The 109,991-nt window shown below is 38.3% G+C and overlaps 4 protein-coding genes across 9 annotated transcripts; 1 reads left to right on the forward strand and 3 right to left on the reverse strand.

Annotated features, from left to right (window-relative positions):
- Positions 1-1,169: 1,169 nt before the first annotated feature.
- On the reverse strand, positions 1,170-13,402 carry ABCG8 (ATP binding cassette subfamily G member 8). Its single transcript, XM_066180408.1, has 13 exons — positions 13,350-13,402; positions 11,861-11,965; positions 10,973-11,129; positions 8,877-9,115; positions 8,336-8,468; positions 7,016-7,285; positions 5,000-5,165; positions 4,826-4,909; positions 4,303-4,502; positions 4,112-4,188; positions 2,544-2,811; positions 1,888-2,015; positions 1,170-1,409 (listed from the first exon to the last, which is right to left on the reverse strand). The coding sequence occupies exons 1-13, from the start codon at positions 13,395-13,397 to the stop codon at positions 1,272-1,274; spliced, it is 2,013 nt and encodes a 670-aa protein (XP_066036505.1). The 5' UTR covers positions 13,398-13,402; the 3' UTR covers positions 1,170-1,271.
- Positions 13,403-13,861: 459 nt separating this feature from the next.
- On the forward strand, positions 13,862-30,028 carry ABCG5 (ATP binding cassette subfamily G member 5). Its single transcript, XM_066178503.1, has 13 exons — positions 13,862-13,983; positions 14,598-14,719; positions 15,172-15,308; positions 15,523-15,621; positions 16,582-16,714; positions 18,069-18,208; positions 19,470-19,599; positions 22,164-22,377; positions 22,643-22,848; positions 23,662-23,800; positions 26,750-26,935; positions 28,574-28,686; positions 29,812-30,028. Exons 1-13 carry the CDS (start codon positions 13,862-13,864, stop codon positions 30,006-30,008), a joined length of 1,938 nt encoding a protein of 645 aa, XP_066034600.1. The 3' UTR covers positions 30,009-30,028.
- Positions 30,029-30,747: 719 nt separating this feature from the next.
- Positions 30,748-50,525, reverse strand: DYNC2LI1 (dynein cytoplasmic 2 light intermediate chain 1). Of its 5 annotated transcripts, none has more exons than XM_066178509.1 (13): positions 50,440-50,525; positions 49,453-49,582; positions 49,026-49,060; positions 48,590-48,659; positions 48,423-48,511; positions 46,045-46,231; positions 43,768-43,836; positions 42,336-42,413; positions 40,765-40,841; positions 40,347-40,417; positions 39,822-39,919; positions 38,511-38,603; positions 30,748-32,158 (listed from the first exon to the last, which is right to left on the reverse strand). In XM_066178509.1, the coding sequence occupies exons 1-13, from the start codon at positions 50,451-50,453 to the stop codon at positions 32,093-32,095; spliced, it is 1,077 nt and encodes a 358-aa protein (XP_066034606.1). In that variant the 5' UTR covers positions 50,454-50,525; the 3' UTR covers positions 30,748-32,092. The 5 variants fall into 5 exon arrangements, with proteins under 5 accessions (XP_066034606.1, XP_066034601.1, XP_066034603.1 ...); XM_066178504.1 differs by lacking the exon at positions 50,440-50,525 and adding an exon at positions 49,701-49,805; XM_066178505.1 differs by lacking the exons at positions 30,748-32,158; positions 50,440-50,525 and adding exons at positions 36,694-38,039; positions 49,701-49,807.
- Positions 50,526-53,324: 2,799 nt separating this feature from the next.
- PLEKHH2 (pleckstrin homology, MyTH4 and FERM domain containing H2) lies at positions 53,325-109,564 on the reverse strand. Of its 2 annotated transcripts, none has more exons than XM_066178510.1 (30): positions 109,461-109,564; positions 104,999-105,128; positions 90,629-90,691; positions 89,448-89,597; positions 88,928-89,011; positions 87,320-87,401; positions 85,630-85,812; positions 83,289-84,277; positions 82,185-82,260; positions 81,624-81,718; positions 80,850-80,994; positions 78,650-78,786; positions 77,462-77,572; positions 77,114-77,200; positions 76,444-76,602; positions 76,098-76,178; positions 73,682-73,861; positions 72,804-72,912; positions 72,588-72,700; positions 70,257-70,436; positions 68,199-68,296; positions 67,553-67,730; positions 65,754-65,909; positions 64,293-64,390; positions 63,774-63,915; positions 62,892-63,037; positions 61,196-61,325; positions 60,236-60,322; positions 58,406-58,543; positions 53,325-57,101 (listed from the first exon to the last, which is right to left on the reverse strand). In XM_066178510.1, the coding sequence occupies exons 1-30, from the start codon at positions 109,538-109,540 to the stop codon at positions 56,919-56,921; spliced, it is 4,590 nt and encodes a 1,529-aa protein (XP_066034607.1). In that variant the 5' UTR covers positions 109,541-109,564; the 3' UTR covers positions 53,325-56,918. The 2 variants fall into 2 exon arrangements, with proteins under 2 accessions (XP_066034607.1, XP_066034608.1); XM_066178511.1 differs by lacking the exon at positions 109,461-109,564 and adding an exon at positions 109,013-109,270.
- Positions 109,565-109,991: the final 427 nt, after the last annotated feature.

The raw sequence follows: 109,991 nt of genomic DNA on the forward strand, positions 1-109,991 counted from the left end.
GCAGTCCTAACTGCCAAGCAGAACAATAAAAGACAGTTGTTCTTTCATTCCTATTTCTTAAGAAAAAAAAAAAAAAAAAAAAAAAAAAAAAAGCAAAACCAAAACAAAACCACCAAAACCAACCAAACCTCACAATTCCCTTAACAGTATCTGGGACATTAACTGCTGATGACACTAGGAGTTTTCCACTGTGTGGAACTTGCAAATGAAAGTCAAGTAGACAATCTGCTTTGGGTTTCTCTATGTGAGAACAGAGATCTGCATCTAAACGTTTAGCAAGCAAGCTAATCTTACAAAACGCTCACAGCAACTGTACACCTAATTTGCACATGCACTTACCAGGACTCTGTGAATTGCAGCCATTTATTTACTGATACTCATTTTCTGAGCAGAACTAGGTGCACCATGACCAGCATTAACGTGTTGCATCATTAGATTTTTAATTACTCCGGGGCAGGTTGGTGTTTTCTACCAGAGAACCTTAGGAAGCAAACTTGGCAAATTGCTATGATGTGCATTACAATGGAGAAAGATGTCATTAATAACAATCAGTTGCTATGCATTTATATTGTAAAAATAAATCCAAGAAGGTGAGATTATTTTATTTGCTACAAGATCTCATCTCTACGGTGAGCAAATACCTGTTTTGGGCATCATCAGCATATTACTGGAACACAAAGGGGAAACTTTAAAACACAGAACTGAAGCTTTAAAACACATAAGCAATTAGAACACAGAGTAGTTAACAGTTGTGTTGTCCATCCTTGCATGTTCTCCTGAAGCACTTGTGAAATCTTCTGTGTTGCTTTCCTCTGTGCTGTTCCTAATATATGTCATACATGCCACAGAAAGTGTTTTGATCCTGTTCTCTTGTAGCCCTCTGAATTAAGTGCTCATCGTATGTTCAAACGTGGACTAAAACATCAGCTATTATTAGAGTGCAGTGGGTCCTTTTATATCGGCGGCCCATAGTTCAGATTATTTCCAGAAGTGCAGGACTCACAAGCGCCTTGTCGCTCGTTCAGACCATACGTGAAGCAAACAAAAAGCCCAAAGCCCACCCCCGACCCAAACCCCAGGCTGCAGCCGCGGTCCTCGGCAGGCTCCCGCCCGCGTCCCGACTCCTGGGCTTCTGCTGCCATCCTGTGGCAGTCGTGCTGCCGGCGCCCGCCGCTCCCTGCCTCCTGCGCGGCTGCCGGGGCTCCCACACCGGGAGCCTTCCTCCCCTGCCTTCCTGCTAGGGAGGCCGTCACCTGCTGCCTCCGCTGCTCTTACCAGTCTTGGGTTGATTTCTGCTTGATAAAGCGCAGAGATAAATAGTATAAAAGCAGGAAGCTGCAAATTATGCCAGTGAGGACGACGTAGCTCACATAGAGAGGGTGGGAGTCCAGGTCCATAGCCTGAATGATCTGCAATGACCAATAACACAAAATTAGGAAAAGATACAAACTTTTCATGCTGGATCTGTGAAGTGTGTTTTATGTGTAAGCTTCCCTGACCCCTGGTACCTCCCCCTGTTTTCCACCTTGGGTGTAGCTTCCAGGGTGGTTTGATAGAGAGTTGCAGCTACACTATTCCTCTTTCAGAAGAACACAGTTCAGCTTCTAAACAGTTCCAGCAAAGTGCATATTTGAGGCTGGTGTAGGAAAGAGTTGCCCTTTATTGTTTTGTTTTTTTCTCTTCAACTAAAAGAAAGGCAGAGAAGGAGTGACTGCCCTAGGGCCATCTTTAGGAACAAATTGACAACCAAGCATGACACAGCTTCATGTGCTCATTTGGCGACTGCCCGAATTTGAGGCCTACACCATCTATTTAAATATGACAGGCATACAAATAGCATTCCAATTTCTTATCAAACGTGTGCAACAATTTTTCCTACTGACTTACAAGTTTCCCTGGTATTTGAAAAGTAATGTTTCGATCAGTCATTTCATATGTGGTGTCAGTGAACTGAACTTGCATCATTCCTTGAAAATTCCATCTGACGAAAGAGATTTTTGAAACCCAGAAAGGAACTGGAAAAAAAAAAATGACAGAAATTGATACACACACACAAAACTTGAGACCTCGAATACTGCCGTGCTGCTGCCAAATACAGCAGGTTTGTCTCACTTCTTGACAGCCAGAGGCTGTAAACATGTGACAGTTTATTATTGGACAAAATGGCAGATATACTTTACATAGTTACATGGAGATGGGAAATCAGGAGTTAGCTAATATCCATATCCATCAAACTCCCCCTGTCAACTAAGTCTTCCTGGAGCTCCATCTTCATCTTTTGAATACAATTCTTTTTACTGAAGAATTTAGCAACCACGTTAAGAAGCTAGCCTTTCACTAGTGCTTTTTTGACCAAACTTCTTGTTCCTTGATTTTCAGATGGAGAAACTGATGTAAAGTAGATGACCTGACTGCACTTTCACCATCCAAGAAGATAATTGCAAAGGTAAGAATAAAGTAGAGATTTCCTGCACAGGACACGCTGTCACTGATGAAAGCCATTGATGTTTCAGTTTGGAGGGAGGGTGGGAGCTTTGTCTTACCTGTCCAGAGGCTGTTCAGGCTTATCACAAAACCACCACTCAGGTAGAAGGACGTGAAGAGGACGTTGCCAAGGAAGGCCGATAGCTGTAACGTCGGCAGCAGAGCTGCCACCCAAAGTGCCATGGCACGGGCACTGTAAACAGCCAACCACAATAACAGGAAGTTCAGCAGGAAGTGTTCTGGCTCAGGAACAAGGTTTGCCAGCCAGTAGATGGGAAAACCATAAATTATAACAAAAACGCAGTGTTCTGGGAGCTCCCCCAGGATCTGTTTGGGAAGATGAAAAAGAAAATAAAAAAAAAAAAGGTGACTGATACTAAAATACATGAGATGTGTCTTAACATACTTTTGGACGGTTTATAAAAGCTGTAGGAAAAACTCCCTTAGAATGCAATCATCTCCCTGTTTGGGCTTGCCAGTGACATGCAAAACCAATCCACAACAGAAACAAATCCTTGCTAATTTTTTCTCCAGTTGTGTCAATGCCTAAAACTAATGGTTACCAATTATTTTGTTAAGAGTTTTGGGTGCTTCTAAGATCATAATATACTTCTGCTGCGAGCTGATGTGCTTGATAACATTAATACTGTTACTGACTCATGGCACTGAATGTTTTGTCCCAGTTTGGTTGAAACTAATGTGAGATGGAATTTGAGACAAATTTGGCTGTTGGTCCCTTCACCACCTTGTCCCAAAGCCAGTCCAGTTAGCAACTTGATTCATTGTAAAACCAAAGCATAACTGGAATTTTCTCAAATACTTAAAGAGGTACATAGGCAGAATTAGTTCTTCCCAAGAGGGTTGCTACTATCCTCTAATACTAAGGTTGTAACAAATTACATCGATTTCTCTGTGAATAATGTGCAATCTTTGTGACACAATGCAAAGAATATTTTTCTCTGGCAACCACTAATAAGCATTTAAAATCTTGTGCAGAAATGGAAACCTAAATTACAGATGCCATGGCAGGCAGAACTCATCTAACATCACAAAAGAGGGATTATTCAAAACCCTTGTGAAAAACAGAATGTAGTTTTTAAAAAGTTCTGAATTTAATTCTAGAAACTCTGGCTCTTTGTGCACGTAATACATTTTTTAGCTCAGACCAATAGAGGCCCAAACAACTACTGGAAATATCGTAGCATTTTGTCATTTCTGTTTTACCTCTGCTTTAGCATTTGATACGAATGTTTTGTTTTACAGATCAAGATACATAAGCAAACTTTCAAAGATGCTGCAGTGAATTAAATATGCAGGTATGTAAAATTGTCTAAACTTGGAGATTTGAGTCTGAGATTTCTCACATTTTGGCCAAAGGGCCCAGTGAAAAGTTCTTCTTTGGCTTTTCTGGTGTGGCATCTCAGCCATGACTTATGGCAAAGTTCTAAACTAGTGTGAAGCTTGATCTATTGATACTAAGGAAGCGAGACTGATGACCTTAGCTGGCAGACACAAAAGAAAAAAGTCTGATATGAATGTGATTATTTATACAACAAGGCTTTGGTTTGCTTGTGGTTTTTAATGTTCAAGGCAGCTGTTTGTATTTCCTGGCAATAAAACCAATTACCTTAGCAAAGAAGTATGGGCTGACAGAGTACATTCCACCTTCCAAGTCATGATAAAGCATTGCTCTTTCCGAATGACCTGCAGGGTGGGAACAAACACATTGGGTTGTGACAATAGGTTTATTTTTTTAATAGATTTAAGAATTTTTTAATTTTGATTCCTTATAGTGTTTACAAGAAGACCGACACTTACATTTGGCAATAACATCCAAAATTATTGTGAATGGGATTAGGGCACCTATCATGTACAGCAGGGCCGTTGTGTCACGAATAGAGAGTCCATTTTTCTCATGGCCATAGTACAAAAATCCAATTAGTAATGACATAAGAAGGGCTTCAAATCCATGGATTAATAATGTTGAAAGATCCCTGAAGTCATTGGAGACCTGACGACTAGGAAAACAGCAATATTTACCGTAAGATTTAATGCTTACTAATGCCACTTATATTCAGACATAAAGCCCCAAACAGTGTTGAAATCAGTTCCTGGAATTTGCTGCCTTTGGCTAGGACAGGAGTTGGGCTCCCTGTTTCTGTAAGGGATTTTACCTAATCAAACCCATGAAGCACCTGTAGCCATCAAGTATTTCAGGTCTAAAATGCTGAAAGCCTGAAGGAAGGAATTGGTATGTGACGTTCTGTGCTGTGCCTCTTTCTGATGATTTTAAATACGAATGGGCATGTTACAAAATTGTTTATGCCGAGGATAAGGTTACCTTAATAATATAGTGAACTGCTTTAAGGCTCCTGGTAATTGGTTACTTGAATGGTGAGGCATATTGAGAACCTCTTCTGAATTCCTACCCAAAAAAAAAAAAGAGAAAAAAAAATTTAATTAGCACAAGGTGTAGCTATTATTCCAGACCTTCTGTATGACACTTTTTCTTTACCTCTGCTTGATGACTGTGGTCTCAGCATTGTCTCCTTCAGTAGCCTTCCATAAGGAATCATCAAATTGTTTGACCTTTTCTACAAACAAGTTGGCAAGAGCATTTGCTCTTTTTCGGCTCTCCACCTCCTTTTCTGCAGTCTGTTTGTCAATACTGGTCAAGTCAACTGCAAGACATTACTTGATGTGAGTCCATGTGCCATAGAAGAAATAACTTTCTGATGTGTTTAGAATCAGGGATTTCATTGGGAGCAAACGGTCCAACCCGTGTACATGCATTAACTAACAACTGTTAAAACTACCAGTTACTTTAGGTAATCAGAGATGAGCAGATTGTTAATGTGTATGTTTCTTACCTAGTCACTCAATGAATCACTGAGAGATTACACAATTGCTTACTATAGTATTATAAACTACTATTTCAGATTTTTATAAATTTCATAGCGCCTGGAGAGCAGTGCTGAGAAAATATATCTTGAATTTCCTTCCTGGCATGTAGGCATTCACAGTCTTCTATGTGACTTTGACTTAAATCATGTTTTTTTCTTAATCTGAAAAATTATAGTTACTGTCTTAGTTGTATCTCACAGAGCCGCCATAAACTTTACCTGATACTGAGAAGGCCCAAAGGGAATATTATCTAAGGACAATACAGTCATACCAATAATAGTTGATTCAGCTTTTTTTTTTTTTTTTAATCTAAACTTACAGTAATATTTTCCCATGCTGACCTTGGGTGTAGATTGACAATATCTGATGTTTTACAGATGTTTTCTGAGAGAACTATCACTGCACATTTCCTAAGACCTTGCTCTGGGCTGATCATGTCTGTTCAGCCACTCTTCGGAGGAGTCCATCAGAAATTCTGTGCCTTCTTTGCTGCCCTGGTCACCTGTTTCTCTGTCAGACACAAAGCCAGCATTTGTGTGTTTCCATCAGGTGCTCCCTCTTGCTATGGATGCTCTTCCATCCTGTCCTATTTCCACCTTCCTGTTGCTCATATTTCCTTTACTTTCCTGTGGATACTGACTCCGTGCATACCATTTAATGATCTTCCACCTGCCTCTCCGCCCTCCTACCTCCATGTCACAGGGGTTTGTCTCTGTGACCACTGGCTGTAGCTACAGGCTTCCCCAGGACTGCCTCTCATTCTCCATTCCCATACAGGGGTGCTGCAAGCCTTCACCAGGGCTGTGCCTGGCTGAGGACTGCTCTGAACCCTGAGGGTGACAAAGGTCTTTTACGTGGAGCTTGACACCAAGGTTAACTTCTGTTTATCTCTGCACAGCTGGCACTGCCTGTCACACAGGCACAGCTGAAGAGATTACTCCAGAACATTATGGTTGTCTGAGGTCTATACCAGGTTTTCTGGCCAACTTGAGTGCAAAGACCTGAGGGCTGGAATTGAGCCAGCCTGTGTAAAGAGATTTCTGCCATTAGATTAACAGGGACAGATTCCCCTTTCACGTTGCAAAAAAAACCCCCAGAAGATTAACAGATTTGAAACCATGTAACCTTTCTTCGGGGAGTAAAAAGGTTGCTGATTTGCTTTAGGATTTTCTCCCTTCCAGCATAGGGCAGCACTCCTTTTTCCCATTACTTGTTCTAGGTTTGTCTCAGACCAGGAGCTAGCTTCTGGGAAACAAACTTCTACATTTTCTTAATTGAGAAATCTGTCTACAGAAAACAGTTGATCAGTTTATCTGTGTCTTTCCCAGAGAAGCTTCAACCAGCTAAGACATGGGGATAAGTACGCTAAACATGTTGACGAGTTACTGCATCTGGCACAGTTAGAAGGAGCATTTTTAAAATTAGTTTTGTCTGTACCTCTTGTTTTTGCTGCATTTCCTGTACAGACAAATAAGGATCCTATTAAAAACTGAACTTGCTGCAATATTGATTTGAGTTAGTTAGAAGAAATTTCCAAGAGAGTCATGGTCAATAAAAATCAACATTACCACTTAGGAAAGCAAATATTTCCAGTAACCCTTTTTTTATGACAGTGCTTGATACTGACCATAGAAATCTGCAGGATTGCTGTACTTTGGACAGGGATAGCCGAGTTCTGTGAAATACTGGACCATGTCTTTAGCTGTTCCACAGTAGACAGTGAGTCCAGAAGTCATCAGAAGAACCAAATCAAACAGCTGGAAGATATCTGACCGGGGCTGATGAAGTGAAAGAAGAACCAATCTGTTTCCTCTGGCCAGTCTGGATAATGTTATCACAAGGTTATGTGCAGTAAAACTGTCCAGTCCAGACGTGGGTTCATCAAGTATGAGTATTCCTGCCAAAGACAGTAAGTTTAGCTGTGGAAAGCAGCATGTTTGGTTTGGAAAATATGTTCTAAGTGAAATGGTGCTAATGCATGAAATTTCACTCATTGATTTTAAGTTTAAAGAAAATATTTTTTTTTTTACTTTAGTACATCTATTCCTGAGCACCACTTCTTACAAAAGCAAAAATCTGCTTTCCCCATAACTATAGAAGTTTAACTTTATACAAACAAAAAGTTTTCAAATCAATTTCCTAGGGAAAAAAGCTGATGGGGAATCTTATTCAACAAGAGGCAAAGTCAAGGTTAGTAGTGCTTTTGATATATATACAATCAGAGAGGGGATTCAATCCAGCAAAATCAGCTGTGGATTTAGCGTCATGTTTTGCTTCTGCTGAAGCCAATGGAAGTTACTAGTTCACCTGCAGCATGAAGCCATGTCAGTGAGTTGCACAAGACTACAACGACTGACTTTACAGCGAAGAAAATGACCTTTTCCTGTTAATACTGCACATGTGAATGGGGGCAGTGTCAAAGGAAAACAATCTCCACGTTAAAGTCAAAGTGACCTGTGGCATGTGGTTGGATAAAACCCAAACCTTATACTGATATGCACAAACCAGGGCCCTGCTGTGAGAGAAACTTCAGGCAACTTTGAGTAATCTTTGTGGTGGTGGTTTTAGAGTGGTGGGTGAAGGCTCCTGGCGGCTCTGCCTTGGTCTGTCTCCACTCTTCCACTGGCAAAGGTGACTGAAGCAAAAGTGTGTCAGCTGCTGAAAAACTCTGTCCACAGAATTATTCCTGTAATGATTACAGTAATATCTGTGATCAGCACTGATTGCAGTTGAAGCAAATGGACCAGCAGCAGTCACTAACTGTGCTGTGGTGAGGCAGCCTCTGGAAGAGGGTGGTGCAAGGCCTGTTAAGTGTCCCAATTATGAACTCCTCCAGCTGCCCTAGGGGCAAGTGAGTGTGTGGCTCTTCCCTGAAAGCTTCCATCGTCATGCAGTTATGCCCAAGTGGTGTGTGGTGGGCCCCAGGGAAGGTGTGAGTTGTGCTCACCCGGGTTCCAGAGCAGCTGCACGCCGATGCTCACCCTGCGCCTCTCTCCCCCGGAGACGCCCCGCAGGTACTCATTCCCCACCCTGGTGTTGGCGCACTGCCGCAGGCGGAGCTCTGCGATCACATCTTCCACCTGCGGGCATCCAAGGGTGACAGGAGTCAAGCAAGAGTTCATTTGCACATTCGTGCAGAGATAAAACTGAAAATAGGATTAATGTGGTTAAAATTCATCTGGATATTTCAGTGCTAGAGACACTTGAAAACAAATCTTGATTTTAGAGGTAACATTAAAAAAGACTCAGCGATCAAAAATTTAGTTCGTCTTTCAGCCTCTCTAATGCTTTCTCTAGATTGTCATTTTTTATGAGCTTTGGAACAATTGCTGGTTTCTATCTTGAAAGATGAAAAAGGTTTATAATTCATAATCTACATAAAAAAATGCCAGATTAGCTGTTCTGACTCCAAACACACAGGATCTCTTGGATAATTCCTGTCAGACACATTTTTGACAACTTTATTTTTTTCCCAACAGCTTAATTACCCTTTTTTTCCTCTGTGAGTCTGAAAAAAACTTTGGAAGGCGCAGTTTGGCAACGAACAATAGTGTTTCTCTGACAGTCAGGTGGGGGAGCAGTCGGTCATCCTGCCTCACGTGTGCTATGCATTTCCTAACAAGCTGGGGAGTGCAGGGTTTGTTGTTGATCATGACTTGACCAGACTTGATTTTGCCTCCATGATCCCGGCAGGTTATCACGTCAAGCAGGGATGTCTTTCCACCGGCTAGAAAAATAAAAATTGAGAATTGATTTCCAAGGGATGGTTTTGAAAAGTGATCTTGTCATAGACAGAGATGTTAAGGAAAAAGAATTCTTCGCCAACCCCTCCCGAGCTTTTCCCAAAGTCACAGAGACAGGGTGATCTTCAAAGAAAATACTGACTACAAGTTCCTGTCCAGGAAATCTCTGTCCTCTGGAATGGTGGTTTGAACCCTTATCATTTCTCAGCAGAATAGGGTAGTTGGGCTTTGAGGACAGCTTCACGAACACAAGATGTCACTTATCTCTTTGGTAAACTCTCTTTCACTTTTGAAACAGAGGTGAAAGACGGTCCCGCCCTTGCTGCAGGGCTGGCACTCAAATGTTCAGCAAGAGCTTTCTTTGTGGAGGGATTTGTGAATTCAGAACCAGCAGCAGGATCAGCTGAATGACTAAGGCATTGAATGATTAAACAGACAATAAGAAGATTAATCACGATTGAAACAAAAATTATGATTACTTAAATAAGACAAAAAGTCATTTAAATAATTAAGAAAAGCTGGCTCATACCCAGAGGTAAGAAAAATGAAACAATGAAAACAAAACCTGATTTGGAGTTAAACAGCAAATGAATTTTTCCTTTTTGTTGTATGATTCTGTATGTAAACACACAGAACTCTCTTATGATTAGATGTCATTTATTTCTAGTCTCCCTGTTGAAAGATTAACTCCACACTTGCTTCTTAATACATACATCTTGAAAAAGAAACCCATCCATCTGTAAACCACGTATTGCTCTGTTTAAGAGTGACATATTGATTGCCATTGACAATGTGAAACCCATCAGCAGTTTAATCCATTTTACTAAGGCATTTGATGAAATAGATGATAAACAGCGTTTGAAAATAGTTTGACTAGTTTGCAGAAAGGGGTTTGTGCTCAATGTATGTTGCCTTACAAAGGTGCTATATCTATAACTCAGTATGTTATTTCATCACAAAGCTTTTCCTTCTATTATCAGGAGAATCTCTGAGGCAAGCTTCACTTACATTAGGAATATGTGCTAAGGAAAAATTCCCATGGCAATAGGGAAGAAAACTCTCATTTTTTAAGGAATAAAAACTTCTTTGGCAAATATGCCTTGCCTTTGAGAGAGCATCTTCACTGTATCACTGAGCTGAACTGATGTAAGGCTCTAGTGGAGACACACCATGGGGGTTTTTACCTCCCAAGTATGGCACTTTTAACTTCAGTTTAAAGGTCCTGTGTCTACTTGTCCCCCTTGATCAGTCCCACCAGAAAATGGAAGGAAAATCCAAACCCCAGTGTAATAAAGCAGTAACACCAGACAGAAGAGGAACTGTCTTTTCTTCTCTCTAAGTTTCTATTAATTAATGCAAATGCAATACTTTATCCTGTTAGAACTGTTTCAGTCCAAATGGAATTCCTGCTTATGGTTATGCAAATTGACACTGATCTTTCTTACGGGGTCTGGCCTCATTTGTTTGCTATCTGAGTACGGTCTGCAATTGGCCTGTTTTGAATCTGAGCCATGAAACTGATTCAGGTCCAGCAGATCCGGGGCTGCAAGGCCACACTTGTAACAATACCCCACTACACCTCAGGAAACAGAATGTAAATGTGTGCAGGGCATAACAAAAATCGTGTTTCAAAACAAAGTTTAGTTCCCCCCTCCCTCCCCCCCCCAGTATCTTTCTTTGTTCCCTTGTTCATCATGTCACTTAAAGAATGTATTTTAGTGACGCATCCAACAGTTTTTTCTCAGCTAGATTTTGACATTAAAAAGACTGCAGAGTGTTGCCCTTGATGGTGTACATTTCATCTGAGAGCTGCTCATATAATGACATGTGGTTGCTCTTACCAGTGCTTCCTATAATTGCAAGCATCTGACCACTTCGCACTTTTAGATTCAGATTTTGGATGACTGACAGGTGGGAATGGGGATCCGATTTCCAGGTCCAGGGCATTTTCATCTGAGCAAGGTTCTCATACCAGGGAATTTGGGATGCTGTGTTAACCTATCAGAGAAGGAAACAAGTTCAAGCAATAAACTATTTAACAACAAATACCTTCAAAGTTACAATGTTACAAGCAAAGCATATATTAAAACATTATTGTTCATCTTCAGAAATACATCGAAGGTAGCTCTTTTGCAGCCACCTAATGCTTTCATGCCTTTCTTCTTGTTCTGTTAATCACGAAAACTCTCTGTCCTTTGTTACTTTGGTAATTTATTACTATTGCAAATTTTAAATGTTTCAGACTTTAAATATAATTAGAAATTCCATGAAGCTGAAAATTGTGAAATCTTATTCAGATGCCATGGTGAGAAGGAGATTAAATATTTCACTGGTTCATCGAAATCCTCCTTGTTAGTCATCTTCTCTTTATCCCCTTCCACATACTTGTTCTTGCCAGCAAGGGCTCCTTTCATTCCTAGCTGAACAGAAAGTCCCTCTGCTCCAGCCCTCAGAGGAATAATTTTGCTCAAGACTGAAACAAAGCAGGGGCTAGAAATAGATCTCTCTTCCTGTGTTATGTCTTAACTTTACTGGATGTATTTACAATACAAGGGCTAGTCTGCTGTCAGTATTGCAGCCAAGAGTGTGATTCTGCTCACAAACTGACCGTGCAGCAGTTGTGTGAACTTTTTCAACTTTATCTGGCTTTTAAAATGGCCTGGGTATAGAAACAAGCATTCCTGGATATGCTTCCTACTGAAGAGAGATGTATAAATGACAATTTTTACCTGGTAGTTGAGTTCTTTGACCTCCAGAACGTTTGATTTTCCACTGTATGTGAAATAAAGACCGTTATCTTCTTCAGAGTGAAAAATCGTATCCTGGGTCTCGGTCTGGAAAAGTTGTTAGGTGGATTACAACAGTTAATTACAGTAACCAAAGCGCTGCTAAAGTCTGAGTTCAGAAAAGATGAAGCACAAAGGGAAATTTATTTATGGGATGTAACAGTATTATTGATGAGTTACTGTAGTGCAAAAGTCTGAAGGGTTGAAATGAGTTATCAGTTATCTGTTAATCAGTGTGAAACACTTTGTTCTAGTGACGTGTGAGGGCCAAACATGCTGTGTTGTGCATTTCTAGTTACTTTCAGATTGAAAGGGAAAACTTTCAAAATGGAAATAAATGTCATGCCACGACAAAGAGATTAGACTTTTTTTTTTCCTGAAGAAAAAAAATGTACTATTTCAGCAGTATTAATCTACTGAATCAAAATGGTGCATATTGTAATTGACGCTTTTTGGCAGCTAAAACTGAAGGTTCAATGGAAGTATGTCCATTATTGAATTCCACACATAAACTTGGAGGCTGTGTGAACAAATAGGTTTGCAGCCACTAGTGCAGTCTCTTTCTTCTCTTTTGTTTTTAAAATTCACCATTTATCAGCTGGGACTTAACGTTCTGAGATATCAGTTAAAATAACAAGAGTCTACTTGGCCCTTTTGCATACAGCTGCAGTTACGAAGTCCTAGCCGAGGCAGCTTTCTGGCTTTGCGTTCAGCTCTGTGTGCATGCCTGCAGTTTTCCTTCCAGCCATCTCCCCCACAGCTCTGTGCTTTTCCCCCTTGCCAGACTCATGCCCTAGCCAAGGCAAATGTACCTGTTCCCTGTGTACCAGACCCTACCCGTGCCTGTGGTATCTTTGGCGGAGAATGACCGTGATCTTTGCGTGCACCTCCTGCCGTCCTCGCAGCAAACAAGGCTGATTAATTTTTTCAGTCTAGATACACAGCAGAAAGCGACATCACACCAAGCAGCCTGAAAAGCCACAGGAAAGCCCTCCAAACTAGCCCTGCTGCCAAAGCACTCTGAGCCCTTCCTTATGCTGAACCTAATTTTTAAAAACAGGTGCTCCCCACAAATGTAGGGATCCAATCTGAAGGCATTTCCTGGGAAAGCCAGTCCAGGATATGCTCAGGGGCTTTCTCCTCCATCCACACATTTGGAGACCCTCTCTCAGCTCCACCGTGGTGGCACCTGAGCAGGGCTTGCATGGCACCAGCCTCACGCCCAGCGTGCTCCGGTGGGGGACGTGGATGCTTTCTGCCCCCCGTTTCAGAGCGGGACGAGCTCAGGGCAGGCTGACGGGGACAGCCGTCCGGGCAGGATGGCTGCCCGCCTCTCCCAGCTCCCGGCCGGCGCTGCAGCTGCGGGATTGCTGAGCCCTCGGGCCGCACACTCCACGCGGGGCTCTCTCACAGCCAAGCCCTCGCACATCACCTGGCCACGGATGGCGTCGTCCAGAGAGACACTGTCAGTTTCCTTCATGGCGGCGGTGGTGGAAGGTCTCGCTCCCTGCAGTGGTTTGACTATCGTCTCTGTGAAAGCTGTAGAAATCCTTCTCCGCTTGGTTTGGAACGCAGTCCTTTCCAAGGCACCCTCACCGCATGTCTCCTGGCGCGCTGCGTCTCTGCAGCTGGCATGACCCCGTGGACAGGGAGATATTCCCCTCCTCTGGGACGCTAATAGCTCAGGCTAAAGGTACATCAGATAGCGGCTTCAGCTTAATCACTGATCAGTTGTCCTCTGGAAAAAGAAAGAACAGGGAGCCCTTCTGTTTTCTTTGAGGTGGCAAGTGCCGGGGGCAGCGACCTGCTCTGACCCGGGGCAGCGGGAGCTGCCCCTGCGTGCGGCCGGGGGAGGCATGGTGGTGGTGGCGGCCGCGGCAGTGCCAGGCACCCGGCCAGCAGCGTGAGGGACGCAGGGAGGCTGCGGAGCCCCGGCACCCGAGGATGTCGGGCACAGCGTCTCCCACCCTGGAGAAGAGCGGCAGCATCGGGCACGCAGGCGAGGGGAAGGCCGTGGGGCAGCTCCCCCACAGCATCAGCGTCCAGGGTGTCTCCTACACCATCAGGTAGGGCTGGGAGGGCGGCGTGGAGGGTCCCTGCCCCGGCGCCAGGGGCTGCGGGAGCGGGGCTGGCACCGCGGGCTGGGGGTTTGGCCGCAGCCCAGCACGGCGGCAGCGGTGGCCTCGGGCCCCCTCATGGCGCCGGGCCCTCCGCCCCAGGACAGAGCCCTCCGGAGCCCCACCGCATCTCCTGCACGCCTCGCTGGAGGACGTGCTTGAGAGGAGATTCCCAAACGTTGTGCCCTTTCCCACTGCCTTTCTTGCGGCTGCCACAGGGATAACACGAGGCCCCAAGGAAAGGGACAGGTGGATTGATGGCTGGCAAACATCACGAGCAAATAAAGCCACAGTTCACATTTGCCCTTTTGGTTGTAGACTGAAAGCCTCTTAGCGGTCATTGTGGAAAATGTGCTCAGACCTCATTTTATCTTCCAGATAATGCCAAAGTTACAAGCTTTAGGAGGGGAAAGGGTAAGGGGGAAAATACTTGTATTTTTCCATATTTTTAAATCCTTGCAGCTCCCATCCCACATACAAGTAGCTATGAACCATTGACTTGCTTTATGCAAAATGTTTACATATTCTCTGTCTAATTTTTTTATTGATGTTTGTTTTCCAAGAGAGCGTGTTGGCCCGTGGTGGAACTTTTCTTTATATTGTAAAAAATGGACCCGACAAATACTTAAGGATGTTTCATTTCACATAGAAAGTGGCCAGATTATGGGGATTTTAGGAAATTCTGGTAAGTTGTTCCAGTAAATTAAAAGAAATAAGACCACAGTTAATACTGGTGACTTCCACAGCGACATGAATGTGACTGAGGTCTGTGTTTTAAATAATGAAATTGTGGCTGATTTTAACTTCTGCTTTGTAAAACTGGTGCTTGGTTTTCAGAGTTCAGTCTTCTGTCATCTAACTAACAATTACAACTTCAGTAACAGACAAGGTTACTTCAAAACTCAAATGTTTCACTGCAAAGTGTGATTTTTTTAATGGATTAAATGCTAATTTGCATTCTGGTTTTCCCATTTACTTTCCCTTAATTAGCTGCATTTTCAGAGCCTATTATTTTAAAGTTATTGAGAAAAAAATATCCAACTTTGTACTTTTCATATGGGTCCATCCAAGTCAGGCTGCCACTCTTGGAATCATAAAATTTTTCTCAGCAAATGATTAATTTCTTTTGTTTGAAAGGATCTGGGAAAACAACACTTCTGGATGCAATATCAGGAAGACTGGCACATAAAGACAACTTCTTTGGTGAAGTGTACGTGAATGGACATCAGCTGAAGAGGGAACAGTTCAGAGATTGCTTCTCTTATGTGCCACAGGTTGATGTCTACATTTATTTTTTGTGTACTGTGCTTCCTTTTATGTAAAAAAAGTTGGTAGTGTAATGGAGTAGTGTCATGTGAATATCATTTTACTAGTAAATTTGGGACAAATAAATTCATAAGCTGTAAGAATTATTAAGCTTGCATAAAGTGGGACAAAATTTTAATTACTGCAGGACTGACTGCTTCTTCCTCTTCACTTTTTTTTCAGAGTGACACTTTGTTAAGCTTTCTCACCATCCAGGAGTCTTTGACCTACACAGCTTTGCTAACTCTTAAGAAATGCTCCAACAACTCCATCAAAAAGAAGGTCTGTGTTTTGCAGTCTTCCATCAGAAAGTCATACAGGATGTCATGTAATGTTTTCACCAGCAGCACTTTCCATCCATGGCTGTGTTTATGAGGTTTTGTAATCCTCATGCTACAAATGGGGAGAGATCCTCCTGCTGAGGAGTAGGACACAAGCTCTCTGGTGGTCCCACCTCTTCGCGGGGCTTGTGCTGGTGCCCCAGGGCATTGCCATTGTGCTGGGACAAAGCCCTCTAGCCTGAAGCTGAAGCAGTTACTACTGCAGGACTTGCTGGTCTTGGTATTGAGGTCAGCTCCCCTTCCCCAGAGGGGGACCCTCAGTTCACTGGGGTCTTTAGGGCCATGTGTGCTGGCAGGTCGCATGGACTGAGATTCTGACGCCACTCTGTCTCCTGTAGGACATCTCTCACTAACCACAACAGCTCAAAGAAGCACTGGTCTACTAAGCTTCCTACAATCTACTTTCTTGATAAAATTGGTGTGTTTCAGATTTATTTAAAGGGCTCCTTTTGGATTCTATTGAAAGTAAAATTGGATATTCCTGACCAAAGGGTCTTGCTTTCTTCTCTCTTCCCCAGTCTTCCACTCAGTACTTTACACTTTCCCAGAATTGATGTGCCTTCCTGCTCCCTGATTTTGGAAGCCAGAGCAGCACATTATGCTCCATACCTTAACTTCTAGTCCAATCTTTGAACTCTTATCTCTTAATGTCAAGTGAAGCTAAAATTCACTCATTTCAAAACACATCAAAATAATTTTTTAAAAAAAATAATTTAAATAATGTATTAAAAATAATCAAATAGAAATTAGGCCAGATACCATCCAACTAGAATGGATGCAAACAGGATATTGGTAAAGCTATAACTTAAAATTATGTCCTTTTTTCACTGTTTTTTGCCATTGCACACAGGTGTCTGAGTTGGACTGTATTTAGTCTTTTGAAATTGTAATTATTTTTCAGGTGGATGCAGTTATGGCTGAGCTGAGTCTCAGCCACATTGCTGACAAAATAATTGGAAGCCGGAATGTTGTAGGAATTTCTGGAGGTGAGAGGCGCCGGGTATCAGTTGCAGCCCAGCTTTTACAAGATCCCAGTAAGTACCACTGCATGGGTTTTCAAAATAAAACAAGGCTGAGTCACTTTGTGCTCCTACCACAAGCCTCTGTAAACCCCTTTAAAATAAAAAAGCATTTGCATTCTTTAATTCAGCAGAAGCCAGTCCGGTGATGTCAGAAAAGAGTAAGCAGTAACTGAGGTCTGCCATTGATCCGTTAGTTGATCTTGGAAAGCAGACAATTTAAAAATCTTAGGAACTGAGCATAGGTTTAGACTTGGATTTATCAATTTTAAGTCTTTCTGGGTTCACTCTTCCCAAATATTGGTTGTGGCACATTAATTTATCATTTTTGAGTACATTAGAGCCATACATGCGCAAGCGCTGAGCCTTGTTGGTGGAGGCTTGATCTATGATACTTGATCTGTGTATGTGTGAGTGCCATGTATATTCCAGAGCCAAAAAAAAAATCCAACGAAAGGAAATCAAAGCTGAGTAACTATGGAACGATTATCCATGGGAAAAATTTTGTCAGTTTTGAGAAAGTTTCTTGAAGGTGCCAGGATCTCACAGAGTGAATGTACATATTTATTGGATGCTGGAGTCCTTGCAGCCATGTACATGTGCTACAACTGCATATTATGCAGGAAGGAGATTAAATAGCATAGTGAGGTACATCCCTGCTACTGGTGACTCCTGGGGTGTAGCTGCTGCTCAGGACCTCACTAACCTCTATAGTAAACACTATAGTAATTCTGTGTAGATAAACCTATAGTGAAAACTCTGCTCCCCTCTTACCCTGATCAAGGTTGGACTGCCCTTTTCTGTGATATATCTCATCTCTATAAAAAGAATGGATTCAATTACAAGTTTTTCCCTTTCACGTGCAAAAAAATAGCGAAGAAAAGGCAGTAACAGCTGCTTCAATCTATGGAATTGCATCTGCTGTATTTTAACAATTCTTGCTTTGTTCATAACAAATTCTGTGTGTATGTATACATTTAATTCAGAATTTATAACTCCTGCCTTATTTTGTCACTTACCTTTACAGTTTTGTACATGCTGAAATTTATCATTATTGTTCTTAGAAGCAGAAGTATGCATCAAAACTATTTTGGTAATTTTCAGATTTCACATGAATTTAGAAAAAAAAGTATTATGCTCTGAAGTATTTTTAATGTCCTTATTTCTAGTCATTGAAACTGAACCACTGAAAGTAACTAAAACTGAAAGATCACGTAATGGCAATACCTGTGCATACCCTGTTTTATGTGTTGAACTTCACCTGTAAAGCCATTTCTATGTTATTTGTCAAATTGGCTTTAATGGCAGAAGCTATGCCATTTGCTCCTCATTTACCTGACTTTTAAAGCTATTCCTTATCATTTGACAGAGGTCATGCTACTTGATGAACCAACGACAGGGCTGGACTGCCTGACTGCAAACCAGCTTGTCTTGCTTCTCTCCGAGCTGGCACACAGAGACAGGATTGTGATTCTTACAATCCATCAGCCTCGCTCAGAACTTTTCAAGGTAGATGTTACCTACTCACTATTGACTTTTCCACCAGACCTTTCAGTACTTAGGTTTTTTTCAGGATGGAAGTATAAGATCCAGTGTAGCTGCCTCTTTTCCTTTCCTTTGCATGATTAGAGGCTTCTCTTGAACTTTGCAACACTGGCCTCATGCCAGTCACAGAGCACTTTGGGACACACATTGCCTTGTGAAGATAGTATGGACTCTGACTGTGTGCCTAACACTTGTGTTACGTAACTACCCAAATCAAAACCAGTGGGAGGGGCCATGACAAGGCATGGGGGTACACCTTGGTCATGTGGTGGGGCAGTCCTGCCTTGCTTGCAGGGCTTGTGCTGGGGAGAGCTTTTCCCCCTTCCCATTGCTGTTTCTCACCTTGCTCTCATCCACCACCTGCCACATGAGTGCAAAACTCCTCTTCCCTGGCTGACTGAATGGAGTGTAAGGGATTGTGGAGCCAGAGGGGAGCAACAGTGCTTTTCTGGGCTGAAAGCACCCTGGTGTCTTGAGAACATGGGTTGATCATGGCTGGTGGGAACCTTGGCCTGACGAATGTTCACCTGAAGAGCAGTGCTGTTAGAGTCCTTGAGCACTTCAGGATAATCTTGCCAGCAGTTTGGAGGGTTTTACAGACTGGGGCTATTAAGCACCAAAGGAGGTCAGTCAGTAAGTGAAGGTGCATTCGAAGTGAAGTTAGAAAGCCACATTTCTTTTTGTGGATTACCTCTGTATGCTGTTGTCATTGACAGTTTTGAGAACCACTAGAGCTTAAAGATGTGTCATTTTGCATAACCACCAATGAGAGGAGTGAAAGAAAGAACAAACCTCTTTTGGAAGAAATATAGTAAGGAAGTTTGAATGTGTCAAAACTATTTTTCCCATCAAAGCATTTCTACTACCAAGACAGTAGCTGTGCTCAAGAATGAATGCACTCGTGATCTGATCCTTGTGGTGACCAGTGACAGGACCTGAGGGAATGGCCTGAAGTGTGACAGGGGAGGTTTAAGCTGGCTCTTCAAGAAAGATTTTTCACACAGAGGGTGGTTGGCAACAGGTTCTCCAGGGAAGTGGCCACAACACCAAGTCTGACAGAGTTCAAGAAGCTCTTGGACAATGCTGTCAGGCTCATGGTGTGATTCTTGGGATGTCTTATGCAGGGCCAGGAGTTGGACTTGATGATCCTGATGGATTCCTTCCAAGTCAGCATGTTCTGTGATTCTTAGTACATACTGCTAACATATTAATTTTCCCCCAACAGTTATTTGATAAAATAGCCATCATGAGCTTTGGAGAAATGGTTTTCTGTGGGAACCCTATGGAAATGATCACATTTTTCAGTGACTGTGGCTATTCTTGTCCTGAACAATCAAATCCTTTTGACTTCTATGGTAAGTTGGTCTAAGTTGTTTTGGTAAAACAATTTGTTTTCATCCCCAAGTTAAAGTTTTTCCAGAGCTAGAAATGTATTCAAATTCTGCTCCAGCATTTTAAATTATTTTCAGCTCAGAGAGAGGGCTGGCCCCATGTCATTCCTAATGACTCCATAAAATAGCCATATTTGCAGTAAAGGAGTAAGCTATCACTAAAAAGAAGAATCTCAGCATCATGAAACCTGTGGATTCCTGAGGGCATTTCCCTATGGCTGTGCTCTGGATGTTGGAAAATCAATTTGATTCCAAAACTGTGGAGAATCCCATGCTCTTACGGACTCTGTGATGCCAAGCAAGTGAAAAGAGCTGTTGCATGGAGGGAAGGATGTAGAATAAATATGGGATGACTCGAGGCATCGATTTCCAGGAACTCTGAGTTTGAGGTTTCTGAAAGTTTGAGGAGTTACTAATAACCAGGGTGAACTACTGGAACAGAATGGATGCTTCAGGAGATGATGATAGCAAGCTGTTGGCATAAGCTGGAGAGTATTGTTTTACCAATTCAGGATGAAAGAAAAAGGGTCAGCAGGAGACTTTGGAAAGGAGGCTTGTTTTTGCTGCAGGACATCCATGTCCCTGATCCATACAGGCACAGGTTTGAAGAGAACGTGTATGTGTTTGTATGTGTACAGATATGCAGCCCATGTATACAACTCTATTTAAATCCAACAGTTTAATTCCTGGCAATACTAGCTGAGCACTAACCAGGGAATTTGACCAATCCAAAAAGCTGCATTGAGAGCAGGCAGTGTTTTCCTATTGTCTACATGGCATTCTAAACTCAGTTAGAAGAGAGGATGGTTGTTGACATGAATCTGGAATGGGATAAAGCTGAAAATACTGGTATGACAGTGAGGATAATTTTGCCTTCATGAATTTGAATAGTCTTGAAAAGCATAGATGATTTGAGATTTAGACCCACTTTTAAAAAAGCTCGATAAAGAGAGTACTGCATTCTTCAAATGTCAACCTTTGAATGTGACAAGAAAGGGAAAAAATACAGATTAGAGCAAAGAATCATCAGAATATTTAGTCTTTCGAAAATTGGTAGTTTATATTTTTTGTGTGATTTGATGTGAATGAAGGGACAGATTCTGATATCATTTACACCAGCAGCAGAGGAAAATGGATCCTATGTATTGAGTGTGGATTATATTGTTAAATTGTCACATGTTTATAAAAAGTACTAATGCATGGTGGTCTTTAGCTAGTTGTTCTAGTTAGTCTAGCTGGTCTACTTAGTAGTCAGTGTTACAGTTCTTTTAAAGCACACCCAGTTGCCATTTATTTCCCACGTGACTTCCAGCAAGTCACACTGGCCAAGCTTTAAAAAGTTTTTCTTTGTTTTGGATGTTCATGTTTGTAAAAGTGAAGGCTTCATTCTGGATATGTTTACCATTAAAGACAATTCTGATGAATTCCAGCTTCTAGAACACCAGGGAACTATTCATATACCTAATTCAGGTTTTGAGGACAAATTAAGGATCTTGCACAAGGCCTTCTTCTGTTGAATTTGTATTTTGAAGTTGAACAGAGCATTGCAAAACTGAAATCTAAGGATGAGAGAAACCTTAGGAATAAATAACTGATGAAGACATCTTACCAGATGTAGAAGAGTAATATAAACTTGGGTAAGAACAAATATTGCTGAGAACAACAATCCAGTTTTCAAAACCTTGGCTAATTCATTGCCATTAGGGAAAAGGGATATTTCTAAGGGGCTTTAGCACTATTACTGAATCTGTATGGCTGTAAAAATGGAACACACAAATTTCCCATCTGCCAGCAAAAGAATTACTGGTGTCAGGAGTATGTTTAGGTGCACGTATGAGAAAGGACCATTAACTCTGTGAAGTAGTTACCTTCCCTGAGCTCCACAACAGTGAGTAATATTTCCTTCAGCTTGGGCTGAGCCTGCTAGGAGAATTTGGCCAGCTGAACATCCCCTGACTTCACATTAAAATAGAAGTATATCTGCAAAGGTGGTAGGTAAAACCCAGTGCAGCAATGCATTAACAGCTCAAGTAGAGAAGAGCAGTGTCTCTACAGTGTGAGTTCACACTAACCAAAAAATAAAGCTCCATAGTTATGGAGGAGCAGGCAGAGGACAAGGGGGAGCCGTGAAGCCGTGTCTGAGCATTTGCCTGAAAACCTGAGAAATACATGACCAGATAAGTCATCTCTTCATCATCTTAAAAGTTTGTCCTCTGGTGCTTTGTCTTGCTCTCTACGGCCCTGTGTTGTGCAAGAAGAATGCTAAAGGTCTTACCAGCTCAGTGCTCAGGCCTTGCATTTCCAGATCAAGGACCTCAACTGCAGGGTCCTACACAGATTTCTTGTGGCTGCACAGTTAATTCATTCATGCTGCATCTAATGGAAAGGAGAAAGAAGCCTTGAACACTTTCAACGACCTTTTTATCTTTGCACATTTTAGAATGGAGAGAAGAAGTTAGTTGCAAGGGGGAAAAAGATATGAAGGGAAAGTGATGTGTATAGAGAGTAAAAACTTTGTCATTTTACAGTGGATCTGACATCTGTGGACACCCGAAGCAAGGAACACGAACTCAAAACCTACAGTAGGGTTCAGGAATTTGTATCAGCCTATAGAAACTCAGAGATCTTTAGCAAAGTACTGGCAGCCATTGAAAAAACCAAGTGTATGAAGGAGCTGCCACCCATACCACTCAAAAACAAAGACTCACCCAGTGGCTTTTACCAAATATTGATTCTTTTACGGTAAGACATCCCCCCCCCCCCCCCCCCCCCCCCATTTTTAAAGCAATATTTTTTCCTCTCCACTAATCTTTCAGGTTTCCCCTCCATGTATAAATGTACTTCCTTGGTTATTTGACCTCCCACTGTTCTCATCCCTTGTCTCTTTTAATATATTAGCTTTTTGTGGACACGATGTGTCTAAGATTTGTTCAAAGCTTAATACCCTACCAAGATGTGTTCAGTGGTAGCTAACAAGTCTTTTGCTGTTGTTTTGTTTCACTATCAGGAGAGCAACAAGAAACTTCTCCAGAGATAAGATAGGCATCATCATGCGTCTCCTCCAGAATCTGTTATTTGGCTTGTTCATAGCCTTTTTCCTCCTTAGACTAAGGAATGACCTGGCCCATGGAGCCCTGCAGGACCGCGTGGGGCTTATCTACCAGTGCGTGAGTGCCCCCCCCTACACAGGGATGCTCAATGCTCTGGCCCTGTGTGAGTTTCTGTCCTGTCTTACATGCAGCAGTGGGTGTTGCCGCCAATCTCTCTTAAATAAGAAAAAGTATTTATTGAAGGTAGTAATTTAAAGGATCTTCACTGTTCTAGGAAATGTCAGAGTTGATACAGAAGCACAGAATTCAGTGGAATTTAAGGGAATATGCCCTGATCCCTGCCTTTCTTTTTTACAGCTGATCTGTCTATGAAGGCTTTATTCTAAACTGTGCGAAAGATATGCCTGTGTGTAGCATTTTACAGGCAAGACAAAGTCTAGGACTAGTTGATGTCTAAGTGAGCTCAAAACCAGACACGTGGAAAGGATGGAAATACAAAACAGCTTTGACAGCAATTAAGCAAAATTTGATTTATCAGTATTACATGATGATTACATTTTTTTAAAGGATTTTTCTCTTACAGGTGCCATACTGAAAGCAACAATAGTTTCTCTTTGTAGTCCTAAAAACTGTTCTGCTCATGTAGGGAACATACATTGCTGTCATCAGCATGAAATCAGAGCACTTCAATAAATTAGCCAGTGACAGAGGTTTTCTCATGTCTTTAATTTGTATATGCAAAAAGAGAAGGCTGTCCTGCATGCTGATAAGTTAGGCCTCTTTCATTAAGCCTACCAATGCCTGCAATCTGCAGGGAGCATGCTTTGCTTTTATGGGGGGGGGAAGTGATCAGAGTGGTTTAGGCAGAATGTTTGTGATGTATTCTCAAAGTTGTCTCTGTGCTTAAGATCATTTCTGCTAACAAGTTTTACTCTCTCTGTTTAATGGTAATTTATTTCTTCTATATTTAATTCAGTCCCACCTCTACGTGCTATCAGTGATCAAGAAAGTAAAGATGGCTTGTATAAGAAATGGCAAATGCTTGTAGCTTATATAGTCCATTTCCTGCCCTTCAGTGTCATCAGTGTGGCCATTTTCAGCACCTTCATCTACTGGTAAGCATTTGGACCATCTCTTGGTTTGTCATTCTCTTTTTGTTACCAGTGTCAGTTAACATGTCAGCAAAAGGCCTCCTGGCATGGCTTCCTGCTGTTGTCTCTCAAAATGATTACGATTTATGATTAGAAAGCATAAGGAAAGATGACACAAATGTAGCCCTTCTCTTTCAGGCAGAGCTGAAAACACTTCCCCAGTAAGTAAATTACCAGTTCTCTACGTAACTTGGAAAGTTTTGATGGAACTGGGACAGTTATCATCCTTGTGTCATATTGAAAGCAGGAAGTGTCATTTTACATTGCATTTAGAAAGACAGGAAATTTAAAAAAAAACAAAACAAAACAAACCCAAAGTGAGGAAGTCACCTGTAGGTACATGACAGTAACAAAACTTTTATTTCCTGGGACATTGAGGTTTACCTGCAGCATATGAAAGTGATGAAATCGGGATCCTTTTCTTACACCGTCCAGAGAAAAGGGCAAATTTCTGTCCTTCAGCCTTTCCTAATGTAGAGAGATGTCTAGAGCACCAAAGTTAATTTTAGTTTTCCTGGGACAGTTGCAATCAGTTGGCAGTCCATAGTAAAAATGTGTAGAAGCAATGAGCAGGCTTGGTTTGTGTCGTGGATGCATGGTGTCTGATGAGCTGCTTAAAAATGGTAAGTGGATACACCCTCATAAAAGAGCTGAAGTGCAGAAGCCATTCTGCTGTAGCAGTGCATGTCAGTGCTCTTACTTTCCAGTGAGATGAATGGAAAATGGCTTAAGTAGAGCTACACAAAATTGCTTGGACTTCTGAATCAGAATTTCTGCACAGAGAATTTTGTAGTAGCATTTTACCCCCATCTGGAAAAACTAAGGAAAAAAGGATGACTATTCTTCCTTCTGGTCTATAGTAGGCAATGAGGGGAAGTGCTCAGCATTTACCTAATTTTTTCCCTTTGAAATCTCAATGTGAAGAGAAGATCCCTGAGAGGAAGATTTCTGCTCTTCCAGGTGTGAGTACTTGCATGCATGGGCAGGTTTTTTTGTAGTTTGGTGTTGATATGAAAAGTAGCCACCTTTGTCCCCTTAGCTACCTGGGCTTTTACTTCTGCAAGGTGTCAGTGCTGCCTGCTTCAGGCAGGGCTCCCTGAGAAGCCTTATTTTCACAGACAGAAATTACTCTTCCTGCCACTAAGTGCTGTGCTGACCTTCTGTATGTGACTGGTGCTGAGAAAACAGCCATTTGGAAAGCAGCTTTCCAGGCTCGATGACACTTTCAGCTCCTTAACAAACAGGGAATGCACATGGGCACAGACTTTGTGCCTGGGCTTTGCTTGGCTCAAATGCAATCAACAATAAGTAGTGAGGCTCCAGTTAATGGATAATATTTACAGATATTATCTTTCCAATATTGCGGTTGTTTGGAAGCCATCGGGGATGTGTCGGAGTGATTTCACAATGCTCTTAGACCTCTCAGGGCAAGCAGCTTCTGGGTGAAATTTTGGCAGTTGTTATGCAGGAGCGAACTTTCCTGGATGGACTTTTTGAGAGGCTTTGACAGCCTCTGGCATGTGTTCTTACAAGCCATTTCTCATTGAGTTTGTGTTCGTGGGGTCAGGCAGACCCAAACTCTGACCTGATCAGACACAAGGCAGGTCTGGCCAAGCTCAAAGAGAGCCGCTTTTGCAATCAATTAAATGTCCTATCTGTGCAGATTTTCCTAGCTGAAGATACCTCTGTGAAATCTTCTGACAGTTCACATCACGTTGTTATTCTATTGCTGTAATATTCTCTCTTTGGGATTTTTTTTTCTTTTTTAAGGCTTTCTTCTGTTCTATTCATACCCCGGATTTACTAGCCTGTATCTCCATATCTCTGTGTAAAGTATTAGAGCAGCTCAGAGGTGATAATTTTCTGCCAGGACTTTGGAAGGCTGTTTCTTCTGCACCAATCTGTACTTAGAAGTTGTTAAATACCTGCTGGCTTGCTGAGTGTTTAATACTGGAAGAGTCAGTGTTCATCCATCTATTTATAAATTATTCTGATGTTACAAAAAACGCCACAGGAAAGCCTGTGAGAACTTTGATATTTCTGTTTTAAGACCATATTCGAATGTGGTGATTTAAAAAAAAAAAGACATAGGGTCTTGCACTGAGCAACAACAACAAAAGAAGAAAATTCAATGTCGAATTGCTGCTTGTTAGCTAAGCTAAGCATGCAGTGTGCGCCAATTTTGGTATGAGGTATTTTGGAAAAAGAGTAACGTGTCACAATGTAATAAAGGGTTTTGTCATCTGTCACATACACTATAAGGCTGAATTAAGTTTGTCAAGCAATTGCTGGCTTTTCTTAACTTTTTAATCTTGAGTACAGATTGAGAGGACTCTTTCCCTTGGGTTAGCTAGAGGAAAACTGGGAACAGCATGTTGCATTAAAGAATGCAGGAGTATGGGGGAAATTGCATTGGTATGAATTACATGGGTGGTGAATTCAATTAGTTTTTAATTTAATTGATTATATCCATACTTATGTTTGCTTGCACGTTATCAGAAGTGCAAAATCCCATCTGTTAATTACCTGCATAAAGATGTTCTTCAAATATGTGATTTGTGTGAATGACTCCCACTGCAAAGACTCTACAAGAAGCAGCAGGTTAGTTTAAGGAATTGAAAAGCCGTGGTGATTGTCTTGAAACAGCCTGGGTTTCTACAAGAATTACATCTTAGCATAACCCTCTTCAATGTAGATGGAGAAAACCTCATGTATCTGCACTTACATCATGATAGTAAGTGGATGTCCTTTGTGTTAAGACTCCTAACAATATACTAAGGACTAAGGCATAAACTCTTCACTTAATGAGCTATAACTGCAAAAATCCCAGATAGAAACAAAAGTCAAAGCTGCTTTCCAAGTTTATTACCCAAACATTTTTTTTTAACTGTTCTTCTGCTCGTCTTTGTCCAGGACTACAGGATTGTATCCTGATGCTTCCAGATTTGGAATTTTCTTTGCTGTTGTCCTAGCATCTCACATGATTGGTGAACTACTAACGCTTGTTATGCTTGGCATGGTTCAGGACCCAAATATAGTCCAAAGTGTCGTGGTGCTACTTAATTCAGCTGGTGTGATAGTGGGAACAGGACTAGTAAGGTAGGAAAAAAATCTTACTTTGTTAGTGTTGCTGTTAAAATAATCCAACTGTGGAAGAAGTTGTATTGCAGAAATCCAGTAATGCACAGGTAGCAGTGGAAAAGCAAGAGCAGCTGTGCTCTTCAGTGGCAGAACTCCCTAATCTTGTTGGGCCTTGTACTAAACACAAAAACAGACACTATCTTCAGATATCAACAAAGATACTGAAGATTTCCCCCTGTTTTTGTAAGTACATTGAAAATAAAACTGAACAATTAATATCTATCAGCTCATCTGAATTCATTTACTGATGCTGACATCATGATGTGAAATGCTATCCTCATTAAAGGCACCTATCAAAAATCCCTGTTCCTACATCTTTTAGTAACTGCTGGAATTTATCAGACATAAAACACTGGTAATGCTGGTTTAAAAAAGTGGTTGCTCTCTACTATTTTACTAGGATTATTATCCAGTTTAGCCAGTAAACTTTTCAGTCACTTTTTCTACCCATACAGACTGAAATCTATAAAAGTTATTAAGTAGTGTATTAAATATGTGGGAAATTTGTGATCCACTTCCTCTGTTACTGTGCAAATAAATGGTTTTGTGTTTTAATTGCATGAAGTTTGAACAGTTTTCCCCTTGTGTTTGTCAATACTGAAATCACTGGGTTTTTTGAGGGACGTACCAGAATAAATGTGTAATTGTTAACAAAAGCAGTTTTCCTAAGATGTTAAGCAAGTAGGATACGCTTACCTGAGACCCTCTCAATGGAAATGAAGTAAGCCTGACAAAAAATGGGGTTGTCCTCAAGAAAATCATGTAAATCTTCCTGAAGTTGATGATGCTTTGTCTCTTTAAAGTAGATCTCAGCTCATACTTTTGATATAAAGCTAGTGTAATGTCTAATTATTTGGTCCCTGCCTTATTTCAGGAACATGTGTTTATAGTGACATTTATTCCTGATACCGTAGTCTAATGCCTTAATGATAACTAAAAAGCATTAGAGTGGTTTCTAACCTTATTTTACAGCACAGACATTGCTCATTAATATTATGAATCCTTTTTATTAATCTTCATAAGCAATGAAGGACATTAAAAATAGCATTGAGGCTGAGGTTGCTGGGGTTTTTTCCTGTTAATCCTTTTGTTGTTGCTGAATCTTGAGTCTTGAAGTATTTTAGATGTTGAAATTGCCCAGTCTTGTTGAATGTTTCTTCTCGTTATTTTTGCATCATTTTTGTTTTGTTATTATTGCAGCAATGAATTGCTATTCAGTCTTTCTTGGTTTTGATGATGGAGGGAGGGGTGGTGGTTTCTTACTTGAAAGCAACACATTTTGGCAAGTAAGGGTCTTTATATTGGGTCTTGTCATTTTCAGTTTATCACTGCCATGTGAATAGCAAACAACCATAGAATTCTTTGTGACTGTCCATAAACAAGTCAGGGCTGAATGTTGTGACAGTGTACCAAAGTCGGGGACAGCCTTCATGGTTGTCTCATCATTTAGCCCTAAAATTGGACTTCATGTTTGAAAACCCTACAGGTAGAGACAAGAGCTGTTTCTGTCACAAGTTACAAACGAGGAGAGCTTGTTTTAATTTGGGGGCTCTTAGTAGGTAGCAAAAGCCAGCTGAACTTCTCTGTTTCTTTAAGGACCATTGAAGAAATGCCAACACCTTTCAAACTACTCAGTTTTCTGACGTTTCAAAAATACAGTAGCGAAGTCCTTGTAGTCAATGAATTTTATGGCTTAAATTTTACATGTGGTAAGTGTTAAAAAAAAGTCCATTATAAATAATTTTAATGAGATGTTGATGCTTCTATGTTCATGTATCCTGATAAAATAAAGGTAACTTTTGAGTTGGTAAAATGAACTTAATAAAAACTATAATGCCACATCAGCAAGCTAGAGCAGAATTTGGTTCTTTTGTTCCAGCCATTTTTCATTCTTCCACTCCTTCCATCTCTTTCTTTTTCACCTGTTCTTTTATCCCGTCTTTGGAGGAATTTTGGAAGCTAAGTTTATTACAGGCTGGAATTTTTTTTTTGAGCAATGTTACACAAATAGAGCATCAAGAGAATTGCACAATCTAAGATCAAACACCAGTGGAGGGAGTATTGAGAGGTAGCAAACAGCTGACCAGGTATCTTCTCTATTACTGGAGGCTTCTGTTCAAATGTGTTTTCATGGTATTTATTGAGCAGCTTGGGTCTGTCAGGCTGTGCTTTGCTGGTTGTGAGCAAGATAACCTGCAAAACAAGAGAATCAATCAGGGTGGCAGGGTTAGTAGCTAATATACATTAAGTGGGGTAAAACTTACAGCTTTGGACCTACCCTGAGATATACAGTGTGTAGCAGCCAGGTGTCTGTGCTCCTCTCCAAAGATATATATTTTTTATCTAATAATGTCTCCTACACCTCTTTATTACAAGATCAACAACTGTTAGAAAATGAATCCATGACTCTATCAGTACAATAAACACCTAATTTTTAATGTGTCCTTCAGACAGTCACCATTTCTTGCATTTTGGAACCCTTAACACATATGAACACTGTAAGTCTACCACATGGAGCAACTTGCTTCTTGATGCCACTTGAGATAATGTATCTGAAAAGCCACAGATCTTTGTTTGGCATGAACAAAAGAGGGATCTCCTAGTGACCCTTTGTTCTTCCCTTCAAAAAGTATGGATTGTTTCATGGATTAACCACAGAAACATAGGGCTTGTCTGGTTTTATTCCACAGTGATGAGAAATACTGCTGTGGGTATGGTTCTTCATGGACGTGATGTCAGGGAGAGGTGTATTCAAGGCATGAGCTACAGACTGGAGTCTGAGTTTTAATTTCACTGGTTGCCCTACTAAAGAAATTGTTTGTTCCGTTTGACAGGTGGAGTCAACAGTTCCACTGCAGGTAACACTGCGTGTGTTTTCTCGCAAGGCATCCGGTTCATTGAACAGAACTATCCCAGGGCACTGTCCCGGTTCACAGCTGATTTCCTCGTACTCTATGCTTTTATACCAGTACTTGCCATTATTGCAGTTCTGAGCTTCATATTAAGAGAGAGAATTACTGACAGAAAATGAAAAAGCAGCAATTCAACAGTCTCTAATACTACGCTTGTATTTATATTATGGTCTAAGGCTTATATGGTTGGATTTTAGATAGAATTTAAGTGATTAGACATATAAAAACACTTTCATCTTCTCATGTTTGCTTTCATCTTGAAAACCAATGTTCTCTTAAGAGTGTGAATGAGTTCTGATACTGGTATTCCCCACCCCCCTCCTCTGGCTGATTTCCAGATCAGCCATAATCAAGAGTATTTCATGTTTTAAAGGGCTTTCTGATTTAATTTAGTCAGCTATTGCTGACAATTTTTAACAACGTAGCAAGGGTGCTGTAATTTTTTTCCCCACTATTTTGTTTTTTAACCACTACCAATAAGCAGAGGGGTCCAACTGCTAGTAAATCTCATTTCTAGAATTGTATTTTCAGTCTAATGCCTTATTTTGGTACCATTGGAGGACTCTGTAGCAAGAAAACAAACCAAATAGTGTGAAAACAGAATCAAGAACTCACTCCACTTTAATCTCATACATACTATACAGCGGATGAGTACAGGATCTTCAAGCAGTATCAAAGTTACCCAACTTGGTTTTGCCTTGTAAATGATGGTAAATCAGTGAAGACAGTTAGGTTATTTATATCAATTCTTTCTTTTCACTGTCAAGTACTAATCTTGGTTTGGAAGCAGTTTATGAATTACAAGGGAAAAAAAATGTTTGTTTAATAATGTTTTGGTTTTATTTAATAAAATGTCATTTTAACCAGGGAAAAAGTGTAAAAGTTGTTTGTTGGAAGCAATGCCATTTTCATCTTTGGAAATTATTCTCATGGGCCTTTCAAAGTTGAAAACTTAACAGACATAGAATTCCTAAATTTTGTATCTTATTTTCATTTCTGTGAAGAAAATAGTTTTTGCAGGTAGATAGATTTCTCCAAGGAGGTAAGTATATTTGTATCTTAAAATTATGTAATTATATAACTAGTTTAATATGATAGTTTTGAGATGAGGCAGTTCATAACAAGGAATTTTAAATGCAATCCTCAAGGTAACAGTATTTCCACTTAAATGTATTTTTCTAATATCTTTATGTAAAATATTCTGAGATACAAATGTTGTTATCAGAAAAACATCTGGTGAATATGTTAAAAATAACAAATAGCTTTAAATAGCTGGAAAGATACCAGATTAGTCTGTCTCTCCCATGTTTATGAGCATGTAGGGTTGATCTGGTTTGCCAAGTGATTGTTCAGACATTCACTCTCTGACAAGTCTGAGCTCTCAGAAGACACCTCTGGCTTTGACCTGGATTGTCTTGTGTATTCTCCACTCACTCAGTGCATCTTACACTAGTGAGGTGTGCATGGACAAAACCCCATTCCTAGTTTAGGCAGAATGTGGATCAATAATATTGTCAGCACTAACCAAGTATCTGTTAAATTAATTAGACTGACTTCCTAGCACATGAATATATGACAGAAACATCCATCTTCTAAACTCTGTGTGACATTATGCATTGCAAGAAATAGGTCCTGTATTAAACTATGATTTTGTGACAGAGAGAAAGCACACTTCTGAATTCAGGTCAAAGATGGTTTTAACTACACTTTATTCTGCCAGTTTTAGCTTTGTTTATTTATTCAAATATATCAAACAATTATGCAAGTATTTCTTAAGCTTTGGTTTTGAACTACAAAAAGATGTCTAGTACACTACACAGTTTCATATTTTGGGTGTGAAAACTTGTTTAAATATATGCTTAGGCTAGAAGTATTCAAAAGTAAATCAAATCATGTGTTGTAACTTCTAAAATAGGTAGAACTGACTAATTCCAGTCTACATAAACAAACCCATCTGAGAGCAATCTAGAATTCCTTTCTTCCCACTTTTTAAAACTCATTGCCAGTGCCAATATAAACAAATTTGAACTCAGTGAATAAACAGCTCCTTTTATGAAAAATAACATCAGGGATGCTTAATAAATCCTAACATTGTAGTCTGGTATTATATATTTTTAACTGCATGAAATGAAATTGCTAATGTAATGTAAAAATGATAAAAATAATTTTGTAAATGGTGTTTAACTGAAGACAGAACAGTTCATCAATCAGAGTCAAAATCCATTTCTTTCCACGATTTAGAGGCATTTCTTTTGTACTGCTCAAGTTCCTAAAAAAGAAACATAAATACATATTAAGCTAATTTTCTCATTACTAAAAGTCTCCAGAAACTTCACGTATATATTTGGCAAATGTATGTATGTACAAACACTTTTTACTGTAGAAAAAATCTACTATATTTTTATATTTAACAAAATTATCCTAAAAGTGGTATGAATTTTGCCACATTTGCTGTCATGTAGGGAGCTACATTTTGCTGTACTTTAGAACAGTAGAGTGCTAGCAAGGTAGACAAATTGATCTCATCTCAGTCAACTGGGAGCACTGAAGCCTAGAATAAAAAGGTTCTAGCACCATTACCAACAACAGTTTCCTCTGCTGAATTTTATGTAGGATGTGTACTGTCAGAAGTAAGTAATTTCTAAAGATTTTTTTCAGAACAAAAAAAATTAGGAAGCATTACAATGGCTTTTCATTTATTTCAGAGTAAGGCTTCCAGTAAATTTACAGAAGGATGGTGCTCTAATGAGGTACCTAACCCTGTACTGGCTTGCAAGACAAAAAACTCACCATATCTTACTTAGATCAGGAAAGAGGTGGACACAAAGCAGTGCTTAGGATAAATGTAGCAAAGTCCTTCAAAAGTGGACATGTGTTTTACAACTGTATTTTGGTTTTAATAGAATAGACTTCAGAGGGTAAGACAGGTTTTGCTGTAGGCATGCAAATATCAGCATGACAAAAATAACCAAATTCCCACCTGGTGAATTTAACAGAAGTATCAACTATCAGTCCAGAGCACAGAGGGAAGAAATTAAAGGACAGAACAACAAAGCAATTATATTAAGATTGTATAGAAATAATAAATGGAATTTTCCCTCAGGAAATAACTTCAGCAGCATTGTCAGAGGTGCAAAGTTTTCAGAAAGCACCCCAGCTGTATGAGCAGAGAGATTTTCAGTTAGTGCACATTCCTCCTGATGCTTGTAGGAGTCTACTGGTAGGGTTATGCAACTCCATGGGTGACGGACACACAACATATTGTGTCTAGGCTAAAGCCAGTAAGTTGCATTATTATCTACAACTCCAGTACTATAGAAATGTTCTATCTCTAAGCTGGTCTTTATTCAGTATTTTCACTCCCTCATTATTAATATAAAGTAATTATGATCTTGGAACATACTGAACTGTTGGAAACCTGCCAGCAGTTAGGAGTAGAAAGAATACTATGGTATTTTAAGGAGCACATGGAACCTGCTTTATGATAAGTAATTTCATTTAAAAACTTTATCGAAGGCTTTCAGGAAGGGAAAAATTAGATAGCCAGGTTTTACATATGACAATACCGTCTTGGGGTCATGTCTACAGGTGTTGGCTAAATAATTACCCTTGCAGATTTATCATCTGATTAGACTCCTTCAAGAAAGAGGCAGATAATTTAGAAGTATTAATTTAGCTGTAAGTTTAGCTAGCCTAGAAAGCAATTCAGTGTGAAGGCAATTCAAAACAATACAAACGTGCAAACTGTCAAACCACAGCATATCTTAAAGCTGCATAGCTATTGCACCACACACAGAAGTACAGAAAAAAATTATAAGTATTTATTTTGGACGTGTATCTAGGTAAGGGTAACATTTAAACAATGAGAAATGGAAAAAAAAAAAAGAAAAACAATAAATGGGAGGATATTTAGGAAAAAAATCTTTTAACAAATATCAGTGATTCAGGAGGTAAATGTCAGCAAAGTGCACTTACCTAGTTTCTATGCAAAATAGAAAGTAAAATACATCCCCTGAAGTCAGAAGTGTAATGCAAAATTCTTTCAGACACTACTTAAAGATCATTCCAGACACCCTCTTGTAAAAGGGCCCCTTCCTGCTCATTAAGTTCCATCCTCCAAACATGAGCAAAATTCTAGAATAGACTGATGACAGAGTCAGCTAAGAGATTATCTTTCCAAAGTGAAAGAAGATCCTATAAAAGAATATATCTCAAAGTACACCAAAATCGTCATGCTAGCATTATGCTATGCTTTTTTGTGGGTGTGAGTATAGGGGGCTGAAATTAGATTTCCAAAAAAAAAAAAAATTGCAATTACAATGTGCTCTGAGTGCTTTAAATGTAATTAGTGCTAGCAACTTATCACAGATGTCTCAACATTGGCATAAAGTGGGCTTAATTTTTTTTTTTTTAAACCTTAATGCTTCTGTACTTCTGTGTTTTGTAAATTCTTCATCCGTCAAATGGGGAAGATCACACCTAATCTCATAAAGGCATTGGGAAGAAAGACTTAACTGATGTTTGTGAGGCACTCAGATAAGATAACATTACCACACACTCTCAGAGAAAAAAAAATTAATACTTTTGTGTTCATTGAAGTGTCTGAATGGCAGGTTGAAAAATAAGGTACATAAAGAATAAAGATGATGAAAAGAAATACTGAACAATTGAACTGAGACTTCAGCAAAATAGTATATGATCATGTAATTAAAGACAATACTACAATGTCTACAAACAAGGAGGAAAAATTAAGATTGTAGGAAAAGCCTTAATTGTTGCATTTCCCTCTGTTCTGTGTGACTGATATGGCTTCTTTTCATGCAGTTTCTCACTGGAAGTGCCCTCAGTCTGGAACATGGTGAAAGCAACCAAGTACTGAAACACTGATTAAAGGTCTTAAGCACACAAACTTTAGTAAAAAATTTAGTAACAGTGCTCTAATAATGCTCTTCAATTTGATTCAAAAATGAAATCTTTTCTACCCATTTGGACATGCTTTCATGTGAAAACAAGAAAGCTTGTTCTTGGCAGCTGAGTAAATATCCTAAATAACTTTTTCTCTTATGAAGACTAGCACATGCCCTCCTGTGGAGAAAATGAAAGGTGGTATTGCTCTCTTATGCAGGTTAAGGTAGGGGACTATTATATTTCTCTGCCCAGTAACACTGGTGTGACCGAGGGTTTATGGCACAGAATGAAATCTTCTGTTTTGTGGAATAAGACTGAAATGGTCTCCTGAAGATCAGCAATATGTTCATGTCAGCAAAGTTCGCTGAAAAAAATATGGCTCTCGGTCTGCTGGCCAACACAGTCCCCATGTCAGCTGCTGATCTGACATGGAGGTGACATTTGGTTGTGACTGCCATGGTTGATTAGGCTGCTGCAATATTAGGGGAAATGCAACTATTCTTCCTCATGAGATGTGGAATCTTCTTGTGTTTATGACTTCTTCAAGTCTTAACAGTTACATCTCTGTCTGTTAAGACTGGCTTCCATGCCTTGTTAGCTGACATCAAATGGCACCAGGCATCCACTTTTTTGACTTCATGGCATGAGGCTTCAGCTAGAACTGGCACCAATCCCTGAAGTAATAGCTCTGAGTAACAAGGATCAGTCACTGTGAACTTTGGCACTGCATGACTCCTGAAGCACCTGAGTAGGAGGCTCTCCAGTTCTTTGAGCTCAAGGCTGAGCTTTATCTGTTGCATTAATGAATGAAGCTGCAGTCACATGCTCAGATCAAAAGGTCCAAGCACCTATTTTGAGTATTAGCAGTGAAGGCATAACAGCAAACAAAGAAAAACCTTCAAAAAGACACCTTAGAGTACTTACATCTGTGGCAGAGCGCATTTCTAAAGGACAGAGATTCCCATGTGCGAGGCTCTCACTGCCACAAACATTTAAAAGAAACTAAGGAACAAGACTTTCATGCTCCCCATAGGTGCTCACAGATGTAGGTGTATATATGTAGCTCTAATCAGAAATATTAGTGTAAAAGATCTCACTCTAATTCAAGTTATGTGTGTACCAAAACCCAAAGTAAGGTGACCTGTAAGCATCAAAAGGATGACAAGTTTGCCACGTGGTGTACGTATGAATAATTAACCAAAACCCAGACATTTAAAACGTAATAACTATGCAGAATGATTTTTTTTTTTAATCTTGAAAGCCTTGCAGAAAAACCAAAATTCCAGTAATTCCTGGAGAAAATCTGCTAGTTAAGAATTACATTAGAAATTTAAATTTCAAAAGGTCCCTGGTGCTGTATTCTCTCTCAGAGCTTAACTACAGGGAATGAAAAGTAGTAAGCAATTCCAACAGCACTATTTGATATAAACCTGTGCTATGTATGTCTGTGGGGCAAGAACTGGGAAAAGAATTCTGAAAAGACATAGTTGAGAAAGAAAGACGTGCTCCGTCTTGAAGAAAGGCACAGTGAGGAAAAGACAGCCTCGGGGAGCTTTCCATAGCAAAAATGTTCAGAAAGAAAGTGTTAACATCTCATTGTTAACTCTGAAAATATTAAGGAGACAAAATAGTCTGGTCTAAAAGAAAAGTTATGTCAGAATGCTGATGAGCTGAACTCTAAACTTCTATAGCCAAAGAGCATCTCAGATAAATGCTGGCCGACAGTACCTCAGAGTCAGCCAGGGACTTTCTTGATTTTTTTAAACTGTTTTCTTATTTTATACTCAAGAATTAGAATTCAATCTTTTACTCTGCTAGGATGCAGGCAAATCCTTCAATCAAAATCACCAAGTTGGAAATTATTTATTTAAACTTTGTATGACCACAGTTATCTCTATATCTACTACAGTATTATCAAGCAGTCCTGACCTGCGTCAGTCAGGTATTGCTGGTTCTTCTATCAGATGCAGTGACAGGGGCTCTGTTTTGCTTCCCTTGCTGGTTTTGTGTTTATTTATCTTTTAAAGCTTATCTTTGAGATAAATAAGCAAATAGGCTATCACCTGGAGTCCAAAGTAACACCAATTAACCGAAAGTAACCGAGAAAAATGATAACATGAAAACATTCACTGTCATCACGTGATACTTTCAATTTTGTATCAGGTCCCATGATTTAATTAGCAACACGTTGCATATTGACCATCTTGATATACTAGTCCTTCCACACAACAGATACCATGAGACTCTATAAAGAAGGTCAGACACATGATTAATTTAAAAAGTTGCTTTAAAAATACAGTTTTGTGCTGCTTGCTTTCCATTGAACTGGAAAACAGAAGGACACTTCAAAAAACACTGCAACTAGAGAGTTCTTTTAGATGTATATTTCTAGCTTAGTGCACTTCAAATTCCTGGTATAAAACATTTTAATAACGTGCGAATAATCTTGTAAAAATTAAACTTTGTGATAGAAACTTAGGAAATAACTGCAGATAACAAAAATAATTTTCTCTTTAATACTCAAATTACTTGTAGTTGTCCAACAAAAAAGAAGCTATAATAGTTTGCAATGCCCTTGAACAGATAAGATTCTAAAAGCCTGTCTCTTTTGTTTAAAACCAGAAAATTAATAATTTCCTGAATAATTTAATCAATACATACCAGTACCTTCTTTTGCAACACATTATTATTTAAAAATAAAAAACCTAGTATACTATATAGTTATTTCGAGATATGTAGCTATACTGAGTATATTTGTATTATAAATTCCAAAAGCAGCACGCTTTACAAATTTCAGTGATTCCTAAGACTGCTCTTGATGTGACAGAAATTCAGAACTGATACCTACATTAACAGGATATTGCAGGTAATGTGCAAGTTCAAAGGCTGCAGGGGATTTTTGAAATTCCTTTATTCTTTGGATAAATCTTGGTTTGATTTTAACAGACCCCTACCTGTGATACTGATGAAAACTACTATATACAGAACTGCTACTCAGCTGATATTATATACTGATAGCTGTAAGCCAATCCTTTCACCTTCATCTAGTTTGCCACAGAATTTTTCCATAAAATTAATTTCCCACTAATCGAGAGAAAGGCAGAAACATTTCAAAATTAGTAAGAAAAAATAGAAGACTCTTTCCCCACTAAAGGTCTTTCCTGGAATTCAGGGGTTAAGCCACATATCACCGCTCTGTGGAACAATTCCATTCACTCTGTTTAAGATAAAATGTCCGTAGCCTGCAAATTCAAGTTAGAAATGTTATCATCTCAGTATCTTTCCAGTTTAAATTAGTTTTGAAGAGAAAGAGAGAAGTAAGCAGTCCCCACCACAGACCTTGATATTGCTTCCTACACTTTCTGTTAGTCAACACTCAAATGAGAGTACAGGGTGAAGAAATGAGGAAATTATTGTCAAGAAAGCTTCAAAGTTTATTTTAGTGAGTTAATTCTATGGAACAGTTTGAGGGAAAACTTGAATTATTAATTTTTAAAGAAACTCAGAGCCAAAACTTTGGGATCTAACAGTGGTCTGCTGGCTTAGTATCTTAACAATGGGAAAGAAACCTCACAACCAACTACCAAACTGAAATCTAAAGCTGAAATTATTTAAGGGCAAAAAGGGGAGGTATGAGTATCTGCAATCAGTTCAGCAGTGCTGGTGGTTCTGGAATACCTGACTGTGAACAGCATTTTGGAGAATTACCACACCTGGTTTTTCTGAGCTCTCATGACATCAACTTCATACTCAGCATATTGACTATCCTGTGCAGGGTCCTTGGTATCTTGTAAATCACAGGAACTCTAAAAGGAGAAAAGAGAAAACCCCAAATGATAGAATTTATCTTATTTAGTAAGAAAAAGCCACACTATAGAAGCGAAAGTTTTTGGTTTTAATACAAATATATTAAAAGCTTGCATTTATGGAACAATTTTGTGCTACAGGACACAGATTAGTTAAAAAAAAAAAAAAGGTGTTCTATCAGTAAAATGAAGAAAAAATAATAGTGCAGATAGATTCTAAGGGGCAGAAAATATTCTTATCTGGTGGTTGGTTATTATTCTTGAGCACCAAAATGAAAATATCATTTCTGGTCCATGACATTAAGGCACAGTTGAGGTTGCCCTTGCTAAACTGTTTAATACTCATGACTAGAATTCAGTTCTGGTTATCAGAAGCATTACTTCAATAGCTGAGAATATATATAACTGATTATATAAATATAAATATATATAATATTTAAATAAATAACTGATTGCTATCTTTGCCAAATATCTGAATTTTCATTTCCTAGCCTTGAGCGAACTAGAACTTGAATTCCAAAGAAGCAAATACACTAATAGTAAGAAAAACTATCAAATGAGGAGGGTTTTTAAAATGTTGTCCTGCACATTTCTCCTTAATCATATCAAATAGAAAGTAGCAAGAATGCAATAATACCAGTGTTGGAATAAAACAAAGCAGAATTCTACTTCTTAGGTGAGGCAATGGAAAAAGAAGTTTACAATGCGTAAAAATAACTTCAGAGTTTAAAGCCTGCTGTGGAACCAAAACAGGAGACTGTGAATCTATTTGGCAAATGTTTAAATCTTTACTTAGACTGACACATTGATGAACAGCAATGGAACTTGCAAGATGAGAAGAGTATTCATTTCTCCAGCTGTTTCAGGGGGTATTTGGAGGGGTGGGTGCAGCAGGAAACATTTGTGTTTTTAAAGGCTATGAGGAAAACTAACATGAAAAATAATACTTCTGTATAGTTTCTGAGAAGTTTAGTCTTTATCATGTTAGGGCATTTTATATTGAAAACAGCATCTTTCATAATTTCTAAATGTAGGGAGGTGACTGAAGATGTAGAAGCACTACTACATACAAGTCATCATCTTTTAAAAATGTATTAAAGAGAACTGCTAATTGAGACTGACATTCCAGTCAGTGGACTTGAAAGACAAAAAGGAGCAGGGATATTGCTGCTATTTTGTGGCAAAAAGAAGTGGTGTGCACAGCACAGACATCCCTACCTTGGGAGGAAATGTTTTCTCAAATACTTTTTTCCATAGTTCCAAAGGTGTGTTGGCACGCATCTTTCCAAGATCACTGTCAGAGACAGGTGGTGGTCCTGAGGATCACAGCACACATAAGACAAGTGTGTTGTCATAACAACATAAATCACAGAATAATTTTGCATAATGATCCATTTAATTTAGTATTTTACCTTCTATACTGACAAGCTGCAAAAAGTTTGAAAAAAACATCAATCTCCTACCATGAAATGGGCTGAGAGGTTTTGTGTATTTTGTTTTCTTTCAGCTCTAAGCTTATTGGTACTTCACTATTTTACACAGTCCCGAGAGTTTATGAAACTACCTAACAAACCTGCACAAATAATTCTTAGTAATATAATGAATCATGATTTTAAAATCTATTTCCTTCAATAATCTGTTAAAACTGATACTGATGTGCTGTAATTTATCTATTTGCTTAAAATGTTTTTCTTGTTTTCAAAACAATTAAGCAACAAACAATGAACAGAAGAATGTTCTAACCTATTTGGCTCATGGAATCCAGGCCTGCTGGTATAAAGAGAGGCTTGCTGGGATCCACTGATACAGACTTGCTAAACAGAAAAATAGAAAATGTATCAAGCGAGCATTTACAAATCAACAAAAAACATCATTCAAGCCAAGACTAGAGTCTTACTGGGGTTTGCATATAAATACACGTAAATAAAATAGTATTCAATTCCAATGGTAACCCTGTTTTTCATTCATCAGTTTGAGGATCAAAATTAAGGAGTTATCACTGTCTTTAGCAGAGATAGGCAGCTGAGTCACAGGAGTCCAAGACCACGAACAAAAATCTTTCAGAGATAATATTTAAGAAAAAAAAGTTATGATTAAAATATTTTTATTAAGTAATTTTAGGCTCTGAGCAAGACATTTAATAGTTGAACAATAATGTTACCTTTTATCGTAGCCAAATGCCAAGTGATTAATAAGAGCACGGGCTTTCAGCAGGAGAGCCTCAGATTTACTGGTAAACTAAATGAATCAGAAAACAAAATATACATTATGAGCATCCATCATAGATATATTGCATTTTGCCATCTATAGAGAGGATAGAGCCTGGCTAATTAATACCTGACCCAAATAAACTTGGTACGTGTTGACTAGAATAAAAATCGCACATTCCCTTTCAAAAACATGAATATATTTGTTACTGAATATATAGATCAAGAAAGATTAAAAAGTAGCATAAATAAAGATTAAGGAATAATTTTTAAAATACTGATTCAAAACTTTTGAAATATGCACATTACGAGACACAGATCTTTTGCCCAGGGTTAATGAGTTACGATTTTAAATTACATAAAAAATTATCCAGAATACCATAAACATTTAGAAATGTAATGAGTAACTGTTCAGTTTTCAACTAAAAACAGCTTCCAAGTGGCAGAATGGTACAGATTTATCAGAAAGCAGTTCTCAGAATATATTCTCAAACAACATGCTTCTTTGTGTCTAAGGGCCTTTATATCTAACAGATTTGTGTCTTTGAGAGAGAAGTCAAATCCCTGGTGTGGGAAATTAAGTTTCTCCCTCTCATTTCAATGACAATCAGGATTAAGCAGACAAAGAGTTTTATGTTCTATTTTTAATTTTTAATTACAATAATGTTTAAATACTAAAAAAACCTCAACCAAGACAGTTGCACTCTCAGTTAACAAAAGACAAATTCATGTGTCGGAGTGAAAAAGCTTTACGTGGATGCAAAAGGACATGCTGGGATTTTAAGTATTCAAAGTAAACATCAGTTGTTTTGATAATCACTGAGCTACTATTAAATATTATTTATTGCATAAATGATGGTTGATACAATTAGACCCATCTTCTGATGCACAGTGAGCCCAAGAGACAGCATTTTTTGGACTGTGAATCTCAGCACGCATGTTTCTGTCTTTACTCAGAGGATGATCTGACAAAGTAAAATAAATACTTCAATGTCCTCATGTTGGCATCTTTCTACCCACTTCTGTAAGGAAGCTCCTGTCCTACTTCAACACCCTAAGTGCAGTAATCTGGTATACATAAACTACTGTGAAAATGAGCCCTTGATTTTAAGCCTATTAAAGCTGGGTCACTCGATGTAAGTTCATGCTTCTACCAAAAGGGCCAGTTCTCTAATTCAATCTAAGGCAATCACTTTTGCCCATTCTCTTTTCTTGTACCAAAAAAAAAATTTGCCCAAGATGCAGTAAACTCAATGCAGGAACTAAGCTGGCCAACAGGTAACTATTTTCATTTAGTTTTTGTTGATACTGGGACCTTGTGCAGTTTATTTGTTCACAAGGCATGTCCATTTATCTCCTGCCTGTAATGTGACTTGTTCAACAGATAGCCTCATGAAGAAAGCTACTGTAAAACCAATGAAATCCCATTTTCTCTAGTTTTACAGTACTATTTTAAAAAATATTGTTTTTTAACAGAACTATTGTTCATCTTCTCTATCCTTAAACAGAAAGTGACTATACATACCACTAATGATGCTCCATAATAATGGGAAACAAATCGAAGTGTCTTGCTTATTATTTTCCTCATTTCAGAGTCAAACTCCTGAAAATGTTGATAGTAGAACATAGATGTAAAAAACAAAACCCAAAATACTACAGTTAGAACTTTTCTTTTTTATATATATAAACTGCAATGCACTTAAGCTACAATATATAAGGCTTTCAGCTGTCAGCATAATTATATCTTAAGACAGAATCAGTAACAGCCTACTCTGAAAAGAAATGTCACAATTTCTCTTTGTTTCTTTTTTACATCTGGAGCCTAATTCAGGCAATATGTAAGTCCAGGAAAAGTTTTTTAATTGAGAATGCACATTTAATTTTCAATTTATTTGTCTGATATTGTTTTAAATTTTTACCAGTAGAAATGCTGCCTACTAGAAGAATAAGGATGTTTTTGTGAAAATATTTAAGTAAATCTTTGGGTATATGCTATCTAAATTCTAATACCTGCAAGATTTGAAAGGTGCGTCAAAATACCTTTTCATCCATGTCTGTTTAATCTAAAATCATACAGATGGCCTTCCCTGGATAAAATGGGCGAAAACTTGGTCCCAGTGATGCCTGCAGGAGTCAATCCATAGACCCCCAAAGGGATCGGGCTGGCATTTTCTCCTTATTACATGAGAGTCATTTAAGGAGGTCGTGGCTCAGCATAAAGCTTTGGTATGAGAGAAGGCAAGTTCCTTATGAACGAAGAGTTCAGTAACTCAGAGAGTCAGCCAGGTATGGAGTGCACTGTGCAGCCATCCAGAGAAGCACAGGCTGCCAGCATGACTGCTAAAAATCAGACATCCTGTCCCTAGTTTCTCATGATCAAGTGCAGTGAGTATGTGTTTGTTTGGGGTTTTTATGTCCTGGGAGAGAATCCAGTAGTACCACGACATTTCTTTCCTCCCCTCCATAAAAGATGCAATTACTCACTTGTCTCTAGAAACTTAGGAAGTATTTTAAAAGAAGTTCCAGACTGAAGCTGCCACAACTACCAAAAAAATCTGATCAGCTTGACTTGAGGTACACTCCTCTTCTACTGCCATAAACTTAGAGCTGCTGTCACAAGGGACACTTGGACCTGGATTTCTCTCATTATAAAAGGAAATCTTCCACATGGTGTTTTCTTGCTTCCCTTTTAGGTCTGCAGCAACTTGTATCTCAACGTTTTCTAAGTACATCTCAAAAATCATCAGTTTGGGGGTGTTTTGTGAAGGAATGACAGCAGGCCTTCCTTAATGCTGTTGAATGGAAAGATTTTGGGTTGTTTTTTTTTTTTTGGTGGTAGAAGACAGGATGTCCACACTTTAGTTCAAAAGATTAGTACTATATTAGTGAAATTTTAGTATATAGAATATTTACTGGGAATAATTTAATTATTAAAAATGTACTTAAGTATTACTTACATGAAAAATATCATATTTGCTTCCAATTATCACCAAGGGTATTGGAAAAGGGTCGACTAATGCATAGTCCTGTTAAAAAGATATAGGACAGTTAAGCTCTGTAAACAAACTGTAGAAGATTTCAACTGCTGAAGCAATTGAAAGGGATTAAATTTAATTCACAGAAGACAAGGTTTTCCAAACCTTAAGGTAGAGGAATCAGTTTTATTGCAATATCCATATTATATTCTACCATTTTCCCATTTTCTTCCTAAATGGCCAGGAAATAATCCCTCTGAGCTGTCAGAACACTTACTTAAACAATATTTAATGTGAATTTCAAATGTTTGATATCAGCACAAAGAGGAAACATCATCCAACAATCTTGAAAATGTGAATCAGTACCAGTGGAGGAAAACAAGTCTGAGAGTGCAGACTTAAGTGGTAAATAGCTAATGTGGGATAAAAATTTTAGTAAGTGAATTACAAGAATTCTCAAGTGATCTGGAAGGGTTTGCTGTCGTCCACATGAAATGAGACAATCCCCTCATGTGTTCAAGCAATTATTTATTCAAGCTGCTGTGGCTGCAGCAGTGCAAGAAAGATGTGTTGTAGCAGAGGGTGGTCCCACTGCTCCCTCCTAACCCCAGGTATTTCACAGACAGGTTAAATGACAAAATGTTGACAGAAGCTGCACACACTGAAAATCCTCTACTTGGAGAGGAGAAATACTGGCTTCACTCATCCACTGTCAGAGCAAAAGCTTTAAGCAAAACTATTGCAACTTTAAAATGCATATATAGAATATAAAACTGAAAAAATAGTTTTCATCTCATACCGAAGAGGAAAATTTGGGATAACATCAGAAACCTTCAAACTAGCTATTGAACCCTATTCATGTTTGGACCATGGAATTTATTTTTGAATATGGAGTACTTTAGATGCATCCAGCCTCTTTAAATAAGGTCTGCAACTGATATGTTTTATCATCATAGCAAATAATTCTTTAGCCAGGCCGATGAAATATATCTTAATCCTTAAAAATGTAAGTATTTCATTGATTTCTGTTTATGATAAGAATATGTTTAGCCATTAAAAGGCACATAAAGATCTCCATAAACTGTCATTTAATTTGACTATAAAAGGTAGTATTTTCTTCTAATAAATTGACACAATTTTTCTTTGAACAATGATGAAAGTAAGAAGAGAACCAAACAGTAATAACATATTTTATTTGCATTATTTATGTCTTTGATAATGGAAGCTAAACAGATATTTTAGTTCAGAAGGTATAATTGCGTTTCCTACAGTGCAAGAATAACAAGTTTTCTTAACAATTAATAGCATTATTATTTTTCTTGATTGCAACAAGCTTGCAATTTTCTGATATGTAAAGCACTATATGAAACTAGACACTGTGGTCAAAACTTATTGCCAGGTGTGCATGTAGATTTTTTGTGAATTACCTTCTCTAAATGTAAAAACCAAAATAATCCCAGTATCAAACCCCATACGCTAAATCTATGGAGTGCTGCATATGTTGCTTTCTCATATCTTTAGAGTTCCTTTAAAATTTCTGAGCTCTACAAGCACTTGCTGTATTGAAGCATTTTATAGAAATTACAGTAACTAGATTTACATGCCAGGTCTTTGAATTGTTGAATACGTATTTGTGCATTATATACACACAACATTTGCAGAGGTTTAATGCACAATGACTTTTCATTTCTATTGCGCATAATCTAGTTTAGCTTTTCCAGAGATTTAGTTAGCAATTATGTTTCAAGGACTGATGTTAACATTTCTGAAACTTTATAATTTAATTAGTTGTCAGATTATCAAAAGGCATTGAGTTTGTGATAGACATTTAAATAAATGCAAAGTATATAGTCATGTTGATGGCTGTTATAACTATATTCTTTGCTTAAATTTGTACCTTCAGCTAGTCTCTTGCTAGATGACTTTTGTACATTCTAGTTTTCATCTTCATTTTAAAAAGATGAGGGGGAAAAAAAGCAAACTGCTACTCTAAAACTATTTCTTTTGATTGGTGTAACATGCCATAACAATCACATTAGATATCTAACAAAAAGATATAAGAAACCTTCTTTCCTTGTTTCTGCTCTTATTGAATTTTTATTAAATTGCTATAATTTTCCAGTGAACAGGTTCATCTACATCAAATGGATTTTCAGTCATGCATAAAAATCTAAAAGAGTTGTTTATGATTTTCAAAAGCATTATCTTTAACTGTATAAAGGCCTGTGACATCTGGAGAAAATATTAGAAGTAACTTACAGGGTGATCCCTCTGCAGATGATTCCACATTCTTTGTTTAATTTCAGCAGCTACTTCAGGGTTTGTCTTCTCTAGTTTGGTTAAAATTTTGTTCACGTGGTTCCTGGTGACCTGCAGAAGGCTCTCCATAGTAGTCCAGAGTTCATCAGGTTTGGAGAGATCCAATACCAGAACTACAGCAAATGACCTATTAAAGAGGCTTTATATGGTCACATATTCAGGACATGAGGGAGTCAGCATTTTCATACAAAACCACACCTGTAGTGTAAATGTGACCATCTAGCTGCTAAGATGGATTTAATGTAACAGCAAAGCAAGATGGCTTTTAGGGATATTCTGTACTCTGAAGACACCTTTCCCTTGTCTCTTGTTCAGAACCAATATTTTGGCAACTTTCAATCAAGCATGGTTTTTGGGGACTGTCTTCAGACAGTAAAATATGCAAATATCCTCAGCCCTGTAGCTTCTTCCTGTATGACTGAGGATTTCTGCTGTTATGTATCCCTGAAATCTTGTAAGTCTACAACCCTAGACCAATGGCTAGGATCTTTCCTAACTATTACCTGTATTCCCTGTATACCTGGGAAAGTTCCCTACTTTCATTATTCTTTTATGATATGAAATGAAGAAAATCTGGTTAAGGACAATATTCCCTGTCAGGGACTGAGACAGTTTGTTGGAACCTTGAATGGGTGCATGAGAAAACTCTTCTGAAAGATAAAAGAGTATTCATGACATCCTTAGCTACTACCACACTTTTAAAGGTGGATTGTTGTTAAGAAATGTTTTACATCTGAAGTCCTTTCTTTCTAAAACCCTGCCTCCCAAAATACCAGCTGCATTTAAGTGCAACTTTAAAGATCATTGCAAATGCAGTAATCTGAATGGATGCCATCATTCTATCCCATTCCAGCCTGACTTGAAAAAGGGGATTCCAGACCAGAGTAGTATTACGAAAGCTACGAAGCAGCTGAGTGCTCAATTTCATTTTAAAATGCCATGGGGAAGAAAAATCTGGTGAAAAGTCTCTTGATGAAAGCAGATATAGTTTATGGAACTTTTAAATAAGCAAATTGCTAGACTACAATGATGGGAAAACCAGCAACATGCTCTTGTATTTGTTGAAATGGTAGAATTTTTACTGGCGTGTTAAAATACTGCCTTGTGAACAGAAGTGAATTGTTCTTACAGAACACTGCTATTCCAGCAAAGAATCTTAGGATTCTCCACATTAGAAAATCCCTTATCAGTTAAAAAGGAAGAAAAGACTGATGGAGGTAGAGCTCAAATAATTTAATTCAGTCAGGGGCTGAAAAATTACACTTAATTTTTTCTCTCCCAAGGTTTTCTAGAGACAAAGAGCTTCACATGCCCTAAGTGTTTTATTTTTATTCCCTCTTAGTCTCTCAGCAAATAATGGCATTATCTAATGGCATAATGGTAGTCAAAACAGGAGCAAATGTACCTGATAAAAATTATATTCCTCCTTTTTCTTCTCCACAGAAGTTAAAGCTCAATACCAATGAAATAAAGCAATACATCATAATACAAAACTTACCTTTTGATCTTTTTCTCCCCTTTCAACTCCCATCTTCCCTAACCAAAAAAAAAAAACCAAAAAAACAAACCCATAAAAAGCACCCCCTATCACCTTGTCATTTCTTTATGCAATTTTTCATGCATTTCTTCTTCTTATGCTATCCATTACTTTAATGGATTTTTCTCACTACATTCTCTTAATTTGATAAAAATTTCTGTTTCCTTTTGTTTTCAAATAATTTCAGTAGCTCTAGTCCTGCCTGGAAATGTCACCTCTCTGTTGGGAAATGACTTTCTCATTAAAAGGTAATTTCCCAAAAATCTAGAGATATTTTTTATCACAATTTTTCGCTTTGTTCTTCACCCTAAAATATCTGTCCCAGAAAGAGCATCTATGTGTGCACACAGAAGTAGGAAGCAAGATTTCATTTTTCATATATCCCCAAGTCTGATTTTTTGCTCTCAAAAAAAGCATAAAGATATTACATCTTATATTATTATATTATTATATTATGTCAGATATTACTATACTGAGCATAAAGATATTATGTCTTTTCTTTTTCTGTATTTCTTGTTCTATCTACTTAAGGCCAGCCTACTTCCTCCACGTTTTGTTCAGATTACTTAGAACTGGTTTATTTAGGAGAGAAGCATGAAAAGGAAGACCAAAGCAAAGCATCATGGTATTACAGTAATTCTTAGCAAAATCCCATAAATGTTCTATCTTACACTTTGAAAGAGGTTTTCACAAAAAAAAACGACAAAAAAAAAAGCCTAGAGATTACTAATGTTTGAAGAAAAGCTCAAATTAACTCCAGAACTGTAATATTTACACTTACCTTATGTTGTGGCTAGTGATTGGTATTCGAATGAGTTCTACTAATGAGGTTCCACCACCTAGTTCCCAAAAATTAGCTACATCTTTAGGCTGCAAAAGAGTTTCTTTATGTTATTTTTAGGTGTGTGTATATATATAAAGGTATGGTAAACTATATTTTATACTCACTGTATTGTGTCTCCTTGCCCTTCTTCCGAAAGTATATTCCAAGGCTAATGTTGGCTTTGGAGACTCTTCCCTAAAGGAAAAGTAACTGTATTTTGTCAAGATCTTCTAAGGAAAGGAAGTTAATTCTATGGTTACTAAATTGTATTTATCAGTCAGTTCTGAATTTGGCTTAGAGTCAGCAGAGGACACTTTTAGACAGGAGGTGTCAGGTACTGAAGACAGGAGAAGCAGCAGCACCAGCCCAAAGAAATGAGTCATTTCAGCTAACACTGACTGAAAGGGTCACTTGAGGGGTTATAATGAAGGGAAATAAGTTCATTCCTAAATTATCAACCAGTTACAGAACACACCTGCATACATCTAGTATAAATTATCACACAATATGCCTGCTTTTTAATCTACAGCTGAATACTGCTTTAAAATATTTTACACATACCTCTCAAGGCATCTCAGTATGATAGTGGTCTTTCCCTGGAAATTAGAAACAAAGAGGAACTCTACTGTACTGTCTTTAAAGTGTAAAGTTGTATCACTAAGTCAAATTTATTTAAAATTCCAGTAATAAAGTACCAGAAAACTGCAAATGCGTGTGACTGTTTGCAGTCTTTATTTAAGTCCAATTTTCAATCAGAATCAAGCTACACTACCCTTATTACAAGTATACACAAACAGACATGAAAAATACAGTAATAGGAACACTGTATTTAGAACAGGCTTTAGTGATCAATTAGACCTCTGCAGAATGAGACCATGAGATGTTATGTCTTTAAAATTAAGTGAATCTTAACATCTGAAAATATGAGATGTTTTCCCTGACACAAATTATGTTTGAAAAGTGTAGAATTGTACAGTATTTAGATTACCCCAGTTTTGTTTCCCATAAATAATATTGATCTTTCCCAAACTTCCCCTGGCTTGACATCATCATCATCATCATCATCAGGATTTTCTCTCTTCTCCACTTCAGCTATAGCAAGATCCCATAAAGTATCACTAGTTGGAAGAAAACAAAGAAAATAATTAGAAAAAACACACCCCTTAGGCCCCAATTCCTGAAAACATTTAAATTAAGGTTATTGTGGTGTAGATTGATACTATTATTTCACATCACCTGTCCTCTCTTTGTCGAAGTACTTCTAACCAAACCAGCTGAAGTGACATTCCTCCGTAACCCCAGCAGCCACTTGCGGCACATACTGAGCACGTACGAGCTGTGCAGCGAGAGGCTTTGCTTGGAGCACATTTAATCACGGAATCACACAATCAATTAGGCTGGAAAAGACCCCTGAGATCATCTAGTCCAACCTGTGACCGAAGTCACCAGTTGGTCCACCAGACCGAGTGCCACGTCCAGGCTTTCCTTAAAACACCTCCAGGGACGGTCACTCCACCTCTTCGCCGGGCAGCCCATTGCGGCACTAAGACACCACACAGCTAAGGTTGTGTGGCGTGCCAGGCTTTCCTCGGGAGCCTGCGGAAGGCCGGCAGCCTCTGGAGCCGGCAGCTCCCGGCCGCCGGCAGCGGAGGGGCCGGGCACGGCTCGGAGGGCTCGGGAGAGCTCCGGACCGGCGCTCGGTGTGCCGGGGAGCTGCTGCTCGGGTTCCCCGTGCTCAGGTTCACCCGCGGCCGCCTGCAGACCCCATTTATGTGGGGTCCCTTACAGAAGCAACGGGACAAGGGCCAAGCGTGCCCCACCTACCCTCGGCCCCGCTCGCTTTAGGGGTAGAGGCCGGAACGACCCGTTTTAAGCCCTCCCTCCCTCTCTAAGCTGTCCCCCGCGGCCGACTGCCCCTTCCCCCAGGGCAGCGGGAGCGATCCCCCGTGTCCAGCCCCGGCAGGGCTCCCGGTACCTGGCCTTGGGCATCGCTGCGCGGGGCGCGGGCCCGGCTGCCCGTGGCCATGGGAACAACGGCGCGGGGCACGCCGGGAGCTGTAGTTCCGCGGGCGGCCCCGGCCCCGCGCTCGGCCCGGCCCGCCCCGTGGCCGCCCACAGAGCGGGGCCGTGTGGCCGTCCCTCGCCTCCTCGTCGCAGCCCCAGCGGCTGCGTCTGTCTTCAGGGTTCCCACGACTCGGTGTCGGTGCGAGTGTGAGGGCCCTCGGGGGATGTAGACCCCCCTTGTGAGGGAACAGGATACTCCAGCTGTGGAGGAAGCCAGGGATAAGTAAACAGCACCACGGGGAGTCTTACTTGACCTCGGCCTTAAGCACTGGCTCCTGAAAAACTCATGGTCCCTCAGTGAGCTTTGTTACCAGCGGGGGGAGTGAAACGAGGCCTGTGTTGTTCCCATTCGCTGGGAACTGCTGTGTAACACACAGTAAGTGTAGTCGTTTCACAAAAATTATTGTGTAATTATTTTACTATCCAGCAGAGGGCAAGAGGGTGAGGAACTGGAGCATCTCTCTTAGGAAGAAAGGCTGAGGGAGCTGGGCCTGTTCACCCTCGAGGAGACACGACTGAGAAGGGACCTCCTCAATGTCTGTCCGTGTGTGAAGGGAGGTGTCAGAGGACGGAGCCGGGCTCTGCTCAGTGGTGCCAGGAAGTAGGACAGGAGGCAATGGGCAGAAACTGATGCCCACTAAGTTCCACCTGAACATGAGGAAGAACTGTACTGTGCAGTGACCAAGCACTGGAACAGACTGTCCAGAGAGGTTGTGGAGTCTTCCTCACCGCAGGTATTCAGGAACCATCTGGACACAATCCTGTGCCATGTGCTCTGGGATGGCCCTGCTTGAGCAGGGAGGTTGGGCCAGGTGACCCCCATGGTCCCTTCCAACCTGACCTGTTCTAAATTATTAAGAGCCAATCCAAAATCAAAGAATTTATTTAGCAATTTCCAAGATCAATTTTGAAATGCCACAATAAAATTGGACAACATTGATCAAATGCTGGGTGGACAGTGGAACAGCAACAAGGGTGCCGTCCAATATTGCCCACAATTGCTGGGTCTCGGTGTGCAGTTTTTCTACAGTTTTTCTGCCCCGGAGGCAATGTCCATTGAAAGTCCGAATATTTATGTATTCCTTTATTTCCAAGTGAGGTTTGAAAGGATTTCTTGGTGGTATGAAAAGACGTCCCAAGAGTCTTCCCAGATCCTCTCTTTGGGGCACTGATTCAATCATCTTCCTGGATCCTCCACCAAGACTGATATCAGATCTTGAGTAGCCATGAAGCGAGGTCTACCCTTGATGAATGGGCCATCTCTTGTCCAGCCTTATCATTTCTGTTGCAAATTTTGTGGTTTTCACAGCTGAACAATGGACTTTAGAATTTTGGAGACGCCCTCGAGTTGCTTCGAAGAGTCCAAATTTTAGTGACAATTTATAAATTTATCACGTACAATATTTTATATGTGAATTTATACACTACATCTATTACATGACCCATTCTGGGATCTGTCACTTCATAGTTACAAGGGGCACACAAATAAGAAAGACACTGTAAAAAACAGGGACTGGATTATTTCAAATAAGATTGTCAAAAATCAAATCCAAAAATGCTGGGCTTGGATTAGAAAGTAGGACTTGAAGGGTGCAGTAAAACAGCGGGATGACCCTGAGTATGAAAGGGGCATAGGATGTAGGTGAACCCAACAAGTCTGAAGTGTCCTACATCAGAGAAATGACCCAAAATCAGGACAGCAACTACAGCTCTCCTCTGTAGCTGAAGAGCTGCTTTGTATCTTGAGAGAGTGGAGACAGAAACTGACTAAAATAATTCAGTTACCTGTTTGATCAAAGCCAGCAAAGCAGCCTCATTCATAAGGATTAGGTCAGATTTCATTTTAACTGTTCCTTCTTCCTTACCCAAAGAAGGCTGATGTATCCTGCCACTGACCCTAAGTAATGTTTATTCTTTAAATAAGAATGTTTTTCTAAATTTAGCTTGCATAATCACTCCGTTTCAGTTCCAGAAGCCTTTCTTTGGCTATTTTTGTCTGTTTTTAATTACTTGCAGGTTTCTACATGCATATTATCAGGAATTTGCTAACCTCCTATGGAAACCATGGTCTTTCTAATTAAAATCCAGGAAGAAACACAATTATGTAGTGTTGTACAATGCAGATCATGCTGATGTCTGTCTAAGTGCATTTCTTTCATCAATTTCAGTTCAACAGAACACTTCTGATATCTTGGTATATCTACGAAGCCAGCACTGATCTGTAATCCGCACCCAGAGGTAGGAGAATCCCTGGACAAAGCTGCTCTTGCTCTGCCAAAAAGAGCAAAACTCTTGTAAGAATTGCTCCTGGCACTATGACCTCTGCAGGTATTACTGCAACAACAAGAGTATAAAAAGTATGTTTACAGTGATTTACTCACTGTCAGAAGTGGCAAATCTGGAAGATGCTGCAGTGCAGATCTGAGCACAGTGAAAGGGTATACAGTTAGTAAATGTACTGAAACCCAATCTGGAATTTAAAGTGGAGTTTTCAGTATTTTATGCTTCTCTGTTTCTTTTGCCCTAATAAACTGTAAAAAAACCCCCAAAAGAACACACACACACATACACAAAACTTTTTTCCCTAATTCATTATTACTGAGTTACTTATCATCTTAGTTAAAATTTACTCAAACTAATGAATTGCACTAAGCTGTTTGGACTATTAAAGCTCTAACTAAAGCTTCAAGTGGTGCATTCCTTTATGCAAGAATGATTTTCTTCCTTCAGGAACCATTAAAACCTATGAGAACTGATAGTCAGACAAGGAACTCCAACACCAAATACCTACCAGCCTTTTTTCATAGGGAAATACATGCTTTTATTTCAAATTTAAACAAAATTTAAATATAAAATAACAAAACCCATTAGTTTTATGGATTGCATTAAAACCTTAAAGCTTTATCCTTTGCCTGGTGTGCTACAGGAGTAAATGGGTCTTGCCTGTTCTGGAAATCAGCTGTTCTCTTGCTAATACTGCTGCTCAAAAATTGACAAGGCAAAGTGAAGTTCAAGTAATATGTTAATTTACATTGCATTCCAAACAGTCTTTTCGAAAAAATGTGATTGTTTATATAGACATTTACCAGTGATTTTTCAGTCATTGTAAAGCTCAGATTCATTGATCATTTACATGGATTGTTGATTCTGACCTCCAACTCCAACCACGAAAGGTGTTCTAAAGTTCATGGCAGAAGGTGAAGTCTCCTTGCATGTGCTAAGGTATTAATCCCATCCTGCCAATATTTTTACAACCTAGGTTCTGCCAGCTTTGAGCATGGGAAGCTTTCCAGCAACAGTCCCAGCAGCTGCTGCTCATTTTACAGCTCCCACAGTATCAGCACTGCTGAGGTGAGAAAAGCCAGGTTCCTACCTGGCCTTTAGGCATGGATTAGGTAGCACAGTGTGAATTTCTTTGGTGGATGACAGTAAGGTTGAGACTGAGATGTGGATCACTCATGAGGCTTGGCTGGTGGGGAAGGCAGAGCAGATTATCTGCTTGGACTGTGAAATTTTCAGCCTTGCTGTCTTGCATTGAGGGAATTCTTTAAGTAGCTTTGGAGCTTGATCACCGTGGAGCGAGGCCCTTAGATGTGCAGAGCTGTGCTTGGAAGTGTGCTTGCATGTGAGAGAGACTCCACTTGCTGACCCTGATACCTCGAAGGGAAGTGTCTGCTGAGGTTACTGTCACTACAGAAACCTCACTCTGGCTAATCAAACTGGAAGCAGCTCCAGTGTTTAACACAGTGTTGTCACGGTAACTGACAGTGAGTGCATTTATTGCATAAAATAACACAGCATTTCTGGTCATGTGACTGTGTGAGATTAATGGTGACCTGTAATGAGCACTAGTAAGTTTGGAAAGTCATGCCAAAAAAAGGGAACTAGTGCATGAATTGCTTCTGATTACGACGATGTAGGGACATACTGTAGCAGCTCAACAAAAAAGCAAAGCAGTGTCCAGAGTTTCCTACCCAGAGGCAGGCAGGAAGATCACACTCTGCTTCACAGACTGTACAGGGCTCTGCTTCATAGACAGTACAGTTGCTAAAACAACTATTTGTAATGTTATTCATGAAATCTCCAGATGGGCACATCAGCTGTTTGTATTGTTTATCATGTTGTCTCAAAATTCAACCAAGATTTTAGAAACTACATGAACAAGCTCACTAGCAAAATGCTTCACTTTTTTGTCTTCTAATAACAGAAGGTGATCTGTCACATTCATTTGAAACTGGACAATTAGGAAAGACTACTAGTTGGAGTATTCCAGGTTATCATAATTTCACGATTACAAGAAGACTTGCATTTGTAAATTGAATTTTTCAGTCATATTTGAGAAGCTTCATACTGTGACCTAACTGATGCATTAACATGTTTGCATTTGTAAACACCCTTCCCCCCCTCAAATCTGAAAGTTAATTTTTCTGCTGATTCCAAAAGGGTGTTAATTCCTAAATTAATTTCCCCATGGGGTCTGTATCACTTCCCATGGGGTGCAACTCAAGAAGTAATGCCCTTGGTCTCTTGTAGATCTCAAGACGCTTCCCTGGATGATGGCAGGGGACTGGCTGCCTAGGAGGAGGGAAAACCTCCTGTTGCTGGCTCTGCCTCATGGAAAGATATGGGTTTAGTGTCCCAACCACCACCAAAGAGTGGAAGTTACCAGGAAGCTCTTTCCACCTTGCAAAAGTGAAAGTATCTGGACACAGCACGTGTGTTGTTTGGTCGTAATTTTCAAGAGGAAGCGATGGCCCATGGTACCAATCATCAAGCGGTGCTTGAGCCCTGTGGACTTCAGTAGCCAGGGCAGAACTTGGAGAGCTTTGTAAAGAAAACCCAGCTTGTCTGCCTGCCTTTCCCCTTTATCACGTTCTCTTCATGTCCTTTATCTCCCTTGCCATCTATTTTCATTCTTTAGGAGGATACTCCATACTTTTAATAGAGGGGAAAAAGCTGAAAATACCTTTTCTCTCACTATGAGCATTTGAAATGCCTAAAGAACATAAAGCAGAGATTTTTCATTGTGAAATTACTTCAGTTTTAAGTAATAATCAGACAGAAACCAATAAGGGCTGGCTGTAAGGCATTAATGATCCATTATCATTAACATGAGCCAAAGTGGAAACTGTAAAATGTCCATGAATCAGTGATTTATGTTTGAGTACCTTCTTCATGGTTGTACCTAAATTATCTATTAGAGTATGGTGCTGATCCATTTCAGGGCCTGCAGAAGTGGTTTATTTGCAGTGGAACAAAAAAGAGAGGACAGGAAGGAAAACAATGGATGTAATTTCTATGCATTTGACCTGTGTAGCACTGAGGCTTGCACCTGAAAAAGGCAACTAGAAAGTGCTCCTAGGTTCAATAGTGCAGATGCAGCATCATGTCTTCAGTGTGCAAGAATATTATATTAGTATTATAATATGAAATGTGTAGATATAAATTCAAAACAAGAAGTAAATATTATTCTGACTCTATGTATATACATTATACATATTGTACACAGAGTTTAGGTCTCCAGATTTACTCACAACACTTCAAGCACTGGTTTTCTGTGTTGTTCTTGTGTTCTGAATTGTGAGTCATTCTTGCCATCTGTATTATATTATTATTCTGGATTAAAGGAGAAATTAGGTCCAGGGTCTTGTTTAACAAAACTGTACTAAATGCAGTGCCTATCCAATTCAGGTTTTTCTTCAAAAGGCTGGAGCAGAGAAGGTTTATTTAGAAATTTACCAGACCAAGGCTGAAGATTTGCCAAGTAAAACAGCTGTATAACAAAGGCTAGAGAGTTTCATGAGAATACTCTTTAAATTTGTAATAGTTACATGATGTGCTTATGTATTTGTTTTTTTCCAAAGGAGAAACAATTATATACAATTTGTTCCTTTCAGTCCCATGATACTTGTATTGCAAATAAGGATGGTGCTGGAACTGGAAAGTATTTTGTATTTGACTGCTTCTCTAAACAAAAATTCCTTTTCAAAATGGAAGTTTTTCAAGTGATCTAATTTTGAAAAATAAGAGAAAAAGAGTTGAAGACAGTTTAGTCCCTGAGTATACATATCTGTAAAACTATAAAATCTGTACCAATTGTTTCCAATGACACCTTTTTCCATCATTTTTAACAGATGTATTTTTTCTGAGCTGTAGGCAAAAACAACCCCCAGGAAATCATAACCCTTAAACTGATTCATCATCTTTCCAGGTCAGGCCAGAGCTTTAATCAAAGGGCTACTCCTGTTAAACGTAACTGAATGAATGGAAACCTCTCCACCTTCCTTTTGTTTATGGAGCTGCTTATGCTCTACGTCTTGTACATGAGAAGGTTTTCAGTCCACGTAGAAACCCTGTAATAAGGATGCATTACCATGATACATAATCCTTTCATAACAAAGTGGGACATTTAGTTGGTCTGTTGATTGCAAGAAGTGGCTGGCTCCCCATTTCCTTGAGTTTCTGTCCACTTTGAGGTGCCAGCAATGCTGGAGCAGAGAGGTGATGAGCAGTTCCTTTCAGCTGATGGAAGTTGTTAATGTAGCTGGCAATCAGTAGAGTGATCTCAAGAATCTATAACAGGAACATACAAAACTCTTTGAAAAATACAGTGATGTGTTTTGACTGCTGAAAAAATAGCTAACTTTTTAGCAAGTGACAATCACCATCAACTGGATGAGTACTTGTACTTTAACAAATTAATGATGAGGGGAGAAGAGATAACTAATAAAGCTTTTTTTTAATTGCTCCTTGCAAATAATGTAATGTTATTCCCATCAGGATGTATCAAAGATACTTTGTCTTCCACAGTCTTAAATGATTCAGAGATGAATTCTTTAATTTTGAAAGAGATGTTAAAGTCCAAAAGATGACATTGAGAAGTTTTGCCAGAAAGCATCTAGTACTCAGAGAACTCAAGATGGAGGGCAGATGAAGGGAATAAAGACTTCAGGGAGGTTTTTATCATATTTTCTCTTTGTGACCCATACAAACCTTGCGGAGACACTGAGCAGCTTGCCCAGAGAAGCTGTGGATGCCCCATGCCTGGAAGTGTTCAAGGCCAGCTTGGATGGAGCTCTGAGGAACCTGGTCTAGTGGAAGGTTCCTCCTTCCACTTCCTCCCAGGGCAGGGGGGTCAGAGCTGGGTGATTTTAAGGTCCTTTCCAACCCAAACCATTCTGTGATTCTGTAAGGGCACAATCTGAGGGAAACTTCAACATGTGTATTTTACTATGCTTATTTGTATGAAGAATCAGTTATTTGTTTTGAACCAAATTTATGTGTGGATTTTTGTAGTATTTCATAAATTTGTTCAAACTAACAGCAAAACCTTTGGGGTTTTTTTGTTTGTTTTTGTTTTTTTGTTTGTTTGTTTGTTTGTTTTTAATACAGTCAGTCTTACCAGTGAAGGAGAGAATCTAGATTTAAAAAGCATTATTTTTTTTTTAATTTTTTTTTGCCAAAAGGAAAAATATCCTAGGATTTTTAAGAAGTGACTGATCTTTCAGATGTTGTGTTCTACAATTTCACTGTAGATCCCAAATGTACTTTTTGAAAAATTATCTCTGGTGCTGATTAGGCAAACAGACTAGGTTTTAGGTACTGCATGTAATTTCTGACCTTATCAGCTCTCTTTGTTCCTTCTATGAAAAATTTGGAATGTTATAGACAGGGACATGAACAGGAACACATTGGTACTGTCACAGTTAGACCTAACATTACTAATTATTTGCTCTCTAAAATCATCTGGCAAAAGTCAGTAATCTGAGCAGGCTGGGATTAAAAAAGGTGTTTCATCTTTCACATCTGTTAGGGATTACCCACTAGAGAAAGCACAAAAGCAGATGGTGGCAAACTGTTTCAGGTAATATACCAACCTTTGGTTTTGTCATGGCAAAAAGGTGTTTTTCAGTTGATTTGTCCTTTGTCTGAGCATTGTTAACAACCAGCATAAAATCATCTTGGTAGCCTCCGAAAGTCATCAGGCTCTTATAGGTGTATGTAACTGTCAATCGCTGGAGAAAGGAAACCCCCAGAACAAAACACAAAGCTATTAAGCAGGACAATGCAGGAAAAGCAGATTATGATGAATTCTTCTTTTAAAAGTATAATTACACATATATTTTTTTCAATGGAGGTAGCCTCTTATGAATCTTGAAATTAACTGTGAATTTTGGAATAGCTTCATTTAGACCTTCATGATGAGGAATTTTCACTGTAGATAATAACTGTTCTAAGTTTGACCTCTTTCTATTCCAAATTAATTGGATAAAAGATAGAAGAAGATTTCAACTCAAGTGGGTAATTCCATTTACCCAAATCTTGACTGACTTTGAGGGAAGTTAATCTTACTAATTCCATTTGAAATTGAAGCAGTGTCTAAAAAAATTAAATGGCAGAGTATGAGACATCTGAAGGAACTTAACTCCAGGTATTCTTTTTGTGCCGTGATGTGTTTTGCAAACACACAAATTAAATTCTGTTCTCTTTTTTTCACATCTCTGATGAAACATAAAAGCTCTTCAAGGCTCCTTACATCCGTTAATTCTTACTGTTCAGTGTTTAACACCACAATAGTGGCCTTTGAGTTAAGATCAGCAATTAGTTTATTGTTACACCTCATATTAATTTGCTGCAGATGTTTGCATTTAGAATTCATTGTCAGACAACATTTGTACAGTAACTGACTTCATATCCTTCCTTAGTAAACCTCTTTTTGCCCCAGTTTTGAAATAGTATTAACTCTACCCCTTGCAACACAACTTCTGATACCCCTGATCCTTCCCACAGAAAATCCCACTGTTCCCTGGAAGCTGAGCATTCCTTGAACATCAAGTAAGGCCTGCCAGTGCTTAACCTGGCAATGCCCTACAGAAATGCCATAGCTCCAGGACCAGTGTTTGTAGAGCTCTCTGCAGTCTGATGCAAGCACATTTTGCATGTTCCCTGAGAGCTGCTGTTTGTTCTCCTCGTGCTCTTTGTTTTACTATTTCTTTAACTGCAAAGAAATGCAATGAAAAGGCCCATATCAGCACAGTTATAAAGCTGAGATTTTAATTTTCTGATATTCAATATTAGCACTTGCTAATAGCAGCATGCCATTCTTTTTCTTTGCAGGATATAAATGAAAGCAGGGATCTTCTCAGGCATTGCTTTTTACACTGATTACAAGTCGTTTTCTGTGAAAACTTGTATTGCAAATCAAAGAAAAATCTGAGCCTAAAATGACATAATTAAATAACACTGGGTTATATTACCTACCATTAAACAAAAACAATACAATGAAAATAACAATCTTTTAAAGTAACTGCTCTTGCAAAGTGTATGTATTATGAATAATACTGGAAAATTAAGTCTCCAGGAAAAGGAAATTAATGTTATTGTAATAACATTACAATAACTATGGATTTCCTGACATCTGAATGATTAAAACATTAACATTTCATTAAATGATATAAAAACTGTATCTGATAAACAAAAATAAATTCTGTGCGAAGAATTCATTAGTTACTTTTATTATTAGTGCTACTGTAATGATGATAACATTAAAGCATTTTAAAAGGAATGAATTTTTACTTTAAGAGAAGGACGAGATAACTTAGCATGGAAAGCTAATGCCATCTTTTAGATAGTATGGTGGTGAATCTCTCCATATAATTAGTACTAAAATCTATCTTGACCAAATTTAAAATAGCAATTGCACTTACCATGGAGCTGTAATCCAGGATGCTTATGCCATTTTCATGGACAGCAAACCATATGAAGGATTTCTCAACTGAGGCTGTTGTTAGAGGCTACAAAGAGAGTTACTACTTCAAAAGGAGGCAATATGTGAATAATTATTAATTCTCAGCTATTACAGACCTCTCTCCATCCACAGTTCCCACTTCAGTTCCTTCTCAGGGTAAATTTCAGTAAAAGAATTGAAATACCTGCCCAAAGCCATGTAGATGGCCAGTGGCAGAATGATGAACTCAAACTAATACACTTGAAACCTATCCTGGTGCTCCGTCCAATAAAATATATAGTCTCATTAATGAAATAGTCAGGTGTCTTACAGTTTGTCCACTAGCTCATATATCTAAATACACAAAGAACAGAGTGCTGACAAGCGATTTTATATATATATGTATGTTTACACACACACACTGGGTTTACCTATTGAAACTGAAGGCATGAGGTGACAGTTCTATTTAACAGAGCCGTTATTTTAATCAAGTGAATTAAGATACCAGTGGTTAAGAGAAATTGAGAGAGGCCAGCATAGAAGGGAGTGAGTGCTCTAAATACCCTTAACCACATTTTTGCTTCTGCAAGGTTCAGCTTCCAGAACCAGTTAATGATACCTTTTAAATGTTGTATTAATTATCAGGTAAAAAGACTCTACACCTAAAAGGCTGTCGCAAACTAAGATATAAGGAAATGGAAATATAGATTAATAATGTAAAACAAGCAGAAAGTGTATTGGAAAGTTACTATTATGATACACTTAGTACTACAGCTATTTTATTTCACCAGCATATGACTTAAAAAGTAATTTGACATGAGATTCAATCAGCTCATGTATCCCCAGTTATATTCAACAAAAATATACTAATATTTACAAATTATATTTATATTTAAGCTCCTCCTCTCCTTCCCCAATCAAACTCATTGAAAGGTCTCACTTTTGCTGCAAACAGTTTAGCCCCGAAGAAGGGCCATTTCCTGGCCACGGTGAGATAAATGCGCACGCAGTCTGCAGCGCTGTGCCCACGGAGAGCCATCCATCTTGTCGACAGGCGCTGGCAAAGCTGTCTGTGGAAAGGAAGGCTGCAGTTTACTTACTGAAGGGCATTCCAGTGCTTGCCCACAGCAAGTTTAATGAGCAACAAAAGAATCCATTTCTTAACACGATAATTTAGGTTCATACAAGGACTATCGCTGATACAGTATTAAATAAATCCAAAATGTCATTTAACAACTTAATGCACACAAAAATTATGAAGTATCTTCTAATTTCTGAAACATTATGATTAAATATTGATTTAGCAGTCGCAGCATAAAGGCAGAAAGTCTGGGACAGCTTTTAATGTGTCTCTACAGAGAATCAATGTACCTTTATCAGCACTCAACAGCTATGTCAGTTGTCATTCCACAAATCCATCCAGCTTAGCATGTATCTTTACCTGTGGCTGGTAGGAGGCATGAAAGACGTGGCTTAGCACTACTCTCTTTTAGTGTGTCTGGGCACTGCTACCCAAAGTGCTGCTCCTGATGCACAGTGTTTTCACACTGGGGCTTTTTTCCTGGCTCCTTTTGTGAATTTGTGGCTCCATGGGCAAGTTGGTTCAATAGTATGGAAAAACTAATTCTCAAAAAACCCCCAGCCCAGAATACCTTTCTAGGACACTGACTTGCAGGGATGACTTACCCAGCAGCCATAAGGTTACTAGATGTAGCCCAAGAAAAGAGAGGGCTAATGTGTAGTAAAGGGCCATCCATCACTTGCAGCTTTGGTCTTACTGTTTATAAAATCAAACTGCACCCTTACAAAAAAAAATATACAGGCAATAGGGCAGGCACAGAGTGATTCTTCCCATGCCACAGATCTCCAGTTCTGCCAACTGGTAAGGAAGGACTACTTAAACAGTTCAACAGGTGTTTCACTTTTTCTCCATGAGTTAATCAAATCTGAGACCTTTTATAATTTTTTCTTTGAAGTTAATTGTGTAAGTCTGAATGCCCCATTGTCTTCAGAGTATGTAATAATGCGACTGTGTGCATATAATAATAGCTTTACATTTTCTCAACCTGAAAATTTTCTGTACTGAAGAACATTTGTATGATGTTTAGTGGACTTCAAAACCGCTGTATCACTGACTTTGGGTAATTTATTACACTGTTCTGCTCGTTTTCATGTCAGTAGGTGTTGATGTAAATGCCTTGCAGGTTATTAATTTTAAATAAAGTGATACCTTACTAGTAAGTCCACTAAGTTACACATTGCCAATCTGCCTGACTGCCAGAGATTGCACACTAGAATAACAAACAGATCACGTCCTCATGTCCTTTACTTCAGTAACTCTTTAGTCTGTGCACAGACAGACCTAGTTTAGATTTGCTGAATAAGAAAAAGCTGGGTTTTGTATCACTGTGTAGTAACTGATTCAGCTTTTTCTGGAATGTTTTATTAATGATGCTCTTTTGTTTAGATTAGAAATATGCAGAGGAAATGGGTTCTTTAGATTAGCGAGAAAATGAATTTCAAACACAAGTTTATGCAAATATAGCCCAGCAGTACATTATTCCCAATGACAATTTAAAACTTCCTTGTTTCACTTCTAGATCTTTAGAGGACATGGATCAAAAAACCCATCTCACCTTAACTGTTCCTCTGAGCAACCCTGCTTGTATCTCTTAGGGTAGAATCTCTCCAAAACTTGCTTTAGTGTTTGGTTGGACTTGGACTGGGAAGTGACTTGCCCTGCTGGAGTTGAGAAAGGCCGTTCAAAATCCCCAATCTCTACCTAAGGGGAAGTCCATGGACAAAGTTTTTTGTTACTCCAGAGTAATTTTGTAGCTGGATATTATGAACTATCTTTTGATCTGTTTTACCAAGTATAAAAGAAAGAAAATTTGTCAAATAATGTATACTTTTCACTGATAAAAAAGTCACACTAGTGATTTTCTCTTCCTTATTTTCTGTCTAACATGGAGAAAAGTTAAATATTGAAAACAAATTGTACAGACATCAATATTCCTTCTGCTCTTAGATTGCAAAATCTCCAGCTGACACAAAGCAATTTACATTTACTGAATAACAACATCAAATAACTTTCTCAAAACCCTCATTTGGGCTTTTAATTTTTAAAAAATAAAACATCTTATCAAGACCATGTCTAGTAAAGGAGTCCTAGACTTTCACTGAAGAGCTGTTACTCTAGAGAATTAACTTGCAGAAGTCATGGAAGGAATAGTGAATGAAGAAATGGTACATGATTACATGATACTTAATGCCAGAGGGCCTCACTGTATAAGAGGGAAAGTACATTTTAGCCATACTGGTGCCAGCAGCAGCAAATGCTGTAAAGCATTTTTACTCCAGTCCAGAATTGCCTTACACAAAGATTCCAGCCCATTCTGTTTCTTGCACGCTCATATGTAAAAGGTGGAGGTCAATTGAGTGTCAAGAAATCCTGGATCAGTTGTTTGAGATTTTCTCCTGAAAAACTGCTGTGTGAGTTATTCATGCATAAAGATTACCTGAGCTAAAAGGGCTGTCAATTCCATTGCTAATTCTTTGTTTACAGGGAAAAGTCCATTGACTATTTGATCGTTTGTCTGATACACTAGCAGCAGCTTCTCTCTGTCTGTCTCCCCATGAACTTGAACTGAAAAATAAAGCCTACAGAAAAGACAGAAAGTTATTAAATAAAGAAGATATGGGAATGCATTACCCCTGAGGATTAGCAGTATCTGCTCTGAAGGTGACAAGTTTATTTCAGCGTCAAAACACGTTAGCAGAGCAACACTTGTACTTGAACCAGTGGGTAAATATTTAATGTCAGTCTTCTGACTTTGTTGGAGTTTTTTTGCAGCCCTGCTCATCTCTTAAGAACTAAAAAAAGGTAACTATATTTAAAAAAAAAAATCTTCAGTTACACCCATTTACTATTTTTGTCACAAGCTTCAAGTCAGCCAGTGTTTCTCAGATGAAGAAACTGCAGAAACTGGAAAACAAATCTTGGGACAAGGCAGAGATATTCTACTTGCTAAACAAACCTGTTTTTGTAAGTAAGGCGGACGGTCCTTGTGCCTTCACATTTCCCAGGGTGTTGCTCTTTGGAGGCTTGCTCCCATTTTGAAATAATGTCACAGATCTAGAAGGATAGCAATACAAAACTGATTTGGTATGTCTTCCTATTTGAAAACACCTCTGAATAGAAACCGTCAACTTATTTTAATGTCCTCTACCTATCACCTATTAGGAACATACACAGCTTGAATTTTCAAACTCACTGAAGTATAACTTTACTTGCATTTCTTAGTCAAAGCATTTAATAATTAACATTTTTGGGTTTTGTTTATCCTGCAACACATGCACTACCTTTGGAAACAAGCCATAACATGGAAAGGCCAGGTACCTGATTTAGCAGCTGCCAATGAGTGTGTAATAATACAGAGTGAGTTGTTATATAATTAATCAAATGCCTTTGATCTCTGCCTTCTCCTTCTGCTGCATGCACAGGTTTTTCAGGTCCTTTCTACAAAGTTGGCATGAAGTTTGTTATAAAATGCACCAGAAGTGGTTCACAAAAAGCTGTGTAGGTGGGTAGGTGGGCACATGGGGAAGAGGTGGAACAGAGATCCTAGGAGCCCAGCTGGGCTTCATGTCACCATTCCTTCATAAAAGAGCCTTCCTGGAAGCAGTAATATGAGTAGTTTCTAAAGTTAGAGTTACCTAGAAAATAAGTACATCTTCTATAAATTTTGCCTTCCGTATGATAATTTTCCTGATCATGGTGACACTGTTTGTTTATCACTAAGGCCAGGTTGTAGCACACCTTGTTACTCAAAAGTGCAGCTGTGAACATGGGCCAACGGGTGCAAAAAGGTAGGAGTACAAAAAATTAACGATTCATTAGTTGCTAAAAGACTTGGAAAGTATCTAAGATTTTACTAAAGCACAGATTATATTGCCTTTTGTCACTCTTTACTTCTAAGAATTTAATTCTAGCAATAGAGGGAGCTAAAATCTAGAATTCAGGACATTGGCAAGCCAAAAATTGGAAATTTCTTAAACTGAGCCCTAAAACTAGTCTGTATTAGAGAAGGAACCATTTCTTTCTTTAATTTCCCAGGATGTCTACCCTAGTATCAATGACTTCTTGGACCTCTCATTGTCATCTTCTGAAGCTGTATCAGAAATCTTGACTGAAATCTCTAAATCCACATTTGACTGTAATTGCTCTTTACTTTTAAAGAACTGTAACAGCTTACTTTTTGTTTCTTAACACAGCTGGTACTTCTCTGAATAATATGGGTGTCTTGGAGAAAGTTTTTAACTAGAGTTCACTGAATGAATTTCAGCAACTGAAAAAGTGATCTTTAAAAAAAAAAATCTTTCACATTAAGTAAAAAAAGACAGTTTTCAGCCTGAAAAATGTTTTCCTTTGCACTGTCTGAAGAAAGCTCTTTCAAATGGTTTTTTATATGCACAGCTTATTAAAGGCTTTTGCTTACCTTGATGTTTCCTTGAAGACAGTGCTCTATATCCTTGCCAGAGGGATCATCAGAAAACAGCGCAAATCCTGACTGAGCTGGTTTCCTCATCCCTGTATCTTGATTCAGAGTGTTCAGAAATTCCTCTACTGTGGTAGAGGCATCAAACCCAACAACCTAAAAAAGCAGCCAAAATGCATTTTGCTATCAAACTCATAGCTGTTCCCCCCCTTAAATGTAAGATCTTGAGAGATAATACCTCTAGAATAACAGAGGGACTATAAGATCCATTACATCCATTACTGTCATTGGAAATTAAAAATTGCCGTAAAGGGCCTGGAAAAGTTTTTTCCACATGGGAAGTCAGTTTAGTGGAATTGGCTTCCTTGCACTTGCTATACTTGGAATTCTGTTACAGAATTTATATGACAGCAGTCTAGTATCTGAGCTTTTTGTGACAAATACCACTTGAAAAATGAAGATTATAATTTCCTGCACCTTCCAATATAGTGGAGAAGCAAATGAGATCGATTAATCATTTTTCATCATGTGCAACTTTAGAGGGATATCAGGTGGTAGTACACTGGCAGATCCAAAATAGTTTATGAATGTTGCTTTGTCACTATTACACAGGTCAGTACTATACAGAGCCTTATAAATTTTACTTGCCCAAATCTGAACTTCTGTCTGCTGTGAATGGTATTGAAGCATTTTAGCAAGAGATGGCAAATAGCTTCTTTACAGATACCAGTGGCTGATGTTCACTTAAATCTGTATTTGAGGGTGTTTTCCTGTATTTGACATGTTGAAAATGTTTTGGTAAAAAAATGTCTCAAAAATGGATCATGAACTTTTGCTTGAACTTCTCAGTGGCTGGCATTAAAATAAAAATCTGATGAAAAATCAAACATTAATACAAGAGGTTTTTAATACCACTATCATTGTTATTTGCTGATCCCACTGAGTAATTTATGTATTTAATTACAATTTTCTTAGTCCTTGGAGCTCTACAATTTTGGGCAGTAAACTAATGAGCAGTTACTCCTTTTCTTCTCCAAACTTCAATTTTGAACACCTTTAAGATGATTTAAAAGATGTTTTTTTTTTCCTGTTTTACTGTGCAAGCAGTAGGAAAATTAAGAAACTCAGAGGTGAAAAAATGCAGAGTTCTTCTGTGACCTGAAATGAAAAATTTATTTGATATAGCTTTGATTTCATATAAAAAGTTGCTTTCTATCTAGGAATACTATGAATTGTTAAGTCTTCTCAGCCATCTCTCACAGCTGGAAACACAGACCAGGATGTGAAGCAGCATGCTTGGAAGCCCATGGAATGTTTCCTACAGGTTTTGACTAATGACATCCCCAAAGAGTTAAGAACGGAGCCATGTTTGTTCTGTAACAAATACGGTTATCCTTCAGGACTGATAATGGGAGTTACAGCTGGGCTTCCAAGCCTTCACTGAGATACTGAACTTCCAAGATGTCTGATGAAAGGAAGTGAAATTTAATGCCTTTCCTTTTCCCTTCAGTCTAATTCATTCATCTGGTGGTCAGGTTAAATAAGAAACAGAGTTTTGGCAGTTCTCACTCTTACAAGGTTTTACTTTTTTCTTTCTCTTCAAGACTCCCCCCTAAACCTTTACTCCTAGTTGATCAAATCAGATCACAAGCACTTTGTGGCTGCCATTGCTCGCACTGGCATAGGATGAAACTTTAGCCATGTTTACCTTACAGTTCTCTTTTTGATGTACTGCTTCATGTATATACTGACAGCAGGGGGTTGGGAGAGCTCAGATTTCGTGGCCTGCATGAGATTACCTGATATATGCCGTTCATGAAATGAACTGGAATACTGAAGGGCAGGGAATGGTGGTAGGGATTTCTCAGGAGAGTGGAAAGGATTTCCATTCTGGAGGGTCTGGCCTCTCGGTCTCCATTCTGCTGGGTACGTTCTACACAACGCTGGCAATATATAGCGTATTTCCCAAATTCAGTCCTGTGGCAAAAAGAGAAATAAGGCAATTTTTTCAGGACTGATTGAAAGGATAATAAACTATGAGTGAATATTTCTGGAGATGCCAAATGGGAGAAGCACTCAGATTTCACTCTCTGAGATTTCCAACACATTTTTTTGCATGTGGAATTAGAAAGAGAATTAGTCTACTGAGACCAGCAGAATTGTGCCAAAGATGAACATGGCTCAGGGTGTGTTGTGTAACTGCCATATTTTGGTTTTCATGGTTTTGCAACATACAGTCAGAGTATGCACTACAAAATACTTTTTTTTTAAACTTGTAACTTTCTCAAGTGATGCACAGAAGTAACGCACTATATTTTAGTGGCAATTCTACTCAAATTCATTTTAAAATATATGTCAAAAGATCTGATATATTTCAGGAAAGATTGAAAACAAGGTACTTCAGAAAGACCAGTTAACTAGCTGGGTAATAATATTCAGGCACACCTGGAATCTGCATTCTTCTTTAAGTGAAGTTTTAGAAGCCAAAGGAATGGGTGCTGGGGCAGAAAGAGTCCAACGCAGAGGGCCAAGAGCTGCAAGCCCTGAACAAAAGGAATACATTCACTGTTTTAAACATCCTACAACATAAAACTTCCTGCTGTGGCTGCTGGCCAGCAGTGCAGCTTACTGTGCCAAGCTGAGACTGCTGAAATAGGAATGAAGAAAACAGAACACAGAGAAAAAAGCTGAGTAAATAAGCATATCACCTCATTGAAAGGCCCAATACTCTCTATTTACATGTGTACACCAAGTTTCTTTTGGGTCTGGAAATGGGAAAGCAGCTGAGTTTGTATAAAAAGCAGTTAATACAAAGGAAAAGAAATATGAAGTTGCAAGGCCAAGCACTGTGAAATGAGGTGAAGCCTGTGCAATTTTAATTCAGCTCTCCTCTTACATATATTATGAATCAACACATAAAACATTTTTTCTTCTACCAAATTGACAGTAACTATTGAAAAAATATTGTTGTTGCTCAGTATGTCTCCATTGGTTCCACTTAATACAGAGTGCTCTCATGTACCCTGATATACACTTAATAATGTTGTAACTACTTTTCTCACAATCAATATATCAGTGCTTCACACTGAGATTTAAAAAATGGTGTTTCTCTGTCTTGATTTATCTGACTTGCCTGGTATTAAATAGAAATTTGACAGCACTGGCACAGATATTCCCTTTCATCAAATATCTATACTTTGATGCATGATAGCATTGGCTCTGTTGAAGGAGTATACTGCAGTAGAAGCAAGGGTAGGAGACTGCAGCAGGAATTCAGGACTTAAAAAACATAGTGTAAGGCTAAAAACATGTGTTAACTCTTAAATATCATTGCAGGGGGTTATGATAACTTTTTATTTATCTGCATCAGAGGGAAGGCCTTGCCAGTGGTAAGAAGAGTACCAAAGGATTATAGGAAGTTAAAATTCCATCAGCCATCCGTAGCAGCTTCAGTGTGTGGTAACTGACATGAATGTACCATGTCTGTTATAAAAGTTTTGTAAATGTTTTAGCAATGCACGCATTGAATCACAGAATGGAAGAAACCTTAAAGATCATCTAGTTCCAACCCCCGGCATGAGCAGGGACACCTTCCACTAGACCAGGTTGCTCCAAGCTCAATTCAACGTGGCCTTGTACACTTCCAGGGATGGGGCACCCATGGCTTCTCTGGGCAACCTGTTCCAGTGCCTCTCCACACATCAGCCATCTCCCAGATACAGGCTGTTTCTAGGTAATAGGTATGGCTGCTGGTCATGTTCTACTTTCTGTGGCAAGAGAAAAACATGTCTATTACAGAAGCCTTGATATGGTAACATCCTTTCTCATTTTCTGATCCATCTCCTCGTTCAGTAGCCATCGCTCCACCATAAGCATAATGTTCCAGTTCTGTTAATAGTTCTGTTAATTCTATGCAAGCTCCAAGTATTGGTTTTCCTTTTAATTCCAGTTCATTTCATATCTGGATGGCAGTGAATAGCTGGCAGTGGACAAAGGAAAGAATTTCAAGTATGTATTACTAATGTAGCGTGCAGGGTGAATGCAGAACAGTGTGGCACACAAGAGGGGACATCCATCAGAAGCCCCGAGCCTTATCTGCGATTCCACGACATGGCACCACAGCTTTACTTCACACTCATGCTACTGAGTCATTTGCCAGGTGCTTCAGCCCACCCAGCTTCCTAAGGCAGTACCTCTCTTAGGAAAGATGCAGTAAGAAAGAATTAGGTTTCATACATTCTTACTTAACACTTGACCTGAAGACAGCCCATTTTGTGTCCACCCTTTAAACACAGCATGGGCAGAGATATACTCTACCACCAGATACACATACTTTGCTGGAGGATAGCATCAGCTTTGTTTCAGGAAAACACAGCAGCAGTGAACTAGATCTTAACTCAGCAGATGCTGCAGAAGGCCAGACCCTCTTTAGAATCTTCAACACTCTGTGTAGTTCCTTCATTGCTGCAGAAATCTATACCATTAAAATAAATACTGGGTTACCTGTATTGGTCCTGCCTGGTTTTGTGGATGTCGACGTCTGGTCTGTTTAATAAGTTGGCAACAGATCTCATTTTGAAGTTCGGGATGTGTGAGGCAGATCTGCAAAGCACTTTGGGCCAAAGATACATGGTAATCAATGGCAGGAGAGTCAACTGCAGCATTTATAAACAACTGGCAGGTCTAGATATAAAATAATAAGCAAGTGAGTTTACATACAAGGGAGCTTCAAAAAATCTTCACGATATTCTGTGTATCGAAAGTGTACTTCAATTGAAATCACAATTAGTAAGTTTACCAGTGGACTTAGAAAACTCTGCTGGTTCTGCAAAATGGGGTGAAAAGGGGCCAGAATGGATGAAAATCTATACAGAGAAACTTGAGATAAAACACCTCCTACAACCCATGCTTTTCACTCTGTATCTAATGGAGTGAACTCTAACAGGAGTTGGAACAATTGGGGTGATAGGCAAGTTTAAGGACATGTTGAACACAGCTCACCCCTCTACAGGACTTGGGAATTCAATGTCTACAGCCCTCAGTGCCAGACAATGTAAAATGCTTCTGTAAATAGTGAGCACAACACAGCAGCATATACACAGATAAAAAACCCATAACTCAGAGCCATTGATTTACATCTTGGCTTTCCATGGTATTTTTATTGTAGGTTAAGTATTACCTTTCCTACACCCATTACTGTCTCAGGAAAGCCAGATGTTAAGCATTTTTTGTGCTGTGTTAGAAGAAAGCACATGTATCACTTGTTGCATTTATTATATACAGTAGTTGAATTTTTAAAGGGATATAAGCAAAAATACAAGAACTGGATGGAAGCCCAATCTATTTCTAGTGTATTTTTATCATAAATGGGATAACTGAAACATGACTTCATCTGTTTCTAAATAAATTCCCTACCTGACTTCTAAGCTGATTTATACAAGCTTTCAGTAAAGGTCATTCAAATAATCTCTTACTTATTTACTTTAGGTAAGTGTCTGTGATTTGAATTAGGTCTGCAAAGTGATTTCCAAGTAGATGTAAATTTGCTTTTATCAAAGAAGTACACTTCCTTGTAAATTTTCATGCTGCAGGATTGCAGAAAATAAGACGGACGTACTTCTTTGAAGTGCTTCAAACATTCCAGAGAAACAAGCTGGAAAGCTTGCCTAAAAGTGGCCATGACTAAACATACAGGGCTTGTCTTGAATTCCTCTCTAGATCTGAACCATAACATCAGAATTCTCCAGATAGCTGATGCTTCAGGGAATTAATTCTTTAGACTTGTGTAAGTTTTGTCGAGAAAGTTCATTTATCCAACCTCCATGCCTACAACTTGTAATTCAGTTCACGACGTACAGACAAAGGAACAGCAAATTTTTTTGTCTTTCAGATAGACTTTATAGCCTGGAGGCAGGTTAATGGAATTGCAGCATACTCCCTCTCAGAAGCATCAACGACCTACCTGGCCTTCAACTGGGAAAACTGTGAGGCAGACAAAATTTCTCAAGAACCTAGCTGTGGCTCAGTGGTTATGAACCAGTATGTGTCTCCTAATCATAAGGTGTTTTTACTACACTGGGACATATATATATATGTGTGTATTTTTAAAGATCTGTGAGAATCTTTAAAAGTGAACTCAGAGATTCTTGTGAAATACTTTTAATAATTTTGCTCAGGAATATTTTCTCTTTTTATATTACTGAATAATTGGTCTTTTAAGAATAGCTACTTCATATGAAAATATTTTCTTTTTATTAAAAAGAGCAGTACAATCCCTGCTTTCTATCTCAGTTTTATATAATCCATGACTTGCCTAAACTTAAAATTTACTTTCTTTTTCTTCTGATTTTTAAAATATCTCCCAGATAATGTATCTACAACAAAACTTTTGCCTATGCTTTTTTTCCTGAATCTAACCGCAAAAATAGTATTTTAGATACAGTTTTCTGAATGCAGAGATGTGTCCATGCTGTTAGATTCTTTGGAGCTATGAACTTCAAGGTAAAACTATTATCACTCACTATGGCTATGGATTTTTCTACTAAGTTGCACTTTATCAATAACTTATCAAATAAGTTGAAACACCAAAAGCTGAAGCCTAAACTGCTCCCTTACAACTAAAGGTCATCTTTATATTGGAAGTAATAGTCTTTGGTGAAGGTAAGATGGGCACATTTTGCTGCTGTCCATTAGTTACCACAGTAAAGATAAAAATAAACCTCTGTTTACTTTTTTCTTACCTGCTGAATGTCTCTAGTAAGCCAACTGACAGCCATTCTTTAGCTAAGAGGTAAAATAGTCAGTTAATAAAAAAGGCATCTGCTATGGTTTTACCTTAAATAATTTAATCGCTTCAGTTTGCAAGGCTTCTGATGGCAGTGTTGTAAGAGGGGAAGTAATTCCTTCTTTGCTATGGCAAAGGGTAGGATGTCTCCAAATCTGAGAAGCTGATCAGATAAAATACATACATTTTGCAATTAATTCATTTCATAAGTACATTTACTAAATAAGCATTGGAAGATCAGTATGTTGAAATGAAAATAAACTTACTGGCATCACCTTCCACATTTAATAATTTGCAAAGAAGTTTTTCAAACTCAGATCCAACATTTACACTGGTACTTCCAGCTGCAACTGTCAGATGATAAAGCCATGTGTCCTAAAGCAGAAAAACATAGTAGCTCACATGTTCTTTGCTGGAAGGAGCTGCTTCATCAGGATTTTGCTCTCAACTTGAAACCCTACCATGCAGTCCTTTTGAAACCCAAAGGAGTTTGCCTTGGTTGAATAAACATGTATTCATGGTCTCTATGTTACAAGCGTTAAGCAAGGAAGATTGAACAGGGCTCTCTTCAAAAGTTTTCACCCTCAGAAATCATGTCTAATTATCAGGGCATTCTTCCTTTCCTCTTCCAAAAGCTTACATAAGTCATTTTTTATTACTGCCAGATCCTGCTAACCTGGGGATAAGGCCAGACAGCAAAACGAGGTCTATAAGATTACTTGAGAACAATGATGCAACAATAAAAAAAATGGTTTTAACCCCACCTCTCATTCCCCCTTTACTACAGTAGGGCAAGTCTGTGCAATGTTACTCTTGTCAGTGAAAATGGATTACAGTACCCTGTAACCTCTCAGCTACAGCTCTGTCTACAAGTTATTGTATGTGAGCAAAATTCTCATTATACCATATAAGATATTCTGCACCATCTACTTATGTAGGCAAGCCTGCGTATTTTTGTCTATTTTAACAAGGATTACTACACTAGCATTAATTTGCAGACAAATTTTGATCAATGTTAATTCTCCTTATTGTATCAGAATACAAGCCAGGTGATTTGTAGTCCTTGTCCTCAAGAAATATTCATATCACAGCACCATGCTCATAGATGTGCTACTGAAACTCAATAAAAATATCCATTTTTTACCTTCTCATGTTTGGATCCTATAAGAAGATAAGTGGGTCCTTGATCTTTGGGGTGGATAACAACAGTGTAATGGGTTGATAATAAACTACGACCACTGGCTTCATAATCTTCATCAGAATCACAGGATCTATCAACTTCTTCAACCTTTGCCTCAAAAAGCTTGATTTGACCAAGAGGAAACTAAAAGTAAATATCAGAATTGGTAAGAAGGGTAATGTTTGTTTCAGTGCACACTGATTTTTTATTAAATATTATTATATTTATTGTTATACACAATTTTTTATTATTATGCAAATAGAAATTAAGGCATGAACTACCATCCATAGCCATTTTTATTTAGTCATTTTCAGTCCTGCCAAGGAATGTGAGGTAAGCCAGATGTTGCAGAGAGCAAAATGAGAATGATATGTGCCAAAGTCTGAAAATGAGGTTTTCAAAAATTGTTTTCCAGGTCTACCTCTATATATAGCTAATGCAATAAATACATGTTAGGGTGAGAGAAGTCATTCTTCAGAGTTCCCAAACCAGGTTCCAAGCAAAAACTTCCTGTGTCAAGCCTAGAACTTTAATTATGATCTTGTTATTTTAGAGGACAGGAATGTATTGTTGATGTATCTGATTGGTTCATACTTTAAATTCAAAAGGTAAATTTTTTGTGTGATAGACCACACAAAATTTTTGTGTGATAATTGGTTTCTTTCTCCAGTCTGAGAGATCACAGAGCTTCAGTGTTGAGATGTTTATGTAGTTAGCATCATTTATGAGGAAATATTTTATCTAAAAAAGCCATTCAAGAGGAAATTTTCACCGAAGTAATTATTTCATAGCCCTTATCAACAGGCAGCCTCAACAAACATAAATGCAGCACGAAATCTCTTCAAGCTGGGTGACAGGACTGAGAGAGGCTGACTGGCTACTCTACACAAAACTCCCTCCTTTCCCACGGTGCCACTGGTAAGGATTTAAAAATGATGTGGTAATTTGTATTTTCTCTAGTGCTTCTGAAGCATTCAACTTTTTGAATAAGATAAGATTCTGAGAATCAAAAGATGTCATTTCACATGTAAGTAGTCAAGATTGATTTATTCACCAAGTTTAACTAAAACACAATTGCCTGACTTTTTAGTTTGAATGCCATTTTGAAAGAAGGTCAATTAAATGGACTCCATTATTGTATTAACCAATGGAGATTGTGTAATTTATTTCTGCACAGACACAGTCAGCTACAGAAAACATGATTTTAATTAGCATATTGTTGAACATTAGAAATAAAGTAGCTCTGGCAAACTTTTCATACGTATTCTGCTTACAAAAGCTGAATTCTCATTCTGTTCCAAGTTAGCAAATTAGTTTCAATTTTACTTTAAAAGGGCAGCTAAACTTCTTCCAGATGTGAGGGAATCATTCACAAGAATCCAGCAAAATTCTTAACTAAAGAGCATGCTAAAATGCCAAAATCTTCAGTAGTAAAAATGTATAAATTCAGATATGTTAAACATAGAGACTTTTCCCTAGGAGAAATTTTAAGTTAATTTTGATGTCTCTGTAGTGTGAGCTTGAGATTAATACTCTAACCAGTTGATTCCCAAACCCTGTTTTACATTGTTTTAAAAAGCAATTAAAGTAAAATGTTTTGATGCATGGTTACTGCTGCTACTGCTACTTTATGAATAAGATATATGAATATATCTTATCCATATTGTTCTAGAAATGGGATTTCATTTAGGTTTAAAATGGCTATAAAAGGAAAGGATGACAAAAGGAATAACTGGCTCTATATAAAAGCTATGAATTACTGGTTCCAGTGTGATTATCTTCTTAAAACAGAAGTACAAATATCAGAATTTCTATTGATTTTTTTTTTTAATAATGGCTCAGTGAACGGTTCAAAATCCTGTTTCTGACCTGCCTCCATTAAAAAGATGTTTCTTGATGACAAAATACAATGCCTTGAGAGCAAAGGGACAGGTGAAAATCATGTCTAGGAAGCGTCCTAGCTCTTGCAGCACTGTGGACATTTAGTGACGTACCAAAAAAACAGGATTTGGAAGTCAATTGAGAGACAGAAAGAACATTTAAATTTTTGAAATTTGCAGTGACTGCCCACGGTAAGAGACGTAAGAAAGGGTCTGCGTCCAGAACTACATGACAGCTGGGTCTTTTCTGAAAGGGCCTGTCAGAAAGGGACACCTGATCTCCAGGCAAACCAGTATCCCCCTTCAGCTAGGGATAACATGCACAGTATGTATCACAACCTGTGAAAGAGACCAATGGGTGTGGTCTGGATTGCTGGCTTTTAGATAGAATCTTCCAAGCTGACAATCTGCGTATAATTCCAAGGCCAACTGTACCTGAACAAAGCTGTAGGTTACTGTTTAAAGTCTACATTCTCTGAAGAAACAGGAAAGGGACCCACCTTGTCTTCTTGATTACGGAAATAATACAGAATTTTTCCGACTAGGGTACACCAAACCCTTTTGGAGTATCCATGCTTCACCTGTAATTACAGAACATTAGTAATAATCAGAGACAGAGAAACATTGACTATTTTCCCCAGCTCTGAACTTTGGTGATATTGGGAATGCATGTCTTGGTTCAAATTCCTATCCACATTACTAAACATAAAATTAAAATTGTCTAACTCTATTAAGGGCCTAAGAATCAGAGCATTACATGAGATGCTCATCTAAAGCACAGTAAGGTCAGTGCTGGCCTAAACAGTGTTGGAATAAAGCAGACTGGGGGAAGAAGTGTTTTCCTACCTTTGTAAGTAATCCTTTCATGGTTGGCTTGATTTCGGACTGCACGAAGAGTGGGCTGGCAGCCTGTATTTTAAGAACATTCTGCAGTACTTTGATCCATTCCTCTAAGATGTTGGGGGAATCTGCTGTCAGGTAGTATGTTCGTTTCTCTGTGGTCAGCTGTGTAGTAACAGAGAGTCTTGAGCTTTAAGAACTTGACATATTTGACCCCACAGTGGGGGATTTGTAGCATACACCACCCAATGCAGCTTCACAACTTCAGGGAGTTTATCTTCCCCGAAGTACTTTTTAGTAATGAAACATTTCATGACCAGACAGAGCAGAGAGACTCTTTCTAAATTTCTATCTGGAAAGTTCCAGAATGCCAAGTTGAGAAAATTCAATTCTCCTTTCAGACAACTGAATTCTCTCTACCCAATGACTGACCCCACGACTGCTCTGTTTATTTCTGTCCCATAATGTGATGATCTAACCTTTGTGGCAATACAAATAAGACTCCAGGTAGGCTTTTTTACATCTTCTGTCACTGAAAAAGTTCTTTGGTTTCAAATGAAAGGCACTGATTATTTAATTCCAAGTCCACACTTGGACTTCACAGGGACTGGAGCAAGGGGTTGGCTTTGGCGATGGAGGGAATGCTGAAACAGCAACAGAGGAGAAAAGCAGGCACCTGAATTGTTTGTTTTCCATCACCCCTTTCGATGTGGCTGGATGCATTTAGCTCAATCTGACCTTGAGGCTTTCGAATAACATCACTCTGTATGGAAAGAATGGAAAAAAGAGTATTTTGAATCTACCAACAAACAGCAATACATTCATATAGGACTAATTTAAACATTAATCTTGATAAATACTTTCTAGTTAGACATTGTGTACCTTGTACACCTCTTGAGGAACTGAGTACTGAATCACTCTCTAACAGCTGAGAAATCAAAAGTGCATTTTTTTTCCTTCTAGCAGCCTTAGATTATCAGTAAATGATCTAAGACAAAACAACAGGTAAGTTACATGTACTTACTGGAGATTTGTAGTATAGCAATTCACCTCCTTTAAGTACAAACCACCGTCGTTTCCAGGTCTTTACTTTACCACCCATTTTTAACAGATATCCAGATTTTTCCAAAGGTTCCTGGTTGTTTAGAAGTTAGATAAAAAGTGGTTAGATATACATATATACTTCTGCCCCTCAGAAATATGTATAAATACACAAATACAGATATATTAATGGCTTAAAAGCATGCTAAATAATAACTACAGTATTTGTTGGCACTTTTAATTCAAAGACAATGTTTTTACAAGCATCAATTAAGACAAATGTCATGCACATGGGATAACTAATGAATATCCCTACTCACTGTTATAGTACATGAAGGAGAGTAAGTGCCCCAAACTATACAAAAGAATGAAGAATATTATGATTTCTGATTTTACTTTCTAGTTGTTTATATTAAACAAGGAACAAGATGAATAAAAGTTAAACATATCATTCCTTCCCAACTCCAGGTCCTAACCTGAAAACCAGATATAAAGCACTGTAATTCTGAGCTCCTCACAGACAAACCTCTACTGTGTACGTCTGCAGAAAAGAGGTCACAGTTTTGCTCTGTGAAGAAAGCTTAAAATAATCTTCATCAGCAGGTAGTCAATCCACTTGTATTTTTAGACACTAACTGCTAACACAAGCCATTAAAAAGCTCCCGGAGGCTGACCAGTACCTCATTATGGTTTGGTTTCTTTGTCCTGTCTTCACATGTTACTCTACCTAGGCTTGCTCTGATGTTTTTTCTGTATGAGGAAAGGATAGAAACATTACTGCACATAGATTTCCACTGATGACTTCAGCTCCTTCTTGGAACACCTTTCTATTTACCTGACTTTTCAAATAATAATTTAAAACTGTTTTGCATATTTCATATGCAATCTGATACCAGACCTGGTTCCAAGAAAGGAAATCTCAAGTGCTTTGAATTGTATTCTGGAGTTTTTGACCTATTTTTCCTTCATTATATAGGAAAGGTTAGAATTATCTTCCACTTTCCTTCACTAATTACAGTAATAGTGGCTAACATAGTTGGTATATTTTGCTGTTTGTACTCATAAGGCAGTCTGTGAATCAGCAAGACTGAATGAAAGGTTTGGTTGCAGTCTTTGAACATAAATATACACACAGTACCTCAAGTGCACTTCACAGAACTTCAGTACTCACATTTTTTCCATTATCACTAGATGAGGACGAGGTCTTAGGAAGTTTCTGCTCTGGCTCTGAATAGTCTGTATCTACTGAATATGCATCTGGAGGAATAGCATAGTCACTTTCTGAGGTCACAGAAGACAGAGATGCACCTGTGGTAAAAGAAGAAAGAGAGTTCTTTTTTTTTTTTTTTTGTTACATTAGAAACAACAGAGATTAGAATAGTCATGCAGAAAGAATATCTGAATAGAATCTGCAGGCAAACATAAATCCACCAGGAACCAAGGATTTTTTTGAATATCAGCACACTCTGTATATTACTACTTTCTGTTACATTACCACAGCTTCTTTAAGGAGGAATTTAGTGCCATGAATCATACTCATGGTCTAGGAAAAAAACACTAGGATCTTTAATTAAACTAAGCAGCTTTCCCCCTGCACCTTCTCTCACTCACTATAGCATCCAGATTTCTCAGGCAGCTGCTTGCGTACTACAAAGTCATACTCAACATCTGCTTTGTGTTGAAGCTGTAGGTGACTTTGTTTTGCAATTAGCATGAATTTGTATACCAAGGTTTTCTAGAAGTTTGATTTTCATATTTCAGGGGGGTTTAGAGTTTATTAGCTTTAATCCTGAAATTATTGCACCCTGCTTTCAATTCTAGTCAGTCAGTAATAAAAATTCAAACTCCTCCCTCATTCATTATAAAAATATTTTCATGCAAGTAAATGTGTTCTTTTGTAAGGACTAGTGTTCCACATACTCTCCAAAACTGAAATGAAAAGGCCTTTTTTCCTTTGTTTCAATAATTTCCCAACTCATTTGCCAATTTTACTTTTCAAAAAGGCTTTTCTCATTTATTACTTTGGTAAGCCACCAAGACTTTCAGAGTGGGTTCTTCTCATGGTGGATCTTTCATAACAAATTGCAGCGAGCTAATCCTGTTTTCGGTGAAATGTGTGACTGCCTAGAATTTTAAAGAATGTGATCTCAACAAAGACATGTACATACGTGTTTTGTGGTTAAGAAAGGTTTCCACACATGAAACAATGTAAAGATTATTTTATGGGACGAAAGCGTCAACAAAAGAAATGGTTCCATTTTACAGCCACAGATATAAAGTGCAAGTGAAACCAGCTTTTAAATTACCCAATTTAGCTTTCCTGTTGTGTAAGCACATAACATGTGATATGTCTGCAGCCATGGCAATGGTTTTTGCTCAGCAGGATGAAGCTGCTGGGAAGCAGGATCTATGGGTCCTTTTCACACTAATGTGACAAAACTACATCACTGGAAACAGGACTGGACTCCAGCTGTGGCTGCCACTGGAAAACGCCAAGTGGGACCAGTGGGTCTGTCAATCCGCTCTAGGGTCACTGAATGGAGCTCCTGCTAACTGGGATTTTTATTTATATAATTGAGACTACCAAATAATGTTATTTAGCATTTCTAAAGCAATATATAATGAGGGATCTTAACACTCACTGGGATCTTGGTCTCCCTTGGTTTACACAGTGAAGAAATACAGAGGTGTAACACTGCTAATGTCATCTAATGAGGAAGGACTGTATCTTTCAATATTATGAAGCATATTATTTCCATTTTGCAGATGGAAAACACAGTCACTTAAACTTGTGAGATTTGTCTTCCACAAAACACAGGGCAATACCAGTTAGTGTTCTAACTAAATCTTTGCACAGGATCCTAAGACAACCACTGTAAAAATGAAAGAAGTCTTTTATTGCGTGAGGTGACAGAACCAAATAATTTATTGAGGGAACTTTTCCATCTGCTTTCTGATCACATGAAATTATTTTATAAACGTGAATATATGACCATTTTGTTTCTGATGGCAATTTTTTTTCTATGTAATTTTTATTTTTCTACAGTTAAAAGTCACAGGAAGTCCTTGGCATGACAGAAAATATGTAGAATGGTGCTTCTTGCTTTAAATGTACAAGTCATGACAACAGCCAGCTACAAGATTAGTGCCTTAAAACGATATCTGTAATAACAGCAATAAAAAGAAAGCCATCTATAACAGTCCTTTCTCCTGACAGAGTTTCTCCTGACAGATCTATTGATCTGGGTTTTGAGAGCCTAGATTTTAGATGCCCCCACGTTTAAGGAAGAAATCAATTCCTAAGAAAATCATGTAAATTCCCTACTTTTCCAAAGTTCCCAGAAGTTACTTTTTCTTATGGCTTTGCCTACCTCTTTTCACAGCCCGAGGACTCCCTGGACCACTTCTGCTCCGAGAATCAGACTCGGAAGTCCTCGAGCTGGACCGAGAGCTGTCTTCTTCCTCAGATCCTGAGGACTCATCTAGAAATGGGCTGTTGCTTATTTGAGTTGCTTTCTGCAGAAATGAACACAACATCCTTTGATACCTTGCAGAAAGGGTATCAGTCATTTCCTGTGTACTGTGGCAGGGCTCTCCTGGCTTCATAATACTCAAAGCTCTCCTTGCCTGGGTTGTGAGTTTTGGCACACAAATATTAACATGAAACTGAATTCCCTCTGCCCTCTGTATAGTCAACCACACCCATACTTTAAAACAGAAACCTGAGGTAGCTCAAGGCATGGGTCTTTCCAAATCACAAAAGGCTGCCAGAAAACAAACAATGCTGTGATTACTGACTGCTGACTGTGTGACTAGAAGCAGCTTTGGCATTGACACAAAGACATTTCTACACACACACACACTTTTAATTATGACATGGAACACCATGTGGTTCTGTTTAATAATTAACAAGCCTTTGGAAAAAATCAGCAAGGAACCTAAGAAGAATTGACCTAGGCCAGTAAAATTTCATAGGCATTTTTCCCCCCAAGCTATTTGACATTTCTGTTATTTCTGGGGGTCTTTGATCTCTATACGTCAACTTGCAACATATTCGGCATGGTAGTATCAAATGTGAAATAGCAAGATTCTTGATGTGAAGCCTAATGGTATTTAAAATTTTCTTAAAACAATAATACAGTTACCCCTTTCAAAGTGGTGTAGACAGGAGTGGTTATGTTCTTATATATCAGAGAAGTATATAATCCAGATATGGAGCATGAAGGTAGTGAAACAGCACCTAAAAAAGCAACATATTTTATAAATTGCCTTCCTAATTTACCCCCCAATTAACAAAATTCAAATGTAATTTTTTTTGTGTTGTATAACTGCTATAAAAAGCAAACTAACTCCTAAACTGTTCTGGATGTGAGATTTATAGCTTTTTTAAATTTACAATGCTTTTAAAAACATAAATAAAACTGCACTCACGAACACTAGCACTCACGAACACCAGCCCTTTTTAAATTGGTACCTGGTATAGAATCTTCAAAGTAGTGAAATGCAGAGTAAACTGGAGTGAACAAATTCAGCACAAAGTCAAGATGTAAGGTACCAGAAGACAATAGAAAGATAACCAATGATCTTCTAGGTTTTAAATAGCTGACAACTAAATCTTTCTAAAAACATTTTAAAGGTCCTTGCTCACAAACACCATAAAGAAGAGAACTTTTGTTGATGGGACAATGAACAACTAAACCACTTACTTTTATTAAGAGATTCCACGGTGAAAGCTTCAGACATCCTTAAGCCAGATTTGGCTACAGCATAAATTCTACTTTCCTATACAGCAGAATGGATTTGATAGTAGAAAATTAAAACACAGCAACTACTTTTTGTTCTATTTAGCTTCCTAGTTCTTTTATCACATAGGGCAAGTATGTGATAAAATGGTTCATAAAATGACATTGTCAATAGCAGCTAAAAAATGCATCTTTCTTTTCTATGCTGTACACATCATAGCCACAGCCTTTTTTGACATTTTTCATACAATGTAAGTAACTTATTCTTTAAAAATACTATTATCAGGTGCCAAAGAAGCTATAGCAAGAATGGTTTTTAATGGAAGATTGTGTTAGGAGCAGAGAAATGCCATTAGAAGACAACTTTTCAACCATTTTGTGTTAAAAGGCTACAATAAGAATATGTGTAATGCAAAAAGTCCACTAAAATGTATATAGAGAGAAGTTGGTACATAATGTATTATTCCTCTCCGAATAATAATTAGTAAGTAAATATATTTAATAAATTATTAATTAGCAAATCTCCAACACTGAAACTGCAGAATCAGTGAGTATTGACACGGTTAATTCTGGATTTTGTGTAAGACATATTAATATCTATTTTAATATCCTGACTGATGGCTTTAAATTTTTACTTGGAAATGTGAGCAATTACTTCTGTAATTTGAAATTGTGTGCTGTTGATTTAATTGTCTAGATTGTGAGTGGTACAGTGGTTAGTGAGTGGCATTGACACCAGCATTCTTGGGCTGTGTTAGTGTTCAGATAAATAAATAAATGCATTCACAAGCATTACATCCTTGGATACACTCAAAAAGACATACATAACTTACATGTGACATAAAAAAGACATGGGTTTATCTATAGAATGGAGACCATGTTTTTCAACGTCAGGAATACTGTGCTGAAAATAAAACTAGGTTCTGAGTTTGTAGTTATGATAAAGGTAATGCCCTGTCTTGTCATTAGACAGAAAGTAATTAAAATAGAGGCAACAAAAATCATAGATGAGAGTCATGAAAATAAGTTAGTTTTGCCAGTAGGAAAAATATCTGTAAGCACACCTACCCAGGAAGGAAATCGATGTAATGGAGGCGTTGGAGGTTTGTTGCTAGCACCCTTTTTTGTCGTGTCACAGAGTTCCTGGGCTTCAGCATTTAGTGCTTCAGTGCAGTCATAGGTAAACACTCCTTCATCACAGCCAATCTCCATTTTCTCTAAAATATCGGTATCTTCTCCATCCACCAGATCTATGTCTGTTTCCTGAGGTCTCCACGGACGGATCATGCTTATGGCATTTCTATTTCTACCAAACATTCTGTCAGAACTCAGCTGGGGCTGGCTTAGGTGTTTCTTTGCTAACACTGAATTTAGGCAAAAGACATTAGGAGTCCGTAACTTTGGATGTGGCAAATTTGAGGGAAAATCTGTCGGAGTTGTGCACTGAGAACCTGCAGAAGTTGCTAGAATTGGGTGTTTGGGTGTCAGAGCAGGGGTTAAAATTGGACTTGGGGTATTTGCCTCACTGGATGAGGATGAATAATCAAGTCTCTGTGACTGAAATTTCTTATTCAGTTCATCTGAAGAACTGTCCTGGTCTTTCTTTTTCCTTGTGAAGTCAGAGTTGCACTTTCCACCCAGATTGCTCAGGCCTTTTCTTTGGGACCCTTGCTGCCATGAGTATAGCTTCTTTTGCTGAGTCCTCTTAACATCAAAACTCTCTTCTTCAAAGAGAGAGCTACTGTCATCAGATGCTGTCAAATACATTTCACTTCCCACCCTACTGTACCTTGCGTTCTCTTCAGATGTGTGGCTTGAAAGCGTGGATGCACACCTGGATTTCAGTCCTTTATTGTCTCCTCCATCCTCATCTGAGCTCCAGTCACTCCCAGTAGTGCATGAGTTCTTTGACATGTCACTGTCTATGTCTTTGGATGAGCAGCTTATTCTCACATTTTTGTTCTGCTCTGGAGCAGAGGAACTTTGTTGCAATGACTTCTGACCTTTATTTGTCTCATGCACAGGACCAGCAAAGGTAGTTTCCAGGATATCCTTCTCTAGAGGAGAAATATAATGAGCATGAGAAAATTACTTTAGCAAACTTGACTGATAAATGGTTTTGTCATCATGTCTGCAACTAGTAAGTAGGCAATAATTTCAAATGCGTGAGAACACTTATGTTTTTTAATATTGTAAATAATAAATATTAAGAAAAATATTATAATTTTTTTTATGTGACTGAATGAAAATTACATTTGCCAAAAAACTGTAATAAATGCTACGCAAAGTTCTAGCTGAACTAAAAATGGCAATAAATATAAAGATAAGCAGACTGGAACCATATTTTAAATTAAGCTATGTATGTGTGAAAACAGACAAACAAAACTAACAAAAAGCCAACTACTTAAGAGGGCATAAAAATTTAGTTGCTTATTAAATCTAAGGAAAATCAAAGTTTAATAAAAGCTTGTCATAAAGGATTTTCATTAACAAATCAAGTATTCTGAACATTCCTACAGTGTTTCTACACAGAAATTTATTCAGGAAGCTATTATTGTATTCCCAATGGTGAATGCTTAAGATGTACAAGAGTCTTATGAAAAGTACTTCAGGAAAGACACTGTGTTAAAAATAGCTTTGTTTCTGCTCTTCACTTTTACCTGGTTTTGCAAGAGAAACTCATAGCTTACAACATGTTAGGGAAGCCTGCATGTTCCCAAATTAAATCAGATGCAAGAACCAGGGTTTTTCTACACAGACAGTTTGAAAAGTCTATGTTAAATAACCTGTGTGAAGTTGCAGTGGACTGAATAAGACGAAGATTTTAATTTCACCCACATTAAAGTAATGAAGTCCCCAAAATGATCTGTTTCCATCTAGGCAAGCCTAAGGCTCTATGTCTTATCCTCCTCTTTGAAAAAAATCAGTCTTACTTCAATTCCCTCCTCTGTAAAAACAGAAGTAATAATATACAGCCACCTTCATAATGAACTTTCTGTAATATAAATAAACAAAATATTCATAAGATCTCTTTCAGCTTCTGATTTTCAAAAGACCTCAGCTTTCCAGTTTGGATACCATGATTAACTGTGGAGAAAATACTGAGGTCACAAACGGTACAAGGGATTCAAGTGAAGGATCAGAGCAACAACAAAGGTCACAGCCACATCTTTACCTCACAGCCAAAGCACTCAGCCTCTGCATGCTGCCAAATAATGTTTCAGTGGTATTACAGAGACTGTAGTGCTCAACAGGATGATTTCTTCCTAGTAATAGAAGAGTGGCAGTAAAGAGGGAGACAGTACTGGTATGTAGTTTGAAAACAGCTGGTTTGGATGCACTGACAGAGTTGTTGATTTTAGTTTCCCACTTGTGTCAGAATAAAATGGCAGTGTGGGGGACAAGGTACCTGGCATGTTTTTGCCTTCAGGGTAGTCTGACTCTTTAGATGAAGTGTTGCTTATTTCTTCAGGCTTAGGAGACGGTTGAGGACTTCTCGCTCTATTTGAAAAGCACCCAAAAGTCAAACTGCTTAGTCGCTGACACTCTCCAGGTTTCTGTGTTGAAGTAACAGATTTCTTACCAGTAGCTTCTGAAGAATAGTAATTCAGAAATCTTGTGTTAGTGATATACAACAAGTTATGCAACTCTTCTCTTGATTCTGCAGGGTAAAGGTTTTTTTAAAGTTAACTAAAATTTAGAAAAAAAAGATAATAAAAGATGTATTATAGGAGAAAAATCCTACCTGACATCTCTACGCACCAGGAGAAACCCAGAGCAATGTTTCTAGTTCTTAAAAATTGATATAACAATAGAAAGAAAAAAATCTTTTAACAGTTTCACAGGAAATATGGAAGAGTAAGTTACTAGGTTTAGAGGTCTGGAGGAGGACTTCAAGAGAAAGTGAAAACAGAAATTGATGAACTGCCTTGAACATTAAATCTGTCCATCCCTGTTCAAAAAAATCCCTGTGGCTGATCTAGGAACAAAAGGCCCTTACCCTACTTGTAAATCTGCTTAAAACACTACCACGTGTTCATAATTTATTGCCTGTCACCAGCATGGACACTGCAAATACTAATAAGTTGCTACATATTTTTGGGCATATCAGTAACTGTGTGTTGGAAATAATACTGTCACAAAAAGCCTTTAAATAGATCTCTCAGAAGAGAATGACTAGAAGTGTATGGAATTGCTACTTATCAAAAGATAGCAAAGAAGCAAAACTATTCAGTTTCTTTATTAACAGAATAGTGCATCTTAAAAACTTTATATTGTATATGAATTTGTAATTTTTTGTGTTTTATATATTATGCATTTTATGTGTGTACACACACACACTTCTCTACACACATTTCTAAATATCTGTGTATTTACATGCATATGTAAGATACATTATCAAGAAATGAGGGCTAGGTAGCAAAGTACCAAATTTTCATATGATAGTAAATTGTCAGGTCAACCAAATATGGAGAGGACACACTTAAGAAAGCTGGTGAACAGGCAACATGGTGGTGAATAAAATTCAACTTTGATCCATGTGAAATAATGCTCTTTGGAGGGGATACTCCTCTTTTTTCTATTTACACTTTATGATTTTTAAATTTACTGTACCCATTTGGAGAGGAACCTGGTGCTACTGGGTCTGAATTAAGATTTTGTATCACTGTAGTCAAAGGTAGTAACTAGAAATACCTGATTTGAGTTCTGATTCCCAGCTGACCATTTGCTAGAAAAAGCAAATGCAGACTGACATTCATGTATTCTTTAACAGTTTTGTGACCACCTATGCTATAAAGAAGGGAAAGCAAAGGCCTGTCCTAAATCCTATAAAATCTTATTACTTGCAGAACCTCTTAAGTAACAGTTTTGTTCACCCCACAAATACCAGTTGTGCCTTGTCTGCATGTCTTCTCAGCATAAAACCAAATGTCTCCTTGCTAACAGCTTCATGTACAGTCACTCTGATGTCAGTTCATACTCTCTGAAATCTTCGTGATTTCATAGAATATTTTCAATCATGTAGATGCACACATTAATAGGGAATAGAAAGAAATATACCATAGAGAGAGAAGTCTTCAGAAGATTTGTACATTTACCTTGCAGCTTAGATTGTACTGTTTTCATCTCTTTGGTTTGCTTTTGGTTGATCAAGCGAAGGTTCTGATTTTCCACCTCTAACTAAAAGCATATAAATGTAATCTCATCCACTGGTGAAACAAATCTTAAAGCTATTACATCATTTATGTTTTCTCTGAATTTCTGCTTATCTAAGGATAAAACCAGGTCAAATAATAATCTCCTCTCTGCTACTTCTCTAAATACCAGTCTAGGCATCTCTTTATTCTGAACAATTAATTCCCTGCAATGACTATTTGCTCAATTCTGCCAAAATCATTCCCCCAACCAAGCAAACCCATGACTGCTTTAAAAATCCTTAATAAATAAGAGAAAATAAAAACTGCATTGGCATTTTTAATAAAAGCAGAAGGCAAGAATTACAAACTCCTGTGCCACTTTGCAAAACCAAGAGTGAGCAGAGGAATCAGAGGGAATGATGGTCCTAATGCCTCCTTACCATTCCTCAGCAAAAATTAAAAAAAAAATAGGTGCCAAGAAACTTTATACAAAGCAAAAGTCTTTCTACAGGAAATAAAAACCCAACATCCCATTGTTGTAGCCCACCACTGGGAGGTAAAAGATGTTGGTTCAAACTCCTGCCCCAGATTAGGCAAAGAGATTTGAATCTGAGTATGTCACACAGAAGGGAGCCAGCAATTCTACTTCCCACTGAGTGACACGTAGTCATATCTGCGAAACTTGCTTGAGATTTTCAATAAAGAGCAAGTAAGTACTTTGAGTCATACTTGATTTTGTCCAAACTTTTTCATGGTAATTTTAGCTAAATTTAATGGCATTTTTATTAAATTATTTCAAAAAAATTTACTTTAGCCCTCACAGTTGAAAAGTAAGTATTTTATGTAAGAACCTTCTAGTTTCTTATTTCAAAAACAGTAACTTAATTTTTTTTCCAACTCAAGTATAACTTCCAGTAAACTACAAGAGAGTAAGATTTTAACTTTTACAGGCAACTTTAAGTTCTACACCCAGGGAGGAGAAAGCACAGCTGCACCCCAAAGCTGGCAGCCTTAGGCAGGGCAAAGACATAGTTATCTTACCACAGTAGAGAAAAAAGGGAGACAACTGGTCTCTTGGAACTGGAGCTGGTGTCCCTGAAACTATTCATGACTAAGAGTAGTGTGGGCATTGTGAAACAAAAAATGATCAAGGCTTTTTTTCTGCCAGGCCCCAGCAGGCTTGGTCGGCTTTCTGGGGATTATTCACACTTTAGGCATCTGCTTGAATAAACTGTTTGCCAGCGAAGCTCCCTCAACTAGTGGAGAAGTTGACCTTCCACAGAGCAGTCCTGGGTCCTTTCTCCAGAAAGAGGACCCAGATCATACTGGCTGACCAAATCAGACATCAGGATTTAGGTGACATGGACACTCTGCTCTCTGTGCTGTTGTTTTCAATTCTCCTCTTTCCAGCAAATAACTATAAAATTAATGAAACTGGGAAGCTTTTTTTTTTTTTTTTTAATTTTTTTTTTAAACTATGGCACACAGGCCTTTATCAGCCAAAAGGTCTAAGGGATATCCAGTCACACCATTATATTTTCTGTGTAAGTATTGTAGCAAGAGTTATACCTCATGAAGCTTGACTGTCACCCATTCTTTTATTTTAGCTGCTTTTTCTTCTATGATTTTTGCTTCTTGTAGTCTTATTTGCTTCTGGAAAAAATTGACATAAGCATATTTTTGACTGAGTAATATAATCTGCCTGAGTAGTATCTTCAGACACAAATCCTAAGATTGCTTGAAGTCATTCAGGCTCCTGGGCAATACATGCTGATTTTTAATAAATGAGGAATAGGATCTTCACAGAGGCTGCTATTCCTCTTTCCTCTGTTAAAAATGAAAGCTCTTCAGCAGAGACAGAGAAGAGGAATATCATCTTTCCCCTCTTAAGTCAGATGTTCTTTCAATGGAAGCCAGAACATAATTTGAAAAGGAATAAACGTTATTCAAACTATATACTTCCAACAGGAACCTCTTTAATCAAACAACAGAAATAATGCAAAACTTTTCTGTCCTCTATTATCTAATTTTTTTTTGTATAATTAAAAGGGAATTGATGTTTCTCTTTTGCAACACCATTATTTCTAACCTGTTCTTCCAGTTGTTGCTCCAATTTTTGTATTATATCATTTTTATCTTGTATCAGGATCTCCAGATCTTGACATCTCTTATACAACCTGGTTTCTGATTCACTTGTTTGAACGTTTGCTGCTTTTAATTTCTCTTCCATGATCTGCACCTATTTGGAAAATCAAATATGAAAGTTTAAGGAGCATAACACTCCAAGTCAAAGATAGTAATTTAATCATAAAATAAACTTAAAATTGCCTCCACACTTAAGTTTCAAGACAATCCTGCAAAGTTTTGAAGCCTATTTGAGAAGAACCCCCCAGTTCATTATGTCTCCCTATGCATTTAATACCAACAGGACTGGCAAAACACTGGGAGATCTTGCACAGAGTTTGTTAGTATCTGTGAGAGGCTTCTAGTTTTGTAAAGCACAAGCTTTTAGAAACACCAGTATGGGAGGAATGCAATTTATCTACAGGGAGCTGTAAACAATGTTTTAATAAATAAACAACTGCACACTGTAAAAAACCCCAGCAAATTATCAGTAGCATTCTAAAAAAATGCTTAAAAATACTTGGCTCGTAGTCAGGAATGTTTTCTAACTCCAAATCAGTGCATGAGCATTTTCAGTCTCATAATTTTCAGTTTCTATCTGTCTCACAGTAAGATACGCGGAATGTTTCAGCAATACCAGAGGTATGTTCCTAAAATGTCTACAGTAGCTAAGTCTGCCATTTGGAATCAAAAGGCACCTTTGGTTAAATATTTCACCACAAGCTCGTTCTTTAAATGATGTACCTTCTACAAGAGGAACAAACAACACAGAACAGTTCGATTTAGAGGCTGTATTGGGTAGCCTCATTTTATTTTCTTACAGATCTTCTGAAACAGGTCATTGTTTCCTCTCCCTTTTGTTTCTACATGCATCATTTATCAAAGACTCATGACACATCAGTAAAGAAGCTCATTCCATGTATCTACATGTGATTTGTCATGTTAGCTTTGACTTTATTGACCTGAACTAAATAGTGAGCAAAGAAAGGTTTTAGAACTCTCCTTTAAGAAAAATCAATTGACTTTAAAAGAAACGGTCTTCTTCTCCATTTTTAGAAGTACTTAAAAATAAAGCAGTTTTTTGAATTTCACCTCATTGCAGTACCACATGCACACAGCTAGTGGAGATATTTATTCCAATGATACCTGCTGAAACGCTCTCTCTGCTTGACGATCAGCATCTATAACTTGCTTCTCAAGCTGCTGCATCTGTAGATGTATAAAACATACAGTTAAATGGCCATGCCTGCTGCCTCTCATCAGAAAAATATATTTTCATGCTGTGTTTTGAATAAGGAAAGGACATGTGGTGGGCAGGAGCATAAAAATTAAAGGATAAACTGTGTGTCAGACTGGGAAAAGAATTCACCATCATGACTGTATTAAAACATTGTAAATACTCTTCAACAGAAAAAAAAAATATACACCTTCTCTTCATAATTAATTCTCTGGCAGTGGTATGACACGCTGCTCTTTCTCCCCTGCTACCAACAGTAGAAATTCCTTTGACAATAGTCCTGAAACTTCCCTCATGTCCTCCCAAAAGAGGCAAGAGTAGAGGGAACTTGGCTGCTAATCCTACTGATGTTGACAAATTTAGTGTTTTGGACAAATATGCTACAAGGACTGTCTCAGACTTTTCCCCTGTTGCATGAAAGAAGGCAGGATGTGGCAGAAGGAACACGGTGGCCTCAGGTGCTCCACAGCAGCAGTGGATGAAGGCAGAGACCAGTTTCCATGAAGTCCCCCTCTGAGAGGGGGAGACCCTGATCTCTTACTTTATAGTGATGCCTCATAAATCATGGGCTCAGTCTTTGCCCAGGGCCTTGGAAAAACCCAGCGTTTTACAGGATTTATTTTGAAGGCTTTCCCAACAATACAGAACAGAAGAGGCCAGACAGATATACTTTGTTTACATTTTGTTAAGAGCCCTCTAGTTTGATTTTGCTGAATTTTTTTAATAAGCCCTGGTTTGAAGTAACACTTGAAAGTTCATACAGTATTCTGTGATTTAAGGACTTAGTGATTCACAGGAAATATCTAGGTAAGACCTCAATTCATCTGAAGAGAATGAAACATCAAATAATCAATATTGCCATACTCAGTATTCAGCTTGAAATTTGTTCTAAGAAAAGCATATGATGCAAATAAATGCCCATTTATTCCTTCAGTTTACTGCATTGTTTCAAAATAATCAGTTTCATCCTGTCCTGTTCATATTTCTGTTTCTGGCATCTTTTATCTCAATAAATATTTCAATTTCTGGCGTCTTTTAGCTTCTTTTTCACTCTCCATCTCTTTTTTTCTCTTCCCAATTATGCTGTTAATCACATAAAACTTTTAGCACCATATCCATACAAGGACAGAGTCATCATTTTCTATCAATCAGTAACTGAAAATGGAGAAAATGAGTTTTTCACTAACAGAAAAAAAAACCCCAAGAAAGCTGTGACTCACCCCCTAGTACTTTCTCATACAATACAAAACCCCAAAGTCTACATCATAATAATACCACAACACACCACTGATACAAGAGCAACAAACATTTCACAATCCACATGGTTATGGTCGGGTCCCCAGTGAGTTGTTTTGCAAGAACACTTCTAAGGATATGATCTTCCCAGTCATTCATTTGCCAGATGGACAGGCAGATAAGCCTTCTTTGTTCCTCTCTGGTCACATGAATTTAATTTCATATTTAAATGATCTCATGTTAAGATTTTGAGTTTCATTTTTAGAATTTTGACTTGTAAGGTTACTTTCCATCTGTCTTTTTTCTGATTTACATTCAAACAGAAGTTTGGTTTGCAAGACTCACTTCAATATCATTTTTCAGACATTTATTTTTTAGTGAGTTGGGATTCAGAAACTGAGGTTATTTCTGAATATATGGTCAGCTAACATTCCACTGTAGTAAAGGCACTATGTATGTGCTAAATATAGTGGAAGTATAGGTACTAACAATGAACTAATACTCTATAATATTCTGACTCTTATTAATATTATGACAGAAAACTTCAGATATTTATATTGTGAAATTCATTGATGAGCAGCAAGTTGCTCATCAACTTTCACAGGTAATTTCCAAATGCATGGCAGCAACTGGCAATTTATTTATGTCCCACAGGTTAAAGTCATTTCATCTGTAAGGCAGTGTCAGAAATGTGACAGATTTAGTAAATGGGATTAAAACCTGAAAATGTTGCTTGCGAAGTTCTCCCAGCTGCCACTGCAGCGCAACCAGCTCCAACCTGGCTTCAACCTGAAAGGAGCTGGTCCCTCCAGCATCTCATGATCACTGTGTGTACTGCTGCTCCTCTACACAACCCTTTGGGTCCTGGAGAAACCAGTGCACTAAAGGCCCACATTCCTTCCACGGCTGTGCACTGTATTCTTGCCAGGAATACACACTGTTGCACAGGATCAGGAATAGAGTAATATGTTCATGCAGACTACAGGGACAAAGAATATGATTTGAATAAAGCTTTTGCTAAGATGAATGTAAAGCCAGGAGCCAAAGAAGCGGAGAAAATACTCCCAATTGAAAGATCATGCAGAGATTATAAAAGGAAGAACAAAGTTTATTTTTGCCTCTTCGATAGTTAACTATTTCAAGAAGGTGTGCCAAGAAGCTTTGTGTGGTCTCACAATATGGATATGTCAACCAGCTTCCTGGCAACAACTAAATGTGAGATTTTATTTGCAAAATTTCTAAAGGGTCTTCAATTTCTTTTAGGAGACTCCTTTTTTTAAAAAAAAGCGCAACCTATATTATTCAGCAAGGATCAAATATCATGGTTACCAAACATGAGCACTTCTGTTAATATTAAATTTGCCTGTGTTTCAAGGATTTTAGTGCTACATAATAATTACTAAGTGAGTCCTGATTTTCCCGTTATTTAGAGGTTATGTAAGTGTGTTTTGCAGGGTCTACTGTAACAATAATGAAACTTTTAAAAAAATGGTTTTTTCCATTTGCATAATCACCAAATGGTTTTGCCTGAAAAATTAGATTTACATCTATACTCTTGACTACTTTGCTTGTTTATAAGCCTATGAAGTTAAACCAAAGAAATTACTACCTTAGAATACTCCAAAGGCTATCAAACTTGCTAGGCAAAAGATTGGAACTGTTCCAAGCTAAGAATTTTTCTTCACAAACAAAACCTAACCTGAAGCCTTCTTCTTAAGTGAGTGACAAGCTTCTCAACAGTGATCACAGCATTACTGAGAGAAGGCAGAAATATGAGACTGGTTGAATAGCTGATGACTTAAATCAAATCATGCTTTGAACTCATCAAGAATAAAATGCCATGCTAAATCCACTTTACCCGAAGACTATGAAGGCCATTTCAGACCACGCATTGATAGCTTAAAATCCTCAAATAAAACTTCACAAAAAAATCCTTAACCTGAAGATGGATGTGGCAGGTAACAGCAGCCATATCCATGCTTAGACACAAATGTCAGATGCAGAAGAACTCCCACCTGTGGCAGCATCCTGAATAGCGACGACAAACTCTGACTTTACAAAGAATGTCATTTAAAAAAAAGAAAGATCCGTTGAACCAGACCTCTGTCCCACCAACTTCTTTGTGTATACACCTCAGCAAATTGCCAGCATCACTGGATCAAAATGTTTTAGGTGAGACATTGCTCCAATGAACTACTGTCTGTAAAGGACCAACTGGCATAAAGGTGGCTTCCCAAGAGAAACATGATGTTATTGATAACATTTGGCATGTGAAATATATTTAGGACTAATTTTCTATCGTGTCCCAAACAAGGTAACTTGAAATAATGCCCCAGTTCAACAGAACTCTTGTAAGGAATTGTTCTTGTCACCCACATTGGATTGGTGCAAATTCATTTAGAATTCAGAGATGTCCTGTCATAATCTATACTGATTTTTATTTTACAGTCTTTAATATAAAAAAAAATAGATGCATATTGACGAGAGAACACAGATACAGAAGAACAGATGCTACTTTAACCTGCACTTTCTCCTTCTGTCTTTAAGTGAAAAATCCTCTTACAATTTCCAGAAAACAGATTAGTGCATGCTGCATCAATTACTGAATTATAGAAAACAGTTTCTATTGTTAGAAACAGATTTGGTTTTAAACTTAGTAAGGAAATAACTACTCTACATCTGACACTCATCAGATTGAGCTATTTTTGTTCAAACAATGAACAGAGAAATGCCACATGTGCATAAATAGTGAATGCTTTGAAGAAACATAGCAGCAATAAAAGCAGAGGTGTACTGCCTTGGAGGTCTGGACATTGAAGTACAACACACAGGCACTGGGAATTTTTTACAATACAAAGGCAAATCATAAAGTGATTCCTTTTCAAGGGTCACCTGGAAGTTTCTTGGCTGTATTCAGAAGGGTTGAACATATATATTTTTGCACAAGTAAAGAAATTTTAATTTGAGTAAAGCACATATTACATGAAATCAGCAAAGTGTATAAACTCAAAAGTCTTCATTCACAGATTTCAAAAATACAACTTTTTTATGCATATATGTGTAGATATACTTTTATTTCTATACCTAAATATAGAGATCATTATTCCTGTAGTGTGTATTACAGAGAAATTACAGCATTAAAATGATAACCTTCCTGTTACTTGAAATAGCTATTTAATAATTTAAAAGGGAACATTTTATTTAAAAAACTGAAAATTGTTGTAGTTAGTTTCTTTTTGAAATCTGAAACATGTTTGTTATACATAGGAAAAAACTCCTATTTTTTATCCAAGTCAACATTCAACATAATTTATCTCATTCATGTTTGAAATTTACATTATAATCAGTGCATACTACTGTGTCTCCTAGTTTTTAATATTATAAACAACACAGTTGTATCATATAGACTTTCTGGAAATCTTTTTGAAATGCATATAGGAAAAATACAACCAATTATGAACAAAAAGAAAAGCATCACTTCTCTGTATGCCTTTCAAAACATGTTGATAGTAGGTCAAAGTTTTTAAAAAGGAAGAATTAGTTAAAACCCAATGTTTCTTAATAGTTTGTCTGATGAAATGCAGAACGGTTTGTTTGATGAAATGCAGAACTTCCAGTGATTTGAGAATGATATGTTTAGAGTCTGTTGTTTTCCTTCAATTTTTCAAATCTTCATCATCTGAGGGAAAAAAGCACAAACCATCTGTGGCTGAAAAATAATGTTCCCCGTTTAAAAAAAAAAAAAAAAAAAAAAGGCAGTAAATCTGTCCATTTTTAGATACAGTGAACTACCAGTCCTCACACCACACAGGACTTACCAAAACCAGAGACATGGGTATATGGTTGCTTCTATAAATAAAGAAATAGGAGAAGCAATTGAAGGCTAAACACACCTACAACTGTCTTCCAAAGGTGCCAGTAGATATAAACAGGTGATGAATACACACAGGCTGGCAACTAGAAGACACTCATTTTTTCACATTGAGTAAAAAAGGTTTTAGAACTGCCTTCTAATAGAAGCTACAAAGACAAGATCTGGGGGGTTTTTGTGTGTCTGTGATACTTGGTAAGTTTAAATTGTTTGAAGAATATGCCTGCTAGCTATTCCACAGCTCTACATCTAACCAAAATTTCACCTCTTGATTCTGTATTTTTATGTTTAGACCCAAATGTTTCAACAAATCTCTGCATTTCCAGAAGAAAAGTTAGTACTTCTTAAAATGACTCTCAATGGCTTAGATGACAACCAGTTTTCATGTTTTACAATATGCTGCGCCCAATCATATAAAGCTTTGCACATATTTTTAGTTAAAAGCAATGGTAAAACTGTTCTAGAAGCATGACTTACCCTTTTCACAAAAAGCTCTCTCTTCTAGTTATTTGGCTTAGGAAAATACAGCAAGATTTCTCCTAGTTCTGTAACTCATTTATTAAAAAGCTGACTAGCTATGTTCCATCCGTATTTTCTAACATTATTCCTTCTGCCTTGACATTTCTCTTGTTTGTATTATGTTCTCTCTATAAGGGCAGTGGTAGATCTTTATAAGCTACAACAAACTTTAAAATATGACCTAATTAAGCCATATAGACAAAACACCTAAAGAAAAGAGATGTAAAATAAATATACAAACATTGCATAGGAAAAATAAACAAGAAGATAATTTGTAAAGAAGAAATGAGCTCATGTCTTGGGGAAGAAATACTTGTTCTTTATTGGCTGATTTTTTTTATCCCAAAGGGAATACAATACTTAGAGAGACTTATCTTTAATAGAACAGCTTTGCATTTAACTTATTAGTAGAAATGCGTTTTGTTAGATAATCTAGGAAGTGATACTTCAGACCCACCTTTATTTATAAAATTAAATATGCCTTCAGTGAAAAATGGATATTTTGGCACAATAGCTTTTCCCTAGAATGAAACCTATAAAAATACTACTCAGTTTTTTAGTCCTCAAAATGAAGAATTGCTTTCTGAAAGTAATTTCTTTTTGTCACACATCTCCCCAAAAGGACTAATGCTAAAGGCTACTTCTCAATGGGGCTCAAATGTTCCTTTGGCTACTTAGAGACCAAGCATGTATCACATATGAAATTTTACAGTTTGAAAAAAAAAAGCCAAAACAACTTCAGATCAAAAATTATTCACCTGGCTTAAATTCAGAAAGCTACAGCCTTGTATTTCCCTCAGATCTTCCTTGAATGCTCACCTAGGTTCTGACTAACTGCAACACACCTTAGGCTCACAACTCTGCAGTTTGCAAGTTGCCAATTTCCAGCGCTCACCCATGGTTTTCCTTCTCCCATCTTCTTCATTTTTAATACAAATTAACAGTTAAAAGGCCACAATTCTTCTCATGAACACTGTCAACCATTCCTCTGCAAATCTGCCATCTAACCAATTCCTTTTAATTTTGTCTTTCTCTGTCACACAAATGTATGAAGTGTAAGCACAATTTGATTCTTTGATGCCAAAGTTACATCTATGTGTGCACACACCGCAAAGAGACACATACCCACTTGTGCAGAGGACCAGCAGTTCTACAATCTGCATGTGCAGAACCACAATCCTGTTCATGTCGAACTACAGCAACTTCTGGCACTGCTCTCCTAGGCAGGCTAAAGTCACTTCTTCATTGAAAGCTTCTCTTACACCTTCTTTTTAGCAATTCAGCTCATTCCTACGAACTGTGCTTGGCACAAAAGCCTTTCCTTAGAACAAAATGAAATCTCCAAAAATTATCAGTCTCTATTTGCTCAGTTTCCAAAATGAAAAAACGGGCTCAAAATTTCTATTGCTCTCCTTGATGAGACCAGTTTTACTACTGAGTTATTTTACTTCTTTCAAGTTCTTTTCAATACTTAAACATGATTTTAAGAATCATTTGGCTCAAAAGGCTTTCTAGTGGTCATTAAATGAGTGAAAAGTACATATAAAAAAACAATTTTTCACACCTCAGCTGAGTTCATTGTAATAAAATTAATGATTTCTTTGGGAATTATGTAAGTTAAAAATATAAAACAGAAAATCCCAGAGAGGGCACTCTTCTAGAATTGGTAGTCTAGGACAGCTGCTAGCAAATATACAGATCTAAAAAAATTAAATTCAGCAGCAGGATTTGAGGAAGCAGTGTAGTGAAGGACAACTTAGTAGCATGTAATGCTGGCTCAGTAACTGCTTTTCTCAATGTCAGTCACAGAACTTTCCGAAGCCTGGTAAAACACTAGGAAATTCCCTCTTTCTGGCAGTCATCTTTCCCAACTCAGACCTTGTCTTTACAGTTAAATTGCAGAGACACAATCAAACACAAATTAGGCAGATGGCCCCTCTTAGCACAGACATTGTCATGGTATTCAAAATCTTGAAAGGAGTGAAGATACTGTTCAGTGAGAGGGAAGAAGGAACCAAAGCACTTTGGCAGGCAAGGAAAAAGACGTCTCATATAGTGCTTAATGTGAAAAAGACAAACATCAAGAACTGGTTGCTCATCTGCTTTGTTTTGTACTGATCACTGTATTGCAATTGTGGAAATTCTGCTACTTGTGTCTCACTGAGTTGTGGCTTCTGATTGGAGCCACAACATGAGCATCCACCTGAAACAGAGGTGATCAGAGGTGATGGCTTGAGAAACAAAGGTACCACTCACGGCCAACACGACTGAAACTGAATTTATTCATGACATTGAAGTGTACAGGACATTTTGGAAACCCATGGTAAAGGAGCAAGACATTCCAGAAATATATATAAGGCAGCATGTTGCACTTTAGAGACAGGACAACAGGTAATTAAAGCAAGAAAGTACACTCCCAGGGAATGAAAATTAAATAAGCAAAAAGAGTTCTCACCGTCAAAAATGGAGAAAAAAATTTTGTAGTTCCTATAAGTGAAATGCTAAACAAGTGTTAGATCGGCACAGACCCACTATCACAGTTTCCACAACTTCCATCAACTTCCCCATCTCAGGTGGGCTGGAACAGAAGCGAATCCCCCCAAGAGAGGAAATACTAATCCTCTGGCCTCACAGCAAAGGCTGTGCTCTTCATGCCATTACCCAGCCACGCCTCTACAAGAACAACTAATTTATTGCTTCCTGAGTTCTCTTTTGGGTTTGTTTTTTTTCTTTCTTTTTTTTTTTTCCATTTTCAACCTCCTTAGAAAGAATGTAGTTTTAAGAACTACAAAAACAACAAAACAAAAAAAAGCTCCACCATTTTAAAAAGGCATAGCATAAACTTAATAACAGACAAGGGATAAAAATGAAACTCTAAGAAAAACGTGTAGGGGTTAAAAAGGTGCAAACAAACCTACTACTCTAGTCATACAAACTTTTATTCTCCTTCACTCTTCTTGCTTTCTCCTATGTGTACCTTGCTAATTGCAACTGAATTATTCCCCACATTGAGAAGATTTTTAAGGATAACTAAATACTGAAACATAACCTTCAGCTGAATATTTTTTGTTCAATTGTATTCTGTTTCTCTTTACCCTTCATAATCCTTTGGAAATACTCATTGTGTTTTTTTCCAATTTTTATATTGGCAATCACTGTGTAAGTCCACCGTGTTTCTGACTTTTCCTCCAAAAACATAAAACATGAAATTGCCATGCCAGAGATAACAAAACAGACCGCATCTGCTTCGTTTTCAAATGTCAAATGACATACCATAAATAGGATCGTGAAAGGAATAAAAATACAGTGGGACATGGATTTAGCTTCTGGTTTGTAAGACAAAGTCCCAAATGTGTTATGCCTTGGAATCAATTGAAAATAGTATTTAGCCTAAAAACTGATTATCAATCAATTTTCATAATCCGTTCAGAAAGTAAAATAATATTACATTTGTGATGTACACACTTATTGCCAGCTGAGCATGTATACAGATAATACCCAAATGGAAGGTTAAAACAATGTACACATGAAAATAATTCTCTCTCACAATCATTTCTATTTGTTGAAAACCACTTAAAGCATAACATAATGACCCTCAACACTGCAGGAAACAAACTTGGAGACATTCATAGGAAGGTTGAGTATTATTGGACAGCCCATAATGCAGCATTGGAGTTAGTGCCATATTCAGTCCCTACGGGGTCTGATGAAATTCAGAGGAGGCTGCCCAAGTGGGAATTTAACACAGCTACGTAGTTCTCCTAATAAAATGATTTTTTAGAGGTAGGAAGAACATCAACTTTATACCTTATGTTGCATGCATATTCTGGGTGAAAAATGCAGTTACTGTGAAAAGAATGAAGGTCACCAACTTTTCCTGTGACTTGAAATGCCAGCTGGAAGCTAAACTTGTAGTAGAAACATGTAATCTTTTACTCAACAAAGTGTTTTTTGTAACCTCTTCACATACGTAAGACTCAGGCTGCATTAAAATACAGGCTTCTGCTTAAAGCTCAGTTTCACAGCCATCCTAAATTTGGCGTACTAGGATACTTTCTAACATCATTCCTTAAATTCCTGTAAAGACCTCTCCCACTTACAGCAGCAGCTTCTGCTTAAAACTCCAACAAGGTCTCTTTCTTTGCACGTTACATTTATAAATATAGACTCCACTTGGCAAAATGAAAAAAATATTAAAAACAAACAAACAACAGGGAATGGATTAAGTTTTCTGAAAACACTTGTATATTCCCTTGCTTCTCTCTCTCCTCCTCAAGCTCAGTAAAAAATGTAAGCTCTGGTAGCTGTACTGCTGCAACACATTTACAATGCAAATTTCTCAAACTCCTCAACTGAGTTTCAAGGATGACTACTTCCTAAACTTGCAGAACACATTAAATAGTTTGTTTTTTCTGAATCACAGCACATCTGTTAGAATATTATACTCAAGACTTTTCATGTTAATTCTTCATTCATTTGCAGGGACACTATTAAATATGATAACTTTGCAAAGGTCTTTGATTTCTAGCGTATAAATAAGTACTTCAATTAATCCAGCCTGAATACATTTACAGGCTCACACGGATCATACATAAATATTGGTTAGATTCAAGACATGCCTCATTTAAATCTGATTCTAGACTAAGTTATACAACAAGTATAAGGGGAAGAACTCAGTGGCAGTTTCTGGCAAGTCATACACACAGCGGTAATGGGATGTAAACGCCTTTCCCTGGTAGTGTCTTGAGGAGATCCCTCTCAAACACAGGCAGAGGAGGAAGGCTGGACAATTACCACCAACCAATCCATTTCTCTTATCTTCCTGCACAGACTCCCTGTTTTTGTCACAGTATCATTCGTAACTCTGTTTTCTACAACAATTACATAGTGTAATACCCACAGGGTTTTACATCTGTCACACCACAGTGCTGTGATTTTGTTGCTGTTTTGAAGTGGAACGCTGTCTGCTGCTATTGTTCAGTGTTTCAGTACACATTTCATAGAGTAGAGATGATTGTAAACAAAACCACAAATAAAGATCTGCGCTAATCAAAGTAAGAGTGAGAATTATTTCTGAACTTTGCCAGTGTCTTTCATTCTATAACAAGTAACAAATCCAGAAAGCACCTAAAAAGCCTGATATCAGCTGCATTATTCTTCTGTCATTAGTATCAGGATGACCATCAACTACTGGCCAATTGAGTCTTCATTACTCCCTTTACTATTTCCCAAATATATTTTTGAGTAATAATTCCACGCAGTTCAATTTCAAACTAGTGTGAGTGTATCTTTTCTTTAACCAAGACTGAGAACTGTCTATATAATTTCAAAAATTAAAACGTGAAAAAGTAACTACTGAGTTATTGGCAAACGAAATCAACTCAGAAATACGTCTGAAGACTTTACTGCCTATTTTGAAAATGGTTGCTTTTGAATTATGCCAAATTGCAGATTTGGATATTTGCAGATGAATACGATCAAGTTTCATTAAGCTCTGACCAGACTTTGATACATGTCCCAACTGAATTCCAGTTTGTGAGTGAAAGATTTTTTATTTAAAAAAGTGGCACAGTAAGGAAAAGGATCATTTTTCATGAAGTTTGCTAGTGCTCTGCTCTGGAGAGTATTAAGTCAAATTTTCCCAGCTGAATACTGTGTTGGACCTGTGGTCTTCAAAAGAAAATGTTCCTCCCATGTAACTCCTGTAATCACTTTGCTTTTTCTAAAATTTCTGAGAACAGTAAGGCAAAGGAAAGTAAGAGGGCAGTAATATAACAAAATCACAAGCTTTTTAATCTATTTCAGAGTCATATTTCTCACAGATGAGAAATTAATTTGCCTTTGAATACTTTATTTTGAACACAGTGCTGAAGACTTGTGGTTATATCCATCTTATTCTGTTTGTTTGGGGTTTTTTATGTCGATATTTGAAATTATATGATTATGCATACATTGCTATTAATTTAAGAGTGTATTTCTAGCAGTTAAGAGCCTGTAAATGCAAACTGTAAAGGAACAAAGTGAAAAGTCAAATAGCAAGCATTCAAATTTCTAAGATCTTTTTAAAAACTTATGTAGTTTTGTGAAGTACTGTTCATGAACCTTAACTTTTTGGTTGCCAAAACTACATTCAGCAGCAGCTGCATAAAACTTGGTAGTAATGGCTGCTAGAAGGTTGCTGGGAAAGTCATGTCCAGTGTTTAACCACTTTCCATTCCAAAATGCAGCAATCCAGATGGGGTAAAGAGACAGAACAGACATCCCTGACCTAACACCTCTGACTGTGCAGGCATCCAGTGACCTGATCAGTATTATAGCAGCCAGGATTGTACTCTTAGATGGATATTCTTCCCCAAGACTGATGATAACAACTTGCTCATCTCTGAGCCTTGCTAACTACAATGAAAGGCACAGGTAGTTTTCCTTCTTCATTTTTTTTTTTTTTTAATTCTTAAATGAAATTTCAAAGGATGGCTTTTGCACAGTTCATTATTCTTCCCAAACCTAATATTCTGCAATGCATCTTCAAGGAGAGTTTGCCATACAAAAAAATGGCAAGATTAGGAAAAAATGAAAGAGTTTTCAACAACACTGCTTTCTAAGAGCAATATTTTTAGTTATGCCAAAGCAGAAGTATTTGGAGTACTAACTGTAAGAATACAATTTCAGTGGAATTTAGTATTATGAAAAACGTTTTTTGTTTTAAGTTGTTTTATCCTGCTATAAATTTTCATTCGTATTTAATGAAAACAAGTCTAATACAGAAAACCTAAGTTTCTTTACTCTGTTTTTTTTCCATCTCAAATTGAGGCTGGGTGTCTCCATAGAACAAATAAGGCCATGAATAGACAAAATGAATAGTAATAAAATGCCGAATTTTATTCAGTGAAGAACGGGATGACACAGTTGAACCAACAATTGGCCTGTAAGTTTGATGTCTGTAGTAAACAAATTAGTAGAAAATGTAACACCAAAATTAGGGTGTATGTGGATAAGTATTATAGGTAAAGAAAGAGTTAAAGTGGCCTTTAAAAAGAGGTGTTTGCTTACAAAGCTAATGAAGTGTTGAGGGGATCACCAAGGCTGAAGATAGGGAGGGTCTGGTTATTATAATAATTTGAATTTTGCAAAGCGTTTTAAGGAAATAAAAAGCCATGGGGTAAGAGGGAATGTCCCTCCATGAATTACAAAAAGGGCTCAATATAAATTGTACATTATTGGTTACTTCCTACAGTGCCCAGCAGCTGTCAGGGGAGATCTGCAGAGATCTCTTGAGGGTTCACTGCGGTTCAAGGGAGACATTTGGTGACGGCCAACTGAGCAGTGAAGTGACAAGAGTTTTGGTGGTATTTTGTGACTCAGGAAAAGAGAAGCTTTCTGACAAGCAAAATTTACATGCATGTCCTTAAAAATTTAGTGGGCAGTCAATAAAATAATAGATGACACATAACATAGAGATCTAAAGGACTTTGAGTAAGATCCTGGAATTAAGATAGGTATCTCCATGGAAACATACTCAATTGTTAATTTCGACTTAGCTGTCAAAGGAAACAATGTTTAGCGTTATTAGGAAAGGACTGTAACACATCTGGAACTTTGTACATCGTCCAGAGTTCTTTGTAAATGCAAAAATATCTGTTTCTTCCTGCTTTAATACTATTTAGTTCTTGCTCCCACCAAAACATAGTAAAGTGGGAATGATTCACAGAGGACTAAATGTGGAGATCAAATGTATTTATAGCTTCAAAGGGAGAAAGGATAAATCCACAAAAGAGAACCACTAACTTACATGTAAAAAATAAAAGTATTTTCGCTTACATACTATCAGGTTATTTGAATTTTATTTTTCTTTAGGGGGAGCAATTGATGGAAAATTTAGATCATAGAAGAGTTACTAAAATAAAAAAAAATAATTTAAATTTCACTGAAATGAGTCCTAACAATGACAGAGTTCCAATAAATCTCTAAGATCTTTTGTCTCTTGTATTCTTTTAATTGTCTTGTTCTGTCAAAATATTACCAGGTAAATAAAATGGTGGAGGTTTTATATTTCAGATATGGGCTCAATTACAACTGGCTGTTGGGATACACATATTTGAATATGCCAAGTGAAATGTTTCTCTATTGAAAAATAAAGGAAATATTTAAACAATATTTTTCAAATTAAATTATACAATACTCTTCAACTTTCTGGATCCAGAGACTCAGATGATGAGCCCTAGCTGGGTATGTCTTTTTATAAGAAGATGAAGTCTGGTAAATTATATCATTCATTAAAGAATACTGGGGAAAATACTACTTCTGGATTTTCTCTGTGATGATTTCTGTGTCTTAAATTAAATCTCAAATACTTAATAAATGTGTTGAATATTAACTTCAGTGTTGTAAAAGTGATTACTGGATACATTTTTTTTCTGCAGGGGAGTTGCCAATGTTACTTGAAAATGAACATTTCTCATTTCTTGCTGGCAATTCTGATGTGTAAAATTCTTTCACAGCATTAAAACATACATGGTTTCCATATATTTTTTTGTAAAAGGCTATTTTCCCCCTTCTTAAAAAATCTTGTAATCTCAAACCATGACTTGTGATCGACCCCCAGAATAAAATAAAATAATTTATACATCATTAAAATTCATCCCATGAGACCTACCTTCTCTGCTAACAGTTCTCTGATCTTGCTTGCCTGGAGACGAAATTTCATTAACTGTGACTCCAAAGTTAAACATCTTTCCTTCCAGTTTACAGTACCTTCCGGCTCTGAAAGTTCAGCCATATTTATGCTGGAAAAAGAAAGGGAAAAAATCCCCATGTCAAATTCAGTCTGTATTTAATGTCTGACTTTATTTTAATATGCATACTAACCCATTTTATATAAATCTCAAGAATGCCTCCAAATTTTATACAAGTACAGTTCTATAAAACACAGTAAAAGTATGTTAGTTTCCTGAGGCCCTTATCATTACTATCAAATTCTTAAATCTGTGTTGAAAATATTTAGGTTTATTGTATTTTAATTTCTTTAATTGTCCTGTGGCTGCAATTATTTTTCCTTAATAAGCAGAGACATTTCTCACACTTTAATCTTCAGTTACTGCATATATCCTTTCTTACTCAGGAGAGTCTTGTAGGGAACCAAGCTTTTGCTTAGCAGATGCCTTACATAGGTGGAACTGCCTGTGAGTGAGTAGCACATTTGGTTTTATGTAAGTTTAATGTTCGGCAGACCACTCTTTTGACAGCCTTTTAAAATTCTGCTTAATTAAATTGCCTTTAAAATTCAATATCCTTAATGAGATGGAAGGGGAGTTTCTGGTTCCAAATGTAAAGGTGGGTGAGCAAATGGTCTCTAATGGACTCCCCCATGTGAAAAACAATCTTTTTGCATTAGCTGTTGCAGATCTCAGGACATCCTGGTTCAGGCATGCTTCAGTCTGAAATGTGTGCTTTTACCCACATTTAACTGCTCGTGCCTTCTGGAAATTAGCCTCAGTGCCCTTCTGGATGAGCATTTCTGGAAAAATTTTTCAGGATGAGAGCTGGCTCATCATGGTTTGAGTCTGAGAAGCCAAGAAAATCATGTGTGTGTAGGGAGAAGGACTGGGGTCTGTTGTATTCCAAATATCTGTAGACAGTTTAATAGAGTGAGTGCATGGCTGAATGTTACCATTCAGTCCAAGTTCCCTTGCTAAGTAAAGGCCTGGCCTTTGCAGGGTTCTGGACACATTGGTTTGGCTTTGAAAATAAAGCCTGAATAGCTCCTAAGTATCCAATTTATCTCAAAAATAATAAACATGTTAAAAACACCATTCAGTGGAAGGCTGCTGGAAGACCACAACAAAGAAAAGAACTACAAGTCATAAGGTTATATTGCATGTTTGTCACCTGAACAGTGGGACACTGACGAGGAAAGGCAAGTAGCCAGTTTTCAGTGTGACGAAAGAGGCTGGTACAGGGAAGATTATGGCTAATACAGATATCCACACTGCAAGTCCTGACACAGTTAGCATGGATGAGTAAGTGACACCGCTGAGAGCCCCCCTCCCATGACTATCCCAGGCCTCCAGAAGCCCAGCTTCAAGCACTTCCCTTCCTCCCTGCATTGGAAGAGGCAGCCCCACTTGAAACTCCTCAGCTGGAGACAAAAGACCTACAAATTTATCTTCTCCGTTGCTTCTGACAACAGGAAGAAAAAAGGAAAAGCAACACAAGACAAAGCAAAGTCATGAGCCAGATTCCAAAAAGTCCGTCACTCTTCTTTGCTGCAGTAATATTTTCTATTTCTCTTCTAAATTCCCATGTCTCATGTGACTCTCAAGTTCATTTTAACTAAACAAGTGAAAAACTCTGGTTCAAAACCTTCTTTCCTTTCTCACACCCTAAATTCCTTGTTTCTTTCATTCCTTACCTTAACTTAGAAGGAAAACTAGGAAAGAAAAACTGAGGTTTGTAACTTTTCACCACAATCACTCGTCTGAAGATAACTGCTCCATTTTTCGCTCTTTCTTCCTTTGGTCCTGCAGGCTGGGATTCAAGCTGCTAAGCCAGAGGTTACAACTATCCTTTTCCACGAATCTCCCACTTAGGAATCCCCATGGAATCACTAGGATTTAAGTACATTATTAAAATAGTTTCCTAAGCCGATCCTACAACACCCGCAGTCTAAACACAAGCATTTCAATTGCTGTCCTCCTAGGTGACCAAGACACCTCTGATGTCTTTTGCCATTCTCCTTTTAAGCTTAGCAGAAAATTCCCTGGGCTGTCAGGGAAGAAAGTTGCTCACTGTTGTCCCATCCCTAATCCGTGCTCGTCTCTGCTTGTCTAGAATCCCTCTGTTCAAGGGAGGAAGGTGGCACTGCCAAGCAGCAGCTTCTCCTGTTTCGGAGGGAAGAAGTCGTTTCAGCTGCAGATTTATCTGGATTCCGCTCTCTTAAGTAATGAGGAGTGGCAACATATTTAGAAGTACTTAGGATATTTTAGGTTTTTCCTTTGTAACTAATTGCATAAAACAGAAATGGACGAGGCCAACATCTGGTTAACAGCAGGATATTTCAGTGTTTGTAGCTGTGAAAACACAAACAGGTCAAGTAATGAAAGAAATTTTGCTTTTTGGTAGGGCGCAATATTACAGGGTGGAGTTAAAAATGTTTGTCTTTCAACAGACAAAACATTTGAGTAGATGGATTTCTGGCAGTGAACAGTGTGTCCAGCCAAGTAGTTTCTCAATGTCCAAACTCATTAATATTCCACTGCATAAACATTATGGATAAAAAGACTGAAAATAACTCTTTTTTATTGTGGGTTGTTTGCTAGAGATTGTAATAATTTACTTTGTATTTTCCAACAAGCCAATGGGTTCTGGAAATATTTACAGGCACATAACACACTGTTTACAATTGCAGAATGAATGATCTTACTTAGAATCAATGACTTCCTGTTTCTTGTCTGATTCCCCAAGGGAGGATAAAAATGAGTTCATCTTCTCTTGGCTTAATAGAGTAGTCTGAATCAGCACTCCAACCTACACAGAGTCCGCCCCTTCTTCCTGCTCCAGTTCCCACCGCAAAGCCCTCCGCTTCCCCTGAGTCTTAAAAAGTTAAATCTTTTGAAAAGTAAACTAAAAAAGCGCACATTAAAGCCTTAAGTTCTAATTATGTCATCAAAAATTAATTGAGACAAGTTTGACAAGTCTGGAAAGATTAAATTTGTCTTTTTCATTTTTTAAGTTTATAAACCTCTTTCTAGGCTTCAAGAAGTCAGAATGTCACATTTTCCCCAAAGGGTTTGATATAATTTCCTTTTCTTTGCCGTCTGCTCGGAAATTATCAAAATATATTTCAGGGGGGAGGGAACAATGTTCTACCTTTTTGAAGCATGTTAAAAAAAAATTACACATTCCTTATCACACTGTCAGTGTTTTCCTCTGTTTTTAACAAAATGCAGTGTTTAACGAAACGCTTCACATTCTGTCCACGTGTTCTGGATGTCCTTTCTCTGCTGGAGAAAGTTTGGAAAGTTCAGTTTCAACAGGCGTGGTTTTGTGCAGTACATAGTGGATTCCCTTCACCATCCTACAATGTTTACTGGCCTAAATGCATTTGGGCCATACCTCTTGAATTTCAAGTCCCTTTCTTCCATCTTTTCACCCAAACTCAGCACTTATAAATATTTTTGGTGCCATAAACATTGGACTGGAGAAGGGAAATGATGAGACATAAAATGGACCTCTGTAGGAATCAACGAAGTCATTCTCAGGTTTGTTGCTGGCCAAGGCCCTTACTCACCTCCAAACACTGGTAACTTTATTTTCCATTTGACTCATTTTGCATAATTCTATGCTCAAACAAACTGTTGCCTGCGCTATTTAAAACTTCCTTCAGAATCCGATTTACCAGTGCTTTTTCTGCTGCCTCCTAGGTATCGATGAGGTTGTTTCCCGTGAAGTGATGCAGTCAGTCAGCGCTCGCCCACTCCAGCCCCGGGCGCAGACCCCCGCAACCCCCCGACCTCAGGGGCCAGGCTGCCCCCTCCCAGCTCATCGCTGCCTGCTCGGCTTCCCAGTGTCAAATGCGTGCAGCAAACAAGACTAAAGCACGCGAGATGATTTTATGTCCTTTTCCTGAGGACAGCAATTTTAAGTCGCAGTGTGACACCACACAACGTACCAATTCAATTTCTGGAAATTCTGAAAGCCAGCCGTGTACGTAACTCAAAAGTATCCTAATTCTGCACGTTTGTTTGGGAGTTGTGTTCTTCTCGCTCTTCTGTATTTGCGAGGACGGCAGGGATGCGGCAGCGGCACTGCCAAGGCGACCGGAGGAGCCTGGACCTTACGGGACCTTACGGGACCTCAGGCACGCCAGTCCCCGGCCACGGGGACACCGCCTGGGGACAGCCCGGGGTCCCGCCGTGACCCGACACCCCGCGGGGATCTGACACAGCATTACCCTCCGCCACCCGCCGCCCGCCGGTGTCACCGGGGGGCACCGCGCCGGCCGTCCCGCCGCGCCCCCGCCGCCGGCAGCGACACCCCGCCGGGAAGGGCCGGGGGCCGGCCCGGGCGCCGCCCCGCTCGCGAAGGGAGGGAAGGGGACAAGGAAAGGGAGGTCAGACCTGGCCGGCCGTGGCTCGCCCCGCCGGGCGCCGTCCGGGCTGTGGGCGCTGCCCGCGCCCCTCGGCGCCCGCCCCACCATCCCCGCGGCCAGCGGCGCGGCCGCCTGAGCGACGGCCCAGGCGGCCACTGAGCAGCGGGGCCGCCCCCGGCGGGGCGCCCGGGCGGGGCTTGGCGGCGCTGCGGCCCCGGCGGCCGGCGGGAGGGAGGAGCGGCCCGGAGCCGGGGGCCCTTCCCGGGCTGGCCCTGCCCGCGGGATGCGCTCCCGGGGCCGCCGCCTCCCCCGCGTGCTCCGGCCCTCACGGCGTCCCGGGGAGGAGGAGCCCGGACGGGGAGCGATGGAAGCCCGCTGGAGGCTGGAGGGCGGGCTTCGAGGGCAAAGCTGGCCGAGGGGTCCCAGGAAGAGACGGCCTGCCCGTACCCCTTCCCCACCGCCCTTTTTAAAGTTCCTTTGTGAATTAAGAATTGTTTCCTCTTAGTTTCGGAGACCATGTTAGGAAGAAGTATCCGCTTGTTCTGCAGTTCCTCGGCTC

Source organism: Chamaea fasciata, unplaced genomic scaffold (genome assembly GCF_029207755.1).
Source record: "Chamaea fasciata isolate MVZ Bird 193981 ecotype frontalis unplaced genomic scaffold, bChaFas1.0.hap1 SCAF_3, whole genome shotgun sequence".
NCBI classification, from domain to species: Eukaryota; Metazoa; Chordata; class Aves; order Passeriformes; family Sylviidae; genus Chamaea; species Chamaea fasciata.

Coding starts and splice junctions, on each gene's coding strand:
- ABCG8 (XM_066180408.1), bottom strand. CDS start 13,397: ATGAAGGAAACTGACAGTGTCTCTCTGGACGACGCCATCCGTGGCCAG. Junction 9,116..10,972: donor TGCAATTATAGGAAGCACTG/GTAAGAGCAACC, acceptor TTATTTTTCTAG/CCGGTGGAAAGACATCCCTG. Junction 1,410..1,887: donor TTCAAATACCAGGGAAACTT/GTAAGTCAGTAG, acceptor TGGTCATTGCAG/ATCATTCAGGCTATGGACCT.
- ABCG5 (XM_066178503.1), top strand. CDS start 13,862: ATGTCGGGCACAGCGTCTCCCACCCTGGAGAAGAGCGGCAGCATCGGG. Junction 22,378..22,642: donor CAAATATTGATTCTTTTACG/GTAAGACATCCC, acceptor TTTCACTATCAG/GAGAGCAACAAGAAACTTCT. Junction 28,687..29,811: donor TGGCTTAAATTTTACATGTG/GTAAGTGTTAAA, acceptor TCCGTTTGACAG/GTGGAGTCAACAGTTCCACT.
- DYNC2LI1 (XM_066178504.1), bottom strand. CDS start 49,750: ATGTCACTTCAGCTGGTTTGGTTAGAAGTACTTCGACAAAGAGAGGAC. Junction 40,418..40,764: donor GCATTTGGCTACGATAAAAG/GTAACATTATTG, acceptor TTTTCTGTTTAG/CAAGTCTGTATCAGTGGATC. Junction 39,920..40,346: donor GGATTCCATGAGCCAAATAG/GTTAGAACATTC, acceptor TGTGATCCTCAG/GACCACCACCTGTCTCTGAC.
- PLEKHH2 (XM_066178510.1), bottom strand. CDS start 109,540: ATGGTGGGGCGGGCGCCGAGGGGCGCGGGCAGCGCCCACAGCCCGGAC. Junction 82,261..83,288: donor TACATCGATTTCCTTCCTGG/GTAGGTGTGCTT, acceptor TCTGCTGTATAG/GAAAGTAGAATTTATGCTGT. Junction 61,326..62,891: donor TGCTCAGAGGAACAGTTAAG/GTGAGATGGGTT, acceptor TCCTTTCCACAG/ACAGCTTTGCCAGCGCCTGT.